The sequence below is a fragment of the Ailuropoda melanoleuca genome, chromosome 4 (assembly GCF_002007445.2).
Source record: "Ailuropoda melanoleuca isolate Jingjing chromosome 4, ASM200744v2, whole genome shotgun sequence".
Lineage (NCBI taxonomy): Eukaryota > Metazoa > Chordata > Mammalia > Carnivora > Ursidae > Ailuropoda > Ailuropoda melanoleuca.
In genome coordinates, this window is record NC_048221.1 from 88,411,441 (window position 1) to 88,529,206 (window position 117,766).

Below are 117,766 nucleotides of genomic sequence, written 5' to 3' on the forward strand. Positions count from 1 at the left end.
GAGCTGGGCAGTGCTCCAGCTTCACAATTCTACAGGACAGCCCCCAATTTGGAGGTGAGTTGCAGTTAAAAGATTTGACTCACACTCAAAGCATGTTGAATGATCTATTAAAAAAAAAAAAAATTCTAGGGGCGCCTGGGTGGCAGAGTGGTTTGAGCGTCTGCCTTGGGCTCAGGGCGTGATCCTGGCGTTATGGGATCGAGCCCCGCATCAGGCTCCTCCACTATGAGCCTGCTTCTTACTCTCCCACTCCCCCTGCTTGTGTTCCCTCTCTCGCTGCCTGTCTCTATCTCTGTCAAATAAATAAAATCTTTAAAAAAAAAAAAATTCTAGGGACGCCTGGGTGGCTCAGTCGGTTAAGCATCCGACTCTTGGTTTCCTCTGGGGTAGTGATCTCAGAGTCGTGGATTTGATTCCTGTGTCAGGCTCTGCACTCTGTGCAGAGTCTGCTTGGGATTCTTGCTCCCTCCCATTCGCGCTCCCTCTCTCTCTCTCTCAAATAAATAAATGAATCTCTTAAATTATTTTTAGTAAGTGGAAGCTAATGAATCTCAGAGGCCACAGGGTTGAGGTCAAGAGCAACCGTCTTCATCAACTTTACCAGTCAGTTTGGTTTTCCCAGTTGCGAACAGGCTGTCACAAGGCATCTGGGTCTGTTGCTAGGCATTTTGTAGCCTCAGTGTACCTTTTGTCTCTAGTCTGCAGAGCACCCTGGGTGGGCTGGCTGGATTATTCATTGCCCCCATGCCCCGCCTTACCTCCCGCCAAGCCCCTCTAAGAGAACTGATCTCATGACAAAAGGGTGGCCCCAGGACCTTATGAGTGGTGATCCACTACATTCAGTCCTTCCAGAAACACAAGAGCAACAATGGCCAGTACTGAAAAACGACAGATACCTAGGAGTAAAATGCTACGTTTATATCAACAAACTGAGGTATAGGGTTAGAAGTCCGTTTAGTAGCCTCCTGCAGGTGGAGATTGGAAGGGGGGAAAGAGGGGCCTCTAGAAATGCTGGCAATATTCTGTCTTGACTGGATGGGTGTCTGCCATAACTCACTTAGCTGTACACGTAGGTTTCATGCACATTTCTGTGAGTCATGCTTCATTAGGAAACCAAATGGGGGTGGGGGGGCGGGACCTGGTAGGAGACTTAACTCTGCTGTGGCCACCAGTTGCTTTGGATGAGCATGTCTTTTCTTAGGTGTCCTACAGCCCATCGGAAGTTCTCAGCCAATTGCTTCTTGGCCATCTAGGGCAAAGGTCAGCTAACAGTGATCCACAGGTTAAATCCAGCCCCTTGCTTGTTTTCGTTTAGCCCTCAGACGCTGCTCCAGCAGACTAGCACTGTGAGCCACAGAGGCCACGCCTGGGGGGCTTGCTCCACCAGTGTCTAGGTCCCATCCACACCAAGCAGGCTTGATCTGTGTAAGACAGGCAGTCTTTGAGTAGGAAGCTGACCCCTAGTCAAAAATACTCCTTATTAGAAAAACCTACATGATTACTTCATCTTAAAATCCTCAGACACCTGCAGAGAGAGGAGAAAAAGCCACGTTCACAAGGATGAATGTGGCAAAGTAGCAAACCCTACCCAGTGGTTCTCAGCTTCCAGTGCTTATTGGAATCACTGAGCTTTGAAAAAAAATTGCCTCAGCCCCACCCACAGGGATTCTGATTCAATTGGTCTAGGTTTGGGCCTGATCATTTACTTTTTTCTTTTTTTTTCATAAGTCCCAGATGATTCTAATGTGCAGCCAAGGCTGCAAACCACAGGGTTAGTGCAACATGGTGATTCATAAGAAATACATATTTGGTCTTTGTCCACGGTTCCTGGCTCATAGTTCCCCACAACTTTGAATTTCCTGAGCAGTAAGAGCAATGGGAGCATCTTTTATCATAATATTTGGTCTATTGTCCTCAGTTCCTGAAATAATTTCAGAGCCTTAGAGGTAAAATGGGCATCTTGTCTTCATAATAAGACCTTTCCACCATAACTGAGTTCATGTTGACGAGGTGAATTTTATAAAGTGCCCAAAGACGGGTGCTGGTTGCCAGGGGAAGCAATCATGAGTGAAGTGTTGGAACTTTCAGTCCTACCGCCTGATTTCTGGGGAGGAGAGAGGGGCTGGAGGTTGACTAGATCGCCAATAGACAGCGATTTAATAACTCATGCCTACATAACAAAGCCTGCAAAAAAGCCCAGAAGGGCAAGTTTCAGAGAGCTGAGAGCTTTTGCGCTGGTGAGTGTGGGGAGGTGCTTGGTGGTGTGGGGAACCCTACACACGCACACTGGAATTTGGTATTAGAATCAGAGCTAGCCACTTCGTGTCTTTTCTTAGCACATATGCCTTCTTCCACTATCTAGTTAGTGCTATTGACATGAAACCTCTCTAGGTGGCTTTTAGTACCTATATTAAACCTTCCTGCCATCTGCCTTTTTGTACAATAAAAGTATACTACACTTAGTATTGTTCTATGCAAAGCTGATAGTGCCTTTCACATGGGGAATTACAGGACTGAAGAAGAGTTAACATTAATTTTCTTCTTTTTTTCTTTTTTTTTAATAATACCTGTTAGCTAGTATTTAGAGAATTATCCCGTGTCCTCGGCCAGTGAGCGCTCTCATGGCATGCCCTATCGCCAGCTCTGGATCAATGAGCACTTCTGTTTACTTTTCATTTTGAGTCATGTAAGTCAAAGTGTGTATTTCCCTATGGTGTTTTTGTTCTCATGGCAATAGCTATCAAAAGACATCCAAGTGACAGGATGGGAGGTGCCACCAAAGTGCCAAGGAAGAGGGTCCAGCTGGACGTCCAGATGAACACCTTCAAGGAACCAGATGAAAAAAAAAGTCGGCAGTCAGGTATGGAACACTAGAACCCCTCTAATAAACATCAGAGCACCTGAGAGGACAAGATTGAAACTGTGAACAGTAACTAGAAGAAAAGGTAACAGGAAACTTGTCGCAACTTTAGAGGATTTGAAGAGAATGATATCCCAACACATCTCCTTGAACCCAGGCTGAATAGCTTTGATCTGGTTACAGTCCTCTACTAGTAAGGATTCCAGGTTGCAGACAACAGCATCCACTGTAGTGACAAAAGGCAAAAAAGCATTGATTACGCAGTATCAGTGAGGGGTGTACAGGATTTCTGAGGATAGGGAAACAGGTGGGTTGCTAGTTGCCAGAAACAATGCAGCTAAGAGTTCTGAGCTCCGTAAGAACTGTTCTAACAGAAGTTGCATCGCTGCCACTGCCCACACACCTGGGACATTAGGAAGCAGCCAGTGGAACCCCCCCCCCCACTCCGCCCCCCGCCAGCAACTGCAACCTCCCAGTGTAGCTCTACCCTGTATTCCTCACTTCCACCTTCCCAGGCTCACCTTCGGAGTTTCACACAGGTCCCTGTGCTTGGCAGAGCTTTGAGCAAATCCAGGAAAGTGGTCTCCAGTTTCTTAGCCCTCACAGCTCAGGAAGCTACACCTGAGGGAGGTTAGAATGGCCCTTGAGCCCCTGGGTCTGCCACAAACCCCACTTACAGGACTCCTGCCCCTGCTGCAGACAAGGCCGGGAGATCCCTAAATGCCTGCTATGACAAACGCAGACTTCCAGACGAGTGAATGAACACTTCGACCCCCATGGTGCTGCTGCCCAGCGGGTCCGTCTGTGGCATCACCCTTCTGCTCAGCAGCACTCACTTCACAGCTGTGTGGACTTGCACTTCTTTTTTATCCCTCAAGAGTGATGATGTTTATGATATTAAGCACAGGTCTCTGACATCATAGGTTTATGATATTAAGCATAAGTTTAATAAAATGGAAACAAAGATTACCAAGAGTACCCAAAGCAGTCAGCCTGTAGCCTCAGTGAGACCCTTACTGAGGAAAAAAAGAGCAGTTGCCTATTCACATATACAGAACGCGTTTAAACTTGTAACACTGCATATATATTTAATATTAATATTAATAACATATATATATTTAAGATTTTGTTATAAGTAATCTCTACACCCAACATGGGGCTCCAGCTCCCAACCCTGAGATCAACAGTCACACACTCCGCTGACTGGGCCAGCCAGGCACCCCCACTGAAACTGTATCATTGAAAAATAGGTCTGATGGACAAAGTGTCATTAGATAAGCTGCTTATCTGGCTGAGAGTGCAGTGAAGACATGAGGGAAAGGCAGCAGAGGGAAAGGGGCCCTCCTCACCACAGCAGAAAGGGGTTTGAAGGGGTGTGGGGCTGATTCGTGTACGCAGTGTCTATCGTGGGCAGGGTGCCGTGGGCCACAGAGCTCGATACTTGTCCTGTGTGTACTGCTTCCTTGCTGGCTACGGTGAAATCTCCTTTCACCTTCTGACTAATGTCTTCTCCCACTTACAGACATGCTTTACCCTGTGTCATTTCCACCTGAGGGATGCTGGTGTCTTCCCACAGAGCCCGGAATTGCTCGTTGCTGAGGAAGCCACCAGCCTGCTCCTGAGGCATTCTTTTGTGAACAGCAAACTACTGGTCCTACAACTAAATTCTCATCTTTTGCTTCTTTTTTTCCTTCTTCTCTTTCTTAAAAAAAAAAATGGATTGGAACTTCACCAAATAACCAAAACCATATTAGCTGGGGACCAATGGAGTCATTACTGGAGCTAGAGGGCCACCCTGTGGCTAAGTGTCCAAAAATTAGGTCCAGGGTTCCTCCCTCCCCCATATTTCTGCAATGAATATTTTCATCCAAAGAGCAGACAGAAACACCAGGACAACTTTTGCTAAGTTTCTGCTCAGAATGTTCAATTGGCTTTCCAAGCTAGAATATTTAGGCCAAGTATGTGCCTAGACCAGCATCATCAGCGTCACTTAGAAACTTATTAGAAATGCAGATTCCTAGGTACACCCCAAACCCACTGAATCAGAAACTAGAGGTGGGGCCAGCAATCAGTTTTAATAAACCCCCCAGTGATTCCGATGAACCACCAGTTTAGACTGGGTAGAAGAGCCTCTCCCTGGGCTGGGCTAGCCTAGCAGCCATACTGATTGTTGCTGATGATAATTATTGTGTCACTCATTCAGCAACCGTTGCATTGCGTTCATTCAACAAATACCTAGTGTGCGTTTTAAAGGACATCAAGAAAGCCTACGTGATTGGAGCAGAGTGGCTGTGGGGAGTGGAGGAAAGGAGTTTTGAGAGGCAGGCAGGAGCCAGGTTGTGTAGACAAGCAGACCACAGTGGGGACTGATCTGTCACGGGAGCTGCTGGAAGGAGCTAACCAGGGAAGAGATAGAAGACTGTCTTATAAATAATCGCTTCGGCTATGGATGGAGAGCAGACCATTGTTGGAAGGAGAACAGATAGGAAGGGGCGCCTGGGTGGCTCAGTCCATTAAGCATCTGCCTTCAGCTCACGTCATGATCCTGGGGTCCTGGGATAGCTCCAAGTCGGGCCCCCTGCTCATTGGGGAGTCTGCTTCTCCCTCTCCCTCTCCCCCTGCTCATGCTCCCTAGGTCTTTCTCTCTCTCAAATAAATAAATACATAGATTCTTAAAAAAAAAAGAAAGAAAGAAAGAAAGAAAGAAAGAAAGAAAGAAAGAGAAGGAAGGAAGAAAGAAGAAGAAAGAAAGAAAAGGAAGGAAGAAAGAAGAAGAAAGAAAGAAAGAGAAGGAAGGAAGAAAGAAAGAAAGAAAAGAACAGATAAGCTAGAACAAAGCTCAGGAGAAGGAGAGTGGTGACTTGGATTGGGGTATGGCAGTTAGACGTGTTGAGATGGCTGGTTCTGGATGGATTTTGAAGGTAGAGTCAGTAGGATTTACAGATGGATTGTATGTGTAATGAAACTGAAGGGAATCTAGGTGGACTCCAAGGTATTGTGCCTGAGCAAAACGTATTTAGTGAGAAATAATTAAGTGCCTACTAAAGATACACTTAAAATGTATTGCATAAAGATCAAATGTTTTAGTAGGCAAGACCAATTAAATGAAGATTATGGGTTGTTTTTCTTTCTACATAATTTACCTAATTCCTTGTTTTAGTTAATATATTTCATCTTTTAGAAAAATGTTTTAATTTCGGTAAGTAACTTGCTGGAATTTCACAGACAATACTTTAATACACTGGTATCTAAAAAGAACATAGAGGTTTTACTTAAGGTAATCAACGGCTATTCTTCATATTAGAAGTAGAAATAGAAGCCCTTTACCAATTTGCTGCTTTTGTTCTTCCTGCGGTACAAATTAGCAGCAATTATGCATGCCTGCAGACATACATTTTAATATTTAATAGAGCCATATCCTCCCCCATTTAACTTAACAGCCAGATGATACCTGGCAACCTCAACCATGTGGAACTCAGGTATGAATTCCCAAACCATACTCAGCAGCTTAAGTGATGTGTCTAAAATTAAGGGTAATGGTTTAATAAGCTTAATTGTTTGATTTCCTCTGGCAACCTTCCATTCTTCCCAGGTTTAATCCAATTCAATAAATGGTTATTGAGTGCCTACTGTGAACAGGGCACCCTGTTAGGCTGCCATGAGGCGTGTAGAAGGGACAGCAGAGAGTAGATTACAACCACATGAGGGTGGGGGAGCAGACCTGCTGGCTGCCTCAAGGAGGAGAGAGAACACGGAAAGACCACCACCTATGAAAGAAGTCTCAGAGCTTTTGAATCAGCACTAATAACACCAGATAATTAAATAGCTCCCTAGGCTAAATTAGAGCGAGCTCAGTACCTGAGCTTTCCTAACAACGACAATGAGTTGTAAAATTAAAAAGAAAAACAATTGTTAGTAACTTAATTTCTTACTGGGAAATGATACAGATATTTTAGAAAACGTTTAACCAAAATAATTAGCATTTAAGTTAAAAGGTCTTCCCTGATTGTCATAAAGGATTAATTAAATTTGGACTATCTCATTAACATTACAATTAATAGGATGTTAATTAAGTGTAAATGTATTGTAAATGTACCTGAAAAGTTCTATTAAGGAAGAATTTGAAAACTGAATCTTGACTGGCCAAATAGACTGCTAGTTTGGATCTTTTCACATTAATGGGCTGCAGGCTAGGTGGACTGGGACTGGGGAGCAATTGCTAACTTGTTACCTTGGGTTCTTTCTTTAAAATTTCTCATAATAAAAGCTTTTTTTAAATACACACAGGAGTAATAGAATAGCATAAAGAACCTCCACGTGTTCCTCACCCAGTGATCAATCTCCTTTTATCTATCCACCGACATCCCCCTCCTATATTATTTTGAAGCAAATCCCAGACCTCATATAATTTTAATCCATGAATATTTCAGTATGTATCTCTAACAGGTAAGCACTCTTTTTTTAAAGTTTTTTTTTTTAAGATTTTATTTATTTATTTGAGAGAAAGAGAGCATAACCAGAGGGGGTAGTGGCAGAGGGAGAGGGAGAAGCAGGCTCCCCGCTGAGTAGGGAGCCCTACACGGGGATTGATCCCGGGACACGGGGATTGATCCCGGGACCCGGGGATCATGACCTGAGGCGAAGGTGAACATTTAACCGACTGAGCCACCCAGCCGCCCCCAGGTAAGGACTCTTTAAAGAAATCCCCAAAATTCCATTATCATATCTAAATAAATAAATAAATAAATAAATAAATAAATAAATAAATAACAGTAATTATTTAATAAAATCAAACTCTGGTCAATTTGAATTTCATTTGCTTTCTAAAGTTACAATGTGTATTAGTTTGATACGATTTCAAATCCACTTGTTTATGACTTAAGTGAAGTTGTTTTAATCCACTTGCTTATGACAAAGAACAAAAAAAAAAGTTCTTAAAAGTAAAGTTGTTTTGATGTAAGAATGGAGTAAGTTGTGTCAGGATGGTATCCTCTGCTCTCACTGAGAAGAGATCAGGAGCTCAGTGCAGGGGAGCGCTACTGCGCTTATCAGTAAAGACATGAGAAGCAGCTCTGGCAAGTTAGACTATAAATACTGAGAGTTTGTGAGGACTACCAGAGAATGTCTGGCCTCAGCTATACTTTTCTGATCCAAATAGCTCTCGAAGACCTTGGGACAATCAGCTCCTGCCTTGGTAAAGGCTGCCGTAAAGGGGACTCTTTTCTCCAGTCGTGAAAGCTGAGCAGCGGCCATGATGGAGATCCTCTGGCTCGCGTCCGCAGCAACGAGCCCTAGCAACCGGGGATTTTTACTTTTGCACCTGGCAGCAGGAGGTCAGCTCCGCTTTGGTTAAACTCTCCTGAGTACCAACTGAGTATAATCATATACCTCAATTAAATTTACTTTACTCCTTTCGTCTTTCCTTGCCTGGAACAATTATGTGATTAATCTACCGTTGGGTTTGGAGTGTGTTATTTACTGGCTTGAGACATTATCCTGTATGCTATTGACTTGTGAATTTCCCACAGGAACCTGTGTTAAGTACTGCTGACCCTTGGACAACACGGGGTTGAACTGCATGGGTCCACCTCTATGCAGATTTTTTTCTATACAGTACAGTACTATAAATATATTTTCTCTTCCTTAGTATTTTCTTTAGCTTATTGTAAGAATACAGTATGTAATATATATAACATATAAAATGCATATTAATCGACTGTTTGTTATCGGGAAGGCTTCCAGTCAACAGTAGGCTATTAGTAGTTGAGTTTTGGGGAGTCAAAGTTATATGTGAATTTTCAATTGGTTGGAGGGTTGGTGCCCCAACCCCCATGCTGTTCAAGGGTCAACTGTATATTGCTGGCCAAGTCCTACTCAGTCTCTGATCATTAACTTGCCTCCCCAAACAAATTATAACTTTTAAAAGGTTTCTTTGAATTAGGATCTATATCAGGTCCACACTGCAATTGATTGGTATGTCTTAGTCCATATGTCCCCCACCCCAACCCGCTTTGCCCTTTAAAACGTTCAGACTACTAAACAAGAACTTCTCCCTTCCCTTGATCAGTGTGGTGTGAAGATGTATGATTTGGGACTGCTACAAACCATTTTGCTACTGTGCAAGGGGAAAGCCTGCCAAGGTCCCAGCAGGAAACAGCTGGCACAGCCAAACTGGGCAATTTGAGGAGCAATTAATATATATAAATATATATGGACTATCCATAGTTATGGCAAGGTGTAGGGAAAACTCAAGAATAGGGAAGTATCTTGGGGCCATTACCACTCTAGACCTCTGGGGAGGGTGATGACCAGAATGCAGACAGCAAGAGCTGAATGGAGAGGGTCACCTCACAGGTGAGAGCTGAAAGCAATCTGTTGCGAGCCCCAACAGAGATGGAAGTTTGTTTATTTATTTATTTAAAAGATTTTATTCATTTATTTGACAGAGAGAGAGAGACAGCGAGAGAGGGAACACAAGCAGAGGGAACCAGGGAGCAGGAGAAGGAGAAGTATACTCCCCGCTAAGCAGGGAGCCCCAATGCAGGGCTCGATTCCAGGACCCTAGGATCATGACCTGAGCCGAAGGCAGACGCTTAATGACTGAGCCACACAGGCGCCCAGAGAGATGGAAGTTTAATAAATACCCCAACCATCCTCTGAGCTCTCCTGGTACTCCACACTGGCCAAACCCAGGGGAAGGCAGAGGGCAAGGGAGTGCGCTAATGAAATCCAGGTTAGCCTCCAAGGTCACTGAACAGCATGCAGAAGAATAGAAAGACATGAAGAGACAAAAAGAAGATATGGAAAAAAAGAATGCCAGTTGTAGAACCAGACTATTTGGGTCCAACTTTTGGCTCCATCACCTACTAGCTGTATGGCTTTAGGAAGTTAATCTCTATGCATCTCAGTTTCCTCATCTATAAAATGGGGATACAAAAGTACATAAATACCAATAATTAGTATTTGATAATAAAACTCTTGGTGAGATTAAATGAGAATTATTAATATGTGAATTTCTTAGCACTGCCTGGTATATAGTAATTGCCCATTAAATGTTAGCTGTTATTATTGTACTGGATATTACCTTAGAAGTTTCAATATCCCAGCATACAATAGATTGGGATACTAATGGAAGTTGTGAGTTAGACTAATTTGCAGGATTTTCAAAGCAGAGAGCTGAGATCTGTTAGACAAATTACATGGATGGAGGCTATCAAAGAGTACTGGTGGCTGGAAATGAGGAAAGAAGAATTTCTGGAGCATTTCTTTAGAGTAATAAAGAAGGGGTTTGGCAGTCACTGAGCTGAGGCCCCTCAGCTTCAAACGCGCCCTCTGCTCTAGGCTTCATGATGCTGGGTGGGGTCTCTAGATCCTGGCCAGCTGCTCTTTTAGTTTCTGCCAGTAGGGGGCAGCAGAGGCCATCACAAGGCTGGACGAAGCAGGGCTTTTTCCTTCCTGCGTGTGTTCTCTCCCGTCTCCCCCACCCAGCAATGCTTCTTCAGCTTGGCAGCCACAGTTCACGTCAGTGACGTCAGCTGGTTGCAGTTTCGTTTCCCACCTCTCTCTGATGTAGCTCGTCACACCCCCTTAGGCGTCCAGCGCCAGCTGGCTGGCACCCCCTTTTCAGAGTTCTGAGTTGCAGTCCTGCAGGCCCGTCAACAAGCTTCTACATTAAATAATTCCAACTGCTTGTCTTTGTGCTGCCAGCCCTCCGTGTGGTAGCGGCTTCGCGTGGATGCTGTCTCCGTGAAACCTTACTGTTCTTTTGCCTTTCAGTTCTGCCTAGTTAACAATTCTTATGTTAACTTTTCTCAGTTACAGTAGTTGATGTGGTCTCCCGACGGGACACTGACTGACGGGGTGGGGTGGTGCCTGCCTTCACCCAGGCTAAATGAGAGGGCCGGCAACCAGAGTTCTTGGAGGGCTGGCTGTGTGTCCCCTGCAGCTAGGCAGGCAAGTGGATGAGTGTCTCCCCCTCATTCAGGAAATCTAGGCAAGAGGTGGGCTGATGAGCTGCTTTGGAAGGAGGATGGATGGGAAGTTTTCTATAAAGTCTGCAATAATCTCGTGGAAATAAAAAAAAAAGAACCCTGGGGTGGAGTGGGGGGCACTGGAGATGGGAGCAGGTGGAGGCCGATTACTTCTTCCCCCCAACACACACACCTACCTCATGGCATGTCCTTGTAGGGGGAGGGGAGAAGATATAAAATCAGATTTGGAGTTCTGGTTACTTAGAACTCACATCTTAAAGGCCAAACTGAGACCGTTTATGATTTAAAGCGATGACCTCTGTTTGCTTAAACTGACTAGAAAAATAATGAATCTTACAGGGTTTGATGCAGTTGCAGGGGAAGAATTACTAACCTAACCCCCCGCCAAAAGGGATGTTGGGATTTAAAACTGAATTTGCAGGGGTGCCTGGGTGGCTCAGTTGGTTAGACGTCTGCCCTTAACTCAGGTCATGATCCCAGGGGCCTGGGATTGAGCCCTGCATCCAGCTCCCTGCTCAGCGGGGAGTCTGCTTCTCCCTCTTCCCCTCCCCCCAATCCTGCTTCCTCTCTCTCAAATAAATAAATAAAATCTTTAAAAAGCAATAAAATAGGGGCGCCTGGGTGGCTCAGTCGTTAAGCGTCTGCCTTTAGCTCAGGGCGTGATCCCAGAGTCCTGGGATGGAGTCCCACATCAGGCTCCTCCACTGGGAGCCTGCTTCTTCCTCTCCCACTCCCCCTGCTTGTGTTCCTTCTCTCGTTGGCTGCCTCTCTGTCAAATAAATAAATAAATAAATAAAATCTTTAAAAAAAAAAAAAAGCAATAAAATAAAACTGCTGACGAACACTGCACTCACACCCAGTCAGTCCACTGTCTGGGAAACTCTTTGTGACAAAACGGACTCCACCTTGTGGTCATACTTGAGAACTGCACCACTGCCCTCCGGTTTCCCCCAAGGGCAACAGGATCACTGTTCCCTCTTCCCTAGTCCTCTTCATACCTCAAGGTCTCTTAAAAAAGAAAAGTATACCAAAATAAAGGCTACTGTGGGGAATCTCATGCAGACATCTTAAACACAATTTGCCTCAAACTGTTGTGGGATCATTGAGCATGATGGACAAGAAAGAATTCTTGAGATGTGGTACCAAGCAACTTAGTTTATTTCAGTTGCTCGGCGACAGGATCCTTGGGGAGAAGGAACTGCACTTTTGCTGTATAAAGCTGGTGCTCTAGGGGGAAGGGATGTGCAGGGAGTACTAGATCATAGATGTTCGTCGAATTTCTACTTGTAAAACTACTTTCGCAAGATTTCTCTGGTGCTTATCATTCAGCTTGATATTAACTATCGGTCAGACGTAGAGGCAGTCATGAGACCCTTTAGCGATCAGTACGGATTTGATCCTTGTCAGAACTATGCGGGCTCTAGGTCAGCCTTCTGGGCTAAAGGTGAACATTTTTCTGCTTCTATCCCTCATCAGAACCACCTATATTCTTTATTCTCCAAGTCTCAACATTCTCTTCTACCACTATTATCCATTTTCTTTGGTTTCTTTAAAGCCACAACAGGCCAGGTGCTTTAAAAACAGTTTCACATTTAATCCGACAATAACCTGAGAGACAACAGTGTTACTGTGGCCATTTCACAGATGAATTAATCTAGGCAAGTGGGCTCTGAGTTTAAATAACTCGACCAAGGCCACACAAGTAATGAGTAGAGGAGTGGGATTTGAACTAGGGGAAGTAGATTGACAGCTCAGGCTCTTTCCACCCAGCCACGCAGCCTCTTGGTTGATACGATTTTCATCTACTCAGGCTTGGAAGCTGGAAACCAGTAAGGTGTTCTTTTTTTTTTTTTTTTTTTTTTACAAAGAGAGAAANTCCCACTGAGCAGGGAGCCTGATGTGGGGCTCGATCCCAGGACCCTAGGATCTTGACCTGAGCCAAAGGCAGATGCTTAACCGCTGAGCCACCCAGGTGCCCCAAGTAAGGTGTTCCTGATGCTCTCTCTCCTTCACCCACATGTGGAGATGGTTTACTGACCCCCACCTCCTAAAGGACACTGGAACATGTCCTTTCCTCTTTTGCACTGTCATAATCTTCCATTGGCCCTTCCCTGTCTCTCCTTTGGAATAATGCAACAGCCTCCTAATGGTTCCCATCCCTCCTGCACACTACGCCACGGAAGAGAGAGAGGTCCTCATTTTAAAATCTGACTCTGAAAAGGCACAACCCACCCAGAGGACATTTAGGCCCTATGTATCAAGAGCCTTAACAATATCTGTACCCTTTCAATCGGTAATTCTATTTCTGTGAATCTACTTCCAAAAACGAAGCCTGCGTGTATAGAAAAGGCGGAATGCACAAAGACAGCGGGGGCAGTGTTATTGATGGGGAATATTCATCCTCTACCACTTCTTAAAAACTCCATTATGGATAAATTATCTACATTAGTTTGTTTCAACTCCAAACCAAAAGGAAAGTGTGGCCCAGGCCATCCTGGGGAGGTCCTTGGAAGACCGTGCAGCGTGGGTCCTCCTTGGTCACTGTGGAGGCCCCCGCTCTCTCAGTTTGCCTGGTTCCCTCAGTTCTAGGAGCTCACGAGCCTACATGCCACCCTTGGGGACATACGGATACACGGTGGGGCTGTTCCTCGCTGCTCCTCTGTGAGGTCTGGCCACCTCCCTGGAGTGCTGTCTGGGAGCTGGGCACAGGACCCTGGGCTCCTCCCCCAGCCTGACGACCTCGACCTCTCCTCTCGCCTGGGGAAGAATGACCCCTGCCAGCTCAGCTATTCCTCGCAGCCATTTCCTGTCTCCTCTGCCTTAGGCGGTCACTAAATCACCTCAGGGGGTTTCAGCTTTTGAAAACAAAGGCAGGAAGGTCAGTGTTTTGTAGACACGGTCTTCCAGCGTGCCACAGACCTCCCTGGAGGAAAGTAAGCACAAAGCCCCCGCTACCTGCTGGAGGAGGAAGGGAGAAACATGGGGGGAAATCCCACATTCGTATCTCAAAAAATTATCCTACCTTGAGAAGCTCGAGCAGGCAATGTCAAAATGTGAATATTACACATGAAATCTGTGGACTGCACGGAGATGCTTCCATAGTCTGGACATCACACGGTTTGCACAACCCACTCCCCCCACTCAGTTACTCCAGATGCAGGTGTCTGAAGTTTTGGTGGAAATGGTTGAAAGAACAGTTATTTTTACAGCAGTGGCGCTTGGTTTTTCCAGCTTTACCATCTCTCCCATGCCTGTGGAAGTCCCTCTCCTGTCTAGAGCTTTAATTCTGTCGGCCATACGACCAGCGACCCCATCACCATCACCAGCCCTGACTTCTGAACTTAGCTCCATGTGTACCTGGACACCTCCTCTCACTTCTCGTCCCAGACCAACCTTGCTGTTGTTCCCGAGTCAGCTTCCCCTGCGCGGGTCTCATTTCTGTCAATGGAGCGGCAGTGTGTATAAGCCAAGCAGCGTTCCTCTCTACACTGGCCCCTTCCAGAAGCCTCAAAATGCCTGCCAAAGACCCCAGTTTAGGGACTTCTTTGCAGAAGCTGTCCTGTCTGGAACCACCTCAAACGCAAATGAATGGACTGTAAGGAGCCCAGTCACAAGGGCATCCGAGGTAGTGGCCAATGTAGACCCTCTCAGTTGCTTGGAGACAAAGTGCCAGGACACCCTCTATCCCATGGTGGCCAAACTATCCTGTCATCTCCCTGGGGCCTTAAGGGGACGCAGACGGAGAAGGCAATCTCCTTAAAGGTAAGGGAGGAGAGTAAAAGTGGAGATGGAGATAGATAGTAGAGTTACCATAATGAGTACCCATGAATTTAAATTAGGCATCAGGGGCGCCTGGGTGGCTCGCTTCGTTAAGCATGTGACTCTTGATTTCGGTGCAGGTCATGATCTTAGGGTCTTGAGATCAAAACCCAAAGCCCCACGTCGGGCTCTGCACTGAGTGTGGAGCCTAAGATTCTCTCTCTCCCTCTCCCTCTGCACCACCCCCCTAAAAAATTGAAAAATAAATAAATAAATTAGGTCATCAGGAACTCCGTGGATGTTATTCTCTCCTACAGCAGGTGAGCTTTCCAGACAGCTGGGGAGTAGAGAAGAAAGTTTAGATGTTTGCTCTGCTTTGCTCTCTCTCCTCTCTCTCTTCCTAACACCTTTTTTTTTCTTTTCCTTTCTCCTTTTCTTTCCCTTCCTCCTTCCCCCCTTCCCCCCTCTTTTTTCTGGCCTACCCAGAATCTGAATAACCTCCCTGTTTGAGGGGAACCCCCATTGCCTGAGCCCTGGCCGAAGGCAGGTCACAGGATCCTCTGTGGAAGCTGAGAGAGTCGGGCACTTTCTGCCCCACGCCCTGGAAGCTGGGATCTGGGCACCTGAAGGTCTTGCTGCTGAATCCGACACTCAGAATTCATTAAGAGACCTTTGCAGCAGCGCCCATGTCAGCAGTGGCAGCATTCAGAGTATGCAGTGGCCGGGGAGCCAACAGAGCATACAGGCTACACTGTCCCAGTGGTGAGAAAAACTGCAGAGCTCTGGGAACAGTGAACTACAAGGAGCTACCCCTTCTTTAGTGAGCTAGTTATCTATTGCTCCAAAAGCAAGGATCCAAGACATGGCAGGTTAAAGGAACAAATACCTGTGCCGAAGCTTCGCTGGTTCAGGACCCCAGGTGCTGCTCAGCTGGGTCCCCCACCAGGCTGCATCGGGGGCTCATGGGGTTGCAGTCTCACAGGGGGGCGGGTCTTGGGGAACATCTGCTGCTAAGCTCGCTCCCATGGTGGCTGGCAGGATTCAGTTCCTCATGGGCTGTTAGACTTAGGGTGTCCATTCCTCTTTAGCTTTTGGCCTGAGGCCTCCTGGTCATGTGGGCCTCTTCTCCACGGGGCAGTTCCCAGCAGCCAGCTTCCGTCTGAGCCAGCGAGGGAGACAGAATGTCCAAGATGGCAGCCACAGAAGTGACATCCCACCATCTCTGCCGCGTGCTATTTGCTAGAAGCTGATCCCTAAATCTGTCTTGCTCCTACTCAAGGTAAAGGGCTTACACAAGGGTCTGAATTGGAGGAGGGGAGGGCGGAAGGCTTCCAGTGCTGTGTCAGAGGCTGCAAACCACAGATTCATTGATTGTTAACATTTGCCACATTTGCTCCTCCCTTCGATGTAGCCATAGCTACAGATACAGATGCACAGTTAACCTTTGAGCAAGGTAGGGCTTAGGGACGCCAACACCCCACCCCTCCCCTACCCTGTAGTCAAAAATCCATGTGTAACTTTTTTTCTTAAGATTTTAAGAAATCTCACCCAATGTGGGGCTCGAACTTATAACCCCAAGAATCAAGAGTTGCTCTTCCACCAACTGAGCCTGCCAGGTGCCCTTCCATGTATGACTTTGACTCCCCCAAAACTTAACTAACAGCCTACTGTTGATCGGAAGCCTTAAAGATAACATAAACAGTCGATTAACACATATTTTGTCTATGTGTTATATATGGTATTCTCATAATGAAGTAAGCTAAAGAAAAGAAAACGTTATTTAAGAAAATCAAAAGGAAGGGGTGCCTGGGTGGCACAGCGGTTAAGCGTCTGCCTTCGGCTCAGGGCGTGATCCCGGCGTTATGGGATCCAGCCCCACATCAGGCTCCTCTGCCATGAGCCTGCTTCTTCCTCTCCCACTCCCCCTGCTTGTGTTCCCTCTCTCGCTGGCTGTCTATCTCTGTCAAATAAATAAATAAAATATTTAAAAAAAAATCAAAAGGAAGAGAAAATACATTTACTGTACTGTACTGAAGAAAGTCTGCACATAGAGCCAGATGCATGCAGTGCAAAGGTCAGTTGTAGACAGAGATGTATCTCTGTGTACACATGTATTCACACACACGTATACACGTACAACGTACTTTTTCGGTTAAACAATCAAAAATAAGTTACAGGTGTGAAGACATTTCACATCTAATGACTTCAGCATGCATCTCCTGAGAATAAGGACGTTTTTTCTACATAACACAGCGCTGTTGCACTATCTAACAATAGGGCTGTAATATCATCTATTATGGCCCACACTCACCTCTCTGCAACTTTCCCTGAAGTATTTTTTATAACTTTTTTTTTCTGCCCCAATATCCAGTCGAGGTCTCAATATTGTTTTTGATTGTTTCATCTGTTTGGTCCCTTTTCATCTAGAACAGTTCTCCCCAATACCATCTCTTTCTGGGTTTTCATACTATTGACATTGTTGGAGAGTCCAGGCCAATTGCTTTATAGAACTCTCCATATGGTGGAGATGATCTCCTGACGGTGCTGTTTAACTTCTCCCCATATCCACTGTGTTTTTTGTAAGCAGGAAGCTAGGTTAAACCATTTTGGAAAGACTGTTCAGAAGGCGCCTGTCTGGTAGAGCCGTTATTAGTGATGTTCGGGAACTGCTCGATTTCTCCTTTACTAAATGCACAACTTCCCTCTTGTCATTCGTTCTCTGCGGGATGATGCTGCGAGTCTGTGTGAATATCCCGTTCCCCAACAACCTTCCTCCCAGCAGGTTAGCAACCGGGATTAATCCTGGACTTGCTTAATGATTACATTTGGGGTTGCAAATGCTGATGTCTAACCTGTCATTCTTTCTACATCTGTCACTCTGCAAAGACGAACTTTTCTTTTTCTTATGTTCTGTTTCTTTGTTCTAGAAGTACGATGAGTTCATGCTTTTAAAAATTATCATATTATAATCAACTGGCATTATTCTTTTGATGTGCAAATTGTCCCAAATTTGGCCAGTGAGAAACTCTTTCAAGCTGGCTCCTGTATCCTTTTTTTTTTTTTAAGCATTATTGGCATATAATTCACTTTCTATACAGTTCACTTGTTTATAGAGCATGTAGCTCCATGGGTTTTGGCTTATACACAGAGCTGTGCTACCATCAGCAAAGTCCATTTTAGAACATTTCATCACCCCTTCCCCCCAAAAAACCCATTACCCATTTAGGGGTCCCTTTCCATCCCCCCAACTCCCTCAGGCCTAGGCAACTATTCATGTGCCCTCTGTTCTTACACATTCGCCTGTTCTGGACATGACATGTAAGTGCAGTCACACAGTGTGTGGTCTTTTGTGAATGGCTTCTTCCACTTAGCATTATGTTTTCAAGGCTCATCCACGTTGTGCTGGCTCACATCAGTACTTCATTCCTTTCTAATGCCCCATAACATGCCATTTTATGGATACACCACCTTTTGTGTATCTTTCCATCAGCTGATGGACATTGGAGTTGTTTCCACTTTTTGGCTATTATAAACAGTGCTGCTGTGAACATTCGTGTATGGTTATGTGTGAACGTGTGTTTTAATCTCTCTTGGGATGTACTTAGGAGTAGAATTGCCGCATCATAGGGTAAGCCTACGTTTAACCTTTTGAGGAGCTGCCAGACTTTTCCGAAGTGGCTGCAGCACGTTACCTTCCTAGGAGCAATGTATGAGGGCTCCAGTTTCTTCACACCCTCACCAACACCTGTTATCACCTGTCATTTTGATTATAGCCATCCTAGTGGCTGTGAAATGATATCTCATTGGTTGGGTTTTATTTTTTTAAGATTTTATTTATTTATTTGACACAGAGAGAGCACAAGCAGGGGGAGCAGCAGGCAGAGGGAGGGGAAGAAGCAGGCTTCCCACTGAGCAGGGAGCCTGATGTGGGGCTCCATCCCAGGACCCTGGGATCATGACCTGAGCCCAAGGCAGACGCTTAATGGACTGAGCCACCCAGGTGCCCCTCATTGTGGTTTTGACTTGTATTTCCCTCAGGCTAATGATGTTGAGTCCATTTTTTCCCCTGGTACCTTTGGTTCCTTCCAAAAATTCATGTCTTATTTTATTTCCAAAAAATTTCCTTGTATTATAGCTTTGTTTTATTGGTATGTTTCCTTCTTTGGGGACTCTGGTGATATATACGTTAACTCTTTGTCTTCTGTGTCTCCCACTTTTTCTCTGACATTTTTACTTCCTTTCCAAATTTACTTTTGGTTCTCTTGACTGTTTTAAATTTTTTTCCGAAAAGAAAATGTTTTCCCCCCCAATGGCCTTTATTGAGTTCTTCATCTAACCTATTTTCCCTTAGACACCATATAATTTAGTTTTCGTATCTCAAGATTATTTTTTCCTTTCCTGAATTCAGTCAATCCTCATTTTGCTGCTTTCTACTTTGAGCTTTTAAATATCTGATTTTTTATATTCTCTATAGCTGCTGTTGCTTGCTAAATGATATTTAATCCATGTTGAGAGAGCTGTAATGCATTTTTCCTCTGTTTTTGGTTGTATTTTCATTAGCTAAAAAGGTTTATCATTTTGTTCTGTGGTTTTTATATGGATGTTGGTTGCTGTTTTCTGTTTATTCCAAAAAGTCCTGGATCCTCCTGCACCAGAAATAACAGGTGTTTCTACTGAGGGGAGATGGCAGTGTAGCAGGCCCAAGTAATAGGTCAAGGTTACAGAAAGAAGCAAGGAAGGATGATTTCTTAGGAAGGAAATCTCTGGGGGGAAATGGAAATGACAGATGAATGTGAGCATTTAAAACAAAGTACTGGTAGAAATACGACGCACTTAATGGAAAAAATAAGGGCAGATCCCATGAAATCTATGCAGGTAAAAAAACATTAGCCCTGTGCTGCCTGGGTGGCTCAGTCCATTAAGCGTCTCCCTTCAGCTCAGATCATGATCCCAGGGTCCTAGGATCGAGCCCACATTGCTCTCCTTGCTCATCGGGGAGTCTGCTTCTCCCTCTGCCCCTCCCCCACCCCACTTGTACTTGCTTGCTCTCTCTCTCTCTCTCAAATAAGTGAGTAAAATCTTAGCCCAGGAAAAAACAAAAAGCTGTAAGAGAAAGGAGACATACCATTGTATAGAACTCATCAGTAAATAATATTTACCAGGTCATAATGATATAAAACTGTCTACTGACTTAAATTATGAAAATTGTGATATAGCAAATATAAGGTAGGTGACAGAAAACAGAGAAGGAGCTATAATAGGGCTAAGTCCTCATCTAACACAATAAAAATTCAGCAGATCAGGTCTCATAAAGCAAAAAATAACAGGACGAGTACATTATTTTAAAATATGGAAAGAACAGAGGAGAAAGTTAAAAATTTGAAAATGAAAGCCTCTACAAAAGGAGACTAAGGGGTTGAATGGGCAGTAGACCCCTTCGTCTTATGAGTCTTGCAGCACTACGTGATTTGAAAAGAAGAGGTGTATTTAATAACATAAAAAATGTAATTAAAAAAAGATTAGTTGAAGTGCCAGCTGGGAGACAGTACTCTGAGAGTTTGTAGTACTGTCCTTCTGGGTGAAGGGCACACTCTGAGCCAAGGGCCACTTGTTTCCTCCACAGGAGGCAGATGTCAGGGAACCAGCTGGTGAAAGTAGGTGCAGCACCTCTCAAATTACACCTACTGAGTCTCCTCCAAAATGCATGCTTCCCTTTCCTCACATCGGCTGGCTTAGATATCTACGTGAAGTACTCACACCAGAGCTTCTAACAGCTCCTACTGACTGGAAACTGAGATTGAGACGGTCCTCTCATGCTACTGGAGGCCACCATGTTGGCTGGTGACCAGTCCTGACCAGCCAGGGGATAGACTGGAGGGAATGGCAGGAGGAGTATGGCTGGACCCCGGGAGGTCTCCTAGGGCACTTCATCACTACCATGCCAGAGACACAAGTTAATGGAAAGGTACCACACCATATGTAGGCAAGGCCACCAAGGCAGACTCCTCAAGCGTGAAGATTTGGTTCACCCCAATGGGTAAAGAATTCTGGCCAGCTAGAAGGTAAGGAGAACCTGGAATGGGTAGTGGAGAAGGGAAATTACAAATGCTAATAAAGCTTCATGACCAACTGCAAAAATGAGGACTGTAGCCTCTCCTGGTGTTTCTTTTCTTGCTCTGTCATGTATAAGTGTAAATCTTTAGCTATGGTCCTTTCCTTTCTTCTCCCTTCATTTTATATTTAAAGAATACGGGTGATGGTTACTTTTAAATTGTAGCCTACATACTACAACGCTGAGATAGGATGATGATGAAAATTAGAGGAAGGCTAGACCATCACCTGCAGATGTGGACCTGAGGGCAGGGAGTCAAAGCTGTGCCGCTCCAGCGCTCTGGTTAGGGTACACGTGAGTACTTTTAATGCTGCCATGAATTGTTTTTCAATTCTTGTGTTAGGATTCACTCAAGATTCAGTTTTGGGCAGGACCATTGACTTGCTCTACTCCAGGTCATGTGCCCATGTTCCAGCTACCAGTAGGCGAGGAGAGTTCTGGTTTCTACTGCAGCTTCTACTGGACCCATTGGCTTCTAGTGTGGGAGAAAAGGCCCAGACTCCTTCCGAGACTGAGAGTGGGGGAGGCTCCCTCAAATTAGAAGGATATTCAGTTGCTGGGTAGCCAACAGGATCGCCATGATAGTCTATCCTTCAGTCTGCCCAATGCAACCATCACTCCTACAACAAAAAATGCACTCATCCCCTCCTCAGAAGAGGACAGCTCCATCTCATGAATTATTTTATCTGCCCCCAAGTCCACATCTGTAGGTGATGGTCCATTTTTCTCCTAACTTTCGGGGGATTTCAGGCAGTTCCTCAAGGGAAAAATTACTTGTAAGGCAGAAACAAAAGATGCTCAACAGAAAATTACAGAATGTCAGAGTTGAAAAGAACCTTGGGAATCATCCATCCTATCCCCTTATTGATGAGGAAACCATACGGGATAGAAAATGATAAAGGCCATGGACAAGGCACACGTCAAGTGCTGCAGAGTTCAAAGGAGGGGCAGTGCAGGTCCCGTTGAGATAAGGGTGGGCTCGATGAAGGTGGGGGATTTAACCTGGGACCTGACATGCAGTGGGTGGACTATACTGGTCTTTTGCTAAGCTCAGAATTACTTTTCTGCTCATAGTCTGCTTAACTCAAATTCCACCGCCTATAACTCCCTTGGCTTTTTGAGACCTTATTTATTGGGCCTTGAATTTTTTTTTTCAAGTTCCCTTCATTTTGATTTGGTGTCCTGATTCTCCATTTGACCTGGTTGCCCATTTGGACTTGGCCAGTTTCTCTGTCCAGCTGGGTGTCTTGGCTGGAAAAGACCCAAAGTCTCAGCCCCTGGACTTAGGTGACTCCCCCAGAGGTCTTTGGGGGTATTCAGAAAAGACCAAGGGTCAGATATGCAAATGCCTTCTGATATCGGGCAGGTAACAAATGTGTGAAGAGGCTGGCTGTTAATTAATACCCAAGTGGTGCTCGTGGGATTTAATTTTCATTAAAAAACAAAAGCAAATAAAATCAATGTGATGCCCAAACAAAACCACCTGTGGGCTAGTTTCTGTTTTTGCTGTCAAAAGTTTGCGACTCCTGGTTTAGACAAAACCTGTAGCTATCAGGACAGGTTCAGGAAAACCCCAGTCCATGTCCCGAACTGCCTGCGGCCCAGGAGCTCCAAGAGAAGGAATTTGTACGCTATCCACAGCTGGGGTTCAGACCTTGACAGACCCGTTTTATAAACTAGTGAGGCATCCAGTGTAACCCAGATACCAAAACTGCTGCTGAGCAAAAGGATCAGAAAGGAGGGACGGGTCTAACACAGGTTACAGTGTGACCCTCTTCCCCACCCCAGCCTGGTGGTAGTTCCTCTATGCCCCAGGATTCCGCTGGGCAGTAAACGTTAAAGAGCTGGGTCATTAGACTCCTAGGTCTCACGGCTGGCGGGGGTGATGATGGAAAGGGACAAGCATCACAGCCTTCCACAGGCTGGCTCCCTCTTCCCCTCGGACTCCATCACAGATTTCCCATGAGACCTGACTGCTCACAGATCCTCTACGCGGCTCCCGGCTGAATGACCCACAACCCACCCACCCTTTACGAGACTCTGCTTAAGACCCATCTCACCCCTTAAGTTTCCCCAACCACTCCGCCTGCAGACCTTCCGCTCCTGCGCTTGTGCCAGGTGGCACTAGTTCGCGCCTCGGTCACACGCCTGCGTGTTTAGATGCGAATGCGGACGCGAACACGCAAAGACCGCGGGACTGCCTCCCCTGTGGCTGCGCTCCTCGAACGCTACCGCGTGCCATGCGCAAAATGAATGAATGAACGCATAACTCAGGGTGCGACCCACACGCTAGGAGAGAACGCCCTTAAGCACAGCTCCCGTACCACACGCCCTCGCCGGACCCCGTTCGCTCAAAACAGACTAACGTGAGCCGCGAGCGCGGAAGGCGAGGGAGGGACGGCCGAAGAAGGCCCGGCCTCCCATAGGCCAGGACGGCACGAGGGGTGGGCTCCTTTGGGGGGATCGGTCGTATATTGGTCGAGCCTCCAGTTTTAGGGCTGGGATTGGTCGCGCCGCTCCAAAGGCCGCCTCCGCGCGGAGGAGGGGAGGGCCGAAGGGCGTGGTCGGCGCTCGGTCCCGCCCCTGGCGTAGCGGACTCGGGCTTGAGCGCCGCGGTCTCCACCTGGGACCCCCGCGTAGGGGCTGGCGTGTCGGCCTGTTCTCGCCGCAGGCCGGGTCGGGGCGTCCGAAGCGCTTGAGGCGAGGTAAGTAGCTTCCGGGGCGTGGGGTCGGGGCTCCGCAGCCGCCGCCCGCGCGGTCCGGCCCCTCTGCCCAGCAGCCTCTCCGGGTCTGCGAGGCCCGACCGGGCGCGCCGCCGGGCCCGCGTCCCCAGCCGGGAAGGGCACAAAGGGCTCCTGGGGGCAGGGGCGCCTCGCGCCTTCGACTCCATTTTGCCGGCGGAACGGCGGGTGCGGGGCGCGGAGGCGGGAGGCCGGGGTTGGAAGAGACTGAGCGCGGGGAGTCCGGGCCGAGGGGGGCGCGCGTGTCCACGTATCCTGTCGTCCGAGCAGCTGCGCGGCTGGTCGGCCCCGGCCGCGGGCGAACTCCCTTTCCCTCGCGGCCTCTCCCCGGGCGTGTGCTGTTTACCCTGCGCGCTCGCTGGGGTCCAAGTGGCCCTGGGAGTCAGGCGCTCGCGCCTGGCTCCCAGTCCGTTTTGACGCGGAGACCCTCTCTCACCAGCTCGGGGTCATTCCCACGGGAAAGATGGAGACGGATGATGCTTTCTTGGTTCTGTGAATGCAGCAGCTGCCGAGCGGAAAAAGCAAAATGTCTTGCTTTTTTGCTTAGAAGGGCCACCATTTCCAGCTGTCATCACTTGAACTGTTCTCAGCAGCCTAGGGACACATGCCCAGGTCCTTTTAATTATTTGGTTGGGTTCGATATATCGTTTGTAATAAAAATGAGCGGAAACCTGCCAGTGCCAGAGCAGATTGGACCTCACTGGGAATTCAGTGGGGAGTGGGGCCTGCACGAAGATAGGTAGTATTCATAAATACCCTAACAGCTCCTAGATCTAGGGATGCGTGACAATATGTACTAGGTCAGTTTGCCTAGGGTTTGGTTAAAAGTAGAGGTCAACACTTCTCATTTGCGTTCCCTGCGTCACCTGGATCAATTCTAGGCCAGTCAGTACTAAAAAGAGCAAAGAACTCAGTTTTACCTCTTCCGAAAGAAAAACTTTTAAAGCTCTTCCCCACCCCACAGCTATTTAATCACATCTTCCTTTAGGCTACTTTCTTCTGCCTCTGCTTTTACACGTCACATTGTATTGAAACCAGTGGTTTCCCCAGCTCCTAGCACTTGGAAGTAGAAAACACTCAATGACTTAAGCCAAAACAAAACAAAACAAAAAACCCAGCAGTGTAGCCAAAAGTTGACAAAACAAAAATTTTCATTCCTTTGATTTGTTGGACCAATTATTTTTGTAGGTTGGGGAAGCAGTTGACTTCTGGCTCTCTTAAGCTAAATCAGGCTTTTATCTGTCATGTTACTAACTCTGGATAAGTTATTTAACTTCTCTGTGCCTCAGTTTCCTTACCTGTAAAATGGGAGTTATAGTAGTACCTACTCCGTGGGTTCTGAGGATTAAATAAGATATTGATATAAAGTGCTTAGCATAGTTCGTGGCTCAAAGAAAATGTTCAGGAGTTGTGGCAGTTATTAGGATAAAAGTAAACAGATACTTGAGTAGATTTTCTTTTTCTTTTTTTTTATTTTTTTAAAGATTCTATTTATTTATTTGACAGAGATAGAGACAGCCAGTGAGAGAGGGAGTGGGAGAGGAAGAAGCAGGCTCCCAGCGGAGGAGCCTGATGTGGGGCTCGATCCATAATGCCGGGATCACGCCCTGAGTCGAAGGCAGACGCTTAACCGCTGTGCCACCCAGGCGCCCCTTGAGTAGATTTTCTAATATTAAGTATCTGTGTAGTACTTGACCCTTCAGGGTCTCTCTGCCTTTTAGTCCTTATCTGTTGCTGCACTTTAAAGTCCTTAAGCCTTTCATGATTTTCCCCCACAGTGAAACTATTCCATAGATTATCTGTTATTTATTTAGAGTCTCACCACCCACAAGAGGTTGACTGATTAAGCGCCAGGTAACAATTTGCCCAAGTATTACAGGTAGTGTAGTTGATACGCTCTTAACGTGGTCTGATACTTAGAATCGCCCTGTCAGAGCAGAGGAGCAGATGGGGCCTGTTGTGGCTGACAAATCTGTAGGATGATTGGTTTGGACGGAGAGGCAGAGCTTGTGGAGATGGACTTGGAGTAGCTTTTTTCCTTATAACTTAGCTCTGTTCTCATGAAGAAACTGTCTCCTGTCTTTGAAGTTACTCACAAACATTGTGAAAAGTGGAAGAAGTCTTCTCGTTGGCTTTAGACCTATTATTGGCCAGATCTACAGGTGGCAGATAGAACCCCTGGGGGATGTTGCCTCACTTCCAGGTTTTCCTGTACCACTTTCTGGGGGCAGGAAGCAGGCTAAATTGTATGTTTCCTTCCAGCTGTAGATCTACAGCTTAATATGTCAGTTTTTCTTAAATTATTTGGAGTCTCCAAAACAAATACCTTCTCCTTTTCACTTGTAGCTATCACAGGAGAATTCTGGTCTCTGGTTCTGTTTTTAATGTAGCCATAATGAATCTTGAATCCTTTCTAGGGAATATGGTTCTTTCTGGGAACTCCTTTCCCAATGTGACACACTATAATTAGGTATTAAAAACCTGCTGTAGGGTGTGAACTTTCTCTAGTGTCCTGTTGCAAAGACTTTAAGGACAAGGACCATAAATTTCCTTGTCAGGTGTGCCTGGCATGGGATAGGCACTCAGTGGAGTGCCTCGTTGGCTCAGTCTGTACAGTCTGCAACTCTTGATCTTGGGTTGTAAGTTTGAGTCCCACGTTGGCTGTAGGGATTACTTTTTTAAGATAAAATCTTTTTTAAAAAAGGCACTCAGTGAATGGTTGTAAAGCCATCGTAGTAATTCTTTCCAGTGTGCTGAAACAGGCATACTGACTAACCTGGTGCTTCTGAAACATTACCAGTCACTTGGAGATCTTGCTCAAACGCAAATTCCGATTCCAGGACTCTGGTGGGGCCTGCGAACCTACATTCCCAGCAGGCTCTGAGGTGCTGCCAGTGCTCCTGGTCTTCAGACCACACTTTGAGTAGAAAGGTACTAACATAAGTATCTGCATTTGTTTTGTTTTGTTTTAAGATTTTATTTGAGAGAGAGAGAGCAAGCAAGCAAGCAGGGAGGGCGACAGGGAGAGGGAGAAGCAGGCTCCCTTCTGATCAGAGAGCCTGACATGGGGCTGGATCCCAGACCCTGGGATCGTGGCCTGAACCGAAGGTAGACGCTTAACCGACTGAGCCACCCAGGCGTCCCTGCATTTGGTTTTTAGAAGTATTGCTAAAAACAGGGGTGCCTGGGTGGCACAGCGGTTAAGTGTCTGCCTTCGGCTCAGGGCGTGATCCCGGCGTTATGGGATCGAGCCCCACATCAGGCTCCTCTGCTGTGAGCCTGCTTCTTCCTCTCCCACAATCCCCCTGCTTGTGTTCCCTCTCTCGCTGTCTGTCTCTATCTCTGCCAAATAAATAAAAATAAAAATCTTTAAAAAAAAAAAAAAGTATTGCTAAAAACAGGTTTCGTTTCCTTACGGTTTTTGGATAAAGTCTTGGATTTATGATCTTTTTTTCTATTCATTATGTTACTCTATGTTTTTTTTTAAAGATTTTATTTATTCAACAGAGATAGAGACAGCCAGCGAGAGAGGGAACACAAGCAGGGGGAGTGGGAGAGGAAGAAGCAGGCTCATAGCAGAAGAGCCTGACGTGGGGCTCCATCCCATAACGCCGGGATCACGCCCTGAGCCGAACGCAGACGCTTAACCGCTGTGCCACCCAGGCGCCCCTATGTTATTCTATTTTTAACAATTCTTATATTTTGTTCCAAAAAATGATTTGAGAACTCATTCCAAGATACTTCCCATATAACAAGATTTTTAGTAGAAGTAACTGAGGCAGATAGGTTGAAGGAAAAGTAAGATGAAATCAAGGGTAAGATTAGTACAAAAGGTGACTGTCTTTCTGTCCTAAGCTTGGGTAGGATTGCACATTTGCTGCTGAGCTTCCTAGTAGTCAAAGCAAAGAGGAAAATTCTATCAGCTTTGCTAATACCTTTAAAGTAAAAACAAACTGGCTGTTCAATGAAACACTTGTTTTGTTTTGTTTTGTTTTTTTAAAGATTTTATTTATTTATTCGACAGAGATAGAGACAGCCAGCGAGAGAGGGAACACAAGCAGGGGGAGTGGGAGAGGAAGAAGCAGGCTCATAGCAGAGGAGCCTGATGTGGGGCTCGATCCCATAACGCTGGGATCACGCCCTGAGGCAGACGGTTAACCGCTGTGCCACCCAGGCGCCCCTCAATGAAGCACTTGTTTTTGTTACCGAGGCCCGAGAATTCTCCGGTGTGTTCTCCAAAAGAGGATCCTTTGGTACAGGGANGGACGGTTAACCGCTGTGCCACCCAGGCGCCCCTCAATGAAACACTTGTTTTTGTTACCGAGGCCCGAGAATTCTCCGGTGTGTTCTCCAAAAGAGGATCCTTTGGTACAGGGAGCAGCATTCTTATCAGTAAGAGCCTTATCAGTCTTCATACATGTAACCTGACTGCCTCACAGAAAACACCCAGCATAGTAGTACAAGCAGTGGCTTGTGGAACTGCAGCCATGGATCAGGGCCAGCTTGCTCAGACAGTAGGAGAGATTTTTGTTACAGGAAAGCTGTTTTTCTGCCCTGCTGTCTGGTGGGAACAGAGGGTACGGTTATTGACACATTGAGTCCTCAGCATCCGCATGGTTTGAGTTTTGTTGGATGGGGACGGTCTGCTAAGGAGGCCAGAGAGCTCACAGTTGAGTGGACAGGGGGCTGGAAGCTCAGCCAAGCTTCTAGATGCGGCAGCAGCATCTCTTTAAAGGCCTTCCTTAGACCTGCAGGATGAGTTAGAAGACTGGCCTTACTGTGAGGCTACCTGCTGGCCCCAGTCAGTTGCCAGCCTGTGAGTGAGCAAGTGAGAAAGCAAGAGAAGCAGCCTTCCCACCGTATTGATTTAGAGGGAGCCACTGGCTCCTCCTCGGGTGCTGGAGGATTCCCTCCGACTCTAAGCAAAACATAGGGAAGTAGCCCTAGGAGGAGAAGGAAAGGGGATGCGGCCCATTACCAAGCCGGGAGAAACATGTCTACCCTCCATAGCTTTGAACCCCTTCTTCCTTTTTACTTGGCTCCTTTTATTTGGCTTTGACCTTAAAAAAAAAAAAAAAAAAAGGTGGACACAGCACTCAGGGTGACCTGCCCTATAGGGAAAGACAGGACCAGTGGGGAAGACTAAGGGACTTGGGGGCTTCAACAGCCAGGGAGGGGGCAGGTAGAACGGCGGTTGCTCTTGGCTGTTGACCTCCTGGTCTCAAACCTCCAGCCACAGCATTCCCGGCACCCACCCCACTCTGAGGCAGGCCCTGGCCTCTTGTGACTGTCCCTTTTGTTGGCCTCCCCCGCATATGTATTTACCCCCTATCATTGCTGCTCCCACGCCTGGATTGGCTTCTGCCTTTAAGCTTCTTTCCCATAAATCTAGTTCCCCCCAGAAACTTTTCCAACAACCTGACAATGTTGGGTCCGACCCTGCTCCCTCCCCCTTTCCTTGTGGGCAGTTTCATGTTTTTAGAGAAAGAGCAGTACTGAGAGCTTCTTTGTCTGGTTCTCTGGTCAGATTCTGCCACTATGTGTGCGTTCACCACCTATACCTGTGGCCTCCTGTGAAAACGCGGGGAGTTTGAAGCATTTGGCCCCTGAACCGTAGGGCTTGCTCTGTGAAGTAGCCGGTACAGGTGGCCACCTGTGTGCTTGCGGACAGAGATGGGCCTTGCCCCAACACAGCTTCCCTGGCAAAGTTGGTATAAATCAGATTATTTCATAGGGAGGTTGTGATTCAATGAATCCTGGAGATAGTCCTTTTTTGATCAGAGGAGGATTGCTCCCTGGTTGATTCCTCTATCTGAATGGTTTAGTTTAGGAGAGGAGTATCCTCTGTCTCTCCTAATACAGCCCTCCTTCCCCCATCCTGGATAGGAGTACGTGGGAGGAAGCGCTGGCAGCTGTGAGGGGGCTGGACGAGGGGGGTGTAGCACACACCAAGAAGGGTCAGGTGTCCAGGCTTACAGAGTTAGTGTTGCCACATACGTGACGTGTGAGCATATTTTTACGGTAGGGCAAGTGGAAGCCAAGCCTACATCACTCCTAATTATATGTATCTGGTAGGTCATCTGGCCTCTGTGGGGGACTAATGGAGAATTTAGTAGCAAAGTCCAGGTGGTCGCTAGAATATCCTGAAGCTTATGTGGCTTGTCTCTTGGTTTGGCCAAGGACAGGGCAGTTCCGGTGTGTATAGACCTTTCCCAGATGGAGGGTTGAATTCACTGTTCATTGTGTGTGCTCCGAGACCTCCAGGCCCTCACTCCAACCTTGTGGTACTTCCCTGTTGGGGAGGAGGGCGGTTGAGGCTTCTGCCCATCCCAGAGCTGCTAGCCTGTAGGAACATTGTAAGATACGTGGTCTCTGAGCAGGAAGGCCCCACATACAGTAATAGGTTCCGTAAAGCTAGTGACCTGGGAGGCAATGTTGGTCCAATACCACAAGTCATTTTCATCATCCAGAGCAGTCCATTGGAAAAGGAATAAGCTGCTTCTCATTGGAAATGTCCAAGCAGAATCCCTACCTCCACCCTCACCCCAGGTTAGAAGGAGTGATGTGTAAAATCTAGAATCTATGGAAATGAGGGCTGGACCTTCATGCAGATGCCTGCCTGGCAAGTGCAAACAGGATTGAACCCCAGAAATCTAAAACTTGTGCATTTGCTAGGCTACTTCATCAAGATTGATGTTTTTAAAAATGCTTTTGCCTTCAACAGTCATTACTTCAAGGAGTTTTCCCTGATTATTTCTATCCCAGTTGATTTCTCCCTTTGTATTCCGTAGCATCTTATATACAACTTGGAATGAGCTCTCATGGACTTCTTTTAATTCTTTTCTTTCAATGTATCTGTCTTCTTATAACTGGTGTAGTTGGAGAGGGGCGTGATTTGTCAGGCAGATTAATAGGTAAGATTGCAAAGAGACTGTTTATCCTTACTGAGAAAATAAACCTGCCTTTTCCGAAGCACTGTTTCCATGAAAATCGTTATTTCAGACCATCTTACCTGGTTGCCGAAGGACCTCTGGCGACAGTATTAACCTAGTTCAGGTTTGTATGCACACTTGAAAATGACCTAGAGGTGTCTCCTAACTAGCTTATAATTCTGGCTCACCACTTCCCACCCCCCAGGATAAATGGATACCTTCTTTTTTGAATAATGAGTCCAGACAAGACATAAAAATTACATCATCAAAACAGATCATTTGTTTGCACCCTTTTCTTGTCCCGGCATCATCTTATTCCTGCCCCTGTCGCAAGACCACACCCTTTAGTGGAACGGGAAAGCAGGTAGAAGGGGACTTAGCCACCCGTCATGGTCTGACTCTAGCCATTGAGAGAGTTCTAGGAATGGAACAAGAAGTAGATATTGAGGGCTGCAGGCTACACTTTTTCAGCTCATGGGCTCGGCTTATAAACATCTTCGTGTGTAGCTTTTTAAACAGCCACAAGGTGAGGCTGTGGCTCCATAGAAACCTGTCTCTGCAGGACGGCAGCACTCATCTCGCTGTCCTGTCACTCTCTTCCCTCTTCTCCTTCACGTGCTCATCTGCTTTATACCTTGTTCCCTTGATGGTGCATAAAGAGCTCGGGTTCTGAAGTCACAGCGTCCTGGATTTGACTCTCTCAGCTTTGGTTCCCCCCTGCGAAGGGCGACAAGGCGACCTGCTCCTGTGGGAACCCCACTCTCGCGGACTGCTGGTGGGGGTGTAAGTCACTGCCACCCTTCGAGGCCACTCGGCAGCAGAGGCGGCTGTGCAGGTGCCTTGCCCTCCGCGGCTGTCCTTCTGGGTGGGGACGCTGTGCACGTGCCAGCAGGTGCACGAGGGCTGTGCACCTGTGTGCTTCTGCTGCTGGTTGGTGGTGGCTCCTCGCTGCGTTGCTTGTAAATAAGGAAAGATTGGAAATAACCCCAGCATCCGCCCTTAAGGGACCAGAGAAGTAAACCCAAAGGCACCCCTCCAGCGGAGTGCAATGCTGGGCAGTGATAGGAAAGAAGGGAAGTCCGCTCTCGCTCTGGGTGTTGCTGAGGAAAGGTCTCCAAGATACTTTTTTTTTTTTTAAAGGAAAGAAAACCTTCTGAACAGGCTGCCCTGTACAGTGTGCCTCTTTTACGTAAAGAGGGAGAAGGATGAAAGAGATTTTTGTGTTTGCATATGCATCAAGAGGTGAGAGACATATACGCAAATTACTGAGACTGTTTACCTATTTTTATGGGACTGTCTAACGGTAAATATTTTGCCTTTGTTCTCTGAAACATTGGCTGCTTTTTCTCCCTCTGTTGGATTCCTTTGTGGCTTGCAAAGTGGCTTGTTACACTGGTTCTGTGTCCCCGACGCCCCAGCGTCTGCTGACCATGGGCATCATGCGCCGGGCACTGTCGGAGCCCTGCGTGCTGTAGCTGGTTTGTGTGAGGGATGGGGACGAGGGCGGAGGGAGACTTCTCTCTGCAGCACCTCTTGTATTTCAACCACATTACCTGTCCAAAAAAATTATTGTTCTGCCCTGTGTGGTGGTTGTGAGACGAGAGTACGTGTGAAGTGTGTGTGCTCTTCTGGGGTCGCCTCCCAGTGGGCCTGGAGCCTCGTGTGCCTGGGCAGACAGAGCAGGACCCCTTTCCAGGACGTGCTCTCTCAGGGTGTATCTGTGCACACTCAGTTGTTTCGCATGTGCGAGCTGAGCAGGATGAGCCCCTCTCCACAACCAGCCCCACTCTCTCAGGCTTTCCCGTTGTCCCCAGCACCTCCTCTTGCTATCACTTCAGCTCCTGGTCTCTGTGGAAGCAAGGCTATTTTTGTCCAGGTTCTAGCTTTGAGGTTGTCCCAGTGCATTCCAGGTGGCCTCCGAAATCCTGGGCCCTTAAGCTTCCCTTGTTCCCCTTCCCAGGCCTCTGGGAGCAGTTCCCCTCTGCCAGCTTTTCAGCCCCAGCCCCTTTCCCACGCTTCAGTGCTCCCAGCACCAGTGCTCCCAGTACTTGTTGCCTGTACTCTTAGGTTGGGGGGGGTTCTCTGTTACCCCTTAAACTCTTAAAGGAACGGTTGTATTTTCAGGTCCAGCTCCCACATTGTTCTTTCTTCCCTCCCTGAGTGCTCGCCCTGCTTCTCCCTTGCCTGCCCACCCACCCAGTGCATGTGCTCACGCTCGCTCTCTGTCATGGGCACACATGCTATGTGGCCATTACATTGTTATCTGCCTAGAATTCCACGGCTTCCCTCAGTTGCAAGCTAGTGGGAGAAGAGTTGCTGCTCACCCTGTCTCTGGTCGCCGGCCATCCTTGGAATGAGAAGGTGCCACCTGCTCCATAGCCCGAGGTGGGGTTTCTGTGTTTTGAGAGGATCCTGCCTCCTCCACCAGGCAAAGTGGGCACTGAGGGAACACTCTGGGCTCAGCCAAGGCCTGAGCATGCCCTGACTTGCTGTTCCCTAGAGCACAGCCATCAGAGCCAGGCCAGAGCCGTCTGCCAATGGGAGCACTGCAGCAAAAGAACTGTGGCTGGGCTGGTGCAGGGAGGGCCCCGACCAGGCTCCTTACCCAGTGGGGCCAGGACGAAAGTGTGGCTTTAAGCCTTGCCTCTGATTTGGACCTGCATTCACCTGCCTGGGCACCAGCTGCTGGGGCTGGGACTGGCCATATAAAAGCAGAGGACGAAGTGGTCTACAACTCCGTCCGCTTCAGAAAACTCCGGGGCCAGGGAAAAGCCAGACCTGTGTTCTCCTCTGAGGAGATAGACACCATTTGTTCTTTCTTTTCTTTGACCAAAAAAAAAGGTTGTCCTTTTTTTTTTTTTTTTTGAAGTATAGTTGACATATTTTTATTAGTTTCATATGTACGACATAGTGGTTCCACAACTGTATACATCACAAAGTGCTAACCAATGCCAAGTGGTAAGTATAGTCACCATCTGTCCCCATACAGTGTTACTACAATGTTACAGATTATATTCCCCATACTGCACCTGCCTACTTCATACATCCCTGTGACTGCCTGACTTTATAACTGGAAGTTTATACCTCTGAATCCCGGTCACCTATTGCCCCCTCCCCTCCGGCAACCACTGCTTTGTTCTGAGTCTGTTTCTTTTTGTTGTTCTTTGTTTTGGTTTTTAGACTCCAACTATAAGTGAAAACATCTGGTATTTGTCTTTCTCTGACTTATTTCACTTAGCATAATACCCTCTAGGTCCATCCATATTGTCAGAAATGGCAAGATTTTGTTCTTTGTTTCCATAATCTTAAGTTGTTTCCATATCTCGGCTGTGCTCAGTAATGCTGCAGTAAGTAAGGTTGCATAGATCTGTTCAAAGGAACGTTTTCATCTTCCTCCAGTAACTGTCCGTAAGTGGGAGAGCTGGATCGTGTGGTACTTGTCGTTTTCGGTGTTGGGGGGGCCTCCGTGCTGTGTTCCATGGTGGCTGCACCAGTTTCAGTAATTCACCAGCACTGCACAAGGGGTTCCCTTTTCTTCACCTTTTCGCCAACACTTCTTATTTCTTGTCTTTTTGATTTTGGCCATCTGACAGATGTCAGGTGATCTCTCATTGTGGCTTTGATTTGCATTTCCCTGATGATGAGTGATGTTGGCATCCTTTCATGTGTCTGCCGACCATCTGTCTGACTTCTTTGGAAAAATGTCTATTCAGGTCCTCTGCCCATTTTTAAAAATCAGATTATTTGTTTTTTTGGCGTGAAGTTGTATGAATTCTTTATATATTTGGGTATTAAACCCTTGTTGGATATATGATTTGCAAGGATCTTCTCCCATTCAGTAGGTTACCTTTTCTTTTTATTGGTGGTTTCCTTCATTGCAGATGTCTGTCTTCATCATTAAAAAGCAAGTTCTCCTGGACACAGATGCAGAGAATATATCTTTTTTCTTTTCCTTTCCTATTTTGTAGAGAGCTGAAGGCTTCAGGGAACCCTGACCTGGGGACATCTCAATGGCCTTGGGAGAAGAAAAGGCAGAGGTGGAGGCACCCGCGGACACAAAGACCCTGTCCTATGGGCAGTGGACCTGCAGGGAGCAGGAGGTGGACACCCCGGGGCTCGTAAGCGGGGAGCAGGAGCAGCCACCATGCCTGGAAGCTGAGACAGGGCCTGCCTCCCCTGTGTGGGGAACAGAGGGGCTGTGCGCCCCTGGCCCCAGCCCCTCTGGAGCCTACCAGCCACAGGCCAACACCACCAGCAGGGAGCCAGTAGCTGGTAGATCTAAACTTGCTCTTGGTTGCCTGCTTCCTTCTGCTGGCACTGGGACTAGAGACCTTTTGCACTCTTTGGGAAGCCAGGTAGGTAATAAGGCCAATGGGACTGTAGATTTAACTCATGTGATCCTTTGGGAGTATGTTCTAGCATTTTCTTACTATCTTACCTGCTTTCCCAGCCCCTGTACAAGGTGGGGAATTGGGGGGAGTCTGGGTGTGATGATTTCTGTTTTACAGGCTTACTTGGAGTGTTGGGCCTTGGGGCCATTGGGGACTCTGTCCACAGCATCTCCTGTTCCTCGAGTATGATTGGTGATCTTCTGAAGACTAGGGATGCTGTGGCCAAGACCTGTTGCCCAGAGAGCTGGCCGGGGGAGCTGTGACAGGGGGAGCTGTGTCCTTTTTCTGACTTGGTGATCTGAACTCTTTGGGGCGGGGGGGGGGCCCTGAAGAGACTCGGGGAGGGAGGGTCCAGGGCTGTGCATTCCTTCAGGCTCTGAGTCTGTATCCCCTGGGGACCCAGGGAACCTGGCAGAGCCTTGGAGCCTCTGTGGTGAGCACTGTCCCTGGGCAAGAAGACTTTCTTGGGCCTCCCTGCCTGCAGGAGAGCCTTGTCTAGTCAAGTCACAGGGAGCAAGCAGTCCTGCTTGGCCCTGTAACCTCAAGCATACCACCAAGTCTTTTAGGCCCTCAGTATAACTGGGAAGGTGACCTGAATGATCTGTCCTGCCCGGCTCTGACATCCTCTTATGTTCTGCTTGCCAAGGCCTTCCATGGGAATGGCTTTGATGTCTTCAGTACCACTGTGGCCTTGGCTGCTGCGTGCTGCCCCCGTGCAGTTCTGTCCTATGAGGATGCTCTGAGCATGACTGTCTGGGAGAAAACAGCAGCTGGACCCATCCGCCTGGGAGCCAGGGGTGGTGGGAAGCCCAGGGCACCTGTGAGTCAGGGATTTAGTGAAGCAGAAAGCAAATAAGCAAACACAGAAATAGGCTGTTTCGTGAGCTTACTATGGATGAGGTTAGTATTGTGGTACCTGTTGTGAGGTTAGCTCTTACCCTGTGCTTCTCACGCCTGAGTTTCCTTTAATCCTCATGTCCCGAGGAAGTGGTACTATTACTATCCCCATTTTACAGATGAGGGAAGGGAGGCACAGAGTCGTCCATCTGGAAGGTGGCAGTTGGGTTGGCATCAAGTCTGTGTGGTTCAAACCCCATGCCCTTAACCATTGTGTCTGATCCTACCTTCCCCGGGGGCAAGTTCTTCATCAAACAGATTGAAAACTCAGAGTGAAGAGGCTGAGATGAGGGACTCGCTTTGTTCATTCATAGCCGGCCTGAGCTGAACGGGTGGGGCCTGGTGGGTCACCTGCCTCTTGCGTGGGGATGGGTCTCGGGGCAGGGGTTTCTTCTGCCCAGGACGTGCTTCTCTGAGGTTAGGTGGTGTGCCCCAGCCTCGGCATGACAGAGCTGCGCGAGCTGCACCCTCTGTCTGCTTGCACGAAGACTGGAGCGTGGGAACAGTTTGGGGAAGGCGGTCTGCTTCCCACAGCGCATGGGGCTTCCGTGCTGGCCACTCGCCATGCTGTCTACTTCGCACATCAGATGTAGACTCTCATTGCAAGAGCTCTCCTGAATATCATCTGGGTGCCTAGGGAAAATTCCATAGTTGTCCTCCAGGAAAGAAATTTGGTTTGCTTATTTTCACCCGAGTGGTTTTTCTTCCCTCTTCTCATTGCAGATGGAGGAGACCAGGCTTTCTGCCTCAGAAGATCTACCTCAGACTCTTAGCGTTCCCAGAGCCACAGGCCTTTGCTCGGGACATGATGCCGATAGTGAAGATGACCTGTCCCTGGTTGAGTCGCCGCAGGCGCTAGACCTCAGCCAGCAGCCCCACAACTCAGGTTTCCCTTTCCCGCCGAGGTGGAGGCCGCTGGGGAGCCAAGCTACCACTGCTCCTTGGCTCTCCAGCTGCAGCGTCTCTGCCTCCTCCCTGGGCAGCAGTCTCCAGGGTTGCCGAGAGAGGGCGGCACCTCCAGGTTGCTCCATGGCCAAGGTCTCCTCCTCCCTGGAACTGGTCGTCCCCCAGTCGGCCCCCTCTGTGGTGGGGCCGGGGCCAGGACTCCAGTGGTCACCCCAGCCTGTGTCCTCCGGGGTTGATGCTCCTGGGCTGGGCGGGAGGCGCCTCTCCTTCCAGGCCGAGTACTGGGCCTGTGTGCTGCCAGACTCCCTGCCTCCTTCCCCCGACCGCCACTCCCCGCTCTGGAACCCGAATAAGGAGTATGAAGATTTGCTGGACTATACTTATCCGCTTAGGCCCAAGCCTCAATTCCCAAAGCACCTTGACAGCCACATACTGGCTGACCCTGTCCTGCAGGACTCAGGTGTAGACCTGGATAGTTTTTCTGTTTCCCCATCAAGTACCCTGAAGTCTCCCACTAATGGCTCCCAGAATTGCCCATCAGCAGAGGCCTCTGCCCTGCCATTCTCTAGGCCCAAAGAGCCAAGCCTTATGCGGTGGCCCTCTGGAGTACCCCAGAAGCAGGGCAGCATGGGGTTGGCATCTTGTAAACAGCTCGCATCTACCCCCAGAGCCCCAGGCAGTAGGGATGCTCCTTGGGAGAGCAGAGAGCCAGCCCTGAGGGGTGTGAAGGACTGGTTCCCCGTGGGCAAGCACCTTGAGGTGGGTTCTCCCCAGCCGAGGACATGGGACAGAGGGTGGCCCTTGCCCAGGGCAGAGAGAGAGAAGGGGGCCAGCCAGGGTGTCTGGCACGCTGCCTGCACAGAGTCTGGACGGAAGTCAGAAGAGGAGGTAGAAAGTGATGACGAGTATCTCACCCTGCCCACTCGGCTGACGCAGGTTTCTAGTTTGGTTTCATATCTAGGTTCTATTCCCACCTTGGTGACCCTGCCCACCGGGGCTGCCGAGGGGCAGACCTCCCTGGACGTGTCCGACAGCGACGGGCCAGCTTCCCTCCCGTCGGACTCAAGCCAAAGCCAGCTTCCTTCTGGGGCTGCCTTCAGAGCACCCAGGGGCCCCAAGGGCCAGAACCACCGTTTGCTGCACTCCTTCGTCCAGGCAGGGGGCTCTCCAGGGGATGGCAGTCTGGGGAGCAGCCAGGCCCTGGGGGTCTCCGGACCGCTGAGAGCACGCTCTTCCTTGCCAGCCGTGTGGGACCGGTGCGCGTGCTTGGACCCAGACGCTACAGGGCAGCCTCCCGGGAAGGGAGAGCAGGGAAAAGAATCGCTCGTGCAGTGTGTGAAGGTAAACTCTACGTTCGAGGGGCTTTGCCTAGAGGTGTGTCTTCTGCCCGTGCGTGGACTCCAGCATAGTAGCCTTGAGCACTTTTTATGTGCCGGGCACAGCGCTGTGCCTTCTCTTACTTGCGTCTCACAGCTCTGCCCAGTAAGGACTACTGTGGTCATTTCACGGTTGGAAAGAGGCAGTGAGGGGCTAGGTAAGCTGCCCGCCCGAGGCTGGAGCCTCGGCTTCACCACCACTCCAGGCTGCCGCGAGGGCTCTTGACCCGAGGAGGGAGAGGTGTTCTGCACGAGCAGCGTGTGTGCTCACACGCCTTTAGGGAATACGGCACTGAACGGAGGTGAATGGTTTTCTTGACTGTAAGACTTCGGAGAGCCTCAGGTTGATAAAGTGGTGGAGCGCTAGGGTTGGAGTCCTTAGATGCACTGCGTCCTGGCCGTCTGGGCCACCAGACCTCTTGTAGACGCGTGACTGTCCGGAGGTAGAATTAACACCACGGAGCAGAGTGGCCAGCATCAGGCAGATCTGAGTTTGAACCCCAGCACTGCCGTACTTGGAATTGCGGCTCAGTCTTTGAGTTTGCTCATTTGTAAAATGTGGAGCCTTGCCTCCTTGGGATGTTGTATGGATGACATGAGATAATTCGTGCCGAGGGCTCTGCAGTCCCTGACTCAAGAATGTTCATGGCTCTGCACACGTGCAGAGTCCACGCGTGGCCTCGTGTCCTGGGTGAACGCACGGACGCTGCATGCGCAGCAGCAGGCCAGGGGGCGAGAGACCGTGAGCCGGGGTGACACGTGTTCCCTAGCATCTGAGGGCCTCAGTCAGCTCCGTGACGTCCCGTGTATGATTTTATTTGTCCGGTGAAGCAGGGAGGACAGCTGTTAGCCTGTGCCTCTTTTGCGATAAAGACCGAGGTAACTGTGAGGCAAATGCAGAACAGGGACACGCAGTTTTAATTCAGTTGTTTCCTGCCATAGGTTTAAGTTAGTCACGATTATAGGCCTTTATTTTGTTTTCCTCAGGGACAGAAAGTTAGCAGTGGTGCTCACCCAAGAATCGGTTTCCATGGTAGGCGGGCGTCCTCTGGGCCGGTCACTGTCCTCCCGTCAGCCGCTCTCCCCACGTGCAGGGCAGGCTTCTCTCGGCCTGTCATTTTTGGTGTCAGAAAGGCTGAGGGGCAACCGAAATCATACTGCCTTCGCGGAGGTCTGGAGTCATGGGGTGGGGACAGGCAGGGGAGGAGGGAAGAGACTGACCCCCTCAAGTGAGGGAACGCTTGGAAAAGGTGCAGAGTCTGTGTCCTGGAATCCCCTGGATTGAAAATGTGAACCGCAGTTCGGTCAGTAACACCGTGTGTTCTTTTATTTGTCTACACAGACGTTCTGCTGTCAGCTGGAAGAGCTGATTCGCTGGCTGCATGACGTAGCAGACGCTACCGACCACCTGATTCCGTCCAAGTCCAATCTTACAGGTCTCAAGTCTTCTCTGCAGCTTTACCGGGTAATATGTGGTCCTGGCTTCTGGCTGTTCACCCACCAGAGTGGTGGCTAAGTACTTGATTACAAAGTAAAAGTTCAAATAACCAATACTCGGTATGTTATGGCGCAGTTGACTGTTTTACCTGAAATCTAATCAGAGGCCCTTTTCAAATTCTTAATGCTGAAAAACTAAAATGTAGGAGTTATTTCCCAGGCCAAGCAGAGTTTGGAGAAAATAGATTTACCTTTAATCAGATATTCTTAAGGGAATTTGCAGTGCAATTTTGCAGATGTCTCGGGTTAAGTGCAGAAATGCACTAGTCACATACGGCTATTTAAATTAAGTACAGTTAAAAATTCATATTTTCCAGTTGCACCAGCTACATTCCAAGTGTCCCAGCATCACATCTGTCTAGTGGCTGCCATATTGAACAGTGCAGATAGAACATTTCCATCATCATAGAAAGTTGTTGGATAGCACTGACTGGAATTTGCTTCTTGGTGTGTGTGTTTTTTTGTTTTGTTGTTTTTTTGCCTCTTTTTTATTAAGGCTTTGTTATTTTTAAAATCTCTTTAATTATGAGTTCTGGCTAATTTGACTTTCTATCAGGTGTATTTGGAGTGGTAGTTTGTGCCTGCTGATCTGGTATAATAATCAGTACGTCCCCCTTCATCCTCAGAAGTGTTCTGAGCCGGATGATAAATTACACAGTTACCCTAAGTATAACATTAACCTTGACTGCACTACCCACAGACCTCTGGCATGTCTGGTTGGCCAAGCATTTCTAACCTCTTTCGAAGGAGCAGAGGTAGTCTGTGGGGTCTGAGCCTGTGAGGCTAGTCTAGAAAGGGTTTTCTGCGACAGTTCTTTGAATTTCTATAACCTAGCCAAGTGTCTTTAGAGGCGGCTATGATTTATCTGTGCCTAAGCCGGAGCACCACACCCCCAGCGCCTCCCGCACCCTGGCAGGAGAGGACCTGTTTTCCAGCACGGCACCAACTACAGTTTGGGGCGGGGCCTCGCCTGGCTGGGCCAGCTGTTGTACCTTAGTGGGAGTGCTGTTCCCTGCTGTGTGTAGAGAGGCTGCCCTGAGGGCCTCACCCAGAATATGCTTGAGGAAGGAGAAGGCTGAGTGTGACAGGGTCCTCTGTGTAGCTTCCGAGTGCGTGTGCAGAGCTGAGCACCCCTTGGGGGCTCAGGAGCAGTACCACTGTGGGGAGGGGAAATAATCTGGAAGTTCCCTCAGAATATCTGGGTGATGTCTCCAGAGTGCCTCAGCCTCATCCCCATCAAAGCAGGTGCCAAATAGAACAAGTCCATTCCCTCCATTTTATCGCTCACTCTGTCCTTCTCTGCCTCAAGTTGCAGGCTAGTCAGAGCAGCTTTCTTGCTTTGTGGGTAGAACTGAGATCTGAGCTGGGAGTTACCCTCACAAGTCAGTGAAGACTAGCCCTCTTGTGTCACCCACACAGTTGTGTCATGAAGTGGGACGGCTGGCAGCTCCTTCCCAACACAGACTGGTACATGCCCCATGCGTACGTGTGAGCTACCTTGACCCCTGCTTAGATGATAGCTCATACAAGCGTGTGTGTGTGTATTTCACATATTGTCAGCTGTGACTCTGTCTCATATTTTGTCTTAGCACTGGGTTTACAGCAGCATATGAGCTACAGAAAATACTAAAGAATAAAATAATAAGTACAGGTATTAGGGCAAAGGAAAACTAAAGACAGGAATATAGTTCAATCCAAGAGTAAAATTCTGACTCCAGAATGTGAACCACCAAGTTCTGAACCCTGTACTAAAGGCCATCATGGATTTGACTTGACACATCTTAGCAGCTAAAGGAACATCAAAAACAACTGCAAGGCTTGGCACCCACTCACAGCTTCCCTGATGCCTTCCCAAGGCCCGAGGTCTGCACAGAGCAGGACACTGAGGGAAGAAGTGGGTGGGGGCCCCCCTCTCGTGGTTCTTAACAGGTTTGTTAGAATAGAAGACTGTGTTCTGAGAATCCCATAGCCTTGTGGGTTTAAAGAAAGCCCTGTGAGGTACGGCAGAAAGAAACCCTGACTCCAAGCTGTTCATGAACCAGGCTCTGTCAGGGAAAAGAAAACTCTTCTTTTGTCCAATTGTAAACAAAAAAGGATTGAGTCCGTATTTACTTTGGGCTCAAACTAAGTCAAGTGAAACTAATGTATTGTTTACTTGGGGAATTCTGAAGATTGGGTGGGTTTGTCTTCCAGGTTACAGAGGAACTGAGCTACTCCACAAAGGATCATTTTAAGTTTTACAAAACAATAGTAACAAAGCTTTTTTCTTTCTTTTCTGATACGCTTTAAGCAATTTAAGAAAGATATAGATGAACACCAGTCCCTGACGGAGAGCGTCTTACAGAAAGGGGAGAGTCTTCTTCAGTGCCTGCTGGATAACACCCCAGGTGAGCTGCCTGAAGTCTTGAAACGAGCCGGCACGCGGTCCCTCTCAGCAGCAGGTCCAGGGGCCACAGGGTCACCGGTAAGGACCCAGTAGAGCAAGAGCCTCCCCCCATCCCCCGGCTCACCCACTGCCCGAGACTTTGATGGCTGCCCGCCAGCCCTCACCTCGTCCCTGCCCCTGCAGCCACACAGCGAGCTGGTCGCTGAAAGGTAAGCAGAGTCAAGCCTGCAAGGACGACACTCTTTGGCCTTCCCCTGGTGCTGACCTGCGCAGGAATCCTGGTTTTCATCCAGGCGTCCTTGGCTCTCTGATAGGATATTCACAGTAGGGAGCCCTCAGGGGTGCCCCTCCTTTCCCAGCTGAACAGGCTGAACCCGTCTCTGGTTATCTGCTTGGTGTTCTGCTCTGAGGAAGTATCCATTTGGGTATTTGAGAGCAGTCCATTCTAAGGGAATGGACTGAAGGAAGATGCGCGCTGATGAGAGGGGAAAGGCTGGAGTTCATTTTGCAGGATGGGTTCCCAACTTAAGAAAAGGGAAAATCACAGACTTCGAGAGTACACCCAAGCATGCAGAGTGCAGGGATTTACGATCGGAGCTGTCCTTGCTGTGGGCAGACGGGAAATGGAGGATGAGCTCGGAGGGTGCTAGGTTAAAGCAAAGAACCGATGGATTGCCAAGAGCAGCTCCTGGTTTCCTGTAAGACAAGCAAGGGCTAGAAGATCCCGTCTATGTTCTGCCTCAGTTTTGGAGTGAGGTGGGGCTTCTGCTGGAAACCGCAGAAGCAAAGCTGTGCAGGACCCCGGGGCTTGAGAGGCAGTGAGGCGGCGCTGTCGCGACCAGAAGCGCTGCGTGCATGCGAGCGAGGTGGCCTAGAGCAGAGCTGCTCAGCCTGGGCAGTCGCCACACTGTGGGCCACATAGCGCTCTGGGAGGAGGGCTGTCATCTGCGGTGCAGGATGTTGACAACACCCCTGGCCTTCACCCATTAGATGCCAGTAGCACCTTCGCCTCCTCTCCAGTAGTGACAGCCCAAGATCTCTCCAGACGTTGCCAGACATCCCCTGGGATGAAAAACGACCAGGGTTGAGAACTGTGAACAGGCGGAGGGATTTCAATGGGACAGGGAGCCAGCCACTGAAGGCTTTTTAGCAGGGCAGTGATTATCCAGTGCGAATTATGGGAGCCCTTGGCAATCCCCTGCCCTCAGGAGGCCTTTGTTTTGGTGCTTGCACTAGGGTTTTTTGGGTTTCACTGGGGCAGAAATTCAGTACATCAAGCTCCTCTGCTGCTTGAATTACATCCGTGTTATACTGAACACCATGAGCCAGGCACTGCAGGCAGCAGTTAACATACAGGATTTTTTTCCCCATTTAATCACAGTCTTGAGATGGATGCTATTATTACTCTCCCCCCAGAGTTGTGAATTTGCCTTAGACCATACAAGCGGTGGCAGCCTGTCTAGCCCCTTGCTGCTGACGGGCCTGCTGCTGTGTCTGGAGGTGCAGGGGCCTGAACGGAAGGGAAGGAGCTCCATACCAGGAAACTCTGCCCAGAGGCCACTTGTAACAATGGGCCTCTTAAAAACTACAGGTTCTTTGACGCTCATTCAACAACCAACCCAGTAATACTTCTCAGTGCTTAATCTGGAATAGGAACATCCCCCTTTACCCTTGTCTCAAAATGAGGCATGTGGGGTTCCCGTGATTTTCAGGTATGTACCCAGGCAGGCCCTTTGAGACTGACACACTGCCCCTCCCATCCTCTGCTTGGACTAACCAGGAACTTGGGTGTTATGTGAAGATCACACGTTCCCCTTGACCTTCACAGGGTCCAGCTAGATGCACGAGTGTCTCAGCTCTCTCCAGGGCTCACTGCCAGCGTGGCTAGAGCCTGAGCGCACACACCCCTACCCAGCTTCGCAGCCCGCTTTCTTCCCCAGTCGTAAGCAGAACCATAGGGACAAGAACCAAATTCATTCCCCCTCCAAAATGTCTGTCTCTGCCTACTGTCAGAGGCCTCCCTGTGGAGGGCTGTCTTTCTCACTGGGTGCTGGCCCAGCTGCTCTGGTGCACGTGTTGCCAGTCCTCTCCCGTACCCAAACTCCAAATTCAGCTGAATCACAGGGCTGGAACCTATTGGCATGAAGCTGAACCAGGCTCCTGTATGTATGTAGTATTCAATTCAATGACAGTGTGAAAGTCTGGCTGGGAAAGATTTCTTTCTCACGCCTAGCTTTCCTTTTACTTGGCCCCAACTAAATATTCTAACATCCTAAAATAGAAGTTCAGAAACAAAAAATTAAAGTTACCCCGAATTCCACTGACAAACACACAGGACTGAGCCGGGGCCGGTTAACATGGACAGGAGAATACGGGCGCTGCCGGTGCACCCTGCTGCACAGCGGGGCTCTGGCCACATGGCGCCGCGATGCTGCGGCCTCCCTAGAGCTGGAGCTGATTGCCCCACAGCCGCCCCGCCATCCGCATCCTCTGCAGATAGGCAGCTTCCCCTTTCCCTTCCGCGCTGGCAGCTGTTGCAGCTGTAGCAGGAAACTGGAGGGAGTGTTAACACAGCTGATAAAGGCTCAGGAAGCTAACACAGCCTTTGTGTTTAACAAAGGAAATAAGGTTTTTAAGAGAAAAACAAGCCTGCTGTGTGTGATGCACTCTGAACCTAGTCCTTCCCTTCCTCAAATGACCACTTGGCCTGCGGGAGGAAATCCTGGCCCCACTAAGCTCGTCTTAGCCTGCTTTCAGATCATTTTCTTTTGAAGTCTGTTCCTTGAGGACCCACAAAAAAGGGCTCACAAGCATTCCCGAATACATTACCAGGCTACCTGTACACACGCTGAGTACCAGCTCCCCAGCCAACAAGCTGTTAGGACCTGACAGCAGGACCTCATGTCCTAATCTTGGCATATTGTTTTGTTTCATCTAGGCCTGCCCCGTAGGATCTGGGTGTGCCTGGTGTCTTAACTCTAAAAGCCAGGTAACACCAGTCACCAGAGCACCGTGCTTCTGCGCCTTGTTATGAATTATGTAAATCCGAAGTGGAGCCAGTGAAATTCTTTCAGCTCTAGTCAGAAGTTAATATAGATCCTCCAGTGCAACAGCAGTCCCTGGAGTGTCACTGTCGTTAAAGAGCGCGGACATCCTGAAACTATTGCCATGTTACTATTTTGTATAAAATGCTACACCCTTCTATGATTCTTTAGAAAACATAAGTACATGTTGTGTTTTTGTCTTGGGGGTTTTTTTTGGCCTAATTGCCTTGAACCTCATTTGTTAGTGTTAAAGGATGTCCTCGGGAGGATCTCGAAGCAGCCCAGTGAGCTGGAGAGCCATGCAGATCGCCTCTATGACGCTATCTTGGCTTCTCTGGACATGCTGGCTGGCTGCACCCTCATCCCTGACAACACGCCAGTGGCACACAAGAGCACTGATGTGAAGGGGATGAGCCTGGTAAGTAGGCAGCCCATGAGAAGAAAATCTGTCCTTGGACCCCAGTGCCAGATTAGGGTACAGAGCTCCTGCTCTAACAGTTGGCTACTTCTTAGAAGCTTGTTGAACCAAGAGTTACTGGAACAAATGAAATGCTAGGAGAAGACACACTGAAAAAGAGAGATGCTACGATTGCCAGGAAGAAGGTTGGGGGTCTTCCTGTGGTGAGCTGGCTCGCTTCGGTGCTTTCCAGGACTTCCTTTCACGCTTGCTGCCTGCTTGAGGACTAGGGTGCCCTGTGCTCGCACTTCTGTGGCAGTCCCTCCACCTCCACCCCTTCAAGACAAGTGGCAAAACTCCTCTAATGGAAGCTTCTCCAGTTTGGGCCACTGTTAGGCTGCCTGTTCTGTAGGCTTTTCTTGTTCAGCTCCCTTGGTGCTCCATCTTCAAGCAACTCGACAGTACCAAGTGCCCACAGAGACTCAGTTACTGATGGGTCCCCACCCCTGCCTTCCCAGCAACGATCTCTGCAAACTCCCTTCCAGAAAGGGCTAGGGGGATATTTGGGGGTAACATGCCTTAGAGACTTAACAGTACAACTTTCTTTTGATCTTTGGGAAAGTCGAACAGGGAATGATTGGGAAGAGGAGCTAAGAGAGCAGAGGGCTGGTGCCCATTGGGGGGATCACCACTGCCCAACATTCTGTACGATTCCACAACTAGACCATACTTTCTCTGAAACTTCCTCTCCCACAACCAAAATGCGGTGCTTAATTCACAAACGTTCTCGGTGACAATTCACTGTAGCCAAGAGAATGTAAAGAATGAAATCAAGGTATGTCAAGAGGAGGAAGTCCCCATACTTGCCTCAAAGAAATCTGAGCAATAGTTGTTTCAGTTCTAAAATGAATACAGTGATTGTTGTTGTCATTTCTTCCTCTGCAGCATTCTGCCTGCAAAAAAAAGGTTTCTCTTTCTCTTTCAGGCATCTTCTCAAGCAGATATGTAATCTGTCGACTAAAACCTGGCTGGTGGGAAACTTTCAGGAAGCCCTTGTAGGACCAATTAACACTGAAATCAAGGGGGAAACTTAACCGTAATGTATTAGCTTTAAAATGCCTTTCTCTTCCCTGAAGTAAGGGCTGTTGAGTTACTACCGTTATTTAAAATGAATCCTTCCAAACTGAGGTTTTCCTTTTGGTGCTTCTCTACAAAAGCATATAGCTTTGCAGTTTCTGATAAAATAATGCTAATAAGACTTACAGGTCTTTCACACACCCACCCCCCCAAAATCCAGTTAAGAAGAACAGAGCTCCTAAAATAGTCTACCTGCTGAGATACTTTAAAGAAGGTTCACATGAGAGAGAAGGTACCAGAAACTTGGTATTCTAAGGCATACCAGAAGACCCAAGAGACTGAAAAACATGAATCATTGGCCAGGAACTTGGGTCTTTTTATAAAATTAAGCTTAGGTTTATAAATCCCTCTTGAAGATTTTAGAAGAGTCTTTAAATCTCCAAATTAACAGAGTTTTGAACAAATTATTTTTGGCTGTTAGGAACCTTTCAAGTTATCTTCAGGGTTTAGTAGGGCTCCCTCTGCCTGCCTAAGTAATACAGTAAAGGAAAATGCGTTAGGGACTAAGGGAACTGCCACTGAGCTTCCGTAGGACTATGGCCTGATTATCCACACCTTAAGGGTACCTCTAGGAGGACGCATTCGTCCATTCCTACTCTCCCTTGGAAGAGTAGTCCAAGATCAGGGAAGAGAAGGGCATGGATGGGGTCATGCAGCCTGGTTAACTCCAGAAACTAAGGCTGTCAGTAGTGAAGAAAAGAAAGGGAAATTCTTCATTGCTTGGGAGTGACATGTACCTTGATAGGAAAAAAAACATATAGCCTGTGGATCTTTTTAAAGCAAAATGTTTTTAGCTATTGCTGAGAACCACAGATTCTGCAAAAAAGCAAAAAAAGACCTTTAAAAAATCTCTTGTGCCATAAGTGAACATGGAAGGAGGAAAGCATGTGTTTCTAGTATTAGAGTGGGCTAATAAGGCTTCAGAAAAGGATTCTTCACACTTAAATATATGTGAGATAAGCACTGAGAGATCTTTTTTCAAACTCCTTCCAGATTCTCATTTGAGGAGGGTTCTTAAGAAAGGAAGATCTCATGTTTATAAAGAGAAATGAACAAGTCATCTTGAACCTAAAGAAGGTGACATTGGGAACAATTATTCTCATAAGCAGACTTCTGACATCCCCTCAGAATAAAACATTTAATACAAAATTACCGTCTTTAAAAGTTTAGGACTTTAGGGGTGCCTGGGTGGCACAGCGGTTGAGCATCTGCCTTTGGCTCAGGGCGTGATCCGGCGTTATGGGATCGAGCCCCACATCAGGCTCCTCTGCTATGAGCCTGCTTCTTCCTCTCCCACTCCCCCTGCTTGTGTTCCCTCTCTCGCTGGCCATCTCTATCTCTGTCAAATAAATAAATAAATAAAATCTATTAAAAAAAGTTTAGGACTTTAGTTATGGGGCCACATAATCATAATACCATCTCATTTACCTCCATATAAACTTGAAGTCCTATTATTAAATGTGACTTTTCTGCTTTAAAATCTGACTTTATCGTCACTGGGAAAAGCAGCTGTTAAATTCTAATATTTAAAGATTAACTACAAAAGTAAACTATATAAAATGCACTCTTTCAAGTGCTTACTGCTATGGTATGATGTACCAACGAGCAAGGGCATGATCAGAATTCAACTATGTATTTTGATTCTGCCATCTCCGTATTAATCGTGGTTCCATTGTGAGATTTAGAAAGGACAAAACAAAACACCTCCAGAGCAAGTAATTACATACTTAAAATATTCTTAAAAACCTACAAATGCTTTAAAAATGCCTAATGGCCTTGTTCTTAAATTGATCTATTTCACCTTCTCTTTGATATGGCTATAAATTGGTACATGCCTTTCTACTTTTACAGGATAGCCTTTCTACTGTTACAGGCGTTAAACCCATTTATTTGCTAGTATTTGATAGACCTGTTTCTATTCACAAAAAACCCGAAGACGGCAACCCTAGGGAAACAAACTTGGCCAGTGTTACAGCAAGTGAATGCTGAATATGCCATTCTGTTCCCATCCAGCCTAATAATTACCAGCTTCAATGGACAGGATTTTCAGAGTATTTTATTTCGGAGTACCTTGTTTCCCAAGAAGGTATTACTTTACTCAGAGATGATCTAAGATATTTTTGTTTATCTCCTTTGAAATAAGGTGAGACTGAGGGTACTCTGGACCTACCTGTGAATGCCACTGGGTTTTCAACACAACAGTTAATTCTATCTTTAGTAGTAGTGTAAGGAGTTCAAGACCACCCTTAAAACCAGCTGAAATGGTTTCAGCCTAGGAAGATGCTGCCAGCAACGTGTCCATGAGCACAACAGCCAGGTTACAGGCAGACAGCCTGGCGGGCCCCTGCACCATGGCTAGTGCACATTCACCTTAAGGACAGCAGTGGCTTACGTGGATATAACAGTAGTTATGATATCCCAAGTTCACCTGTAGTAAAATTTCCTAGTAGTCCCTGTAAATAAACAGAATCGAAGTCCACAGGGAAGTGGTAGTACTAAGACCTGGGTTCGAGTTGCAGCTCCATGGCTAGGCTCATCTGCAAATAGGAGACAGACAGTATCAAAACAGGGCTGTTTTGAGGCTTCAAAGGGAACATAAAGAAGGGATGATGTCAAATATGCTGCAATGACAACATGTATGCTAAAGGAAATTTCAGAAGTCAAAGAACAGGAAGTTCCTGCTCAGATCAGAGTGGCTATCATTCTACTAGGATTTCCCAGAGACTGCGACCACCCAGGCTCAGAACACTTCACTTACGTAAGCTAATTTATGGCAGCCACAGATATTAAAATATGACGTGGGAATTCCCCTTATTAAGTGAACAAATTAAAGCCCATAGTAGCTTGAAGTGTTCGTACTTGAAAATGGGGGTAGAAATGGGAATATATTTTATTTTTTTCAAAACTGCATTTATTGTCATATGCAAAAAAGCAAATAGGGAAGCATGCTGAAACATCCTGCAGTAAGCCTGAGTCTTGACTGCCATGGGGGAAAGAACACTAGATTTTCAAAACTAAGTAAGTGTGTAAATATGCTTACATCTTAAATTCATGTAATGTTCGTTCTTGTTAACTCACCAATAAGCTGCCCGTTGAACAACTTGCTGTATAAAACTGAAGTGCATGGCATCACGCTAGTATCTGTAGCATTCATCTACTTTAGAAAATAGTTTCTGAATTCTTTCCCTCTACATACTGTAGGCAAAAACCAAACCTTTGAAGCATCAAAAAAAAAAAATCTTCACGCAAATAACTCTTGGTAACTTGAGGGATTTTCAGTTGCCTTATGTGAGGATGAATAGATCCAACAAGCACATCTATAATACAAAGTAAACTATGATTTTATTGTGAAATTCTCATAGATGGAAAATTAAATTGAATATTCTGTCCATTTCATTTTACAATAATCTTACCCCTTATTTTTGTACCATGTATTTCAATTGCCTGTTTAGTGAAAATAAAGAAACCTATCATTTTTGGCTTGTTTTTAGTTTAAATTTTTTCACTGGATTAAAGATCCCACCATAAAACGTGCTGTCAACAGCCACATCCCAAGCGCCTAAGTAGAGAATGTTTTGGCTGCTGTTTCAACCCCAAGGAAATAATCTCTGACTTCTGTCACCTCAAAATGTCATCGTTAGCAAAAGATTTTTGTTTCCCACAATAAAAACAAACCTTAGGCTCTTTAAGGTCCTATTTAACAAAATTTTCACATGTGCAAAATTCCACTGAAATAAATACATTTTTCTCATTTATCATTCCCACCTAGCATTTGTGTTTTCAGTTAATTTTTAGGGATATAATTCCTAAAATTAGGGCAATCAACAGTAAATTTCCTGCTTTCTACTTTAATGCTTTAACTCTCCTCCAACCTAAATTATACAATGGTGGAGGATAAAATAGTTGACATGTGACTCAGAGCATGGAAGAAACAATATCACCACACGCATTAGTCTGATCACTTGCCAATTAGGAAAGGTGTGCTGCTTTCCACCTCTACCACAAAAGAATTAACAAAATGTTGATTGATGAAGCCATTTCAAATGGTTTTAGAGAAGGACCAGAGATAATAGACTAGATAGCATATCTAAACTTGTTTTCCGTACAACTTAGTCTCCCTGAACCACTAAGCTTGGTTAAATCCCTATGCAGCAGAGAAGCCTCCCTAGGTCATTTACTGGGTATATTATCTGGAAAGCATATTGGATGCTGCTCTAAGATAGGTCTACGGTGCCCTGGTTGCACACACAAATGGCTGTTTTGAGTATAATGCAAGGCTCTATTTCCCTTTAACCATAAAAATTAAAACAATACTTATCACCATACAGTTTGATATTACTTCCAATAAGTACAATATTTATTAAACATATCTTCAGTTGTTTTGTTACATAGTGTGCAACAAATTACAATATTCTGCAGCCACAAATTATATGCAGAGTATGAAGAAACTATTAATCAGATAGTGTAATCTTTCCGTTTATAACTCTACAAGGAAGAACTAGCAAATCAGATCTTACATATAACATCTCACTAAACTTTATGCATGGAAAGTGACAGACACTGGTTGTGCTGTTTGATACAAAATGGCTGAACTTCATCTTCAGAAGACTAAACCTGACATCTAAACATGCCAATATAAACATCAAAACAAAATATATTCTAACCAACCACGGGAAACAGTCTGGTATCAGGAAAGCAACAAGGATTACACACATTATTTTATAAACCAGCACACAAAGGTTTAAAACAGTTCTGAAAATGAAGTTAGCTGTCTTGAGTCAAGGGAATAAAAAAAAAGTCAGTATTGACCATTTACAATCTCTGACCTTTGTGGAGACGGTAAGAATCTGTTGTAGTGCAGCTACATACAGTACAATTCAGGCAATTTTGTTTTTTCACTTGGGTTCAGATTGCAAATTCATTGCTGTGAGAGAAGGACGGAGGCAAATTTTAGCAGCAACCTCCACCTGACTGCTTGACTGGAGTGCTCTGAATTTTCACATTGGATTTCTCTGCACCACCCGCTGTTGCTCCAGGACCCATTCGCTTTTTAATCTCAGCTGCCATCGTCATGAAAGACTGTTCTACATTCGTTGCGTTCTTAGCACTGGTTTCCAAAAATGGAATTCCAAGGGAATCAGCAAATTCCTAAGAGAACAGTAAGGCTTAATTAACACTGAAAATTTTTTCCCACTTAGTGCATTTCTATCATCTGAAATGGAGAGTGAGGACAGACTGAGTTTACCAAATCCAAACGGACACTGCACGGACTGTAAAGGCTGTAAGCTGGTTGGGGCTGTTGGGTGACTCCATACCCACACATCATCCAAACCGAACACCTTCACATTCAGTTTGAAAATCAAACTTGAAACGTACCTTTGCTGTTGTGTAGTCTACTACTTTCTTTGTGGTCAGATCACATTTGTTCCCTACCAACAACTTGTTGACGTTTTCACTGGCGTAACGGTCTATTTCTTGCAGCCACTGTTTAACATTATTGAAGGACTCCTAAGAAGACATTTTTAAGAATGATCATACAGTTCTGGACACAACTGCTCTAAAGAAGCAAGTAAAAACCAAAGGTCTTTCTTAGCCTAAGAAGAACCAGTGAGACAACTCTAGCTACAAAATAATAACTACAGTGCTGGGAAGGAAGTGAAGTGATGTATTAAAATGACTATCCATACCTACATGAAAAGAGATTAGAATTTGAAGGCTTAAGGGAAGGAAATACAGTTCATCATTAAACTACAGCTCAAATTAAAGATTTTATTTATTTAAAAGAGCGAGCACAAGCAGGGAGAGCAGCAGGGTGAGGGAAGAGACTCCCTGCTGAGCAGGGAGCCTGATGCAGGACTCAATCCCAGGACCCTAGGACCCCAGGACCATGACCTGAGCTGAAGACACAGGCTTAACTGACTGAGCCACCCACATGCCCCTGGAATATGCAATTTAAACACACCTCTAAAAACCTGGTTTTTGAAACCGGATAAAATGTTGGTTTATGAACAAAAGTGCCTACCTAAATGTTACAATACTAGAGATATCAAAAGATATTATTAAATTATTAAGATGCTTTTTTCCTTTTCCACACACATATTTAGGGAAGGAAATTTTCATACTTAAGGTCATTCTCATGGTAATGACCTGAGATTTTTAAAATTAGCATCATTTTTTCCTCCTGTCGACATCACTCACCCAATACTTCTAATGGCACTGACTACAGTCTATGATTCTAGTCATCTCCTCATTAGCTATGATTTCATAGTTGAGGTGAGATTTAACATTTGCCACAAGAAAAATAAATTCCAATATTCAGTTTATCTTTCGTTCTTTGATAGAAAAAAAAGGACCCTGAAATTTTCCTTCTGCTCAAAAGAACATTCATGGCCCCTGGACCACCATCTTCACACTCTCTCTATACGCCCCCTACATTCTTTCAACAGCTAATCTTAAGTAAGATTTTTTAGAGAAAGCGCGCTCACACGGGAGGAGGGACGGGGAGAGGACACAGACTCCCTGGTGAGCGTGGAGCCCCATTTGGGGGCTTGATCCCAGGATGCCAACATCACAACCTGAGCCTGAGCTGAAACCAAGAGTCGATCGCTCAACAGACTGAGCCATCCAGGTGCCCCCTCATTGTCCTCTTAAAAATCTTCCTACAGCTCATCCTATCTCTGAACCACATCCTCCATAGGCAGAGACCTCTAATCTCACTTTTGGGAACTAAGAGGTCTAATTACTAACAAATTCCTGCTAATACTTCCCACCAAGAACACAGTATACACACTAAACAATCCACAGCTCCCTAAGAACTCTTGCCAAAATGATCAAAAAGTCTGGCTGACAATAAATATAAGCAGAGTCTCTTGAAAGCAAATGTAAAACCAATTACTAAATTTCCTATTTACTAAAGGAAAATAATATAACATTTTGGTTGGCCAATTTATTAGATATCCAAATGATGGAGGGAAGAAAAATATCAATGTACCTGGTTTTAAAAAGAGTACTGCTTTAAATGTTTTTTAACGTGACTCATTTATATTTGGGAGGGGACAAAGTAGTCTGCCATACTGATGCCAAATATGCAAAGTCAAAGAATCTGATATTTACCAAATAGTAACTTCCTACTTCATCAGAGTAGCACAATTTCCTCCTGGAACTTACCTGATCTGTCACATCATACACAACTATGATGCCATGGGCTCCTCTGTAATAACTGGAGGTGATTGTTCGAAATCTTTCTTGGCCTGCTGTGTCCCACTGTTATAAAACAATCAAGAAACCCAAACAATTCCATTAAATACGAGTTGGAGGAAAGGGCAGGAAAAAGGAGAACAGTTTAAAATTTATATAGTTTTGGAGATTAAGAAGATTGGACATGGAAACACTAACCCTCAATGCTCACACTCCTAAATTGCATGATAAATGCCAAATTCCTGAAGATTCAGAGAAGGTACTGCCTATAAATTAGCTTGCTGTGATGCTCCCCATAAGCTCTTTGAGTCAGAAACTATATCATAATTTTTCATATTCCCTACAGCCCTTAGCATTGTGCAAGGCATTCAGCATGAATGCAGAAGAGACAGGCTGGCTTGACTAGGAAAGCTGCTGTACTTTGACAACTAAGACAGAATCACTTGCTAGCACAGGCACTGAAAGGACCTAATTCAGATAACTACTAGTCAAGATAGCACTTTAACCATCTCAGTAAGAGATACTATCTCAGTCCTAGGAAAAAAAATGTAAAGATGATTCTATATACTTTTATAAAACTCATTTTAAGAGCCATTTACCAGACTTCAACCATATAGGCTCTAGCAATGAAAACAAATGCTTATGTTGTTACATTAAAATTCTGGGTTTTTAAAAAAATATTGTTAAAAACATCAAGAGGCAAACTCAACTGTTAGATTTAAAAAGCCTTGGTTTTAAGGAGAATGAGAATTTTGTTTAAATTACTCCTAGTCAATGACTTCTTAAAAATATTTGCGTAATTAGAATAGCTACCTACCCCACTAAGAGAGACTGGTAAAGCATAACACTGATGGGGAAATAGCACAATAGTTACTTAATAGTTACCATTAAAAAAACAAAGCATGGACTCCATGCCTCAGACAGAGATTAAAGAGCAACAGCCTTTTTTTTTTTTTCTTTTTAAATTAAAGATTTTATTTTCGAGTGATCTCCACACCTAACGTAGGGCTCAAACTCACAATGCTAAGACCAAGAGTCCATGGACCTGGCCAGCCAACAATCCCAACAGCCTTTAAAGGGAGGAATTGTAAAGTTTTGGAATATATCCATCAACTTGACATTGATCCCCACTAACACCTGAAAGGGCAAAACTAATTCAGGAACACCCAGTGAAACCACTCCTTTTTTTTTTTTAAAGACCCAGCCCACAAAGGAGTGTTAAACACAAGTTGCAATTTGGGGGAAATCTGAATACAGACTGGATATTAAGAGAATATTATGGCATTAGTGTCAATTTTGTTAGATGTGAAAATGGTGGTTACACAGTAAAATAGAGCTGTACGCTAAAGTATTCTGGGAGTAAAATAATGTCTGTAATTTAGCATGCTGCAGGGAAAAAAAGAATGAAGCAAATAAGGTAAAATGTTAACAACTGTTAATCTAAAGCAAACAACCAACCAAGTCACTAAGCTTCATTACCCTTTAGCGCAGAGGACTATTCAGATCTACTGTATATAAGCGAGGAGCCTCAAAGTCTTTCAGGGTATCAGGGGAGAAGCAACCTGACTTCAGAACAGCAAACCTACATTCCTGGTTATTTAACACTAGGCAGAGTACCTAACAGTTTCCTCAACTATAGATCTAGGCATCACTCCCCTTATTGAACTGCTAAAGGGGTTTAAATGAACTCATGTTTGTAAAATGCCTACCCTGATTATAGAAGCTGCTCCATAAAATATCAGTTCCCTTCTCCACCCACCAACCCCTTTCACAAAGAAAAGGAAGAAACTGTTTCTGAATAAACGCTAACAAATAATTGTAGATGACTAAGCAAAGGCATCCAAAGAGTAAAATCTCTGATGTCTCCTTGCCGCTCTGAAAACTCCTGTGACTTTTCATCCTAACAGTACTTTCCTCTCTAACTGATCACCCTTTGTATCTAATTCTCACTACCCCTCGTAATCACAGGGTAACTGATTTTTCCATCTTCATCTCTCCCACTGAAATGGACTCTCTTCCTATGGGGGCTCTCTTTCCTTCATCTCTATAACGTATCTATCTTTGAATGGATTAATTATGAGAAAAGGGCATGAATCCTGAAGTACAGGGGTGGAAAAAAAATTCAAAGTCCAAATCGAGAAAATTTACCCCATGTAGTCCACACTGGCTGGACTCTATCTCGTATTTGATTTTAGGAATTACATTCTAATAAAAGTCACTCCTACAATGTGCGAGAGTGACCCAAATTGTCAAAGGTTCTGGAAACATGCTTCCAGAAAGGAATGACTAACTTCAGAGGTAGAAGGTTGTGATAAGATCAATCTAAAGGGCAGGCTGCCAACTGAAATGAATTAATCGTGTTTAGGCGGCTCCGAAAAGCAGAGGAATAAGAGAAATTAAAGGAAACTGGCTTCAGCTCAATATAAAGAATTAACAATCAGAAGTTATTTATAAATGGAACTAGCTGCTTTGAAAAATGATGAACTTCCCAGAAGTGTTCAAAAAAAGGCACCAGATAGCAAAGGGGAATTCCTACTGAAGATGAAAGGAAGACTGAATGACTAACCTGTAAGATGCCTTCCAGCCACAAGAAAGTAACAATAAATGGATGTTTCACAAATATACACTCAAATCTTATGAGCTCAATGATCACACATAATATAATCATTTCACATCAGTAATTACGTTAGACAGCTGGGTACATCTTTTTTTGCAATATTCTTTGTGGTACCAAGTATAAAGTTGACACTCTACATATAATGGGAAAAATCAATATGGAAAATAATCTGTTCACTGGATGAAAGTAGTAAGCTATCTCTGATAACTATATCCCTGCAAGTCCTAATTTGTAGTGTCAAGTATGTTCACTTGTATTGAAATCCACAGTTCTTTTGTAATGTACCTTCTTTTTCCTTATCAATGACCGATGAGAAAAGGGAGCAACTAAAAAAACAAAAAAACTGTCAAGCATCCATTTATTTGGGTATGTCACATCACCAGGAACATTTATACAATGCCCAAAAATTTACAACAGGCTTTCACATACATCATCGTATCCACATACACAGAGCTACTGGCTTGGTTCTCACAACTACCTTGTAAGTTAGTAAATCAAGTATCATCACAGTCATTTTAGAGATAAGAAATGGAGTCCCACGAAAAAGGCTCAAGTAAGTCAAACACATGACTCTCTAACTAGTAAATACTAGAGTGAAGATAACAAATCAAAATTTTCTGACTCCAAGTCCAGAACTCCTAGCAGTTGCTGGTTTTCTGTTACCTTGTATGAAGAGTCAATACCAAAAGAAACCCAGAAGTTAGTTTTTAAAGATCAATGATATGTCCACACTCATAATGCCCAAACCCATATAAAGGTGATACAACTGAACTACTACAATTGCCTGTTTCTAATTCAGGGTTGGGGATGGAAGGAATGGATAACGGGGCTAGGAAGGCACAGGGACACAAAAATACTGAAGAAAGCAAGCTGTAAGTTACTTGGTTCTGCCAGTACCTGTGGGCAAATCATTAAATCTCTTGGCATTAGTTTTCTGAGCTGTAAAACATGTTAGAAAAGCTAAGTTCCTTTCCAATAAAATTCTGTTTCTACAGAGTTGGTACACAGAATCAAATAAATACAAAAGAACTAAATAAAACTCTTCAACTAACCACATATGAAAACCCTCTCCTAATGTTCCTTTTAATGTTCCACGGTATTCAGCACAGTAAAAGACATCAGGAAATGCTCAATCTACTTTCATTATTAAGACAAGGTAAACTTCAAGTGAGACCTCCTCCCCACCACTGATAAAAGCACAAGAAAAAGAACTAGGACCAAATATGACTTACAATGTATATTTCTTTATGAACAGAAAATTCAACGAGGAAGATAATCTTAGAGAAAACATTTTTAATCTAAGCAATTCTTATTCTACCATTCTATCAGAGGTACGTGATTCTTAAGATCCTTTAAATTTTAGCATGTTAAAAAGTAACAATACATTTTAAATTTACCAAAGTAATTACCAAAATAAATTCTAGTCTAAAAATGACTTACTATTTGAAGCTTGATTGTTTTCCCATCTAACTCTATAGTTCTTATTTTGAAATCCACACCAATTGTGCTGATGTAGCTTTCTGTATATGTATCATCCTGAAGGGAAAAAAAAGTCAACAAATAAAATTAATGTTCAACAGAAAAAATAATGTCAACTTTTATCTACAAAGTTGATAAAGTTTATAAGCCATAACATGTTAAGAACAGCTACTTCATCCCACCCCAGTACTCAGTTCATGTTTTTTTTTTTTTTTTTAAAGATTTTTTATTTATTTGACAGAGATAGAGACAGCCAGCGAGAGAGAGAACACAAGCAGGGGGAGTGGGAGAGGAAGAAGCAGGCTCATAGCAGAGGAGCCTGATGTGGGGCTCGATCCCAGAACGCCGGGATCACGCCCTGAGCCGAAGGCAGAAGCTTAACCGCTGTGCCACCCAGGCGCCCCTCAGTTCATGTTCTGATTACAATACGCTAATAGCAGTTTCTTCTTAGGATTTTCTCAATAGCTGTTCTTTAATTTTACCAAATATCTCTAGGCAAATTCTTTACGTACATCATATCGAAAAAGGCTTCATATTTTCAATGATTACAAATGATTTTTCTAATTGCTAATCAGCAAAACTCTTGCTCTCCTGACCCCTCCATCCAATGTATTCACCGCAAAGGAATGCTCATGTCATTCTCTTCCAGTTTCTTAGAAGTCAATTTTACTTCCTAGCTATGACTTTTAAAAATTGAAATATAATACACATACCATCAAATTCACTTTTTTAAAGTGCACAACTCAGTTTTTAGTATATTCCCAAGGTTGTGCAACCGTCACCATTATTTAATTGCAGAACACTGTTATCACCCCGAAAGGAAACGGGGTTCCCAAGAGCAGTCACTCTCCATTTCCTCATCTCCCCTTCGACCCCAGAAACCACTACTAATGCAATTTCTGTCCCTACGGTTTTGCATATTCTGGGCATTACATGTGAATGGATGTGGACTTTTGCATCTGGCTTCTTTCACTCAGCATAAAGTTTTCAAGGCTCATTCATGTTATAGCATGTACCAGTACTTCGTTCCTTTTTACGGCTGAATAATAGTTGTGTGGATAGACCACATTTTGTTATCCATCAGCTGATGGACATTGGGTTGTTTTCACTTTTTGGCTATGAATAATGCTGCTATGAACATCTGTGCACAAGTTTTTGTGTGAACAATGTTTTTTTTTTTTTTTTTTAAAGATTTTATTTATTTATTTGACAGAGATAGAGACAGCCAGTGAGAGAGGGAACACAAGCAGGAGGAGTGGGAGAGGAAGAAGCAGGCTCATAGCAGAGGAGCCTGATGTGGGGCTCGATCCCAGGACTCTGGGATCACGCCCTGAGCCGAAGGCAGACGCTCAACCGCTGTGCCACCCAGGCGCCCCTTGTGTGAACAATGTTTAACTCAATGATAAACTTTTAAAATTACACCTGTTTTCCTCAAGTATCTGTTATGACATTCAGAATGGAAACAAAACTTTTTTTTTAAGTGAAACTTTTTTTTAAGTTTTTTAACTTTTTTTTCACTTTAGGTTATCACCACCTAAACCCACTGAATAATCTTAGCCAACACAAAGCAGCACCTAGCAAGTACTCTGCCAACAAAGATGGGCCTAAATCTATTAACTATCAAACAGAACTTTCTTTGATGATGGAAAGGTTCTATAAACTGTGCTAGTCAATACAGTAACCAATAGCTAGTGAAAATAAGGAACTAAATTTTAAATTTTATTCAAATTTAATTAATTTGAATTTAAATAGCCATGTGGGGCTGGCTAGTAGCTACCATTAGAACAGCACAGTTCTGGGGTTTCCAATTACAGTAACAGAAGGGATAAAAGAACAAGTTTAAAGTCACCACAAAGAAGCAAAGTGACAAATCTAAAATGTTGGATCTATATGACAACTGCCCAGATTCTGCAAAAAGTAAAAGACATGAAAAATAGATAAATAAAAAAGTTGGAAAAACTCTAGATTAAGAAATTAAGCAGCAAACAACCAAATGGAATGTATAGACCATGTGTGAATCCTGATTCCAACCGTGATACCACACTTCTGAGACAATCAGCAAAATTTATTTTGTTAGCTGACAATGGCACTGTTATTTTATTAGAAAAAGTCCAGTTTTTATTTATTTTTTAAAGATTTTAAGTAATCACAAGCAGCTTGAGGCCTGAACTCACAACCCAGAGATCAAGAGTCACGTGTTCCACCAACTGAGCCAGCCAGGTGTCCCCAAAATGTCCAGTTTTTAGAAATGCATACTGAAGTATATATAGGAGTGAAATGACACATATGGCGTTGATATTACCACACTCCAAAAAAGAGAAAGGGAAGAAATGAAACAGTGTGGGCAAGTCTCCATAACATGAATGTAATGTGTACGTGGAATTAAAACAAAAAAGATCTAAGAAAATTGTAAAATGTGTCAGAGTTCCAAGTGGCTAGAGGTAGCCATGTTGACTTCCTCATATATTAACATTTATGCACATGCAGAATCACTGGGTAAAAGGATTTTTTTAAAGCATCGAATGCTTTACATGCAATTTGACAAAATGCTGGTCGCCATTACTAGGCATTTATTTTTTTTAAATCTTATTTCTTTTTCTTTATAAATGAGTGCCTAATAAGTAACAGGTATGACAGAAAGTGGATGGAGAGCAAAATGAGTGCAATAAACATTTACTTAGCACTCCCACATGACAGGTACTTTGTTGGAAATACTATAAATGCTTTGCTAGAATTCTTATTAAGTTCCTAAATACGCCTTGCTTGCATGCCTCTGAGCCACTGCACATTCTCTTCCTTCTGTCCAAATTTTCAACATTTCTTTCTGCATACCTCCTAATCCTCGGTCCCTAGGTCACAATTTTTATTCATTCTTGGATTCTGAGCTCAGGCAATACTGACTATCCAAACATTCTTTAATTCTTTGGCCAATAGTTAGAGGTTCTTCCCTCTGTGCTCCCAAAGCTTTTACACTTCTTTATAATACCTTGTGCAGCTCATCTCTATTCTAGGGGCCCGGGAATCAGTATTTTTTAAATGCTTCCTCAGCAATTCTCCTGAGTAGGTAGGCAGTACCGAAGACCTGTGACTTGGATCAACAAGTATCCCAAGGAGGATTTTCTTTGAAACACAGACACCTCAAGCTGTAACCATTTTCATCAAGAGAAGCCACATTCTTCCCACATACCTACATTGCTGATTTAATATACGGATGATTCTTGATTTTAGTATCTGCCAATTTAATAAAAATTAAGTACTACCTAGTTTTAAAGTCCTTTACTTACAAATAAAATTGAACTTTTCATATTTATTGTCCATTTGTATTTTTTCTTTTGTGAACTGCCGGTTCGTTTATTTGCCCATATTTCCATTAGGACAAACATCCTTTTCTTACTTAGTATGTAGTGTGCTTTATATATTGATAATATATATATATTTATTACATATATATTATATATATTCATATATATTTATTTTGTGCTAGTATTGTGTTTTCTAACATTTTCATGCGCTTAATGTTAATGCAATCAAATTTAACATTCCTTTCTTTCCTGATATGTTTCCATGTTAGAAAATATTTTCACACAAGATTAAAGAGCCACCTATGTTTTATTCTAGTAGCTCCTTTATTTTCGCTAGCTGTTACATATAATAAAGTTATAAATCTTTTAGGGGCGCCTGGGTGGCTCAGCCAGTTCAGTGTCTGCCTTCGGCTCAGGTCATGATCCCATGGTCCTGGGATCAAGCCTGCATCAGGACCCCTGCTCAGATGACAGCCTGTTCCTCCCTCTCCCTCTGCTGCTCTCCCTGCTTGTGCTCTCTTGCGTTCTGTCAAATAAATAAATAAAATCTTTTAAAAAATTATATATTTTTTTAAATGATATTAATACAGTCACTCATCAGAAAGTCATAGTAAGTATTCGACATGGTATCAAGCTCACAGTGGTGAATTTTAAGTTTTCTTAACTTCTAATTTTCCCTTGAAAGCTTGAATTTTATTACAGATAGCAAATGCTATCAGATATTTTCCTTGAAATGAGTCTCAGTTCATTTGAGAAAATGTCTGCCCAATACCACCAAATTCTACATACTACCGTTTGTCAGTTGTTCTTTCAAGGAAAAAGAAAAAGAAACAAATTTAAAAAATGAAAAAAAGCTCACAACTCAAACTATATAAGTGCTTTTATCTACCTCAAGACAATCAACACACTTCAGTCTGCAGTACAAGTGCTTTATATGTACTCATTTTTTTCACACAGAACACTTAAAAAAGAATACTCAAGGATCAAGATTTTTAAAAATTAATCATTTTTACTGTTCTCTATCAGACATTCTTAAGTGAAACCTCCCCCCGCCCCGTGAATCCATACAGGTAAATACCATGACTCTGAGTACAGGGTGGCACTTAGCACTGCCGTAAGTGGTGTGAGGCACCAGCAGTTTCACCCACCACTGCATGTGCATCATCAGAGCAGATGTCAACACAGTGAAAAAGGCAAATGTCTTTTGTCTTCTTAGTACTAAGTACTTACTTAGTAAATACTAATGGCTTAGTATTATTAGGATAAAAGTTTTAATCTCATGGACCCTCTGAGAAAGTCTTGATGATCCCCAAGGGTCTTTGGTCCACACTCTGAGAACCAATGACCTAGACAGTGAGAAGGAAAACATGCTAAATTTGAAGGCAGATAAAGACTATGAAGGAGACTGTGGATTCTATTCAGTAGGTTTAAAGTTATATACCTGTTCGTGAAGTGCAGCATATAAAACGCTATGCCATTGTCAAAAAAAAAAAAAAGTTTGTACCAGGCCCTGCTTTTTCTTCTACTAAAATTTTACTGGAAGATTCATTTTTCATCAAGTCATTTAAACACAGGCTAGCTATTTGAACTCTACCAAGAGTATTAAACATTCTAACTTTATTATCATGCTTTGCTGAATTTTTTTTTTTTAAAGATTTTATTTATTCGACAGAGATAGAGACAGCCAGCGAGAGAGGGAACACAAGCAGGGGGAGTGGGAGAGGAAGCAGCAGGCTCATAGCGGAGGAGCCTGATGTGGGGCTCGATCCTGTAACACTGGGATCACGCCCTGAGCCGAAGGCAGACACTTAACCACTGTGCCACCCAGGCGCCCCTGCTGAATTTGTTTTAATAAGCAACAGCATTTCTTCTACTTAAGAGTCCAAGATCTCACTGGGAATGTACACCTGGAGGCTTTTAAATATATAAATTCTGGAAGAACTACTTTATTCTGAATAATATCGTTTAATCCTTTGTCTACCTACTTAACACACACAGCATCAATTTCTTTAAAGGCATTTCAATTTCAACTTACTGCAAACCTAAGAAGGAGGCAAGATTTTCCAACCCCAGAGTCGCCAATCAGAAGTAACTTGAATAAATAATCACTGCAAAAAGAAAAAGAAGATCACATTAATAAAAAGCAAACTGCACTGTAAGTTCTACAACAAAAATATAGCCAATAACAGTTCACTTGAGGACTTCTAAAAGGCCCATGATTGGCTTCAGAAGCCAAAACTGCAACCAACAGCAGAAGCCCTTTTCATGAAATCATTGAACATGACAGAATTAAGTAAAAGTAAGATAACCAATGCCACCCATGATCTCTGGAGATTAATGAACTTCTACTTCCAAGGAAAGAATGAAAGAAAATATAAGTAATGTGTACTCTTGGTGAGCCCAAGAGACTTATGCTAGATAAATTCCACTCCTCTGCAGTATTATAATACAGGGAGTTAACTTTCCATTGTTCTTGCCAATGAAACAAAAATCTCTCCTTCAAATTCCAAGACCAGACCCACTATTTCATAGCAATCCTCCAATGAAGGGGCTTTTACGATCCTTTCCTAGCATCTACCTGGAATTCTCCCTATTTAAAAAAAAAAAAAAAAGGATCATTTAACTTCTGAAAACCTGTATTAAAAATATTTCAGACTACAGATGCGGTCAAATCAAATGCTGTTTACATAAACATACAACTTTGCCAACTTTTTAAGTTTGTATTATAGCTTTCTTCAGAAAACACTGAAAGCTAGGCTCTATTTACGTACATTACCCTGCCAGGCCCAACCCAAAACCATCCCCAGGGATTTCTTCCAGGAGCAGGATTCCTTCCTGGACCTGAAGACAACATACTGCCCACGGCCTCCCAAGGAGTCCCTCACAGATCCATTTCAACGTGGACCACTGCTATGTATTCTTTTAAGAAATTTCAAAAGGACCCAAAAATCCAGAATTTACAGATTTTTAAAGGAAACCTATTCATGATGTTCAGTTTTGTCCTTTGTGATTTAAAAAAAATGGTACTTGAACTTAAGATGAAACCCAAGTATCATTCACAATTTAAATTTAGATGACAATTATCATTACTTAAATGTAAGCAAGACATAAAACTTTCAGAAGTGATTATCTCTGTGGATATTCATCAACTGCTACCAAGGTTTACACAGTGATATAGATTACTTAAAAATTTCTTCTAGTTTTATCAAGTTATCATAATACACTTATTGTTCTAATTATATCTGAAAAAAAAGAATTAAAAAAATCCAAAATGCCCTTGTCAGCAACAAAATAAAAATCACAAAAGGAAATAAGAAGCTTTTGAACAAGTCATTAAGAAGGGGACTGAAGCACAGGATGAACTAAATAACCAACATCCTTTCCAGTTTGAGATCCTAAAGAAAAAAGGAGGGGAAGGGGATAATAATTGTAAAATTTACCCTTAATAATACCTAATACCAAACAACTTTTATTAGCCAGTAAAGCTGCTAACTGACTTTAGTACTGACACCCTCCTTAGACTAAATAAATTCTTAAGAATGATGAACACTGAACACTGGCAATGAGTACATGGTACATGTTAACAACTTACATTACAGTTAGCAAGAATCATCTCACCATTAATACTACTACAGGTACTTTGCTTTTAACAGCAAATCAGACACAACAAATGCCCTGAATTTACCAATCTCCCAGAGCACTGTGCCAAGCATCCAGTAAACACTCAATAAACACCCCCTGAATTGGCTGTACTGTAACTCACAAATGTGCCTCAGGTATCATTCATCACCTTAAAGATCAACTTCTCTATTTCAGAGTAACCACAAGGCTGGGAAAAAACAACAACAACAACAACCACCAGGAATGCTTGCTAATAAGTGTGTTACAAATTACATTACGGTTAAATGAAATTAATAGTCAATTGTCTAAAAATCAATTTTTTTAATTATCATTCTTTTAAACTTTTACAGTGTTATTTTAAAACACTTAATTTATGAGTTTCTGATAATTTAAGGTTCACAGCTATTATAAATAATATGAACAGTTAAGCACTCTTCTCTGCAACGAGATCATCATTTCTAAAGACTACTTTGTTCTCTCCCAAACCATCAGCATTACTAACATGACAAGAAACATGGAGGAGAATGGCAAACAAAATTAATCTCACAAACTTCTTCCTCTTGTTGAATACACATACCTGGAGAGTGTGATCAACAGCATGTTACTTGCACTGGGACATTTAAAATTACCTACCACTAAAAAAATAATAATAAAAATAAAATTACCCACTACTATAGTAGCTTATTTCTAAATTACTAATATTCCAAATGTTCAAGAGAATTCAGAGACTTGAGACTGCTTCAAGATATTTCTCTATGATTTATAAAACAGAACACAGCAAAAATATTGACAGAAATATGCAAATCTTATTAGAGAGCACAAGGTGAGAATTCTGGTATAGAGTCAAGAGTAATAGCAAATGGTGAGACTTTAAATGTATTTTTCCTCTATTCCTCAAGAACTTGGATCAGTCTACAATATAATTTGACTTAAGTGAAAGAACTGGTTTATTCTAGTTCAGAAATCTATAGATACAACTGTAATAAACACTCTTCTACTTTAGATTTTCTAGTAAATCCTATTCACTGTTCTCAAACCAGAACTTCCTCTAGTCTTTTTTCATGTCTAATTTACTATGACACTGAATATTTTCTCCCCCTAAGTAGTCTGGAATCTATTTTTCCCCACTTTTATGTCTGACATATCTGTCTGTGAGTGTGAAGATAAACCAACTTACTCTTCCAAAATCTAGCATTGTGCCTTTACAAAGCACGTGCTAAAAGATCACAGGACATTTTAATTTTGCATTTTTTATCAGGTCTCTTTCATTGTGAGATACATCTAAAGAAGACCTACAGCCATCCTTGATTAACATTCTGGGCAAAAACTAGGGGAAAAAATGGATGGGGACATGGCATGTCAAAAGGACACAGGAGCCAACCTGAAAGTTCTGTCACTGGTCAAGGCAGAATAACTTGAGCCACAGAATAAACAACCATGTACTGGGTTATAAGCCAAAGAATAAAATAAACATCCATGAGTTCATACTGGTACCAATTATTAAATAAATAAATGGGAGAAGAGACCAATCTTCCTTGCAGGAGTCTAAATAATATGTGTAGAAGGAATTAGAGAAGTAGAAACTCATCAACAGATTACCACAGTAAGAACTGCTGCAGGCAAAATCCACCGGTTAATGCTAAAATTTGTGAATCAAACTTTAAAGAAAAACGGGATATTTACATGGCCTCAAAGTATGCCCCCCCCAGCCAAATATTTATTACTGCGGTGGCTTTAACATATGTCCACAATTTCTCTGAATACTCCTCCCTCTAGGAGATGGACTTAATTCTGCTTTGTAGAGTGTGGGCTTTTAATGACTGCTTTCTAAGAGTATGGAAAGGGAAATATAGTACCTTTACAACGGAAAAATCTGACAGACACCACCTTAACTGAGTGATTAAGGTAAGTATCACCAGGAATAAGTCATGTTGATATCATGTACCCTCTGATATGATGTGGCGAGTAAGGTGCTTCACCTTTACAATATCTTCCCAAAGTCCATAACCCCAGTCCAATTATAAGAAGACATCAGAAAAATCCAAATTGAAGGACATTCTACAAAATACCTAATAGTACTCTTCAGAAGTGTCAAGATCACGAAAAACAGGAGACTGAGAAACTCAAAGACTGAAGGAGGCTAGAACATCGAACAACTAAATACAACATGGTATCCTGGACTAGACCCTGCAAAAGAAAACGGACAGTAACAGAAAAACTGAAGAAACTGTAAAAAAAAAAAAAAAAAGTCTATCGTTTAGTTAATAATGTACCAATGCTAATTTCTTAATTTTGATAAATGTACCTTAGTATGAAAGATGTTAATATTAGAGGAAGCTAGGTGAAGGGAATACAGGAATTCTCTGTACTATTTTTACAACTCTTCTATAAATCTAAACTTATTTCAAAATAAAAAGGTTTAAAAAAACAAAGTATGGGGGCGCCTGGGTGGCACAGCGGTTAAGCATCTGCCTTCGGCTCAGGGCGTGATCCCGGTGTTCTGGGATCGAGCCCCACATCAGGCTCCTCTGCTATGAGCCTGCTTCTTCCTCTCCCACTCCCCCTGCTGTGTTCCCTCTCTCGCTGGCTGTCTCTGTCTATGTCAAATAAATAAATAAAATCTTTAAAAAAAAAAAAAAAAACAAAGTATGAGAACATTAGTGAAACGGATACAAAACAAAATCTTTTTGAAAAGCTATCTCCTGATATTTTTTAAACATTCTGAGACATATTTTGTGTTTTCTCAAGTTAAATCAACAAATCATAAATCATTCTGGAATCTATAAAATAAAAATTTAATAGCTGCTTTTGAGGCACAAGTATTTTTATTATCAGGGAAAATTCTTTTGAACTGCTTGAACTTATAACAACACAAGCAGATATTACATTTTAATTTAAAGAGGAGATAATTCAGTGAGAAAGCTAAGAAAGTTAAGGTAAGGCTGACACAGATTAAGGCTAGACAAAAAAGGGGTAGATTTGGGGAAATTAACAGCCTTTAACAACTAGATGGTGGGGCATCAAAGATAATAGCAAGTGAAAAACTTTCTGCTATCAGTTTCTCCTGTAAGTCAGTTCATGGTCCACTTTAGCAACACTGGAGATTCTTTATTTCCATTTAAGATCTGAACATAATCCTGACGCCTCTACCATTTTTGCATGCAAGCACTAACAAAAAATTTTCTGTACCATTAAAAAAGACACTATTACCAGAGTATGAAGCATTATACTTTTAGAAAGTTACTAAAATAAACTTGGTTCAAAATTGTACTTAGGTAAAATGGCTTCCTTCTCATGAAGTTACGAAACTATAGTAAGAGAGAAATCTGCTTATGTCTGAATCTAAAATGCTACTGGGAATTCTAAAATCTCTAAAAAGACTGTTTATGTGAAACACTCTTATGTGAAAAGATTACATTTTGTTTAGTATAACCCATTTCACATGTTTATTTTCTTTTAATTTTTCACATACATAAAAAATATGGGGGGAAATGGACACTTCTAAATTTGGGGATTACAACTGATATTTTCTTCTTTATACTTTTTTCAAAGTCTGCAGTAAGCTCATATTACTTTTATAACCAAAAAAAAAAAACTGTTGAGGACGAAAAAGTATTAATCAGAAGGTTTTTTCAAAGACTTAACACTTTTGCAAATTTGTTCAGCGTGACGGTCATAACACAAATGATTTCTAAGTAGGTAGAGTAGGATTGAGGTTATCAGCAGGTAGCACTGGCACATTCCCAGTATAGCCACAAGTATATGAAGTCAAATTTTTGGATTAAATGAAAATAAATATTTTTCCTTCTTTTATGAAATAAAATTTAAATTATCAGAATCAGTTCACCTGTTAGTGAATATTTTAAGGGAAAGGTGACATTAACAAAACTTTCAACATCCCACCCTTTGGAAGGAAGAAAAGACAAAAGTAAAACAATGGAGGACTATAACATAAAGTTGTTTTTATCTACACAGTACCCCCAAAATACAAATTTCATAATGTCACCTACAATATAAATATACCTTAGAACAGGCCTACTATTTTAAAAAGTTCAGTGGAAAGTAAATTTGTTTTTCATCTGGAACAAATTCACTTCCATGACAGGAATTATGTTACTTTACCTTTTTATAAATGTCAATACTTGAAAATAGCCTAGAACTAAGCTCACATATAACATTTAAAACAAAATTATGGCTATGATATCATGACATACTGGCCAAATTTTAATTCACTATTAAATTATACACTACTAGACTTGGGGGTATGGAATGATGAATTAAAATCTGGGCTGCAATTAATTGTGTCTGACACCAACTATTCTTCACTCATTTTAAGTATGCTCCACAGAAAACAATTCAAAATTGACCATTGGGCTGGAGAACAGAGGTAAGAACTTCTAGTTCCTTCACACATTTCTACATTGTTTGAATTTTATAAAGCACGTATTACTTTGAGGTTTAAACTAAATAAAAAACAAAATAAACCTTCGGCTATGGACAAAAGCAGCCTGTTAGTCAAAATAAACAGTCAAAATAATCAATTATCAAGAATCTGAGATACGGGAGTCATTCCTCCAAATTTAAGGAAATAGCCAAGCAACTTTTTAAAAACTGTCCCCATAATCTACTCCTAAGGCTACACACATTTTTCTTTGATATTCAGAGACAATTAATTACTTTTTCAGGTTCCATTTTAGCTTTGTTTAGAACAGTGCTCCAAAAATTCAAAGCAGGAATTCTGAAAATGAAGGAAAGGTTGGTAGTGCTAAAGGAAGTGGCAAGTCATACAAAAGGACAAGAAAGTACATAGATGGTCTCACAACCTACGTTAACAAGCATTTGCTGAAAACTATGCCAGGGAGGAGGTTTGTTACCCTCTACCTCTTTTTTTTTTTTTTTAGATTTTTTTTTCTTTAATTTGACAGAGAGGCAGCAAAAGAGGGAACCCAAGCGGGGCGGGGAGTGGGAAAAGCGGGCTTCATCCTAGAACGCTGGGATGATGACTTGAGCCGAAGGCAGACGCTCAACGACTGAGCCACCCAGGTGCCCCTAGCCTCTACCTCTTCTACCTTTCAAAGCCTTGTATGGGTTTTCGAGCTGGAAAGACCTGTATCTTAATCCAGACTCCATCACATACTAGCTGTCAGATCTTGAGGCAAGGTACTCACTCACCACGAGCCTCAATTTCCTCATCTCTAAGAGATTCCATTAGCACCCTCTATCACCCAATTAAGCTTCTTGTCAGGATTAGAAATAATGCCTCTACAACCTGTAGCACAGTATCTGGCACATGACAGGAGCACAAGAAGCGGCTATTACTGTTATTCTTCCTTCCTCTCTCCAAACTCTAACTTGAAGAAAACCTTCAAGAGCTTTGACAAAAACTTTGAAGCTCTTTATCCAAAGCTTCTGTTCAAGATAGCTGACAAAATGTCACAGGAGTTTACTATTATATTGTAATCTAAAGCAAAAGTTTAAAAATTACCCAACTAACAGTTTTAAGCATTTTCACACATATGTAAGTATGATCACACTAGTCACAACTCCTAAAGCCTAGTAACACATAAAATAGTAACATGGTCTGCAGCAACTGTGCCCTCTCCAGCAAAAGAAAGACAGTTCTCATGACCTCTAAGGCCCCAAGTATAAATACTCAAGAATAGTCAGGAGGGTAGAAAAACTGAGAATGGATGCAATAATTAACTTTAAGCCTAAAGAAGCTTTAAATATCAACCCAACACAAGATGTGAAGGAGAAAGTCAAAGACCATAATATGTACCTCATAACATGCACTTCACAAACCCTTAACATTTCTAAAAAGACCTCTCTAATCCTGAATTTTAAAACAAACTGATCACAGAAATGTTAGTCACTTAATTAACTGATCACAGAAATGTTAGTCACTTAATTAACTGGCTCAAATTTTAAATTCCTAGAGTTAGCCAGACACAGTAAATTAGAAATGGCATACTAGGACTGTGAAATCACAGGCCCTTGAGTTAAAATTCCAATTCTGCTACTTACTCTGAACTCTCTTAGGCAAGCCTAAACTCTTCTCTGCCTCTGTTTCCCCATCGGTAAAACTAAGACACTATTTCTTCACAGAATTGAAAGAACGTACATACATAAAATCTCTGGCTGGTGGTAACAACTCAAGCTGTTAGCTGTTGACCACATCCCACTACTAGCACCAAGCATTCTGGAAAGTACTCCTCAGTGCTATTACTCTCCAGCTAAACCAAACATAAGTAACTTTCTTTTAATGATAAAAACCACAGGCCTTTTCTCTAAACCTTTGTGCTATTTTGCCATTCTACTCTTTGAAAGTATCACAAGATTTGATCTTTGCTAATACTATGATACTGATTACACTTGTTTGAGGATGAGTCATTTCTTTAACTAACTGGTAAGGACCTGGGAGCAGAGTCCATGTTTCATAATAAATAACAACAACAACAACCACCACCCCTCCCAACCCCTAGCATGATCTTTACCGGTGACAGAGAAAGGGCTGGCTGTTTTCTTTACCAAGCTTTCTTCTAAGGTTAAATTAACTCTGAGTGTGTGTGCATATGCATGCATGTGTATACATACACATGTATGTATGCATCTACTGGAAGATTTTTTAAAAATCTGTATTGAAAAAATTGTTAATGTAGACAAAAACAGATATAATTGTGTGATGATTAATCATGTGTAAGAAAAGCTTTAAAATTGAAACGACTCACCATTTACATATATTCTAACATCCAGAACATACCTGTCAAATAACATCTGCATAGTACAGTACAGTTTACTCTGAAGACTCAGAACTGAGATGGTACAAATCAATTTTATGCATACAGAAACAGGCTCAAAACTTATAAATAACTTGCAGAGGTAAGGGGCAGTCTAAACTTAAACCTAGGGTTTGTTAACTTCAAACGCTGTTTTTTATCACACCACATTCCTTCAATGATATTTTATATACTCGTGATAAAAATATCAGTAATTTAAGTCATCCACATAAAACCTTATAAAACCTATCAGAATGAATCAAACCATCTATAAAGTAGCACACAGGACCTGACCAAATATAAAGAAAAGTCTGATTCACTATTTAAATTAACTTAGAACGTCTGCGTTAGTAGAGAATAAGTTAGCTCAGGTCAAAAAGCATGGTAAACTTTAGAGTTCAGACTTCATTAGCTTTCAATAAGTGATGAACCCAACTGCTCTTTAGAAGACAGGTGCTCAATACCCATCTACAAATAAAGCACTAAATAATTATCCACAGTGTGTATTTCACAAAGTTGCTTCAAAGTCCTTTTGTAAACCTAGCTATTCAACTACTTTTATAAGTATCACCAAACACTTAGGACTATATTAAACTTGGCTAGACATTTATCCTAACTACATCCATATGGATTCCGAGGTAGTAAAGATACTACAGAGATGACCTATTGCTCTTAATGGGAACGCTAATGTTCTGTGAATTTAGTATGCCTGTTCCAAGGCTCTTGGAAACAATTCATATATTAAAAACTTAATGAGAAACAGAAAGGTAGCATTTCAAAAAAAGAAAGACAACAGGTCATCAAAATAAAGCATGCCCAAACACATCTCACGTTTTAAAACTAATTAGTTCAGGATACCAGATTTTAAATTAAACTGTCATTTTCAGGTTTTCACATTTTGAAAGAATAGTAGTAAACATTCTCTTTTCTGTTTTCAATCTCCTAAATCAGGCATTCTTAAGGTTCATGAATAGGCTCAAGTCATATAAAAGCATGCACTTTTATACAAAATGTTATGAGCATGTATGCACAAAAGAAGCAGGTCCACAGAGTTCATCAAATGTTCCTAGGGGTACATGACCATAAATGGGTTAAGAATAACTGCCCTATATACCCAAAGAATACAAGAACACTAATTCAAAGGGATACATGCACCCCTATGCTTAAAGCAGAGTTATTTACAAAAGCCAAGTTATGGAAGCAGCCCAAGTGTCCATCGATTGATGAATGAACAAAAGATGTAAAAAATATATATTTTTATATGATGGAATATTATTCAGCCATAAAAAAGAATGAAACCTTGCCACTTACAACAACATGGATAGAGCTAGAGTATAATGCTAAGCAAAATAAGTCAATCAGAGAAAGACAAATACCATATGATTTCACTCATATGTGGAATGTTAGAAACAAAACAAACAAGCAAAGGGGAAAAAATAAGAAAGACAAATCAAGAAATGGGTTTTTAAATATAGAAAACAAACTGATGGTTACCAAAGGGGAGGGGAGTGGGGGAATGGTGAGATAGGTGATGAGGATTAAGGAGCGAATTTGTTGTGATGAGCACCAGGTGATGTGTGGAAGTGCTGAATTACCACACTGTACACCTGAAACTAATATAACACTGTTAACTGGAATTAAAATAAAAAAAAAAAAAAAGAGTAATTGCCCTCAATCAAGTTGTTGGAAAATATCTATAGGCACAGTGGAAAAGACAAAGAATAATTCCATTTAGGCACTATTATTATTCAAAGGAAATACATTCAGACAAGTTGAATCCATCACTGTTCTTGGAAAACTTCAATTACATAATTTATTCAACTTCATTTGTAAAGCTCACTAGTTTGAAGGGCAGACTGGATAAAATGCCCTGTGTAAAGACCTTATGCCAAGCAGCTAGCACAGACTAAGCACTCATTAAATACTAGCTACTATTAAAAAATGAGGTTTCCAAAGAATGGTCCCGGTTGTGAGCAAAGGCACTTACATGTAACACTACATGTCAGAATTAGGAATCTACAGACAGGGAACAGAGTAAACTTAATCAGGACCTATCACAACCTTGGATTTAATAAAGCTGAGCCAACCAGCCACAAAACTACCAAGGAAAGCTTCATTTCCTACTTCTATTTTGTACCCCGTTTCTTTAATTATTAAAGTCAGTCAACAAACCAACACTTGTTCTCTTGTTCAAGACTATTATTTTTTTCAAATATCACTCCACCGTTACCCTTTTATAATCTAAAACACTCACAGAGCAGTTCCAAAGAAAAGCCAAGACCTAGCTGTTCTTCCCTGAATTCTATTCTAGACATCAAAAGAGCTATATCAGCTCCACCTTCTACAGGAAAACAGTGGAATAGTCTGACCACTCCCTTCTCCCCGTAAAGATTAAAAAAAAAAAAAAAAAGGCATTTTCCCTAACTCTTTTACTAAAATTCCAAAATTGAGTTCAGAGTGATAAAAAACTGATACGTGCTAACGTAGCATAATAAAACATTAAAAAAAATACCGATAAGTGACATATCTAAAATATCTCATGCACTGGCATCCTGTACCCATTTTTGGTTTATTTTCACCTTAATCAAAGTATTTTTTAGAAAACCTTAAAAAAAATCTCAAAAACTTTAAAAAGGATTTTACTTGACCTTAAATATTTTCATATATTAGGAAGAGACAAAAGTAGATAACATTAGCAAAAGGAATCTATTCTTAATTACTAAAAACGAAACTTCTACAACTGCAAATAGTAAAACTATCATAAACGTATAGTCAAAGTGGCCAAGAAAACACATGTACACAAGGGATTGCTAATAGGATGTGAACATAACAAAATGTTAGACCACAAATTACTAAGATTGCTTCCAGAATAAAAAAGACTGAACTATCCAAGAAATAAATTACTTATAAAGCAAAATTCTCTTCAAATGTCAATTAAAGAGTTGTCAAGAGAACATTTGATTCTGAAGCTCTTCCATCTTTAACACTATTTTTTAAACTTTAAAAATTTTATTTGAAATACGTAAGAAGCTGTCAATAACTTGTTTTAACTTAATTATGAAAAAGAAATTTTAAATGCAAAATTTCAGTTATCTTCAAATGATCTTACAAGATCGTCTATTCACACAAAACTCTTACCATTCATTCTGCAGAGATTCTATACAGCTCCTAGAAACTTACACTGGGTAAGGAATCTCATCTGCTGATTCTCTACAGACATTAAGAAATCATACACCCAATGGTGAGAATACTGGTTATTATTCTGCTTTAAAATTTTCTGAATTTTTCAAACCACTACCAACACCACCAGAAAGTCATCAAGACAACAAAAAGGCAACTTACTTTTAGTTGATTTATGCTTCTTTTCTAATAAAAAAATTCTAAATAAAAATTATATGAAAGCCAATTATGACATACTTATTAATGAAATTATACTGACAGAGATAACAAAACGATTCAGTTGCTTTTACATTCAAACCCTTAGATTAAAAGACAGATTAATTCAAAGCAGTGCTGGCAAAAAAAAAAAAGTCAAATGTTCCTTAAGTCTACTATGACAGAAGAGCAAAGTTTAAAAGACGGATTAAATCTTGAACCATAATCTTTAACATCACTCCGGAGGCATATTAAAAAACAAAACAAAACAAAAACAGGCATTTACTATAAAATTTTTCTGCATTGAAGAACTACAGTTGATCCAAGTAGACTATAATCCTTCCTATTATAGTTAACTAGTATACCCATAATAGGTACACATACTTTATTAACACATTTCTTATAGATGAAGTAGCCAAAATGATTTCCTTGACACTAAAAAATCCACTAAAAGCTAATGGATTAGAAAAAAATGTTTCTGGTATGAGAATAATGTTAAGCATTTCTTAACCAGTGTGCTGAAATAATCACTGCCTGCTTCACCACCTAGCTCAGAAAATCAAAATCTTTCTTCAGATCTCCAGAAAAAAGAAAGCTCTGATCTTTTCCATCTACATTTTCCACTACTCAGATTCCACTTCCAGTTGCTTTTTCCTTTTGTTTGTACTTGAAATTCAGAAAACTCAGTCATTACCCTTAATTTCTACCATAAAGAACCCAGGGTTGTCATTTCTCCCATATTAGCCAAGTAAGATAGAAAGTAGTCAAAGGGACAGCTTACAATTTAAATTTAACCTTTGACTGATACATTTCTTATTCTCCTCACTTCCAAACCAAGCTTACAATTTAAAGATCATAAAGTAAAAGCATTCAATATAAAAGCTACCAACAGGTAATCCTACGTCAACCAATAATCTAAAAACCTGTTCCTTCTGAGAAAACCAGACCTCTTTTGTCAAGAGCCCATTTTCATTACCAAACTCACTGGCATCCATTAAGCAGTTTTAAATGTTTCTAAAAGAAGATAAATTAGTAGATGATAAACCAAAAATCAAGGAACATTTAGACTGCACTTTTAAACATTATCTAGTATACTACTACCCCCCTTTCACATCAGCATATAACGCGTATGCTGTAATACACATGTATTATAATGTATAATATACCTAACACACACACACACACACACACAGAGCTATAAATGCTATTAAGAAACATCATGGAATCATGAAAGGCACTCACCCATTAAAAGTTTTAATTTTAGAAAAAATGTAAGATTTTAAAGCTTAGAACAAGGTATTAAAGTAGAACAAGGTATTTGGTAATAAAACCCTAAGAATTTCTTCCCTTCTTTTCTCTATTCTCCAATTTGGTAACAAACTTCATTAAAGACAAAACGAAAAAACTGCTGGTCACATTGTTAAAAATCTGCCTGCTGTCTGCCCTTGTGATCTTCCCTAATAAAACATCCATCACCTCCTCTCCAAGTAATTTTCAGTAACCCTCTTCCAAAGGTTTTCCCAAACTCCTATTTTATAGACACGGTCTAGAATATAAATATAGTAGACTTGGTACTGGCATAGTCGATGGCAGGAAAAGTATAAAAATGATTTCTGGGTTTGATTCTATTAAGGTCATTAATCTGAGGGTTTGGCATTGTATTTACTTAAGAATTGCTATCACTGCCATTTACTAACCATTCTTCCTTCTTCCCCCTTGAAAAATCCTCCTCATTCCCTACTACTTCTCTAAATCTACTGCTAATAATTCCCTTAGAAGTTTCTTTTCTATAAACTTTTCCTGAACCCAACTAGCCAACCACAGTCCTCCTCGCTCCTTTGGAATCTTGTTGCTCCTAGCCATCCTGCACATGTGGAACAAATTAGATCTACTGGTATTTGACATATATGACAATCTATATTCTATATCCCATTATAAACTCCTTGAGGGTAAGGGTCATATTCCTAAATCCTAGCACTATTAGAATGTCATACATGATAATGACATACACCACCTAGAGTGCTCTTCTGTTTTCTTTTACATACACTGGAATCTCACAACTACCCTGATAGGAATAATGATTCCTACGATCCTATTTTACAAAAGGAGAAACAAATTCAGAAGCTAAATAATTTGTCATGGTTCTGTTCAACTAATGGTAAAGATCTATTTATAGTACTAAATACATGTAGCAAATATAAGAAACTCCCTGAAAAGAGGAGGTTTACAGGTCTCCATAAGTGGCAAATTCATGGACTTCACTGTTGCCAGGAAAACCACCATATCAGGAACCTTGAGTTCAACTCTCCCTAACTATGCAAAACCAACTTTGTCCTCGGAGTCCTTGATAAAGAAATTTAAAATGCCAACATAGCAAATATGGCACTATGAGAACACTATCCTCAACTTCTTAAAGTATATAAAATTTTAATGAAATACAGTAGCTTCTGTTCAGTGCAAAAGGGGACATTTCAGCATCAAACCACCGTATTACAAAACTTGAAGTCAAAATGCATTTTGCAAGAGCCATGTGACACACACATGACAGTCAGCTAAACTGATGGGTGGACCTTTTAGGGGAAATGGTTAGCAGTAATTGACCAAAGCAGCAAATATACTCAGCTTTTAAAATATACTCAGTTTTTAAAATACTGACTTTTGCTTAAAAAACAAACAAACAAACAAAAAACCACACACACACAATTCTCTCTCTCCCCCAAAGCCTTCTGAAGAGGAACACCAATTAAATCTCCTCTAATTATTCATTAATTTATATACGTAAACTCAAGGAGGATTTTAAAGGGTCATTAAGGAGAGCCCAACGAAGTCTTCCAAAGAAAGTGAACACCAGTTCCCAGGAAAGGTGTCTGGTGTGTCACATATGCTGTGGTGACTTCTTGAGTAAGGAAGAAAAAGAAATGCATTAACTTTTCATGACACGTCATGGAACCTCATTCCCTATCTTCGAGCATTCAAGCAGGTAACCCAAAACCTACAGATCATAGAGCCCATTCGTTTCTCTTTCAACTTGACAGCAGTCTTCCTTTAACTTGATAATATCAGAAAAATGTTCCTACGTCTTAGTTCTGTTTATTTTTTTTTTCTCAACCTACAGGAAACAAAATGACTTTAGTGTCCTCCAAAAACAATTCTCACAAATGCCCAGGTTTTCAGGAAGGCAATGGGCCCCCTGAGTTCTTGAAGAACTCCAGGAAATAACCTAAAAAACACTAAAAATTTAAAACCTCTTCTCACCATCTACTCATTCCCCTCAATTCCACGTAGTCCTGAAAAGCATCCATATTACCTGCAACATAGCCGGGAGGGTGAAAGGATAGAGCCAACAAGCTCAAGATTTACAAGTAAAGCTGATTTCCACCCTGATGATTCTGACAGCTCCGCAGAGTGCGGGCACAGGGTCTGACAGTGCCCTCTAGGACAGCTCTCCCACCCTAGCCTCTCCCCTTAAAAACAAGTCTTCCTTCAAAAGTCATTGCCTCCGCGTGAAGCTACCCCTTCCCACCGCCCCACCACCGACTCCCAAACGCCCCAACCCCCTCAAAAGACTGTTTCTCCGCACCGGCCCGGCACGCAAGGCCTCTAACCTGACCTGTCCAGGCCCGGGCGGCTCACCCCTCCGGCCCGACCCCTCCCCCTGGCCGCCCCTCCTCCGTCAAACAATGGGGCCGGACTCCCGGCCGCCAGCATCTCCTGCCCCACCACCCTCACCTCACCGCGGCCGAGCCCCCCACCCCTGCCTCAGCCCTCCTCGCCCCCCTTAAGCTTTTCCAAGCTGGCCCACGGACCCAGCCGACCGGTGCTCTCCTGCACTCACTATTCGGGATTCATGCTGGACATGTCACTGCAGCTGCCGCCGCCGCCACCGCCGCCCTTGCTGCTGCAGCCGCCGCCCAAACTCTTCACGCCACGGGTAATCGAGGGAGAGGAATGAGACAGGCTGTTCCGGCAGAGCAAACGTCTTCCCCCACTCCGTCCCCTTAGAACACAATCAGCAGCCGCCGCCACTCAGCTATCGCTTCCACCCAAAATGGCCGCCGGCGAACCAGGAAATAGGAAAGCCTTAGACCGAGGGGTCTTTACACAGCCCAGAGGGCGGGCGCACCGCGCGGCACGCCGGGAAAGAGAGTTCGAACACCGCAGTGGGCGCTGAAGACCTACGGTGCGGCGCGGCAGCCAGGACTCATCTTCCCGCCAAGCCTCGCGCCTCTGGTGCATGCGTATTTGAGAGCTTGTTGCCCGCCCCATTCCCCACTCTCTCACCTCCCCTTCTTGCCCCTCCCTGCTCCCCGCCCCGCTGACTCGCTGGCTAGGACTTCGCTCGGACTCCCCCTAGCGGATTGGCTAAGACCGAGCGGCCCTGGTGATGTCATCAGTGAGACGTGGCAGCCGGGCGAGTCAGTGCCCCAAGGGGGAGGGGGAGGGGAGGGACAGAGGGCGGTGTCGGCCGCGGACTGAGAATGGCTGGGGCGGGGGGAAGTGATCTGGAGGCTCAGAAGGGTGAGGAGAGAGGGGTAGGAATTAGAGGGACTGCCTGAGAGCGGAGGCGGTGAAGGAAGGCAGGCGGGAGTATACGCCTGGCCGGTCCTTCCGCCTGTAAGCTCTTTGCTGGCCTGACCAGTCTGAGGCTTGAGCTTTCCAGCTGATCCCAGGACGTCCGCACTAAGGACGGAAGGGGAGTCAAGGGGCCTCTGTTGAGAACTTCGGGTCTCTGGAACGAACCCGTTCTTTCAGTTCTCTTCCGTACTCATCCAACTCCACTGGATCTGGTCATCGTCCAGTGTTGGCCGCAGACACTACCATTTTTTTTTTTTTCCATTTTTTACCATTTCCTTTCCGGAGCTCGGCTCCGATCACCTCAGCCTGGATATTACGGGAGCCTCCGAACGGAGGCTGCCTCTCTCTTCTCTGCCCCAGACCATTTGCACGCATAGCCAGATTTATCTTCTTGAAAAAGCACTTTCATCATGAACCCACAGTTTTCAATGGCTCCACTTTTCGTGGACGCGACGCAGCCCAAAGTCAGCCAGAAATTCAAAGTCTTCCTGCCCTGGTCCCAGGCTTCAAGTTGAACTGCAATTTTAGTTATTGAATGCTGAGCTCTTCTGCAGGATCGAAAAATAATAAGGGAAACATGCAATTCATCACTACATAGTGCCTAGAAACTCCAGGAGTAGTATTAACAACATTTCTAAAACCTAGTAGTCTTAACTCTCTTTAATCAGCTCAGGAATTTAAATCTCCACTAAACTTTAACACGTTATCTTGCGTTATTTAATTGCAAAGGGCATAGTATAATACATTGTCCAAAGTTTATCTTCCAACTTGTTCTAAGAACCAAGAAAATTATCTCCCAAGAGCGATTGCAAAATCACTTAATTTTTTTTCAAAGATTTTATTTATTTATTCGACAGAGATAGAGACAGCCAGCGAGAGAGGGAACACAAGCAGGGGGAGTGGGAGAGGAAGAAGCAGGCTCATAGCGGAGGAGCCTGATGTGGGTGGGGCTCGATCCCATAACGCCAGCATCACGCCCTGAGCCAAAGGCAGATGCTTAACCGCTGTGCCACCCAGGCACCCCTGCAAAATCACTTTAAATTCCCGTGACACCATAATACAGAAAGAAGGCAGTTATTATTACCCACTAGAGTTCCTTCACATCATATTGGCTTCTGAAATGAACACGGTCACCACACCAGAAGTACCCTGAATGGATCAATGATGGACATCCCCCCCCAAAAAAAGTTTATTATTCTGGACTCTTGTCCCTTCTTACTTACTGTGATTTCACAGAAGAAAAACTCAAAATCTCCGAAGAACTAAAAAATAGTTTGTAACTTGTCTCTCCCCTTAGGAAGTACACCCCTAAACTTCCTTTAATTATCTATTTCCTTTCCCAAAGAAGAGTTACCTCCTAATTACTTTTAACTTCAGTGAGAGAGTAGTGGTTAAGAATTAAATAAAACGGTACAAAGCATATAACACCATGACTTTGGGGCACTTAACATTACCTTTCTCCTTCCCTTAACTCCCCTGGGACTTTTACGAGCACCTGCTATATACCGAGAACAGAACATTTCATATCTTAGTTATGGTGGTGTGATATGTGAGGAGATGAGAAGCAGCTTAGACTGGGAGTGGTGAGTGGTCCTTTCCTACCTGCTAGTACAACTTATGTCATTTACATTAAGATTTCCTTCCCAAACTTTGAGTGTCAGTTTTGCTGATTGAAACTTCAATATGTTTTATGTTTAGGTGTTTAAGAGTAACTGCTTTTGTAGTTCAGACTAATAACTCAGAATAATTCATTAAACTAGCATGCATTCTGTCAGCTGCCCCATTGCCAAATCAGAATTCTCCTCAGGTTATTTCTCCATTTATTCTTTGGCTCATTCTTTTCTTCCCTTCTTTTTTCTTTCCTTCTTTCCTTTCTTTTGGTCTGCCTTTCTTCCTTTTCTTCCTTTTTTCATTTATCAAATATTTATGACCTGGTACATAATAAGTGTCTTTGGAATTTGGGCTTGGAACCATGAGCAATACAAAGGTGAGTGATTACAGCTCTCTGTCTGCAAACCCTGTAGGGGAAATGCAAAAATACATTTAAATGATAGGAGGTAAATAGGGACAAAAATCAGATTGGTGATTGCCAGGAACTAGGAATGGGAGGTGGGAATTGTCTACAAAGAGACACAAGGGAACTTTTTGGTTTCACTAAAATATTCTATAACTTCATTGTGGTGATGGTTAGTTACTCAACTATATATTTTGCTTGTCAAAACTCACAGAACTATCCACCTGAAAGGGGTGAATTTTTCTATGTATAAATTATACCTCAGTTATGAAACTGACTTTCAAAAAATCATATGAGCTGATACAGAGGAAGGAAACAATTCTAATTCAAACTATTAGGAATGCTGTCATGAAGGAGGCGATATTTGAATTAGGCCTTGAAAAAAATAAAATATTGGTCATTGACAGAAATGGGGAAAAGGGAGACTTCTATAGCAGAATGACAAAATAATGTGAGCATAACCCTAGAACTGTGGATACACATATATTTAAGGAACAGAGATCACAGTTTCCATGGTAGATGAGGTAGGAGATGTTTAGGTTAAGGTAAGGTAAGGGGGCCCCACATGCCTGCTAAGGAGTTTCAGCTTTGCTCAGTAGGTCAGGGAGAGAGCCAAGAAAAGTTCTGAGAAGGAAAGTGAGGTGATCAGCTCAGTGTTTAATTTATGTCATGTCAGTGTTTTAAAAGAAGCACTTTGGAGTTCTGTGGAGACTGGAGGTAGGGAGATTAGTTAAAAGGTAATTAGATTCACTTAGGCAGGAGACAATATGTCCTGACGTAGGGTAGTTGCATCCAGAATGGAAAGGAGGGGAGATTCCAGAGAGTAGGATGTAGAACCAGAAGGTGTGGAGGGTGGTGGTGGTGGGGAGGGAGCTAAAAGTGACCCACAGACATCCAGTTTACCTGCCAGCATGGAAACCAAGGCCCCAATTAAAGTTAAAGAACAGAGGAGAAAGGCCTTGGAGAGGGGTACAGGTGGAAGACCGTGCAGTTTGAGGGCAGAGTTAAAGTTGCCCTAGTGTGCACGTACTAGAACAACCAGAAATTGTCCCCTTTCTGAATCAGGCACACACACACACACATACACACACACACAGAAGATTGTCAAAGACAAATCCAGAAAACGCTAAAGACCACCAAAAAACTACTAGAGCTAAGAAATGAATTCAGCGAAGTCGCAGGTCCCAAAATCAACCTACAGAAATCTGTTGCATTCCTATACACCAATGATGAAGCAGCAGAAAGTGAAATTAAGAAAATAATCCCTTTTACAATTGCAACAAAAACAGTAAAATATCCAGGAATAAACTTAACCAAAGAGGTGAAAGATCTATATTCTGAAAACCATAAAACACTGATGAATGAAATTCAAGATAACACAAAGAAAGGTGAAGACATTCCATGTTCATGGGTTGGAAGAACAAATATCGTTAAAATGTCTATACTAACCAAAGCTATCTTCAGATTTAATACAACCCCTATTAAAATATCAACAGCATTTTTCACATAACTAAAACAGTCCTAGATTTGTATGAAACCACAGAAGACCCCCGAATAGCCAAAGCAATCTTGAAAAAGAAAGGCAAAGCTGGAGGTATCACAAAAATTTCAGACTTCAAGTTATATTACAAAGCAGTAGTAAATTTTTAAAGACTTTATTTTTAAGTAATCTTTATACTCAATGTAGAGCTCAAACATACAACTCTGAGATCAACAGTTGCATACTGTTCTGACTGAGCTGCAAGGTGCCCCACAAAGTGGTAGTAATTAAAACAGTATGGCTCTGGCATAAACAGAAACACATAGATCAATGGAAAAGAATAGAAAATCCAGAAATAAACCCACAGTTATATGGTCAATTAATCTTCAACAAAGGAGGAATGAATATACAATGGGAAAAAGACAGTCTCTTCAAAAATGGTGTTGGGAAAACTGGACAGCTACATGCAAACAAAATGGAACTGGACCACTCTCTTTCACCATACACAAATTAAATTCAAAACGGATTAAGGACCTAAATGAGAACTGAAACTATAAAAATCCTAGAAGAGAGCACAGGCAATAATTTCTCTGACATTGGCTGTAAGCAACATTTTTCTAGATATGTCTCCTGAGGCAAGGGAAACAAAAGCAAAAATAAACTTTTGGGACTACATCAAAATAAAAAGCTTCTGCACAGCAAGGGAAGCAATCAACAAAACTAATAGACAACCTACAGAATGGGAGAAGATATTTGCAAATGATATACCCTATAAAGTGTTAGTATCCAAAATATATAAAGAACTGATACAACTCAATACCCAAAAAAACAAATAATCCAATTAAAAAATGGAAAGAAGACATGAATAGACGTTTCTCCAGAAAGACATCCAGATGGCCAACAGACACGTGAAAAGATGCTCAACATCACTCATCATCAGGGAAATGCAAATCAAAACCACAATGAGAGATCACCTCACACCTGTCAGAATGGCTAAAATCAAAAACACAAAAAACAGTAAGTATTGGCAAGGATGTGGAGAAAAAGGAACCCTCTTGCACTGTTGGTGGGACAGCAAACTGGTGTAGTCACTGTGGAAAACAGTATGGAGGTTCCTCAAACAAGTAAAAATAGAACTACCATATGATCCAGTAATTCCACTACTGGGTATTTACCCCAAAAATACAAAAACACTAATTCAAAGGGATACATGCACTCCTATGTTTATTGCAGCTTTATTTACAATAGTCAAACTATGGAAGCAACCCAAGTGGTTCATTGATAGATGAATAGATAAAGAAGAGGTGGAATAAATATACAATGGAATATTATTCAGCCATATGAAATCTTGCCATTCACAACAACATGGATGGAGCTAGAGAGTATAATGCTAAGCAAAGTCAGTCAGTCAGAGAAAGACAGATACTATATGATTTCCCTCATATATGAAATTTAAGAAACAAAGCAAATGAGCAAAGGGAAGAGACAGAGACTGAAACCAAGAAACAGACTCTTAAATCTAGAGAACAAACAGATGGCTACCAGAGGGGAGGCAGGTGCAGGGATAGGTGAAATAGGTGATAAGGATTAAAGAGTACACCTATCATCATGAGCATGGAGTAATGTATAGACTTAAAAAAGAAATGACAAAACCAGACACTAGTTAAAGTGATAAGAAGAATAGACTTCATTCAGTAACCACCATGGCAATAGGAAGGAAGGCCCAGAGTGAACTGAACTCACCATCACTGAAATGAAAGATAGACTTTTTAAAGCTGGCGTGTGCTGAGGGAAAGGCATTTAGAGGTGTTAACCACATTGGTCCATGTGTCTAGGCCATCTGGGTTTGTTCACTGGCACTTATCCAGAAAACAGACTTTTTGCATCTTTATGATAGGAAGCAGCAGTGCAAATTAGAGCAAGGTGCCCAGTGCCACTGGGCTGGGAATGAGAGTTACCTCCACGAATGTTTGCATTTCAAGGAGACAGGAAGCAGGGAAGGATTTACAATTGCAAGCTTTCTAAAGTGACTACTCTAAGAGGGGGTTTGGGGATCTCTCTGCCTGCCACCATATTTTGGCTAGAACAAAAAATACATTCTCTAGGCAGCACTGAAGGGGGTTTCTCAGGCAGGCATGAAGGGAGGCCTGGGTTGTCCCAAGGATGTGGCCTTGAGTGGTTAGAAACTACACTGGTGTTTATTCAAATCTCTTAGTTTATGTGGATGGACAAAATCATTAATGCTGAGAGTCTGTAGATTTGTAAGCCAAGGTTTAGACCTGCTTGAGAAGAGGGCTCAAAGGAGGCTGCCTAGAGTTTGGTCAAAGAGAGTCTTCATCAAGACAGAGTCCTGAATTTAAGATGTCCAGTGATTGTGTAAGAAATAGCCCTTTATGTCAATGACTCTAAAGTACCACATTTGATCTGTGGGAATGGGAGGCAGGAATGGGGAAAAATCTTAAGGGAAATTGTCAAGTTGGAAAATGTTTCCAGGACTTGTACTTGCCAGTTATCACCACCTGTTCCCTCCAGACGCCTCCTCCCCGTACCCAAACTACCTCAAATATATGCTCCCAATATGCATTAAACTCATCCCCACTTCAGTTTAAGGTGTTCCCTTCTTCGATTCCACCTTTTCCCACCTTTCCCAACCTATGGAAAACCCCTATTGCTTTAGGGGTGAGAGATACTTTAGAGGGGAGGTTTCCACTCCTTCACCTCTCCTTTCTTCCTCCAAAACAGGAGGGTGTGGAAGATGTAGACTCTTGCATCCCTATACCTCCCCCACCCCACCTGCCACGACTCCATTCTCCACCCTCAGCAAGATTTTAAGTTGGGTGATGTTGGACTGCACCATCCTTGGAGAACGCTGGGACAGGACAGAAACTTGGAATGTACTTACTAAAGAACCCTTGATCTTTTTTAGACAAAACAAAACAATAACGACAACAACAACAACAAACCAACTCAGCCAGTGTGTGAGTTAATGACACAGCAGGAATAGAACCCATGTCTCCCGACTCCCAGTCTAGTGCTCTTTCCATTGCCCCTAAGATTATTTGCTCAGACCACTGGAGAGGAAGTGTCACAGAGCACTAAAGAGAGAGAATTGCCTCATCAAATCCAACCATCTTTTTTAACACAACAGATGAATGAAAACCAAAATAAGACTCTACTCCGCTCAATAGTTACTCTCTGGTACTCCCAACAGTGCTCTCTGAAAGTTGCCAGAAGCTAGTGATATCTTCTACACATTCTCCTCTCAGAATCCTACATATTCCCTAGGACCAACTCAAAAGTCTAGTTTAAGGTGGATATTTCACTGGGGGGAGAGGAAGTCTCGGTTAGCATTGGATAAGGATCACGATATAATAGTTTAGGGTTGATAGACACAGCAATCAAGGTGAGGGACTCAGAGAGTCTTGAAATAAAAATTATCATTTGATGCTTTGTTTTGAAGAGTAGATGTGTCTTTCAAGCAGGTCCTGGAATCAACAATAAAGTCACTTGTAACTTTTATCTTCCTGGTAAAGAGTTGCCTGGAATGGTAAAGTCATGTTGATGTAGAGACTAAGCTACTTAGATGGTGCCATTGACATGTGAAAAATATGCCCCTTCAAAGAAATAAAGTAATTACACAACTAAAAATATGTAATTATAATTGCGAACTGTGCTCTGATGGATAAATACAGGGTATTATGGGAGCATATAACCGGGATACCTCACCTACTCTGCAGAGGTCAGAAAAAGCATCTTTGAGAAACTTGTGCTTGAACTGTGGCAAAATGATGAATTCAGCAAGATGAAGAAATATAGTGGAGGGAGTAGGAGGACAAGATAGCATGTGCAAAGGTCCAGTGGCGGGAAGGAATAGGCAGTATGAAAGATTAGCAAGGCTGGAGCACAGGAATGAGAGGAAAGAGGCACACAGAGTAGGCCAATTGGCTGGGAGTGGGCAAGAGATTGCTGTCCACTGCTATGCTTCAGAGTGACTTTTTATTTTTGAGACAAAAAAACACTTAATGCTCTGAGATCTGAAGACAATATCCCAGAATCAAAATCTAACATTCTCAAAGTTTTAAGAAGAGTGATGAATGAGCCTCCATGGTAGTCTACCACAACAACATCAGATTCAAATTGTTGCCTAACAACAGCAAAACCAGTTCTAAAATAATCCTCCTACTTGTGCTCAGACTTGTGATCAAACAGGTTATCTTGATTCTGGTCTGGAGATTTGGCCATGCCCAGGAGGTCAGATAAATTTAAATTAAGGAAGAAGAGTTTTTTCCAAGTATTTAATTGATAAGTGAGTAAATCAATGTTAAAAAAAAAAAAGCCCTGGGATTAAGACTTCTGCTTTATAGTGATTTTTGTTTTATATACAATCATTCATTAATTCATAGGAATACTCCAATAATGTCTCTGCGGTACAAGCTGCTACACTAAATCTTGAGTGAAACTTGCTTTCTGTTTTTAGGATTCTAAGCAGTTGGGGATGGGTTTAGAACCACATGACCAAACGAAATTCTTTATTCAGGGGCCACTTTGCTCTGGTTCTCTATGGCTGTGTACAACAATTTATTATTACCTGCCATGGGTTGACTGTGTTCAACTCAGCAGTTTTTGCTTGATGTGTCTCATGCAATTGCAGTTGGAAGTTACCTGGGACTGTGGTCATCTGAAGGCTCAATGAGGTGAGAGACATCCAAGGTGGCTCGCTTATCTGGCTGGCAGTTGATGCTAAATGTTGGTCAGGAGCACAGCTGAGGCTGTCACACAGCACACCTGCATGTGGTTTCTCCACGTGGCCCCTGCTTCTCTCAACATGAAGGCTGAGTTATGACAGGAAGCAGCCGAAGTCCAGGTATTCCAAGAAGCAGGAGCAGAAGCTGCTGGGCCAGTAGAGGACGAAGCTAGGACTTCCCCTGTGTTCCTTCTGCCATATTCTACTAGTCAGAGCAGTCATAGTGCCTTCCCAGATTTAAGGGGATGCAAAAATAGATGCCACCTCTTGATGAGGGAGTGACAAGTTAACCTTGCTTGCACAAGAGCAATGCGGGAGGGGTGGGAGATATCACAGCAATGTTTGGAAAATGTCATCGATCATATTGGAATAGTGAGAATATTTGAACCAGAAACTTGTACCAAGTCTTACAAGGAGGAGAAGGATACAAAAGGGTAACAAGCATGACTCTTGTCTTTGAGTTTGTCCGTGGCGATGCTAAACTCACATGTGAGAGAATATGTGAAGGCACTTCCAAAACCACATACCAATAATAAGGACAAATGCACAGGCACCTCCCGTGCAATATCAAAAAAGCTCTTCTGAATAGTAGAAACTCTGTGTGAAAACCCAAACTGGGAGCTTATTTTGTGTAATTTAAAGGGAGAAAAGGATAACCAGTTACATATCAACACCAGACTCCCAATCAATTTTCTAAGTCCTAACTAAAACACTGTAAAGCACCTATATATAAGTGATAATCAGCTATATTGGGTTGCAAAATGCTTAAAACATTTGTGACCTGATCACCAACCAATGAATATGAATGTGTATAAGTCACTGCTTCGTGTCAAGAACCATGAAGGATTTGACATTTTTCCCCCACTTGCAAGCTAACAAGTTCGTCTGCCACAGTTTTGTGGATGCTAACCAAAAACAATCTGGGTTGGTGACAAAGAACAGTTTATTACTCACAGCAATAGCAGTAGCCAGAGAACTAGTATTTTCTTGCATTAGTTCCCTGACTCCAGTTTCTACAGGTGACTGAATGAGCGCCAGGTAGTGCCAGCTAATTGATTCCAGGAGAGGAACCCCAAGATTAGGAAACTTCAGTTTTGTATAATGGACAGGAAGCAAACCCATTGCTTAACCTTTGCTCCAGAGGGAGACATTATCTTTATTGCACTGCATAGCAAATAAACCTACCTTCTGCTCTGGAGAAAAACACTGTCTCCATCTTCCTAGGCTATACTGTCCTGAAAAGATAGTACAGAACAAAAGACAGTTGGTGCCTCTGCTCACAAGACCTGAAGAAACACGAGAGACACGTGGAGGATGGTCACCCAACACTTCGTGGGCAGTAAAGGCTACATCCAAGATCGATCAATAGCTGAATTGTGTGTTCCATTTGTTGACATTTGGCATTTTCAAAACATCTACATGGAATTCTGATGTTCTGGCACTTGTTTAGAATATAACCAGAGACTTCCCCTGAATACCATTTTCCTATTGAGTTTCAAAAGAGAAAGAGAATTGGTAATATACAATTTGTCACTCACAAATACGCTCAAAACCGAGACCGCGGAAACGGATGATGAGATCATGTAACCATCTGTGCATTTTTCCATTCATGCACTCACTCGTTCATTTATTCGACAAATAATTATTTAGGCCTGAGAATTATAGAAATGAGAAAGACAGTCATGTTCCCTGCTGTCATGGAGCTTATGGTCTAGTGGAAGAGGTAAACATTAAACAACTACACAATGAATTGTTTATTAGAATGGTGGTAAGTGCTCTGAAAGAGGAGAAGCTGATATTACTCAGGGAGTCTGGGAACCCTTATCTGAGAGACAGGTTGAAGGATGAATAGTAGTTAATCAGGCAGTAAAGGAAAAATATAGGGAGGAGTGAAAAGGGAGAGAGACTGGAACAAGCCCTGATGATAAAACCTTGGAGAACACCATTATTCAAGGGAAGGTAAAGGAAAAGAAGTCTACAAAGAAGATTGAAAAGGAGGAGCTAGAGAGGACAATTAGTATTAAGAAAAATTGTCCAGGGGCACCTGGGTGGCTCAGTCAGTTAAGCATCCAACTCTTGATTTTGGCTCAGGTTATGATCTCAGGGTCGTGAGATCAAGCCCCACGTTCAGCTCTGCACTCAGTGGGGAGTCTGCTTGAGATTCTCTCTCCCTCTCCCCCTGCCTCTTCCCCTGCTTGTGAGCCTGTGCTCTCTCTAAATAAATAAATATATATATATATAAATAAATATATAAATAAAGTCTTTTTTTAAAAATTGCCCAAAACTTGGAAATAAGGCAAAGAGGGTGACTGCTTGGTTACAGCTCAGGTCATGATCTCAGGGTCCTAGGATAGAGTTACACTCTCAGTGGGGAGTCTGTTTGAGATTCTCTCGCCCTCTGCCCCTCCCCCACACTCACTCTCGCTTTCTCTCTCCCTCTCTCTCTAAAATAAATAAACAAATCTTTTTTTTTTTAAATCATGGTGAAAAAAGGTAGACACAACCCAAATGGTCATCAACTGATGAATGGATAAACAAACTGTGGTATATCCATACAATGGGATGTTATTCATACATAAAAAGGAATGAAGTACCAATACATGTGTAACTTGGATGAACCTTGAAAACATTATGCTAAGTGAAGGGAGCCAATCACAAAAATCCACATTTTATGTGATTTTATTCATATGAAAGTCCAGAACAGGCAAATCCATAGAGACAGAAGGTAGATTAATGGTTGCTTAGGGATGGTAGGGGACAATGAGGTGAAAGGAGAGTGACAGCTAAGGGGTACAAGGTTTCTTTGTGAGGTGATGAAAATGTTTTAAAATTGTGCACATACTAAACACCATTGAATCGTACACTTTAAATGGGTGAACCAAAAAAAAAAGAAAGAAGAATGTGGTATGGTTCATAGTGTTAAATGCTCAGAGACATCAAATGGAAAAAGAATAGTGCAGTGGGAGGTGAAGAAAGAAATGAGTTAGATGACTTTCTCAGGACGTTTGGCTGTGAAGGGCAAGGTAGATACCCAAGGGCCTATAGTATTGAGGAAATATGGTTTTTAGATTGAAGATAAGAAAAGGTATCTCAGGATGTCAGTAGAGAGGGAGAAGTTTGCTAGGAGGGAGGTTCATTGATAGGTAGAGGTCCCTGAGGCAGGAGCAGGAGGGAAATCCCAGGCACAGGTGAGGGGTACAATTGGAGATAGTATGGCAAACGTCTCTTTTGGTGAAATGACAGGGGATGGAGAAAGGCAGGTGGGTGTGGAAGCAGGTGGGTTTGTAGGTTGGGTCATCAGAACTTGAGGAAGTTCACTGATGGCTTCTGTGCTTGCTGTGGTAGATCTGGCATCTGAGTGAGGCAAAAGGTGATTGGGTTGGAAGAATGAGGAGTGGAAAAATTTTGAAATGGTTGCTTCTGACAATGGGAGGATGGGTTTGCAGTGTTGCAGGAAAGACTGTAGTTGGAAGAATCTTATTTAGTCCCCACCCAGAAAGTCCAGAGAAGTTGAATTCATAAATATATCCCCAAGATGAGCATGAGAATAATGGACCCTAGGGTTAGGGTGGCCTATTGGAGACTGCTTTTAGGATAAATAATTCTGTGACTGGGTCTAGATACCTGCATTCTAATTTCAGGTAAACCACTTACCTGTTGTGTGATATTGAATATCAATTAACTCCTTTGTGCTTCAGTACTTTTTCACTGAAATTGTATTTTTTTAACTTTTACTTTGAAATAATTTTAAATTTGTAGAAAATCCAAAGATAGTATAAAGAGTTTCCATTTACCTTTCCTTGAGCTTTCCTTAATATTAACATTTTACATAATCATGGCACATTCATCAAAACTCAGGAATTAACATTGGTACAATACTAAGCTACAGGTTTTCTTTGGATTTTACCAGTTCTACTAACATCCATTTTCTGTTCTAGGATCTAATTCAGGGCGCCACATTGCATTTACTCATCATGTTTCCTCCAGTCTTGACAGCTCTCACTCTCTTCCTGTTTTTCATGAACTTGACACTTTTGAAAAGTACTGGTGAAGTATTTTGTAGAATTTCCCTTCATTTTGGGGTGTCTGATATTTTCTCATGATTAGGCTACAGCTATGGATTTTGGGGAAAAGGGAGTATAGAAATGATGTGTCCTTCTGCTCATGTCAGGGAGCACATGATATCACCATGACTTATTACTAGTGTTGTTAATTTGATCAGTTGGTTAAGGTGGTGTCTGCCAGGTTTCTCCATTATAAAATTATTACTTTTTTCCCATACTCTGTTTGTTAGAAGTCATTCATTAATTCTAGCCCATATTCATGAGGAAGGGGATTCCATGTTTCTGTTTTGAATCTTTGCAATGAAGAAGTTTAGCCCCCCAAATTCTATGATTCTAAGCTGTTTTCTATAGTGGTACAATTTGAGAGGAACCAGGATTTCCCTAACATTAATCATCTACCTGTCCTAGCCCATGATTGAAATTCCAAGATTAATGAGGCATTCCTTGGGGTTTTACATTGCTTACTTTCTGCAGATTTTCTTTTAAAGTGCAATCATTTCTGGGAGAACCAGTACCATCTTATTGTGATGGGTAGTTAAGAATGCTTGGAGGCCAAATACTGCAACCTCCCATACAAAGTACAAACATTCTTTGTTGTTGTTGTTGTTGTTGTTGTTGTTGTTTTTGAGAGACAGAGAGAGAGGGAGAAAGAGACAGTGCTCAGCATGGAGTCTGATGCAGGGCTCGATCTCACAACCCTGAGATCACAACCTGAGCCAAAATCAAAAGTCAGATGTCCAACCAACTGAGCCATCCAGAAGCACCCAAAGTGGAAACATTCTTATCGTATGCATGCATGTGCAACCCGAAGGTGCCTATTGGGTAGGCCTCACTCTGGCCCTTTGCTCCATCTTGAGACCAGGCAAAGATTTTATTTCCTTACACATACACCAAAAAAATTATTCCCAAAGTGCCATTCCCTGACATTTTCATGGGCAGACTAAGGCAAACAACCAGAAGTTCCTATTAGACATCTTTGTTCTTTCTCCCAAACCACTCCTACCTCAACTGACCAGTACATAATCTTTTTCCACAATCTGTCCCTTACCCTACTCTCCATCCCCTCTATTAGTCCCATCAATAAGTACTCAGCATCTCCTACTAGTAAAACAAGACCCCAAAGCTGGTTAGCTAGACCCTGGAGAGGATCCTAGTCCAGCCTATCCCATCTAGGTCATAGCCCTTTGGGACAAAAAGCCAAGAACTCTGTTCCCAAAGAACCAGCACTTTTACCAGCAGCTTGCAAACATCTCTAGGAGGATCACTGGACTCTTAAAGCCCATCCTTGAATCTCCCCCACCAAGGTTCCCAGTGCTCCACTGTGTTCCTGAAAGCAAGCCTTTCACTTCTGCTTGACCATGTCTGAGAAATGGAGTCACTAGGTATATCTGTTCTCTGGAGTGACAAATAATGAATCAAGTCCCTTCCAAATGACTGTTTTTCCCGTATTTAAGGACTGTCAGTATAACCCTTACCGGTCTTCCTATTTTTCTGACTACACAGCTTCATTTTCTTCTGTTATTTCTTAATGTGATCTGTTTGCAAGCTGTCATCAGCCTGGGCACTCCTTACTGGATTTAAGACCAATTTTCAGAGGCTTTTAAAAATGTGATACCCCCAATGAGATGTCACCCCACAGCCATCAAACTGGCAAATCTGACAGTACTGTGTGTGGCGAACCACTGCGGGTGAACAAATCAAAGGGTATATCCATTCAATGGAATACTACACTGCAGTGAATGGATGAACTAGAGTTACGTGTATCAATACAGATCAATCTCACAAATATAATGTTCACCAAAGTTGCAGAATGATACATATAGTATGATTTCATTTATATAAATATATAAATACATGGAAAGCATCTCTACATATGTAGTTTGATTTTATTAATATAAACATAAAAATACCTGAGAATAATAAATACCAAAATTGGCATAGCAGGGCCCTTTGGAAAGAGGAAGGCGGATGAAATGGGAAGAGTGAACAGGATAATTCAGCTATTGGCATTGCTTTGCTTCTTAAGTTGGGTGGGGGACTCGTAAGTGTTTCTGGTATTGATCACACTGTAAAAATAAACAAAAGTGGATCCAAGATTGGCAATATGTGTTAAAAGCCTCAAAATTGTTTATACCCTTCATCTGCTCAGTCCTCTTGTCAAAAATTTTCCTAAGGAAATAATAAAAGATTTATACAGAAATACGTGTGAATGGTTGTGGTGGTTTCTTGTTAATAGTGACAACAATTACAAACAACCTACAGACTCAACTCTAAGGGTTCAGTTAAAGATTATGGTCCATTGACATGGTGAATGGATAGAATGAAGTCACTAGAATTTTTGTGTTGGGAGAGTATATGGTGGGATGGGAAAGTACTGGCCATTTAGTGTAGTTTTTTAAAGGATGTCACAAAGTGGGCTCCTGGGAGGCTCAGTCAGTTAAGTGTCTGCCTTCAGCTCAGGTCATGATCTCAGGGTCCTGGGATAGAGTCCCACATCGATCTCTCTGAGCAGGGAGTCTGCTTCTTCTTCTCACTCTCACTCTCACTCTCCCTCTCTCTCTCAAATAAATAAACAAAATCTTTCAAAAAAAAAAAAGGATGTCACAAAGTAATATGTACTATATGATTTATATTTTAAAATGAAGATATATGGACACAGGGAATGGACAACTTGTGACACATTCCTACAGTGCAGTACAAAGTACCAATTAAAAAGAAGAGGGCAGACCTGTCAGGGCCCCTCTCACTCTTGAGAGCTTTTTCTATATCTTCACTCAACAAACTTCTATCGCTTTACTCACCAAAAAAAAAAAAAAATTAGCTCATGTATCAGCTAGGTAATCTGAAAACTACAAAGCTCAATGAAAATGTTGCAAAATAATGCTACCATTTATAAAAAGATTAAAAACACATATGATAGTATCACATCTTGATTATGGATATGTACTATTTGAAAAATACTTAGAATAATAGTACCTGGCACATAATAAGTGCTTGTGTCTGGTTGTGTTTTCCAAGATGGCCAAAACAAGATTTATCATCCTGCATCATCTTCCTACAATGTGACATTTACATTTCTCCCATCAAGAAGTAGTGGGGGTCTATATTCCCTCTTCTTGGATCTGGGTGGGCCTATGGCCATCGCGAAAATAATGCCATATGACTTCTGAAGGTAGATCATAAAAGGTGATACAACTTCCACTTGGTCTTCTTGGAAGAGTCCCTCCTGGAATCCAACCACCGTGCTATAAAGAAGCCCAAGCTGTATGAAGAATCAGATGCAGGTGTTCCAGCTGATGGCCCCAGGTCTTGGCCAGCAGCCAGCAGCAGCCTCCAGATCAGTGAACAAGGAAGTCTTCAAGATGATTCCAGCCCCAGCTGCCATTTGACTGCAACCTTAGGAGAGATCAACCTAGCTGAGCCCAGTCAACCCATAGAACCATGAGAGATAATGATACAGTTGCTGATGTTACTTTGAGGTAGTAAGTTTTAGGGTGACTTGTAATGCAGTACTAGATAACTATATAGTGTTATGTAAGTGTTTATTAAAATAAATAAAATAGTAAAAGTATAAAAACAGAGACAGGTAACATACCTGCCAACCCCATGATAATAAGTGCCTTGGGGAAGGGAGGGAAGAAGATTGAGACCGGACAGGAGTTAATATGTTAGTTCTTTAAATACAAACGAAAATTAAATACAAAAGACAATAAAATTGGCACTTGTTAATTCTGGGTTTGAAAGTTTTTAATAAAAAATGTGTTTGTCTGGTCCCCCTGCCCCCAGTACACACATATACCTCCAAAAAGGAGATACAGGTATACAAAATGGACTCTAAACCTGTCAGGTTTAATCAGTGCTGTATTGCCTGCCAGAGGAGGCCGGGAGCCTTGAGAGACTCCTGAATGTGCTTGCCTCCTGGAGAATAAAAAAGCTTGGGGCGGGGGGTGGTGCCTCAGTCAGCTCCACTTCCTTCACAATCTAGGGCTGACTATGAAGAAGGAATTCCATGCCTACCATGAGTTGCCTCACATCTCAGCTAACCTAATCCTCTTTCTGATGCAAGAATGGTAGTGACCCAACTCCTTCTGGAATGGCAGTGAGGAATGTGCAGGCACCAGAGCAAGATTTTCTTTAGCACCCCTCTAAACATAGGAGCCCTGCCGAAGTACCATGAACACCTTACAAGGGCACACTTTTGATACTGCACGGGACCTAGGGGGAAATGGGTCCTGTTGGGAAAGGACTCAGAAGAATAGAAGGGCAGAAGGAATGGAAATTGATTCTCCATCAAAGCACTGGTATTTGCAGGTGAAAACGCTGGCTATCATGTGTCTTCACACTCGAAGCAGAGCAGCTAAAAAGGAGAGAACAGTATTATTCTGTTGCTTAAGAAAAATTTACAAAGACAGTCATCCTTGGAGAAGATAGTATAGGGCTGAAAGAATTCCCTGGGACAGCACTTCTCGGACCATCTGCCATGAAGGACCAGAGTTTTTCATTTCAATCCAACACGAACTGACATTTTTGCTAAATGAAATGAAAATAAAGTACTAGAAAGATAATTATGCTTAGATTGCTATAAAACTTCCTAAGTGCTTACTCTTGATTTCTGTGCTTGTGTTGTTGTGTGCGGACCAGTAACAAACAGTTTGCTGATGGTCCCAGCCAATGGATCCCACCTTGAGTAGCACTACAATTTGCCCAATTTCACAAGAAATAGGTCTCTCATAAATGAAACACCATAAAAAGGCAGGAATTCCTTGTTACATTCTTTAACATCTAAGTAAAATCTGTTCAACTTCTATAGTTTATCTTTCCAGGAAGTTGGTTCATTCTAAGTAAATATATTCTAAATGGTGTTCGTGGAAGAAATTAGGACAGGCTCCCATTTTGTAAAACTCAAGGCTTAAATATAGACTATGACAGATTACAGTCTCAAGAGTCATCTACTTTTCCTATCTGGCAATTTTTATTAATTGATCCACCAGTTAATTTACAAAAAAAAAAAAAAAAAAAAGGAGAGAAGCCCTGCCAGTTAATCTAGAGCATGTGTTGTCAAAATTGTTGTGCATAAAATTTCCACTGCTCTTGAGACATCTTGCACCTGCCTAACAGAGCCAGGTGCACCTGTTTTCCAAGACAACTCCAAAGACAATGCATCTAGTCAGGCTGGCAAGAAAAGAATGAGTTTCATGCAAGGACATGCATTTGGGGCTTAATGAGGCACACAGGATTATTATTTATAACACAATCAACATACGCAATTTGTGAAGTGATTAAATCTTGTCCCAGAAGAGCTCACATGGATCCATGCCATGATGACCCAATTATTTAGAAGATTTTTTTTCTTTTCTGTCATAATTTGCTCTCCTGTGACCACAAAAGGATTTGAACTACTCTGAGATAAAATTCAAGGCCGTAATGGCCTTTGTTTTCCACAAATTAAATGGCAGCAGAAACAAAGACTTAGCTTAAAAAGCAAAACAAATTAAGAATAACCTCACCCTGAACCCCCAGATGGGGCCGTGCTCGTTTTGATCCTTGGTTTGTCATTCTTGGTATTTTTATGCCCTTTTATTCCCTAAGACTTTACATGTACATGGTTGTTATTCTTGGTAAGTATCTTTAGTTGTCTTACAAGATCCTTCCAAGATTTTTTGGGTGGGCACTGTAGTTATTATATCCACTTTGTGTGGCAATAAAAAAATATTTGGCTTGGGCACCAACCAGTCCAAATGAGGCATGAACCAATCAGAAGTGACACCAGCAGGGAACTCCCGGGACAGCTGGAGGAGAGCCCATGAAGCAAATTGGCCCTGCCTATTTATGAGAGGAGGACATGGATGGTTAGGAAAACTATGCCTGGGGTCACGAGTCAATATTTTCTATTTCAAGGTAGTAGGAATTGCTTCTAAGCTGTCTGACTTCCAACCTGAACCCTCCATTCATATTTCTTTTTTTTTTTTATTGATTTTATTTATTTATTTGACAGAGATAGAGACAGCCAGTGAGAGAGGGAACACAAGCAGGGGGAGTGGGAGAGGAAGAAGCAGGCTCATAGCAGAGGAGCCTGATGTGGGGCTCGATGCCATAACGCCAGGATCACGCCCTGAGCCTAAGGCAGACACTTAACTGCTGTGCCACCCAGGCGCCCCCTCCATTCATATTTCTAACCGCTTTAAAATAATGTTGAAACTCCAAAATGAGTAGATACAATGGTAGATAAACTTCTTTCACATCCTTACAAGAAAGGAAGGGAGAAGAAAAAGAGGGAAGGCAGGAAGGAAGAAAATAATATTTTTTATGAGAACTAGAAATATAGCCTCATTGTGATCAAGTGCTTTCAAAATTTTGTCCTAGCTGATTGACATTGTTCAAGACACCCTGTTTAGTGCTGGCTTTCTCAGCAGTGGCACTAATGACACCTGATACTATGGGCCTCAGGACTTTGCTGCAGGGGCTGTGCTGTGCAATGTAGGATGTTTAGAAGCATCCTGGCCTCCACCTGCTGGCTGCCAGTAGCTCCCTCCTAGTTGTGACAACTAAAACCGTCTTCAGACTTTGCCAAGTGTCTCAGACAAGTCCTCCAGTTGAAGACCCCGGTTTAGTGTGTTGATTCTAAGATATTCTCAAACTCAATTCATTTTACACCTGAAGTTCAAAAGTTGCAACCAAGACCTGGAATTTATATAAAAAAGAAAATACAAGATTCTTTCATTAAGGGAACTCTGCAATTTTTTTAAAAAAGATTTTATTTATTTATGTGACAGAGAGACAGCCAGGGAGAGAGGGAACACAGCAGGGGAGTGGGAGAGGAAGAAGCAGGCTCCCAGCAGAGGAGCCCGATGTGGGACTCGATCCGGGAACGCCAGGATCACGCCCTGAGCCAAAGGCAGACGCTTAATGACTGAGCCACCCAGGCGCCCCAGAAACTCTGCAATTTGATAAAAAATGTCCCCCCCTGCCCATCCTCTGACTGAATTTTGAATGCAAATGGAATTATTCAATTAGGCAACCAAGAGCAGCCACTTGTCTTTGAACTGTATGGTTCATAGACCTAACAACAGGTTTCATTCTTCTACCCATTATGAAACATAGAATGACATTTGATATTTTTCTAACATTTCCAATAATTTCTTGTATTTGTTTTAGATTTACAGCCTATTGCCTCTCATTTTTTCTTTAGCTCAATAACTCCACATTATCGGAGGAATTTACTTAAATTCTTTTTAATTTTCTCATGCAAAAGTTATTTTCAAAGGACTTTGAGATAACTGAAAAGTGCTCTGTGAGTTAGAAACAAACCTTTCAGCTTGCCCTCCACAGACATTCATGGCCGTGTGTTACGTGCTATATCCATAGGAGTCAAATGGCAGTGTCATCCTAAATGCCCATCAGCAGATGGACAAAATGGATAAACAAAATGTGGTGTATACATACAAGGGAATGTTATTCAACCTTCAAAAGGAAAGAAATATTGACACGTGCCACAACGTGGATGAACCTGAGGACATTATGCTGAGTGAAATAAGCCAGGCGCAAAAGACAATTCCACTTCTGTGAAGTACCTGGAATAGTCAATTTCATAGAGACATAAAGTAGGATGGTGATTTCAAATTCATACAGACATAAAGCAGGGCTGGAGAGAGCGGGGAATTGGGAGCTTTTCTTCAATGGGTACAGAGTTTCTGTTTGGGATGGTAAAAAAGTTCTGGAGAGGGATAGTGGTGATGGTTTGCACAGCAATGTACTAATACCATTAAACTGTACATTTAAAATGATAAACATGGTGGGGCGCCTGGGTGGCTCAGTCGATGAGGCATCTGCCTTCGGCTCTTCTCCCTCTCCCTCTGCTCCTCCACTCCACTGTTTCTCTCGGTCTCTCTCAAATAAATAAATAAGATCTTTTAAAAATTGATAAAATGGTACATTTTATATGTGTATTTTGCCATAATAAAAAAATCAAATCAGAATGTTCATCAATATGAAAATACTCTATATACATAAAAAACATGCAACCATAACACCTCATTCACAAAAAATCCTCTTCTCTGGGATAAAGGGCATGACATCAATGTAATATCCATGGGCACACCCACTGTTCCTTGGAATCTGGTCAAATGTGTTTCCAGATGTCCAGCTGGGCCGCATTTATGGCCAAACCAACCATTTCAGTCATCCCTAAAATCCAATTGCTGAGGCAAGTCAATCCCATAGGAACTCACTGAACTAGTTTAGACAATTCAAAAGAAAGAACTTGCTTTGTTTTGTTTTGTTTTGTTTTGTTTTTTCTCAGAGTCCCAAACTTGAACTCCATTCATTAGCCTCAAAAGCTACCCAGATAATTGGGAGTTGAGAGTTGACTTATTTCTCCCGTCCACTGGAAAAACAAGGTAGAAGCAGCACCCCATTTCTTTTCATTGCACCAAACCCTATTAATAAATACTTGACACTGTGTCTGTGGAGTTGATTTGTTTTTTCAGTAACAGAAAATATTGAGTGTCTATCTCTAGTAGGGTACATCATGTACAAAATTATACTCTATACTACACCATTAAATTTAAAGTTGTAAAGAGAATTATAAATGTGGAATGAAGTACAATCAATATCCAAACACTTACGTATAAAAAGGGGCATTTATTGTCTGGTTACTGCCAGTGTAGACACCCTACTTCCATCACTGATCCTACATCTAGGTCAGAATGAGCTAGCATATACGTGTGCATATGGAAGGAGTTTTATTTCATAACAGAGAATGTGAAGAGGAAGTGTGGGGAGCGGGAGAAGCTGAAGTGAAGGAACTGGGGAATGGAAGAAGATAGACGGCTTCTGGCACCCACCTAGTTCCACGGACTGCTTTTGAGCTCACTACTGGGAGAGAGTTAGAGGCAGAAGTTGATGGAACTCTTCAAAAGGCTTTGAGAGACCTGTCAAAACCAGGGAAGGAAGAGGAAGATGCCCCTTCCTCCCATTTCTAGTTGCCCCAGCACTGTTCTTGAGTTCTAAGAACTGGAAAGGTTGAGCATCCAGAGGCCACAGCTTGGGGGTGTGAAGCAGGGGGTGCCACCATGAGGCTACAGACAGCGGCAGTGGACAAGATAAGGAAGAAGATGAGGGAAGATGTCATGAGGGGCAGTATCGAAGCGCCCTTCTGTTTGTTTCCAATAGTAGTGCTGGGTCACTATGGGGGAAAGGAGATGGGAGTATCTTTTTAGGAGTAGAGTGATTCATAAAAGTCAATAGATACTGAATTACATCTAAATTGTTTTTATTTAGCCCCCATAATAAATCCTGTGAGGGTGGCATTATTATTATTCCCATTTTACAGATGAGGAAACTGAGAGTCAGATTAAGTATCTTTCCTGAAGCTACGTGACTCTCAAGAGGCAGAGCTGGGATCGAACCCAAGTGCGTTTGACTCTAAATCCTATGTCCTTAACCACTGTGTAGAAAACAAGGACAGGTAAGGAACATCAGAATTCTGAATGTTGCAAGTTGCTCTCTTTTATTCACTATTACTTCATAAAACACTGTTACGAATGCTGCAGGCTTTTTTTTTTCTCTAAAGATTGATTGATTTTAGAGGGAAGAGAGGGGCAGAGGGAGAGAGTATCCTCAAGCGGACTCCCCACTGAGCCCGGAGCCCACTGCGGGGCTCACTCTCCTGACCCTCAGATCAGGACCTACGCTGAAACCAGGAGTTGGACACTCAACCGCCTGAGCCAGCCAGCTGCCCCTACTGCAGGTCTTATACATGCATTTTGCTACTAAATGATATTGAAAAAGACAGTGTTTCTTATGAGTTCACAAATTCTTAGTGATTGTTTTTTATATCCTTCTACAATACTTGAAAAATGCTGCACATAAAAGCAGGAGTCAAGAGCCTATCCCAAATCGTTTTAAGATAAGGTTGTTTAAAGACAAATGCCCTTTACGTGGGGGCGAAGGTATGGCATAGGGAATGTAGTCAATGGTATTATTATAGCCCTGGGTGGTGACAGATGGTAGCTACACTGTGGTGAGCGCAGCATGACGTACAGACTTGTTGGATCACTGTGTTGTGCGCCTGAAACTAATGAAACGTTGTGTGTCAACTATACTTCAAAAAAACAAAACAATAGAAAAGACAAATGTCCTGTAATGTAAAATTCTGAAAAATCAAAGAATGCCTCCATGCACCTTCTACTTTCTTTGTACCCTGAATGCATATATACTTCATACACCGACATTTATGACTGCATCATATATCATTTTGTTTGATCCTTCCGAAATGTGTTTGCATTTCTTGGCTTACGGTCTCTTCCGTAACAAGTTCCTGTATCTGAGTTAAACACATTCCAAGTATTTAACAGAACACAGCAGAGTGACCCTGGAGTCTCTTTGGTAGGGTCCCTCTTTCATGTAGCTTACCTATTTGGTTTGAAGAAGTCTTCCCCTAGAATGTTAACTGTCTGAGAACAGGGGCCTTATTTTGCTCTCTGCTGTCTCTCCATAGCCCAGAATCATGCCTAGAGTCAAGTAGGTGCTAGATACATACTGACTGAATGAATGACAAATGAATGCATCCAGACCATGTGAAGGAAAAGAGATGGGGTGTTTTACAAACAAATGGAATGGAACTATAGAGATTATCTGGCCCCTTGAGAGCTACGGGCACCGCCTGTGGGGCCTGATCTGTGCTTTGGTGAAAATCTCTAGCCCCAGTGGCCCAGGAATTACCATGGCCCCTTTACACTCCATTATCTTGTATTTTGAAGCCCAGCCTGTGGATTACTCCTTGGGTCAGAGGTCCAGCACGGGTGCAGTCAGGACTATGGAGGAGGAAGGTCAGTTTCAGCGGACACCATGGCTGATACGCCCTCTACTTTACTCTTTAACGTGTGGTCCCTGGGGTTGCCTGGGTGGATCAGTCGGCTGAGTGTCCGACTCTTGATTTCGGCTCGGGTCATGATTTCAGGGTCATGAGATCGGGGCCCACGTCAGGCTCCATGCTTAGTGGAGTCTGCTTCTCTCCCTCTCCCTCTGCCCCTTCCCATGCTCTCACACGCTCTCTCTCTTAAATAAATAAAACTTAAAAAAAATAATTTAAAAAATTAAGTGTAGTCCCTGGCTTGGCAGCGTTAGCATCACCCAGAGCTTGTTAGAAATGCAGATTCTCAGGCCTGCACCAAATCTACTGAAGCAGAATCTGCATTCTGCCTAGGTCCCCGAGTGATTTGCAGGAACGTTAATGTTTGCGAAGCATTGTGGTGCAAGACCATTCTTGCAGCTCCCTGTCGGGCACAGTGCTAACCATATACGTTATACCCAGCACAGCGTTTTTGTAGCGTCTTTTGCCTCAGTGGTACCATTTTTAAGCTCTTGTTTTGCCTCTTATTTTATTTTTNCCATAAACTCCCAGGTCTCCTGCCTAACTCGGTTGGTTGAGCATTGGACTCTTAATCTCAGCTTGGGTCTTGATCTCAGGGTCTTGACCCCAGGGTCATGAGTTCGGGCCCTGCACTGGGCTCCATGCTGCGTGTGTGGCCTATTGAAAAAAAAGAAGAAGAAGAGCATAAGCATGAGGTCAGGACTGCTGTATAATTCCTAGGCGCTCCTTGCCACACTCGAGGGTTAAGTTCTTATAAAACCTTCATATTTTAAGCAATGTCTTCAAAAGGAAAACTCAAAAGATTTTGTTGCTTCTGTTTCAGACTCTCAGGGTTGAAGGGAGGTGGCCTGGGTTCCTTCGGCTTGGGCTTCCCTGGAGGAGGAACTATTCTCGCAAGCTCTGGAGAAGCCCCAGAAGATTTAGCCAAGCACTTCCTTCCAGCAGGTCCCTTAAGTCAGGGCTCTTGACCCTGCTGCACTTAGAATCCTCAGGGAAGCTTTAAAAAATACCACTGTCTGTACTCCATCCCCAAATATTCTCAATTAATTAGTCTGGAGTGAAGACTGAAGACAAGCTTTTCTTCTTCCTCTTTCCCTTCCCCCTCCTCCTCCTTCTTTTTCTCCTTTTTCAAGTTCTGTAAATAATTCTCATGTGTACTCAGGGTTCAGAGTCTGTGCCCTAAAATCAGTGAAACCAATGATTTCCAGACCCAAGCAGGGTACAAGAATCTAAATACGGCTCTACTGAAGGCCTCTTACTGACTTCTTGGTGCCACCGTTCTCTGACGAACTAGATTAATAGAAGGACATTTTCCTGATGTGATACAAGGCCAATTCACAGGTAGTTTCTGTAATTAGAGGGTTTTTTTAAAAAGATTTATTTATTTATTTATTTATTTATTTATTTGAGAGAGAGAGAGTATGCACGTGCAAGCACAGGGAAGGGCAGAGGGAGAGGGAGAAGTTAGACTCTCCACTGAGTGCAAAGCCCAACACGGAGCTTAATTTTATGACCCTGAGATCCTGACCTGAGCTGATATCAAGAGTCGGACGTTTAACCGACTGAGCCACCCAGGCACCCAAGTAATTAGGGTTTATTTGGTGACACAAATAAGCAAAAAGGCCACAAAAATAGTGAGCTGGATGGGAACCACACCGGCGGCTCCCATTAGCTGGTGACTCACTCCTGCCTTGCTGGAGAGCTCTGGTGCTCCAATGGGAGTCTATCACAGCACTCATCAGGGCCAGTAGGTCATGCCAGTGGTATCTCTGGGGCATTAAAAGGTCTAAAGAGGGACGCCTGGGTGGCTCAGTCAGATAAGCATCTGCCTTTGGCTGGAGTCATGATCCAGGGTCCTGGGATTGAGCCCCGCCTCAGGCTCCCTTTGCCCTCCTCCCACTCATTCTCTCAAACTCTCTCTCTCTCTCTCTCTAATTAACAAATAAAAATCATAAAAGGTCTAAAGAGAAAGTTCAATCCATTCAAAATTCTAAAAATCTACTGAGAATTGAAAAGCATGTTTTATTTATGGGACTGAATTAGGCCCTAGTGCTTCAGCGAGGAAGGACACACGAGAACTTGCACAACACCCATTAATTTCAGTCCTGGAATTTTGAGGAAAGATGGTAAATACTTTTCTCCCAGGAAAACAGTAATATAATGTAAATGGATTTTTAAAAAAGGACAGGAAGAAAGAGAGAGATGAGACAACAGCAACACAATTTTGGAAACTGGAAGGCGGGGAGGCAAGGAATTTAGCAGGAGAGAGAAACCTAAAGGTAATGACATTAAAAGTTTCCCAACCAACTGGCCCAGCCAGATCAACCACAGAGAATTTCAGTCAGTAAGGTCCAGGCATGCACCAAAGCTTCAAATTAGATTTTCAGTCTCCCCATGCTCTCTTTCAAATAAGATCGGGAACAAGACAAGAGCATCCACTTTCACCAATTCTATTCAATATTGTACTGGAAATTTTAGCCAGAGTAATTAGGTATAAATGAATATATATATATAATATATATATATATATAATATGTGTGTTTGTGTATATGTGTGTGTATATATATATATGCATGTATATATGTATATATAAAAAATCTTTAAAAAAATATATATCACTCAAATTGGAAAGGAAGAAATAAAATTATCTTTCTTTGCAGATGACATGACCCTATATATAGAAAATCTCAAGGAATCCACAGAAAAACTATTAGGGCTAATAAATGAATGCACCAAAGTTACAAGACAGAAGATCAACCCACAAAAACAAGTTGTCTTTCCATACACCAGCCATGAACAATCCCAAAATGAAATTAAAAAAGCAACTCTACTTATAATAGAAATACTAAAATACTTAGGAATGAAAACTATCAAGGAAGTGCAGATTTGTACTCTGAAACTAAAAAACATAGCTGAAAAAAATTAAGGAAGAGCTAAGTAAAGAGAAAGACATCCTATGTTTATGGACTGGACAACTTACATTGTTAACATGGCAATACTAACCAAAGTGATCTACAGATTCACCACAATCTCCACCAAAATCTCAAAAGCCGTGCCTGGGTGACTAAGTGGGTTCAGCAACTGACTCTTGATTTCAGCTCACATCAAGATCGCAGGGTTGTGGGACTGAGTCCTGCATCCAGCTCCACAATCAGCACGGTCTGCTTGAGGTTCTCTCCCTCTGCTTCTCCCCCCCCCCCAACTTGAGCTCTGTCTCTCTCTCTCAAATAAATAAATAAAATCTCTTTAAAAATCTCAATAACCTTTTCTGCAGAAATTCATATGGGATTGTTAAGAGACCCCAAATAAGTCAAAACAATCTTGAAAAAAAAAAAGTTGGAAGACTCACATATACTGATTCTAAAACTTTCTACAAATCTACAGTAATCAAGGCAGTGTGTATTTGTATACAGATAGACATATAGATCAATGGAAGAGAACTGAAGTCCAGAAATAAATCCATACATTGATTGTTAATTGATTTTCAAAAAAGGTACCACAGACCATTCAATGGGAGAAAGGATAATCCCTTCAAAAAATGGTGCTGAGACAACTGGATATGCACATGTAAAAGAAATCAATTAGACCTCACCTGACACCACATACAAAAATTAACTCAAAATTGATCAAAGACCTAAATATAACTGCTGAAAGTATAAAACTCTTAGGTGAAAACAGAAAACAGGAAAATCCACATGATCTTGGATTAGGCAATGCTTTCTTAGCTATAACTCCAGAAATGTAAACTATATAAAAAAAAAAGTGGGCTCCTGGGTGTCTCAGTTGGTTGAGTGACTGCCTTCAGCTCAGGTCATGGGATTGAGCCATGCGTCAGGCTCCCTGCTCAACAGGGAACCTGCTTCTCCCTCTCCCTCTGCTGCTTTCCCTGCTTGTGCTCTCCTGCTCTCTCGCTGTCAAATAAATAAATAAAATCTTAAAAAAAAAAAAGCTAAATTGGACTTTGTCAAAATGTAAAACTTTTGTGTATTGAAGAACACGACCAAGAAAGTGGACAGGCAATCTACAGAATGGGAGAAAATATTTGCATATCATATATCTTATAAGGGTGCAGGAATGTTTTAAAATACAGTTACCACTCAACATCAAAGACAACCCAATGGAAGAAAAGCAGACACCTGAGGACTAACAGAGATTAGAAGGAAGCTTCTAATGTCAAAGTGTGGAGCAGGACACACAAACAGAAATAAAGAAACTGGTAGGAAACAGGGATAATGCAGGGAGAAGGCAATCGGTAACCATGAAACAAGAACAGGATATTACTGGGGGAAAAAAAACATTCAGAGAATGGTCCTAGAAATTAAAAATAAAAAAGTGAAAATGAGGAACTCAATAGAAGGTTTGGAGGGGCACACCTGGGTGGCTCAGTTGGTTAAGCTTCTGACTCTTGATTTTGGCTCAGGTTGTGATCTCAGGGTCCTGGGACCAAGCCCTGCATTGAACCTTGTGCTCAGCGGGGAGTCAGCTTGGGGATTCTCTCTTCCCCTCCCCTGCACACTTATGCATGCACACTTTCTCTCTCTCTCAAATAAATAAATAAATCTTAAAAAAAAAAGGTTTGGAAAACAAGCAGAAAGTGTCAAAACTGTTGTTTAAACCCAAGTTAGCCCAAGCCCACAGCCCATGGAAATAAAAGGTATCTTAGATTTGTAAACATTATCTAAGCTGAATTATGAACTTGTATTTCCTTGTGATGGATAATTGAGCATCTGTTTTCCATAGGATATGACGGAATATATATTGGAATCGATTGGATCATCAGTAGAACTAGAGGCAACCTGTTACTTTTACTTGTTCCGGAAATATAAAAAATAACAATACTTTCTGGTTTCAATCTCTTCATGAAATCATCATGTGCAAATTACGGGATGCCATTCATACAAATGGCTACGGGCTAAAGTCTCACACTATATATGGGGTTTTGTTGTTCGTTTGTGTGGGCATGGAGAAGCTCATTTTGGAAAAAAATATAAGAAAGCAATGCTTTAGGATTATGGAATTTTGGAGCTAGGAGGAACCCTAGATTTCTTCTACCCTTGCTTTTTCACCTCAAATATGTGAAAAACTAACCTGGTTAGTTGCTGACTTGGGACTGGAATTCAAGTTTGCTAGCTCCAAGGCCACTGCCATTTCTGCTCTGTGGAACTATTAGAAGTAGGAAGCAGGAGCACCAATGCCCGCATATAATTACTTTAATATCGGGAAACAGTAACTAGGTCATCCTCTTGTACCCAGGATAAAATGAAAATGAGGACAGAAACACATAACTTTGTCTCCAAACTATTGTGCTTATGGGAACGAAAGATCAAATCTTCTAATTTAACTTTTCTTACATATAATCATCATCACATGCTTATTGAATACAAAATACATAACAAGGCATAAAGCCATAGGAATATAGAGTGAAGCACAGAATTGCTGTGTATAAGCTGTCTGCACACTATTAAGCATAATTTTGTGCAACATTCCTTAGTATCAGTGAATAACTAGCTTAGGAATGTAATATATGACCTTGAATTCCTCTCTCAATTAAACCACTTGAACACTGTCTTTTTGAATGGTAGTCTTTTTTCCCATATAGTGAATAAACTATAAGGAACTATAAGAAATAAGAAATCATAGCAAGATGAAATAGAGCCAAGTCTAGCCTATTGAAGTAAAAAGTACTTTCCAACATTTTTAAAATGAACTCTTATTGTTACAGATATAGTATATATGCAGTGAAAAAACTGAAATGCAAATAAGCAAAAATAAATACCAGAGCTCATCACATTAGTGCATATTCTAAATCCTTATCTTTCTAATTATTAACTATAATTAGATTATGTTGTGCATACGGTTTTGTCACCTGCTTTTTTTTCTTTCTGGTCAGCATTCTCTATCTGTCCTTTTAGTAAATTTTATCTCAGTTAACTCCCAGATCCCAACTGTCTTTATCATTTGGTTTCTTCAAGAAAATTCAGCCCATTTCTGGGGTGCCTGGGTGGCTCAGTCAGTTGGGCGTCTGTCCTTGGCTCAGGTCATGATCCCAGAGTCACAGAATCAAGCCCCACATCTGGCTGACACTTTTCCCTCTGCCCCTCTCCCTGCTTATGCTCCCTCCCTCTCTCTCTCTCTCAAATAAATAAATAAAATCTTTAGAAAAAAATTCAGCCCATTTCCTTTGCATCTGGTTATTCTGTCCTTTAAATCTCTTTTAATTTAGCCCAGGCTGTTGAGGCATGACACCAACTTAGTGAAGAGACTTGGCCAGTTGTCCTGCTTTCTGGTTTCATCTAATTGCTTGCTTGTGTATATTAGCTTGATCATCTATCCCTTGTATTTCCCAAGAACTGTAAATTGGATCCAAAACTTAATGTGTTCCAATTAAACATTTTTGGCTAGACTGTCATAGGTGATAGTGGTACTTCTTTGTATTACATCAGAAGACATAATATCTGGCTGCCCCAAAGAGTAGTTATGAATTGCCTGCTGTATGCCTCGTCCCTAGCAGTACACTATTAGCAAGTGCCAGGCAGAAAACAAGAGAGGTGTCCAAATCACAGTTGACACATTAGCTTTACCATCCTTTTTCAGGAGCCAGACTTTTTTCTAAACCCCTGTTTAACTTACTTCTATAAAATTCATCTCCATTTGGTGCTTTATTTTATTTTTTAAGAAGATTTTATTTATCTCTTTATTTGAGAGAGGAAGAGAGCGAGGGCGCGAGTGGTGGGGAGGGGTAGAGGGAGAGGGAGAAGCAGACCCCCTGCTGAGCAGGAAGCCTGATGTGGGACTCCATCCCAGGACCCTGAGATCATGACCCAAGACTAAGGCAGACATTTAACTGACTGAGGAACCCAGGCACCCCTAGTGCTTTATTTTAGCTCCGTTTTCCTCTGAATTCACCAATTTCATGTTCTAACTGAAAGGGAAGAGACCGAGTACAAAGGATAAGATGAGCTTATTCTCCTCCCTAACCATCGGGTTTTCCTTTATTTAAAACCATGAGATTTAGTTTGAGAAACCAAGAAAGGCATTTAGCATGTCTATGAATATGGTCAAACTAGAAAAAAATGGGGCAACCTTCTAGAATAGACTATTTATAGTAGCAGAATTACTGTAGAAAAGAAGGGTGTTGCATTATATAAATAGCTCTTCCTGGGAGTATAATGATAACTCTTCTTCTGCTATATAAGGAATCAGCCAAGAAAGGTTGGGAGAAATCTATTATGTTACCAAAAGAAATGTTTTATACTGGCCCAAGGGACTACTAACATTTAGGAGGAACACAGCTTGTTACTGAGTGTAGAGTGTGTGGGGGGGTGAGTTTTAGGGAGAATGGAGAGCAAAGGCACATCTTCAGATCCCATGGGACACTTGTGGGAATTCTGCCAGTTCAACAGGGAATTATTCTTATTCTGACTTTAATTCACACTGATTCTCACATATTAAGTAGTGTCCTTTCATTTTAAGGAAGGACTACGTGAAATCAATGAAACAGCTGAATTGACAGGCGTTCCAAGAGTTGCAACATACAGAATAAAAAGATCAATGAAATCATTCATACCAGAGCTCATTCACAGACAGCTTTATGCCACATAGAAAGAAAATAAAGACCAAGCGGGAGTGAGAGTGTAGCTCAGGATTCTGGATTTAAGAGAGTTTTGACTTAAGTTTATTTTATGGCCCAATAAAGCTCACATTACAGGTTCTTTGTTCGAGCAATACAATCAAAGTATGACTATTCATTCAATTCATTCATTCTGCAAATATTCAGTGCATGCCAGGCCCCCATACTGGGCCAGACAGCATTCCAGAAACAGGGCATTTGACAAGTAAAATGCCCCTATTCTTACTGAGCCGATGTTCAAGTGGGAAAGACAGATGATAAATATATTATGTAAGTACACTAGGTCAAGTAGTAGACAGTGCTGAGGGCTACAGGGACATAAGAGCAAGGTTAGATGGATCTAGCATGAGTGGAGGAACAGGTTGCATTTGTAAGAGTAGGCTTTGTTAAGAAGTAACAACAAGCAAAGACTTGGAAAAGGTGCAAAAATTGGGGGACAAGACTTCCAGGAAGAGGTAACAGCCTGTACAGAGTCCTAGAAAGGCAGGGGCATCTTGGCTTATTCCAGAAACAGTGAGGAGGCCAGAGGGACTGGGGCATGGTGGGCCAGGAGGGAAGTAGAAGGAAACCACAGAAGGCCCCAGGGTTGTTGAAGGATTTCAGCTTCCACTCCTTCCTTGTCTACTCTGGGTGAGACTCTGCCCTGGAGGAGAGAAGGAACACAATGTAAATTCATTCTGAAAGAGTCTCTCTGGCTTTTTAGTTGAGAACAGACTGAGGAGGATAGGGCAGAAATATGGAGATCAATTGGGAGACTACTGCAATAGTCCAAGGAAGGGCTGGAAGTGGTTTAGACCAGGGCATAGAGTGGTAGCGGTGAAAGTGGTCAGTTTCTGGGCATGTTCTGCAGACAGAACCAACAGGATTTCCTAAGGGACCGGATGCAGGCTGGGAGAGAAAGACAAGAGTCAACCTATCTCCAAAGTTTTTGGGCTTGAACAACTAGAAAAAATGGAGTTGTCATCAACTGAGGTGTGGAAGCTGCGGATGGAGCAGGCTTTCGGGGAGGAGGGCCGATCAGGAGCTCAGTTTGGGGCTATTACTTTGACATCCAAATGGGGAAGCCAGAGGGCAATTGGCTATACAGAGTCTGGAGTTCAGTAGAGAGGTCTGGGCAGGAGACATAATTTGGCAGTTAGTACACAGATGATAACTTACTTATTTCTATTCTTTTAACATGTGTAGAAATGTACATATATTTAGTACCTATATCTTCTACCTCCCTTCAATAATCATCAACACTTTACCATTTTATTTTGTTTAATTTTTTTTTAAAGATTTTATTTATTTATGTGACAGAGAGACAGCCAGCGAGAGAGGGAACACAGCAGGGGAGGGGGAGAGGAAGAAGCAGGCTCCCCGCCGACAAGCCCGATGTGGGACTCGATCCCAGAACGCCGGGATCATGCCCTGAGCCGAAGGCAGATGCTTAACGACTGCGCTACCCAGGCACCCCAACACTTTACCATTTTAACTCTCTATTTCTCTGTTTATATAAGCTCTTATTTTATTTGCTTAAACAAGCCATTTGAGAGTTGGAGGCATCTGGTTGCTTCACTCCCAAACACTCCTGCATTCCTGACAGGAATATAAAGTCACAAGACTGGATGAGATAACAGGGGGATGAATGCAGATAGTGATGGAGCCCAGGAAGGAGCCCTGGGGCATACCAAGGGTAAGCATTCTGGGGGAAGAGGAAGAACCTAGAAGGAGCAACCACTGAGGGAGAGAGACAGCAACAGAGGAGTCTAGTGCTGGTGGTGGAACCTTCCCCTGATTGCTTACATGTACCAAAATGTAAAGAGGCGGATACAAAAACCATTCATGGGATTTGTCCTTACAACTTTGGCATTTCTCCTTCACGCTTGTGGAACTGACAATTTATTTTTTCCTTGTCTACTTAAGACGGGAGTAATTGTGAAAGGAATCCAATAACTCTTTTGGATTGTTTTTAAATAAGCAACCTAATAGACCCCGGGTCATAGACTCCACAAAGGATTGAAAGGTAGCAGAATATGTCACCCCAAAAGATGCCACTTTAGTTTCTTGATTATTTTGAGCTGAAGGTGCTTGGAAAACTGATTTTAAAAAAAATAATGCAGGGAGAGGCTTTCTCTGAACTCCCCTCATCTGCCCAAAGACAGATCCTCCAAAAAGAACTCAGTTGTCAAAAATCCTCTCCCAGGGAATTTCATTAACCTGGGAAGATTGACTTTTATCACAGGTGAGGAAACTAGAAGTCCACAGCACCCCCAGACAAACTTTGTCACACGTTATCATACCTCCCATCTGTTCTTCTCAGGGCCCACTCATCTTTCCTGAGAATCATTTACTCTCCCCTAAGAGACCTACATTCTTCTTCCCCTTTCTTTATTAAGATGGCAGGTAATCCTGAATTCTGAGCCACCTCTAAGCCACACCCCTGTGTGTCTCCCATATATACATGATGTATACACATTATTGATCAATGTCTGTTTTTCTCTCATTACATTAATCTGTCTTCTATTATAGAGGTCTCAGCCACGAACTCAGAATAGTAAAAGAAAAATTATTTTTTCTCCTCTATGTGATAGAGAAGCCAAGTCTCATCATTGCTGTCTGAATTAGTAAATAATAATAATAATAAATCCATTTTCCAAACTAAGACAAACTGATCAATCAAATTCAGAGACTAATTTAGAAAAAAAGGTTGAATGACCACTCGATTTTTTGCTCTAATCGGAGCTCTCTTTTTAAAAAATATCTTCTTTCCCTTGAAATATTGTACATAGTCAAACAACAGCTGAGATAAATAGGGTATCTGTAGGTGAAGAGCAAACTCCCTCCCTGTACCTGGTCCCTGGGCAGAACTCTGGAAAACTTCATTTTTAGAGAGAGGTCGCTAAGCGATCAGGCAAATCTCGTCTGTTCTTGCACCTTCTGAACACTGGAACCTCTCCCTTCATGACTCAGGAAATAACAAGCAACAGAATAAATCAGATGTGGATTCAAGATTAGAAAGACACTTTATAATACATAAAAATAGTTGCTGTCATCTACAGCCTGGAACCCAGAGATAAAAGACACTGGATGGAGAGCAGGGAATGCTTGGGTTCAATATCATGCATTTTATTCTGAGTCTAAGACCAAGTAGGTCTGGCCACTCCAGGGAAGCTGGGGAGAGACTGCTCCGGAAATGCACGAGTCAGCTCAGGGATGGCCCTGCCCTGGACTGGGTTGCTTCTTTCTCCACCTTTGGGTCTTCACCCAAGAAACTCTCCACTCTCCCTTTTCAGCCAAGCACTGAGTTCAGAAAAGAGAAGCTATTTCCTGGACTTGGAGCTATCTGGCTCAGAACAATACCAACAGCAGCTCAGTCCGGAGTCATAAAGAGAAATTCGAGGAAACAGAACCAAGACAATAAAAGGGGAAGGAAAGAGACCCAGAAGAGAAGAGTGGGGCAGAGAGAAGGGCAGAAAATGGGAAGAAGGACTGTGATGACTGTTTTCCACTTAGTACGCTGTATACTAAATGTAGAAGGACCAAAGAAAAAAAGGATTCTATTTTAAAATGAGCTGCTTGCACATTCTAGGAGGGTTGCCAAGGGATGTTTCTTGTTGGAAAGGCACTGAAATGGGCTTCATCAGGCAGAAGGAGGCCCCCCAGCCAAGTCTAGAAGCAGGCAGTTGAGGGAAGAGAAGAGAAATGAAATCGCTCTGCACAATAACCTCGGAGGTCATCTAAAAGGGGGCCGTGGAAACCTTGGCTGATTTGTCCCTTTGCCGCAAACCTTTTTCCACTGAAAATGAATTTAGGCCGCTGCCCTAGGACTTGCGGTTGGTCTTGGGACATGGCGTATGCTGAGTTTTGCCTAAGAGCTGCCCACAGGCCACCAGGCCTGGAGCTGCAGAGGGGAACTGAGAGAACCCGGCTGGCCTGCCTCGGTGTCACCGTCGCATGGGGTCCCCCACAGCACGCTTTCGCTAACACTCAAGAGCGTTTATAATGCCTGAGGCGCTGCTCCGCGTGCTCTGTCCACAGGAGAACACAACCTTATGAAATAGAACCTTCCAAATCACTGTTCTTCCGGTGTTGCGGGGGAGGGGGGAACCGGAAGGCAGAGGTTAAGGGGCGGTGTCGAAGGTGGTTCTGTGGGGGTGCTGTGAGTGGGGCTGCGGAGGGAGGGGCGGGGGGGGGGCACAGGCTTCTCAGCCCCACCTTTTCCCTGAGTGGCAGCACTCAGCAGGGAGGACCTGGCGGGGAGGGGGCTTGCTGTAGGCGGTGCACGCCGCCTTCGGGGCTCTGTTCCTGACCCCTAGCCCAACGCCTGGAGTTGATGCTGGTGCAGTGACTGAATCCACAATGAACTAACGCTGAAATACATGCTCTTTTTTTTTTTAATGATTTTTTTTATTATATTATGTTAATCACCATACAGTACATCCCCGGATTCCGATGTAAAGTTCGATGCTTCATTAGTTGCGTTTAACACCCAGTGCACCATGCAATACGTGCCCTCCTTACTACCCATCACCAGTCTATCCCATTCCCCCACCCCCTCCCCTCTGAAGTCTTCAGTTTGTTTCTCATAGTCCATAGTCTCTCATGTTTCATTCCCCCTTCTGAGTACCCCCCTTTTCTTTATCCCTTTCTTCCCCTACCGATCATCCTAGTTCTTATGTTCCATAGATGAGAGAAATCATATGATAATTGTCTTTCTCTGCTTGACTTATTTCACTTAGCATTATCTCCTCCAGTGCCGTCCATGTTGCAGCAAATGTTGAGAATTCGTTCTTTCTGAGAGCTGAGTAATATTCCATTGTATATATGGACCACAGCTTCTTAAAAATTGCTTGTTTTTCCCTGTTTCAGCCACATACTTAAGCTTCCCTGGTTGCTATTGCATGGATACATTTTCCTCTGTTTTGACATCGAATCTAGACGCTGGCGGAGATGTCAAAACATCGGTTTCTTGTAGCAGCCCCCTGCCCATTCGGTGAGCGTGCCCGCAAGGGCTGCTGGTGATCTAAAACGATCGTACTCCACTTCCCCTGCTCCGTTCCCACCAGCCCTCATGCCAACCAGCATTTCCTGCCGCGTTATCACAGCCTGGGTCATTGAATGCCTTTTGACGTCCCTCCATTAGTAAGCTTTGCACTGTCAGTTCTTTGTAAGTAATCAGCTATCTTTACACTTTCTTTTAAAATTACTTAAGAGTTTGGAATTTCGGAGATCTTGAATTCAAAGCCCAATAAGCTGGTTAGTTCTGAAATGCCAGTATTAAAACAACATGATGTTATATCCACATCATCTAAATGCTCAATATATACTTTTTAAAGATGTATTTATTTATTTGAGAGAGAGAGAGTGCAAGCAGGGGGGAGGGCCGAGAGAGAGATAGAGAAATCCTCAAGAAGACTCAGCGTTGAGTGTGGAGCCCAACCCAGGGCTCCATCCCAGGACCATGAGATCATGACCTGAGCCAAAATCAAGAGTCGGCTGCTTAACCGACTGAGCCACCAGGTGCCCTTCGATATGTGCTTCTTGAAAGAAAAATGAGGCAAATGGATCACCACACAGTGAATTTAAACACCTGTGTCTTCTGCCTAGCCCTGTTACTTACTTGCTGTATGATCTTAAAGCAACTCATTCAACCAACACCAGTGTAAGCTATTAAAAAATATTTGTGTTCTGATCCAGAGTTTTTGGTTTTGGGGGTTCTTTTTGTTTTTTTCTTCCAAGTTTTTATTTAAATTCAAGTTAGTTAACACATAGTGTAGTATTGGTTTCAGATGGAGAAGTGATTCATCACTTACATATAACACCCAGCCAGTGCTCATCCCAACAAGTGCCCTCCTTAATGTCCATCACCTGGTTACCCCATCCCCCCACCTGCCTCCCCTCCAGTGACCCTCAGTTTATTCTCTATAGTTAAAAGTCTTTTATGGTTTGCCTTCCTCTCTGATTTTATTTTATTTTTCCTTCCTTTCCCTTACGTTCATCTGTTTTGTTTTTTAAATTCCACATTTGAGTGAAGCCATATGGTATTTGTCTTTCTCTGACTTATTTCGCTTAGCATAATACACTCTAGTTCCATCCACATTATTGCAAATGACAAGATTTCATTCTTTTTGATGGCTGAATAATATTCCATCGTGTGTGTGTGTGTGTGTGTGTGTGTGTGTGTGTGTGTGTGTGTCTACATCTTCTTTATCCATTCAACAGTTGACAAACATTTGGGCTCTTTCCATAATTTGGCAATTGTAGATAATGCTGCTATAGACATTGGGGTGCATGTGCCCCTTCAAATCACTATTTTGTGTCCTTTGGACAAATACCTAGTAGTGCAATTGCTGGGTCATAGGGTAGTTCTACTTTTAACCTTTTGAGGAAACTCCATCCTGTTTTCCAGAGTGGCCACACCAGTTTGCATTCCCACCAACGGTGTAAGAGGGTTCCCCTGATCCAAAGTTTGTGATGAGGAACTTGGTAGACAGAAAAATGCTCCCCCCAACTCAGAGAAAAGATGTCCACATCCTAATCTTCAGAACCTGTGGCTATATTAGTTTTAGAAGGTAGAGGGGATTTAAGTTTGCTATTCAAATGACCTTAAAATAAGATTATTCTGGAGTATCCAAATGGTATTAGGTGTTGAATTCAGCAGGTTGAATGGATAAATAAAAGATACTATATCCACTCAATGCAATATTACTAAGCCATAAAAAGGAATTAACTATTGATATATGCTATAACATGCTTGAACCTCAGAAACATGCCAAGGGAAAGAAGCCAGACACAAAAAGTCACATACATATTACATGATTCTATTTATATGAAATCTGCATAATAAGCAATCTATAGAGACAGAAAGTAGACTAGTGGTTGCCAGAGGCTGGGAGGAATAGGGAGTGAGTGCTAATGGGTATATGTTTTTTAGGGGGCTATAGAGGGGAGTTATTAAAATGTTCTTAGTGGCAAAGCTTGTGCAACTTGGTGAACATACTAAAAATCACTGAATTATACACTTTAAAATGGTTAATTTTATTGCATATGAAATACCTCAAAAACAATTCTAGTTTTAGCAAGTCAGACAATACAGAGCTAACTAAAGAAAAAACTAATCACCTCTCTCCTCGTTCCCCGTTTAACCTTACCCACCTAAATTAAAAGTTTGATTAACTTACTTGGAGTCTTTCTTTCTTGATCTTACATACCTACCTGCACATAAAAGGGTTTTTGTCTTTGTTTTTTTTTGTTGTTTGTTTTTTTTTTTAAAGATTTTATTTATTTATTTGACAGAGATAGAGACAGCCAGCGAGAGAGGGAANTCTTTCTTGATCTTACATACCTACCTGCACATAAAAGGGTTTTTGTCTTTGTTTTTTATCTTTAAAGAAATAAGGACAATTTATACACGACTTGTTTTTTTCATTTAATTTCTCAGGGATATCCCACCAACTCCATATATATAAATTTGTATAAAGTTCATATCTTGGGGGCGCCTGGGTGGCACAGCGGTTAAGCGTCTGCCTTCAGCTCAGGGCGTGATCCTGGCGTTGTGGGATCGAGCCCCACGTCAGGCTCCTCCACTAGGAGCCTGCTTCTTCCTCTCCC

At 42.8% G+C, this 117,766-nt stretch overlaps 2 protein-coding genes across 8 annotated transcripts; one reads left to right on the forward strand and one right to left on the reverse strand.

Moving 5' to 3' along the window:
* Window positions 1-23,298: 23,298 nt before the first annotated feature.
* CEP68 (centrosomal protein 68) lies at window positions 23,299-58,959 on the forward strand. Of its 7 annotated transcripts, XM_034659229.1 has the most exons (8): window positions 23,299-23,427; window positions 34,364-34,750; window positions 36,407-37,930; window positions 39,308-39,430; window positions 41,753-41,849; window positions 45,138-45,310; window positions 46,275-46,344; window positions 47,420-51,223. In XM_034659229.1, exons 2-7 carry the CDS (start codon window positions 34,406-34,408, stop codon window positions 46,296-46,298), a joined length of 2,286 nt encoding a protein of 761 aa, XP_034515120.1. In that variant the 5' UTR covers window positions 23,299-23,427; window positions 34,364-34,405; the 3' UTR covers window positions 46,299-46,344; window positions 47,420-51,223. The 7 variants fall into 7 exon arrangements, with proteins under 7 accessions (XP_034515120.1, XP_034515121.1, XP_019663937.1 ...); XM_034659230.1 differs by lacking the exons at window positions 45,138-45,310; window positions 47,420-51,223 and adding an exon at window positions 58,933-58,959; XM_019808378.2 differs by adding an exon at window positions 31,536-31,637 and having other exon boundaries at window positions 45,138-51,223.
* RAB1A (RAB1A, member RAS oncogene family) lies at window positions 49,750-78,873 on the reverse strand. The gene is made up of 6 exons (XM_002927662.4): window positions 78,629-78,873; window positions 63,057-63,129; window positions 57,681-57,776; window positions 53,594-53,689; window positions 51,803-51,934; window positions 49,750-51,574 (listed from the first exon to the last, which is right to left on the reverse strand). The coding sequence occupies exons 1-6, from the start codon at window positions 78,649-78,651 to the stop codon at window positions 51,377-51,379; spliced, it is 618 nt and encodes a 205-aa protein (XP_002927708.1). The 5' UTR covers window positions 78,652-78,873; the 3' UTR covers window positions 49,750-51,376.
* Window positions 78,874-117,766: the final 38,893 nt, after the last annotated feature.

Bases quoted from the DNA above. Each gene is read 5' to 3' on its own strand.
- RAB1A (XM_002927662.4), bottom strand. From the start codon at position 78,651: ATGTCCAGCATGAATCCCGAATA. The intron at 63,130-78,628 runs GTGAGTGCAGGA...TTCTTTTTGCAG, and splicing joins TCCAGCATGAATCCCGAATA to TGATTATTTATTCAAGTTAC. The intron at 51,935-53,593 runs GTAAGTTCCAGG...ATGTCTTCTTAG, and splicing joins TGTATGATGTGACAGATCAG to GAGTCCTTCAATAATGTTAA.
- CEP68 (XM_019808378.2), top strand. From the start codon at position 34,406: ATGGCCTTGGGAGAAGAAAAGGCAGAGGTGGAGGCACCCGCGGACACA. The intron at 39,431-41,752 runs GTAATATGTGGT...ATACGCTTTAAG, and splicing joins CTTCTCTGCAGCTTTACCGG to CAATTTAAGAAAGATATAGA. The intron at 41,850-45,137 runs GTGAGCTGCCTG...CTCATTTGTTAG, and splicing joins CCTGCTGGATAACACCCCAG to TGTTAAAGGATGTCCTCGGG.